This window comes from Ornithodoros turicata, chromosome 1 (assembly GCF_037126465.1).
Source record: "Ornithodoros turicata isolate Travis chromosome 1, ASM3712646v1, whole genome shotgun sequence".
Classification (NCBI taxonomy): Eukaryota; Metazoa; Arthropoda; class Arachnida; order Ixodida; family Argasidae; genus Ornithodoros; species Ornithodoros turicata.
In genome coordinates this window covers 136,854,996-136,999,174 of record NC_088201.1, presented here as the reverse complement: position 1 = coordinate 136,999,174, position 144,179 = coordinate 136,854,996, and the positions used below count along the sequence as shown (strand labels likewise).

Below are 144,179 nucleotides of genomic sequence, written 5' to 3'. Positions count from 1 at the left end.
TGCTGGACAAGATGGTCCACAACGAGGTGAGCGCGCACATCGAACAGCGAATTGTCATGAAGTTTTTCGTGAATGAAGGCGTGAAGTTATCTGAATTTTACAGAAGACTTCAGGCTCAGTATGGCCACGATTGTGTGATCGAATGAAATGAATAACAGCCTCAGAGCATGCATCCGATTCTGAGTGGCATGCTATGATGTCCGAAGCCACTGCAACAGCTCTGCCAATCTGGGGTGCCGCCTGTCGATTCGACTCAGTAGGCCGTTCTGTCAGTCTTCTACCATGTTCGTGGTTCGAGGCCAAAGTACCAGGAGAAGTACCGGGTGATCGGAATGAACTGACCTGACGGATTGCCATTAGGACAGGGAAAACTACAATGCCCAAGCGTGCTTCGGAGGAAGAGACTTGCTTTCTGAGGTGGACAGATTAGCAACGTATGTAGCGGAGCACGTCCCCACGTTTCCTGATGTTGTGAACCACTTGGACTCAATTATTGATATCGGAGTGCTCCCTGCAAGTTAGAAACATTTCGAAATGACTTTGTGACTGTCGGAAGACACACTTTCCTGCAAACAAAAACGAGAAACTACTTAATTCGTGTCCGAATAGTGGTGATTCACAACGGAGTATTTTGTTCCCTTACGATGAGAAGGTTGCACTACTATGCAAGTACTATTGCAAAACTCCTAATGTGCGTGGCTCCAAATTTGTTCATATCTGAAGAAGGCATATATGCGTGCCATACGGCCTGGCATTTTTGGTTGTAGTATAGTCTAAGTATAATCTATATAATATAAGTATAATCAGATCTAGCAACCCAGTTCTGGAGGACTCTGATTGAATCAGGTGAAATTCCTCGGTTTCCTCTCCATAATACACGTTACACACCAGTAGACCCCCCCCCCCCCCCCCCAGAACATTCCGTAGTGTCTTTCTCCAGCGTGGCGGTTTGGTGTGTTGGACAGATCGCGCCCTTCAACCGAGTGGGATTCGACGGGCGGATTCCCACCTAATTCCAATCGCCCAGGTCCGGCGGTCACCGTGGAAATATCAAGTTAAACTTCATACAAACTGACAGTATGATACGATGGCCCGCTTATTAAGCGTTCTTTTCGATCAGATACACACGCTCACGCGCTTCCTCGCTTCGGTGCCCTTTCCTATTGACCTTTTTGCCGCATGGTTCTTCTTTCCCTATGGATGTTTCTTCCGCATATATCTTCTTTCTCGCTTGGATCTTTTTTCCATCTGTCAAGTGACCCCGTTGGATGTCCTTTCCCGATGGATCTTTTTTTCCGTTGGATCCGTCTTCCACAAGCGCATGTGTCTCTCTCCTGAGACCACCTGGTCTTCATGTTCTCGCGGTCCACTTGTCACCTTTGTACTTCGCACCTGTGTCCCCATTCCGCCGCCATAACCCCAACGTCACCTACGTCACCTACGTGCGTTCTCGCTTCCTGGGTAATCCCTTGGGCTCGCGTTATGTTCCGTTTCTGATACCCCTGCTTTTGTATTTTGATTTTTACCTGTGTTTCCATCCTTTCCATCACCCCGTTACCCTCTTATGCCGAAACTCTCCCGTCAACTGTATATATGTGCCTGTACACACAAAAAAATAAAGGTGTAAAATTCAACCTTTTTTTGGTAGAATTGCATTGATACAGATTTTCAACATTTTTTTTTTAGAATTGCATGGGGTAGAACAGTTCTACCAATCCTCTTCTACTCTGTGAGGTAGAACGGCTCTACCAGTGTCGGGAGATTAGATCTGCCCTTTGTGCAGAACACTTCTACATCGTCATGCGGAATGTTATACCTGGATATGAGAGTATAAGTTAACCTTTTGTGGGTACACATTCTCCCCTCCAGTGTAGAAATATTCACAGAACTCTGGAAGAGCAGCTCTCTCCTACAAGGCTGAGTATTCTTGCCGTATAGTATGACTCTATGTACCTTTAAAGAAGGAAAATTGAGTCCCCAGAAGCAGATTTTTTCTACCCATTCAAGGAGACATTTTTGCTTTGACGTAGCGTCTGTTCTTCCCCATAGATGGTGTTATTTGCACTTATTTAGCAAGGTGTCTCTTCCATGCAGGCAGAACTATTCTACCCTAAACGGAATGGCAGAACAGCAAACCTTCCTGACGTTCACCATCCTTGCTAATGTAGTGGTGCCATCAAAAACGCCACTCTGTGGTTGTACATGCAAATGAACTGGCAGGTTTGTGAGAGTTAAACACATGATTTATTTAAACAGTCATAGTTCACGAGCATTCAAGTTGTGCCAATGCAACTTTCACTGCAGGCATTAAGCGGCACACCCTCGCCCCGGCAAGGGTAGTCAAGACTTGTAAGGTGCCTACAGGCCCTCCTGATCTGCGCACTGTGTGGTACACGTGTTGATTTTCGCCCTCGAAAAAGAAGACCAGACAGCTTGTGTGACTTGATAATAGCATATACAGTATCTTAAGAAAGTGCTCTGCCCGAACTGTGCCCAAAATTCGAACTGTGCAGTGCTCCAATCTCTATAATGGGGCAACAGTGCATTTTGTTGCTGATGGTCCGCTGTGTGGTAAGAAGCGTATTGAAAGATCGCGAAGGCTAACTGTCAAGTATTTGAGAGAAATAAGCGTAAAAGGTCCAGGAGCACAATGTCCTCCAGTGCTGCCATTTACAGAAGTACAACGTACCGGGAGTGCTTACAAGTGCAAAGTATTCAATGCTCGGAGGCACCATGCTATGGCAAGGGGGGCTGAAACATGGCCACCTCTGATCAAGGCACATCAGTCGGGACATCAAGACTGGGCCAAGGAACACCTGAAGGGATTATCAAAGGCTTCATAGACCAACGAGATGTGAACCGTTCTTGCCGGACAAAGTGGAAGGGCCTCCAGACGGATCGATAACTGGCACAGGGCTCCTCTTCGGCTCAAACGCCAGCGGAGTGGAAATAGGGTGCGGCTACGGTGTGGTACCATTAAAGACGATCTTTTAATGATAGCACCCATAGCAGCACAATGTGCGGCGCCAGTTTTGCGGCAACTGAGTCGATGAGGAGCTCTGTGCCTGTCACCGATGCATCCACGAATCCGTCCATCCTGTCCGGCGGGAGGCCCGTTCACATCTCGTTAGTTCATATAGGCTTTGAAAATATTTCAGGCGTTCCTCAGACCAGTCGTGATGTTCCAACTGATGTGCCTTGGTTAGTCATGGTCTCATTTCAGCCTCCCTTACCATGGCATGTCGCCTCTGAGCATTGAACACTTCGTATATGGGCACTCCACGTACGTCGTATACTTCTGGAAATGGCAGCATCGGATAATATTAGACTCCTGGTCCGTTCACACTTATTTCTTTTCAAATACTTGGCCTTTAATGCGCTTCACATGACCCACCGGACCATCTGCAACAAAACGTCGCGTTACATTTGGGGTTTCCGGCTTTCGGCATTTATGTTTAGGGGCATCAGGGTGTTTATCGGCATTTATTATGTTTGAAGAAATCCGAATCCTTTCGGCATTATTGCGAAGACTAGAAAATAAATGCCTGAATTAAGCTGCCTAATGGCAGACATGGATAACAAGGGGGCTGATGAACGCTGAATTGAAATAAATATAATTAAAATAACGTTATTTACTCACAACTACTAGGAACATGTTCAAATTTTGTTTTACATTTAAATTGTACCTATCCTGTGCATGTTTCGGACAACGAAATGAAACCTCGCGTCTGCTCAGACACTGTGTGTCCGACAGAAAGGTCCGAAACCAGCGGCACACATTCAGATTTTTTTTTGAAGAATGCCGAATCTGGAAAAATTTATTCGAGGTGTGTTTATCGACATTTTTCGGCAAGCGTCGAAAATCGGAAACCCTAGTTACGTTCTGGGAACTCGTCCCAATGTGTGCGAAATTTTAAGCGGTCTCCATCCTTCACATTTTACAAGTTATCGCTCTTCAGAGTCAATACAGTGTCTTTCTTCGCCCATTTTTGCCTAAGGAAGAGAAGCTGCGTAATAATTCGGAACGCCCTGATATGCGGCATCGATGTCCACAGACCACACCCTCGATTAAATAAATACCCACGCGCTGATATACCTCACCTGAAACGGCAATTTAATTAACATGCCAGCAGATGCAAAGCATCGGTTATTAAATGTCCGCCACCTCGTATATGCAGTATGCAAAACAAGAATTAATATTCCGCCTATAGTTACTGAATTCAAAATGTGGCCCCACTATTAAAAAAGCACCCTGTACGAGTAATATTCATAAATCACTGTGGTGCTCATGCTTGCATTTGAAAGAAATACTTAAGCACACATTGAAGCTGAATCTTACCCGTAGCACAATAAGCGTTTCGTGCTTCTTCCGAACGAGGCTGGTATACAGAGAATCGTTCCACAATGTTCCAGTCCTGCAAATGATGATAAGCTTGAAAAGCTGGGCTTCGGTGTTCATTACTACAGCAGGGCAGCTATCAGCTCTTTGCAGTTCGTCTTTCATTATCTGGACATTCTCTTGCATGTCATCATCATCTGCCTCGCAACTGACACGTGGAGCTTGTGAAGGGTTAGGAATCAGAAGCAGCAACCGTTGTATCACTAGTAATTTCTTTATCAGTAACACAAAACATTGCAATACAGATTGTCGGCGCGGGAGTGGAGGACGGGGGGGGGGGGGGGGGGGGCTCTTTGTGGTATGCTTAGCGTATTGAGTCTTTCAAAAGGCGCCTTACATGACCTTCTCTAATAGTATCGACAAGACACAGGAAGCGTTTAATGTCAATGTTAATGTCACCATTAACGATATGTTAATCTCACCAAATAGTGCCTTGTGAAAACAATGGAATGAATGAAAACCTTGGTTGGAAAAGACTACGCATACCTTATGTATGCACATATCTCGTCGTATACCCATGAAATGACCCTGCTGCGCTTCTCAAACAGCTGGTGTTCTTTATCGCGTTCAATCGCTCGTTGCATGTCCGGAGGCGTGGAAGGAAACACATAACTGTGCACCGATGGTTTTGTTACTGTATGTACGGGGAATGGTTGTGAAAGTACGTCCTGATGAACACTCAGGAGAAAAGTTAATTAGTGGGCAAGTCTGTGTTGATTTGAGGACGGGAACATTAGTAATAGAAATGACCTGGACAGGTGTACGAGCCTAACCTACTTTGGAAATGCTTCTTAAGCGCGCAGTAAGAAAGGAGGAATTTCGCAGGGCAATTTCTGGGACTGCAAATGTTATTGGGCAAACATAACTCCTTGAATGACCCGTGGCAATGACACTGCTCTGTATCACAGCTAGCGATTAAACTAATCAAGGTATGATGCAATCACAATAATACATGTGAAGACCAAGCACGATTGTTTGCCTTGCTTGGCCGTTAGCAAGGCAATGGGTTCTCCAAAACGCTGAAAGCTCAGCAAATTACAGCCTTCGTGTTTGCTTTTTTCCTTACCAGAACTGGTAATATAAAACCACCTGTTTTTATACCGGCATTAAGCGCTCTAACCTCGAGAGAAGAGCTCAAGAGAAAGAAAGCTCGCCGGCTATCCCCTGGCCGAGATGGCCGCTATGGACCACACAAAACGGTTTCGTATATATGGCACGACGATATCCCGATTGGAAATAACCACAAAGCTCCATACGAAATTTCGTACGGAACGCTACAGAAAGGTATGGATATGAACGGAATATGTGTGGAGGTTAACGGAGTCAAGCGGTGATGAATTGATTTCCAAACGAACATGTACAGACTCAGAACTTTGTACGCACGGACTCCTACGTACGGCGTGCGGAGTCCACACTTCCAGTGTGTCGACCCTACGTGGACGTGTGGAGACCGTACATCATGTGTACGGGCCCCTACGTAGTCTAGTGGAGTCCGCATATCATGTGTACGCACCCCTACTAGGACGTGCAGAGTCCATACACTTGATATACGGACGTAGACGTGCGGAGTCTCCGCACCGCACGTGGTGGACCCCAACTTAGGTATGTGGATTCCACACACCGTTGGTGTGGACCTCTGCGGAAGCGAGCGGAGCGTGGAATGTATATCGTGAGTCAGCGCTCGCGTTAATGTTTCAGCGGCGGTACAGCATGCTGCAGCTGTGTGTGTGTGTGTGTGCAATGCCCTGAAGCGACGTCGGTTAAGCATCGTCTAACGATATGCATAATACATGTCCGTGCGCAAAAAAAAAAAATGTCACTATCGCTACTGTCACTATATCTTGGTACCACGTGATTTGCCACATAGTTAAAAATTACCACCTCTCTGCTCCGCCTTTTGCAAAAAAAGACGAAGGCGCACGTGCAAGCTGTCCTCTTCGTTATTTGGTTGCAAAACAACGAGCGCACGGAAGGCGCGGGATTCCTCCTATCCTACTTCGACGCGGTTGGATAACAAACAGCGTTTCAGAAAAAAGGTCCATTATCCTGACAGTCAAGGAGACTATTTCTGTTCATGATGAGGGGAGGGGGGAGGCAGAAATGTGGATGCCGCAAACCAGCCCCTCTTGCCCCTGCAGCTGCCTCTATGGGGCAAAATTTCGATTCTGATTATTTGTTGATTATTCTCACCGCTCGAGAGCAAATGGAGTCATAATGCACAAGAACTACTGCACATCTCTTTAGTTCATCTACTGGTGGCAAACAGTTTATTTACAGATGACATGATGAAGGCAGATTCATGGCCACAATATTTCCTTGCGTGCATGCTGCATTAATCCACCGCATGCGCCTCGATATGGCCTTTACAGCTCAGTGGCGTTACCGCTTGAGACAAATTGATTCTCCCACCTGCTGCCACTGTGGTGCTCTTGAGGATCTGGAGCACATTCTTCTTCATTGCCCTCACTACGAACCTTCCCGAACCACACTCTCCGAGTCTCTTCGTCAGCTGGACTCTCGCCCTTTCTCCCTACCGAAATTGCTTGGTCCCTGGCCCAATCCAGCCCAGCAACGCTCTGCGCTCAAAGGTCTTCTGACATTTCTGGACACCATCGGACTTCGATCTTATTGTAAAGGGGCACGTTATTTTATTCCCCCCATTCCACCAAGCACTGGGGTAGAGTATCGCCTGTTGCGATGAAACTCCCCACTCTCCAAGGCCGAAAATAAAGTTGTTGTTGTTGTTGCGTGCATGAAAACTTAGTGCACTTAAATGATTCATGTAGCTTCTTTGTACACTGAAAAATATTTAACAGTTTCTTATATGCTGCTATGATACACAATGTGGTGAAATTATCACGTGAAAATCACACATCAAGACTGATAACGCATGCCAGAGTATAACACAGGTTGAAATGAAAATAACAAAACACTTGGGATGTTGCTCATGATACAGCAACTTAGCTGGTGCAACATGCATAACCATATCGTTGGGTTCCCCTGTAGCTAGCACTTGAAACGGCTATGAAAAACAATGTGATGACATGGAGATTTTCATGCAGCTCAACTGCAAAAGGCAGGAAGATACCTGGCGCGTCATCTACGTATAACGACATAAAGCTGATCATGGCATGGAAAACCAGAACTATGCCCCACTTAAAAAGAGCATGACGAAGTTTGGCTGTTAGTATAAGTTTCATCTTGTGCATGAGTCTCGTGCGCTTGTGCTAAGAGTGAGTGTTACCACGGGTTAAGATCCATGCTGGCAATGCCAAATGATTCACTGAGGTCTCGTACACAGTGTGTCCCACGAACCGTTATACAATTTTTTTTCTCAAGAGAGTGACAGAACAAAAACAAGCGGCACCTTCCTGCTACCTGATCGAGCAAGAAACAGGTGCTGCATCGAAAGTAGCACCTGTTTCTTACTCAAGTTGCAGAGGAGTACTGCTCATTTTTCTTTTATTGCTCTCTTAAAAAAAATCGTATCATGGTTTGTGGACCCACCCTGTACACATTCTCAATTCCAACATGAATGCTAAATATGCAGGGTACATCAGGAATCGGAATAATGCCTGCAGGCTGGCGACCTGTAATTATGAGTAAGGCCATTTCCATATGTACACATGAATAATCATAATGTCCACCAGCCTGGGTGGCTTGGATCGTAGCATGCCCACCTTCCAAATCCTAAAACGCAAGTGCAATCCTGGCTGAGGGCATCATCAATTTGGTGACCTGTACGAATAGCTAAAGCGTGCAGTCTTCCACGAGGGAGGCTAAATACAATGTGCTGTGTGTTGAGATTTCAAAACACGTTAACAAGCCCTGAGCTAGGCGAAGATAATCCATTGAACGACCACTGTGGTGCTGTTGATCATTATTGTCGTGTAACGCAAAATCATGAATGTTCCTGTAATTTTGTCCAATGGAGCTTTGCAATTTTCCAAGCTTTAACGAAAGAACCCAGTTTTCTTTTTATCAGGCTTGTTTGTGACTTGAGTCACACCCCACACCAAGCACCCATAAGCAGATATCGATCCTATTTCGTTGTACCCCCTAAGCACTCTTACCCTTCTGATAATGAGCATATGTGCCAGTAATAGCTTAGTGTGCCGCTTCTGGAATTTTCAAATCACAGTAAAACGTCGTTAAAGCGTACCTGATAGTGGTATTGGATCAGCTCAAGTATTCGGAAACTCACAACTTGGTCTAAATTAGCACCGATTTAATTAACACGATTTAATTAGCAATTAGAGTTAATTAGGACCCCCCACAGTAATTAGGATCATTCAGTGAGTCATTGCACGAATTGGAGAGCATCTAACTCGTGTCCAGACAACTGTGTGAGTTTCCGGCTACTTGAGCTGATAAAAATAAAAAATAGGTAGAGATACAGTGGAGAGAAGGAGTTTAGTTGAAGATCAACAACGACATCTAGAAGAAAGCGGTCCAGAACCGCCGCTGACCATCGCTGGGCGACGGAGCACAGAGGCAGGTTGGAAAGCATCTTCAGCTGTGACCACCAGTTCCGGACATCCTGTGACGTCAGCTGTGACGTCATCATGACATGTCTGGGCATGTTAGGGCAGCTCTGGACATGCGAGCAGAAAAACACTCATAATACAGAGGAAAGCAAACTGTGTGAAGAAAACAAGAGTAAATATACTAACCATCAACAGCTAACAACAAAAAGAATCAGGCACAGAAGCAAAGCAGCCCACCACAACAGCAGTCACAGGGCGCGCAGAACGATGCGACTGCTCCATCCGACAGCCAGGCAGAGAACTTACTCGTAATGCTTTTTTCTCCTCTATAACGTCCTGCATCTGCACCCTCTAGCGGTTACGTTCTCAACTAATCTCATGACAAAATTATCAAGAATCACGCCAGCGCTACTCCCGTTTCCAAGGCACAAGAAGATAGAAAATGGCGGGGATGCCTGGACAACAGCAACCAGCACCCAACATGCACGGGCATAAAAATCTTTGAAAAGGGGGACAAAATTATCACGTGCGAAAGAATTAGTTACACAACAAATCAGCCCACCACAACGGCAGTCACAGGAGCGCAGAACGATACGTCCTTTCCATCCGAGAGCCAGGCACAGAACTGAATTGTAATGCTTTTTTCTTCTCTATAAAGTCATGCATCTGTCCCTATTGCAGTTACTTTCTGAACTAATTTAATCGCAAAATTATTAAGAATCGTTCTGGCATTATTCCCATTTAAATCAAGGGTGCAGCAGCGTGCAGGGTGCAGCACTAGCGTCATCGTCAAGACAAGAACGATCAACACGAGCCTTTCGTGTTCAAAAAAGAAAAAAATACAAAGCGTCAACAAAGGAAAGCATCCAGGTCGGGCATGTCAGGAGCCCTGTCACACGAGGAAAAATCGCACGAGCGCTGGGCAACAGAGGAAAGCAAACACAGAAAAACACTTGAACAGAGTGAAAAATACACTCACCATCATCGGACACGTATACTGCATTCCCTCATTGTAAATCCGCTCGTCACAAAATCCACCACAATCGTCACACACCATTCACCAGTGATGAACCTCACATCCGCACCCCATCAGAGGCAAACGGAACCCCACCGAAGCTACGCTCCTCGGCTAACGGCCAACGCAATTGTTAGGAACAGAATTAACGCGTCAGCACCCTCCAGTGTCCAAGAGAGAAGTGAATCCTTACGCCCTCTGCAGGCTTTGCTCATTGGTTGTGATGTCATCCTATTATATCAGGGCTACACTGTTTTTTTCCAGTAATGTCCAACTCCTCTCCTCTGGACAAGGTCTACCTGAAACAATAGAGTCGCGGTATGACGTCACCACCCATGCATGCAACTGTGTGGCTCAAGGACGCGTATGCTCTAGACAGAGGACCTGTTATTTATTGAATCACTTTCCCACAATTATTTCCTTTATTCTACTATAATGATTGCATAGGAAACAGAAAAGGTATTGCAGAAAAACACCACACAAGAGACGTGATTGTAGGAATTAAGCATTTCATTCCCAAAGTCTTACTAAATGAGACTTATGAATACAGGAAAGAACAAAATATCCGAACACCATCAATGGCTACATACAAGGAGCTAATCGAGACATGTCCATCCCATCCGAGAGCCAGGCAGATAACTGAATAATGACGCTTTGTTCCTCCTGAATAATGTCATGCACCTGTCCCCCTTGCGGTTACTCTCTGAACTAAATGAATCGCGAAATTATTAAGGATCGTTCCAGCTTTACTCCCATTCAGGGCAGCACTATCGACATCGTCAAGACAAGAATGTTCCTCATCAAAAAGAAAAATATACAGAACTACATGTAGAAGGAAAGCATGACAGAACAGGTCTGGGTATGTCGGGGCATTGCTCAACAAGCACTGTCACGCCAGGAAAAATCTCACGTTTGTCAAACAACAAGGGGGCAAAAAACGCAGAGAAACACTTGAATAAAGCAGAAAACCAGCATCAAAGTATTCTAAACACACACACTCTCACTCCTCTTGTTCAAAAACAATGCTCATCATAAATCCGCCCAAGAAAATACACACCATCGACCAACCTCCCATTTTCTATTGCTACACTTTTTCTCGACTAACGGTCAACGCATTGCTACAGACACCTGAAGCACTGCATGACGTCATCACATCCTGTCTGAAGAAGGCAGCGGCAAAGACAAGCACTCCTATTATTTATTGAATCGCAAGGTTATTTCCTATGTCCACTCCTAATGATGTTCTCTCTTACATTAAAATTCAACAAAAACAGCACCGTGCATGAATCTTGATCTTAGCGATTTGCACCCCAAAGGTTTATCATGGTACTTTCAATCATTACAATCACAACACCAGTGATCTAGCCCTGCTCTTTAAAATAATAATGGAGACCCTGGAAAACTCAACATCATCACCAGCAGGCCTATGTAATACATGACCCTTTCTATGCTCATATACTCGTTGTCTGGGGCTACACCTGCGAGCAAAGAGCCGCGAAATCCTGGGGACAAAGTTCCATTCGCGCTCGACTAGACAGAACGCTGTTACGGGAACAGATATATGATGTGATTGCATTCCAGCATATTAATTGTCACTCTTGCGTTGCAGTTTAGAAAAACTATTACAAAACTATAATCTCAGGAGCCTCATTATGGAAAGTACGAGGGGCGTTCAAGTCAAACCGGGACTTCTCATTTTTCGCAAAAGTAAAATGAACTTACAGGCGAGAAATTAGTTTTATTTTTCAACGTAATCTCCAGCTGCGCTAATGCAATTGTCCCAGCGTTTCACGAGGGCTTGTGTGCCAGCAGCGTAGAAATCCTTACCGACGCGTAGCAGTCATGATCGAACCGCATTCTTGACCTCGTCGTCGCAGCTGAAGTGGCGGCCCCCAAGGAACGCCTTCAGTGGCCCGAAGAGATGGAAATCGCTGGGGGCGAGGTCTGGACTGTAAGGGGGATGTGGCAGCAACTCCCAGACAAGTTCCTGTAAGGTGCGTGTCGAGAGATGCGCGGTATGCGGGCGTGCATTGTCCTGTAGGAGGAGGACTCCTCTGGTCATGAGGCCCGGCTTTCCGAAACTGTAGGTTTGATGAATGATAGTGTTCAACGTTCCCACAGAAAGGTCCGTCTTTCGAGCCAGTTCGAGACATGTTATCCGTCGGTCCTTGAGGATCAGGCGCTCCACAAGTTGGATGTTCTCAGGAACTCTGACACTGAGCTCTGAGCCGCCACGGCCGGGATCGTCCTGCACTGATGTACGGCCGTCTCGGAACCGTTTGCACCACTCAAACGCTTTGCTGCGGCTAAGTGTATCGTGGCCATACTGTGCCTGAACTCTTCTGTGAATTTCAGATGACTTTACGCCTTCATTCACGAGAAACTTCATGACAATTCGCTGTTCGATGTGCGCGCTCTCCTCGTTGTCGGCCATCTTGTCTAGCACGTGTCTTCTGTTTTGCACAAACTTTGGACCGCTACGTGGTGAACGCGGAGGCCTGTCGCGTGTGAAAATGATGAAAAAGAAGTAGCGCGAGCCATTTGTACACTCAGGAGACAGAAAGTCCCGGTTTGACTTGAACGCCCCTCGTATAATTGCGCTATTACTTCGATTACTATCAGCCAAGCGCTCCAAGTTTTTCTCTCCTGCCATTTCAGCCTTGTCATGCAGTGAAGCAGGCTCACATCCAAAATAATTAATTTACACTGAGGGTGCCGTGCTTCATAGGAATTTCTACCCTGTGCTCAGATGCAAGCGTTTCTGCACAAATACCTATAACTGCAAACAGCTTACCACATATCGACCACCCGACAACATCTAACAAACAAGCAGAGAAACCAACTTCTCATGAATTCAGCTTTACAAAGCACCTACACACTGTTTTCTTCTGTGCAAAAGCAGTGATTTGAGGAGAGAGCAGCGAAAAATTGCACACGCTTGTGCTGGAATTGCTATGACTTCAAAAACCGAAGCATACGCTAATAAACTGACAAAAAGACACCCATTTCTGCCACCTGATAATTCTTGCATATTGCTACATACACAGTTGCATTGTCCCCGCGTAAAGAAAGCACAGGATAGGGGTACACAGATTTTCTGAAGTGAGCAGGGGAAAGGCTTAACTCGAACCGCTCAGGAATAATCGGAGAATCACCGCTTATCGCTACGAAGCTCATCGGCTAACACAACATGACAGCAACAAGATACTAGTGGCGGGTAAAACTGCACCACTGCTAAACAAGTCAAGACATACCATGATGACGTCACAAATCAGGAAAAACACACACACACACACAACTGCACGCACTTGTGCTCCAATAGCTGTAACTGCAAGAAACCGTAGCGCACGCTAATCAACTGAGAAAAAGACACTCACTTCTGCTATCAGAAAATTATTGCATAATGCGATACACACAGCTGCGTTGTCCCTGCGTAAAGAAAGCGCAGGCCAAGCGTATACACAAATCCCTTAAGCGATCAAGAAAAATGACTTCTACTTGGGCAGCATAATGCGATATACGCTGAATTTTTACGGGTGAAAATTGCAAGGGCACTGCTAAGCAATTACACACACACACACGACAGCGCATACAACACACGACGGGGAAAATGCTTAAAGGGACTCTGACCAGAAGTTCGACAAATATTTCGTTTGCATCTATTACGAAGGTATAATATGCCTCCAAGCCACACGCGAAATATTTTGGCTGTGCGCGGAGGCAAAGTTTGCCAAACAGGGAGCTGAAAACCGGCTTCGCTTTTCCCCCTCAACTCGCGCGATCGGGGCCGAAATCTAGCCTCTTTGCAGTGGACATCCGCCAATTTCCGTGTGCGTGACGAAGTCACGAGGGCCACGTTTCATTGGGCGCCCGGACCGGAAGTTCTGTTGTTAGTGAGTTTGTGAGAGCGCCGGCATCCGTCCGGAAAGCGATCTTCAATATGGACGTCGAAGGCAGAAATGCGGAGACTTCGAGCCCGGAACTTCTTTCTGACCTTTCTGCGATCGAGACATCGAGAAGAAAATAAGAAAATTCTGCGTGCTGAACAGCTCGGTAGGCTTTCGACACGTCGCCGATGCCGCGAATGCGAGACGAAGTTAGAGCTCTACGAACATCAGTTACAGTTGAAGCAAACAGCATGAGTCGCCTGTCTTCAGGTAAGCGATGAGCTTTTTAACGCACACTGTGATCGAACATGTAAACGTTCGCAGAAATTTCGTGTTCTGATATCTAATGCGCACTTGCTGTTCATGGTGCCGGTGTGGCTGGTGTGTCATAATGCCGAAGGAGATCGAATGCTTGTGCTGCAAGGAGCTCGAAAACACTGCTGAATGACTGCAGTATGAGTGCATTACAACCCACAAAGATTTCCAACTTCTACTCTTCAATATGACTGTCCTGAAGGTCGCATATTGAACTCCGTGGGCACGCAAACCTATGAGCGACTGTATTCACAAGTAAGTCGCATGTGTCCTTGTCGAACGATGTTAAAATTTGGGCGCCCAAAACTGGTTTGGTCCTGCAATAGAGTCGTTAAAAACTCCAGTACAGGGCGCAGCACATAAAAAGGCTATACAGTACACGACTCTGAACTGGAGAAAACCAATATAGGCAATTTTGTAATTGTCAGTGTGCTGTGTCCCGAGTCACGTTTTTATGTATTGCCCTGTGCATAAGGTTTTAGCGTAGGTTTTTAGCGATATTGAGTGTTCTTGATTGTCGATTCAGTGAAAAGTAAAACAGTTTTGGGTTCTAAAAGAACACAGCATGTGTAGTAATGTACAAGGTGTGGGCAGGTAAACTGCAGTTATTCTCAGGTACATGTAGAAATGACAATGCACACACACTGTACTGTAACCTGTTACCTATTTGCCTAAACTATATTTTATGTAAATCTGTGTAGACGATGCAGATACACTGTATATCGCCAGTTTGCAAGGTGAGTATGGCACAAGCTTGGAAAAAACAAGATCATGGTCATCCCAGCCTGTGCAGTGAAGAGGGTCTGGCAAGCCTTTCCCACAGAAAATGCCACAGGCTTCAAGTACCCAAGATCCTAACTGGGGGTACCTCTTCGCACAGCTCGTCTATCACATTTAAAATAATTCAGCATCTGTATTTAGGATGATCTATAGCTCTCAGGATGATGCATGGTTCATGAGTTCAACATGTTGTGTTGAAACACAACACTAGTCCTTTTTAATGAGTCTTGCGGAATGATAGATGAGCACTCCTTTCGTGACATTGTGTACCATTGCTACAGTGAACAATTTCTTGAGCAAGACTGATGAACGAACAAAAAGTAGAGTCTTGTCTTCCAAATATGTATGTTCCTTGTAACTTCATGTATGTTCCTTGTAATTTGATAAGTGACCCATGTTGATGTCCTCATGTAATGAGGACATTGATGTCCCCCTGATGATGGATTGATGTCCCCCTCATGTAATGCCTGCAATGGCCTTTGAGATATATTCATAAATAAATAAATATCAAACCTGGAAAAAAATGTAACACGTATCCTCTCTTTGTGTGAATGATACATAGACATTCTCAGAAGATTTGTACATAGTCACACTTTGCCTCATTTTGCATAAAGCCTAGTTCCACCTCTTATATCATCTCCGCATCTTCAATCTCCAAAGCAGTACAAGGCTAAAGTAATCAGTTACTACATAAAAAGAAGGAGGGGAGGAAAACAAATGCTGGCACATCTAAAATTCGAAGAAACCCTGGTACTTTCACGGGGCTACTCACGGCTCAGTGCTGGATCAGATCCCGATGGAAAACAGCTTTTCTGAGCCTCAGTGATAGATTCCCTTGATTGCACTGACTGTGAGGCACATCTCATTGGCTTGGTGGCAAGTGGGCTTGCGTCTGATAGTAAGATTTGGAAGAAAGGGAGCAAGGAACATCTCTCTACGGTCTTAAGAAGGATATCAACGTTTCCTGTCAAGGTACAGCATTTCATGTTGCTTTCAGTAAGTACAACACTCCTCATAGCAGTTACCATTCGTGTTGGGAAAGCATGCTGAAGTTAGCTCAGGCAGTGCATCCAGAACTGTGAATCGGGTTCATAGAGAGCACCTGGTGAGAGGGACAGCAACAGTGTCCAGTAAAGACTCTCCAGGAATTTTGTGCAGGTTTGGGGGTCACACCTTTTAATAGTGTTGATGGAAAGCAGGGTGTGTGAAACACTGACTTCTGGTAGATGAATTCTTGTTATTTATAACCAGGTACCCATGTTCTAGTAATCTAGAAAAAGCCTTGGCTCTCTTGGAGGAAATTGCTAATGAATCTGAGTGTCTTTTGTGGAAACAGGTCGTAACTGCCTTTCTATCCACCCTTCTTAGTTGCCCTAGCAAAAGCAAATATGCAATGCTGTGCACCATATCTGATGCTAGCACACTAATTGCTTTGAGTGTTCTCAGGCTTCTGAAATGGAGCTACCTTGTACATACGCTGTGCCATGTCGGCAAGAACATAAATCAGACTGCCTTTACTTTTGAAATTGGCCCTTCAGTGCTTCATGTGACTGCAAGAATGGCACCCCCAAAACAATAGGCAACAAGAATGATTTCTGCAATGTATTGAGCTTTGTAAAACAACAACTTTATTTGAAAATATATTCCAGAAGCCGGGTGACAACCTCATAATGTAGCGTCCTTTACTGCAAACACCGCTCAACACAACGAATAAAAACAGAGCGTAAACGTTTTGTCGCCTATCCGGGTGGCATCATCAGTACAACAGAGGCCAAAGATGAGCACATCAGCCTATCTAAGAGGGAATCTTACACATCCGATAGGGGGCCACGGTATGTACAGGTATGTACAGGTATTACAGGCTGAAGCATCACGCCTGATAAAGCAGGATTCTAAGAACTTTCTAGGGTCCCATCGCTAGTCATGAGCAAAGGTTACTGCACCATCAAAATATATGTCCCTTAGGACAGCAGTGGTAGACTGATTCGGTCCTGTTTAGTTAAGCTAAGCATTAGTAGCCCTGGCTCTTTTAGTCTTGTCCCACGTCTTTTGTCTATCTCGCCAATGTAGGTTGTATCAGATTCTATGCACTCAACTTGATATGCACAGTCAAAATGCCTGATGGGCACAGTGCCCTCCAAATAGCGTATGAAATACATTGGATGAAAGGAATGCGGACCACCGATTTGACTCCTTTGATGTTGTTTTTGATTGTTCTCTGTTGGAGGGATGATGCCACCTGGATAGGCAATGAAATGTTTACTCTCTTTATTCTTAATTGTTGTGTTAAGCCAGTGTTCTGAGTAAAGCATTTTACATTATGAACTTTGTTTGAATGATGATTAGTGGCGAGCTTCATACCCTGGGCCACTACTCTAACAATTGCTTGTGGTAGTGTGGCGAAATGGAATAACGAGCCTTGTAGACAATTTACTTGGCAATATATTTATTTCTCTCTCATAGGTTGAAGAACCCAGTGTGGTGTTACATAACGGAGGGGCACGTAATTATACAAGACCGATCACCAAAAGGCCTTGCTTCTGACTAGATTAAAATGTGAAGCGATTGTAATATAACAAATGCTGCATGGTGGCGATATGATAGGTTCTCCTCACGAGTTGTCGCCACAGTTACGGTTAGTTGAGAAACTGCATATCCAGGTAGCAGGATCAAATTTTAATTAGGCTACTTTGGCCAACACGAGAGCGTAGAGCACAGTGTCAAAAGCCCTTACAAAATAAAAAGAATACTACATCTACATGGACCCAGAAATCAAGACAGTTTGAAATGCTGTGAACGAATTCCACTACGTTAGTTTTGCATGAATACCCTTTTCTAAAGCCATGCTGGAATTTAAAAAAAAGAAATTGACAGAGTCAACTTGGTTGACAACGTGGTAGTACATGATGTGCTCCATTAGTTTACAGGGAACCCTAAAAAGTGGAGCTGGTTAATAGATAGAAGGAAGTCACCTCTTCTGGAGACCTATGTCCTCGACTCGCACACATACTAAGAACCTTTGACACAGATTAACGTATCTTCATTCCAGCTCTTTCACTTTCAGATGTTCATCTCTGTTGAGTGGTCTGTCATTCTTGTAATACAGATTGGAATTGAAATGCAGGTGCATAAGGGATGCTCTGAAAGAAAAAGTGTTTGGTTTTAGTCCTCTTAATGTTTCTGAAAACGAAAACAAACTTCACGGTGACTACTCTTCTGAAATTAGCAATTCCAGGATGACAGCAAAAAAAATATCTTGCCATATCATTATATCCACCTGGCACTTCAATTGAATAATGGCAGTTGAAGATGACGATGATTCAATTTAATGACGCATAAGTAACTCGGGCTATAGTGTGCCAAAACCATGGTAAAACTGTGACTTGTTAAATATCAGATGATTATACTAAAATAATATACTTTGTTGGTTGGTAAATTGAGATATAGACAAAAACATGATATGATAAAAATAAGCAATTGAAGAAAAGGCAATTGTTGGCTTTGTGTGACTGATGTCGAGTTTGCCACACTACGTGTTGAATAATAATGTACGCTGATACGCTGTAGCATATAAAGTACAATCATACACACGCTCAATATGTGGTGGATATGTGAAACCAATATACACATACTTACATTTCAAACTTTCTTGAAAAAGGCAGTCCAAGTCTGTCGGATTTGCCAGACTCTATACAAAGCCAGTAAGCACAGTGTGGAATGACTGATTCATCTTTCGAAGGCAGAGGTGCAGCTACCACGACGCTTCGTCATCTCAATGCTTCGGAGCGGCATAGCCTAGTAAGAAGCCATCAGAAGGATCTCATAACCATATCTTGGTCGAAAAAGTGGAGGGTTCTGTGGGATATGTAAGAAAGCATACGCGTTACACAACAGCTACGAGAATGATCGACTGCACCTGCATGGTTTTCAGTACGTAGACTTGGAACTGAAAAATAAATGTGCTAACCTTGTTGATACTACTTTTCCGTCAGGACCACACGAGAGCACATTTGGTTTTTTTAGTTGAAGGTATCATCAGGTCCCCATGCTCCTTTGAGATGCAGCAGACAGAAGTTCGCTGAGGCGAGTGACTGCCGTTGCGGTTCGTCGCTTCGCAGCAGATCAAGAACAGTACACCGCAACGATAGGTGAAACGTTCAGAATATGGTGACCAACTCCAACACCAACCCAATGACCCGAACAAAGAGGATGAACCGGGAGTCACACAAGTTCGCAGTTAGCAAGCTCGGCATACGGCATCCATTACAGCTGACCGGATACGGAAGCATATATCGAACGCCGTGTACAGATTGAAAAGAAAATCGTAGAAACTGTTGCAGGTGATAAATGCAGGGTATATTTTTCTTCTTGAGGCTCTGTAACAAAAACATATTAACGTAGAAATGCCATTTCACGAAGGAAATTGACAGATATTGCGTGACCACGTGACGCGTTTGAGCCAATTGTGGGTGTTGCGAGTGGCCCCCGTGTTGACGTCATCTTGATGGTGGGCCGGGGTGGATATTCTATATAAACGTATGTTTTCTCGGTTTGACGCTAGGCGTGCTGCACTCGGATGAAGTCGAATGTTTAAAATTCGAGTTTAGAGAAACCGTGGGGTTTTAATGCGTGAATTTTCGCATGGAGAGTCCTTGTTGGGTGCTTTATCGACTACAAGTACGAAAGAGCTCCCGCAGTTTCTGGTCAGAGTCCCTTTAAGTCGGAGCGCTCAGCAATAATCGTAGCGTTACCGCACATCGCTACGAAGCTTAACGGCTAACACAAGAGGACAACAACAAGATATTAGCGAAGGGTAAAAATTGACGCAAGAAAGACACTACTGATCAACTCCAGACATGCAACATCGCATGCAAAATACTGCTCATCGGGCAAAAGGCCTAAGCCTGCGACAGAACATCATAGAACATACACAAGTTCATTTTTCTATTTCGCGTAAACTAAACGCGGTCTGCTTGGAAACCGACGCAGAAATTTTCTTAGGGAGCAGAGAAATGTCGGAATTTCTACTCCGTGCTCAGACTGCAACCATAACTGCCCATATGAGCATAACTGACCCATAACTGCAAAATTAAGCACTGCTGACTTCATCAACATATCGAACTCCCAACAAAATCCTAACAAACAGCCCCACTTCCACTGACAGAACACTATTGAACTTTACCAAGCGGCTTTATTCTGCGTAAAAGTAGAGAAATGAGAAAAGAGCAGTGAAAAATTACAGGCACTTTTGCTCGCATGGCTATAAGAAAAAACAAATAAAATAAAATAACGAGGCACACGCTAATAAACTGAGACAAAGATACCCATTTCTGCTGTCAGATAATTATTGCATAATGCTACATGCACAGTCGCGTTATCCCCGCGTAAGGAAAGCACACAACCAGGGTACACATCCCGTAAGCGAGAAGGAAAAGTCCCTTCTTCTCGGACAGCATAATACGGTAAAGTCAGAATTTTTGCCAAGAAAACTAAGCTTGAGCACAGCTACGTGCATGGCAGACACGTACTAACGAACAAACAAAACACTCCTATTCACATCTACTGATAGAATTGGAGCTAAGGCCTTGAACCACACGGTAAGAACAAAGCACACCGCTTCAGGAAGGCATATCAAATGCAGCGCAACAGGCCGCGTGCAGAACTCATAAAATATCCCGCCCAAAACAATGACTTCACCAGGGTCGCGTGGTAATTCCATTAAAAACGCTCGTCCAATCCAACAGATTACAATGCAAACGTGATAACAATTATTTTTCAAACCACTATTTCACGCCATCCGGGATGGGCAGTATTTAAATACATTGTATTTAAAATAGTATTTAAAATATAAATATATGTATTTAAAATACCTATTTAAATACATTCATAAAAATGTATTTATATTTAGATTTACATACCATTTCAGTCGTATTTGTATTTAAAATACACTGTAAATACACCGTATCTCATCTATTTTCCCGACCCATTGTGAGTGCTGTGATGGAGGTTGCATTGCAGAGTGCCTTGGTTAGAGGCTACAGGTAGGGTTGCCACCTTTCCGAAAAAAATATACCAGCAGGGAGAAGAGGAAGGTAGGGGGAAATTGAGAGAGGGGGAAAGAGGAGTAGAGAGATGAGAGAGGGGACGGGGAAAGAGGAGGAAAAATAGGGATTAAAGGAAGGACGCAATCTTGTACTGGTTTGTTGTTCGCAATTCTGCTTTGATTTCGTTTATTAGTGTCTCCAAGACGCAGATCACAGAAGTACAAACTAGACAATAGCAATATCATTTATTTTTGAACACATATTTTGCGTCTGAACGGGCAGCACGCAAAAGCGGCCGGTTCCCTTTGACAACTGCATACAATTCGTCGCAGGTGTACCTCAGGTTGTGCCGCACACACAGTTCATTCAGCCTTCACCGTGGCAACGCTCAAACGGTTGCGTTCATCTGTCCATAGGTTGGACATCACATTGAAGACACGCTCCACAAAAGCATTGCTACATGGAACACAAAACACGTGCTCCATAATACGTTGCATGAAGGGACAGGGTGCTTCCTTGAGAAATTCGTGCCACATGGCAGCGTTTGTTTTGTTTGCACATTTGGTCACTAGGCTCGGCAGCACATCTCTTAAAACACAGAACTCTGTGTATAGGTCATCGCCGTTTTCATCGACGTTGAGATTGAATAACCGTGCGACGTCAACGATGCTCTGAAGAGTAGGTGGAGTACCGTTGTCAAGCCTTAACTGTGCGAAAGCTTTGTACGGCGACTTTTCAAAATCGAACCATTTTTCTAGGTACGACAGCGCCCTACTATATACTTGAAGGAACTCTTTCCTAACACTGTCGGCATTAGGAATTTCTCTTAACGCCTCTGTAGGCAGGAGGCCGAAGAACTCGTCAGCTCTTCTGGATTCAAGTTGATGGCGCAGCTTGTTCATAATAGGGAAAACATCTGTGGGGTCTAAATTCCTGCGCTCAAGTTGTAGGATAGACGCCTTAAAAAGTGACAGGAACGAGTGAACGAAGTGAATGTAGCACTCTGGTAATGTCAGTCCAGAAACGCGCCCCTCAACAAGTTTATCACAAATGAACCCCCAGATCACTTTTTCGCATTCGTCCTCTCCTTCAGAAAGAGAATACTTCTTAACAGGCTGCCAAACCTTTATGATGCGCTCAAGCGCGAAATGGAGACTGAGCCAACGGACAGGAATATGGCTCAGAACTTGCTTGTATTCCTCTCTACAAAATTCGAAGAACGACCTGAGCTCTTTGACATTTTTGGTGCTGCTTGAGAACTCTTTGTAGATCTTTAAAACAACGTTTCAACGTCGTAGCTGAGGATCTTAACTGCATTTTTAGCAGCATTGTGCAGAACATGGCAATTGCAGTTTGATTTCACAAGGGCAGGATTCAGGACACACATCTTCTGACAAACTGACTTGTGCTTACCATAGTTGACGGAGGCATTATCGGCACAATAGCTGACGGTATGCTCAAGTGCAAGTCCCACTTCGGATAACTTCGTTTGCAGAAGCCCGTGTACATCATCGGAGGTCTCACCTGAGACTTCACAAAAGTCGAGGAGGGCGTCTGTAATGCCAGGTCCGTTAATGTCGTAGAACCTTACTGCAATGGGAAAGAACTTCCTGTTGCCTTTGTTACTTGCATCGGTCGAGACAGCAAATGGAAGGTTCCCACCTGCTGCTGAGAGTTTTTGCACCACACAGTCTACGGAGTACGGAGACAAAACGTCTCTCATGAGGGGCTCCATCTTTGTGCGACCAAGCTTGATTCCTGAAGTCACTGTAGATTGCTGAAACATGTGGCTCACTAACTTGCTCCCACAGTCTATAGACATATAGCTGTGATTATGCTTGACGCCGTGGAATAGCGTTGCCAATTCGGCGGCGGTAATGTCGTCCTCGACGGTAGAGTCCTTCACCACAAAGAACTTTGAAATCGCCGTCGATGTCTTCGCTGCCACCACTTTCGATTTATGACGCTCCGTCTCCGCATGTTGCTTGACCGCGTCAATCCCGTCGAATTTCGCAGTAAACTGCACTGAACATGCTGTGCATCGGACAAGGGAAGGTTCGTTTTCCACGGGTAAAATCCAAGACGCAAACTCTGGTGCCGAACGACACTCACTCTTAAAAACACAATGGCGCAGCCGGACCTTCTTAGCTGGAGGACTCATGGTGAAATGACCACCCTCGTTTAAGGCTACATAAGTCGTCACGGTACGTGTGTAGTTCTTTCAAGTGTGAGTCACTCATGCCAGTCTACTCAGGAAGGGGTCGATAAACCAAAGCACAACGGCCAAGACACATTTTCCTGTACTTCCCCCAGACTCCTCGCTCTACTTTACCCAACGTTCTACTCTGTTCTACTTTCCTCCCAGGGACTTATGCGTCATTCCAAATTCTTTTAGGGGGGGCATGGCATGGAGATGGAGTCCGCGATTCTTTTTTTCTTCTTCAGGACCAGGCGACCAGCACGTATTTTTTGTTTTTCACCGAACCCGAAAATACCGACAACACCCTGCCGGTATTGGGTCTCAACCGGCAGCAGCATGATATTACCGGCCGTGCCGGTAAAATACCGGCCTGGTGGCAACCCTAGCTACAGGTCATTCATCCGACGTTTTGGGGGATTCCTATCCTTCCAGCCCAGAAAACAGTGGAGCCAAATCAGGGCACAGTCACCCTCATTGCTTTAGTCTTGGGAGCGGGGAGAGAAAGACAACGCCAATTTCGGAAGAATGTTATTCATGGACCCTCTTGTGACACTGGACAAAGCCTGGTGTCCAAGTTTGAATGGCAAGGTTAAAATGCGACCACTTACGGCGATTCTAGTCAGTCGCCCACAGGAAACCACGCGAGTGTGCCATGGCTACAGCTACAGTGCGGCGGACGATTCTTGACGGCGATTTTTTACCGTCGTCGCTGAAGATGGCAAGTCTGTTCATGCAAGATGTAAGGCGTGCCAGAATGTTATACGGGGATCCTACTAGGCTACATCAAATTTCAAGCTGCGTCTGAAGGTATGTGAGACGTCACGTGTTGTTCTTTGTTGATTAGTACCGGAGAACGAATTGTGCACGAATTTCAAGTCTGCCTTCGTGTCATGTCTTCGGAATGCAAAGTTAACAGTGCCATCTGCGTTCAAAACTGTCGCTGGTGGAACACAACACAAGACAAAAATGTAAAGATGGCATGATGCCGCGACACGTGCTTTCGGTTTTGCTGAACTGCTATAGTACATAAATGTATCACTCGTGTCACACGAAAAGGCAAACAGAAATCACTTACTTGTCAAATGGGGCCCCAGCTTCAGAAAAGCGTGCGTGGGCACATACACACACACTCACATTTTTGGTAGACACAAAGTCGCAAACTCAAAGTCTATTTCACAACCGCATTAATTCATATTATTCCTCAGGTCAATAATTATCCTACCATCGTCAAAAGACGGCACACACATGTAAGTATGCGAACGCGAAACAATAGGTCTTCGTTCCGGATGTAATAGGATATCGCCACTCGGCCGGCGCGAACCGAAAAAAAGAAAGGAATGCATGTTCGCTATACATCCAAGAAAAAACGGCGCTGTGATAAGACAGTGCGCCCGAACCGCGTCCGCACGCGGTCCCGTTCTCGCTGTTTGGACACGCGGCCGCAATCACGCGCGCGATCTGTTCCGATTCCCCGTGCAAACGCACTGTTTTATGAGTTTAACAGCGGAGAAGCAGACATGGTAAGTTTAGATGACTCGTACAAAGTACAAAACTCTGAAGAAAAAAATAAAATAAAGAAATAAAAATAACCTCGTTGGTATAAGTCCCTACGTACTGCTTGACACGACGAGAGTGAGGCTTTTTGGCGTTTCTTAAAAAAATACGACACGAAGCGGATGATTATCCTTGCGCTAAATCTGTGGTTCCGGTGGAAGTAGGATATATCCAGAAAGTTATCGTGTGTGCGCGAAGTGAGCCCAAGACGTGCTGATGGGCGCGCGTTGCTCTGTTGTGCACTGAAGCTTGCAGGCAATGATGATGGAATGACAATTTTATTTTATTTTATGAGGGTCATTAGCGACTTACCTATTCAGTGAAGGGTCGTGTGCTTATGTACACATGTCGACTGGTTTTGTTTGAAGATGATGAAAGCTACGCGCGTGTAGCGAATGATGTTCACATTTACCCGTTCCACACTATAGTATTCTGGCAATATATGTGGTTGCAAGAAAATAAAATGAAAACGAAGTGAATTCACTCCTGTATAATGATTGCTGCGCAGAAGCACAGCGCCGTTTTTTCTTGGATGTATAGCGAACATGCATACCTTTCTTTTTTCGGTTCGCGCCGGCCGAGTGGCGATATCCTATTACATCCGGAACGAAGACCTATTGAACAAGAGATAAACTGATGTTCTGAGGCTGGAACAACATAGAGGGGACAGATACACACAAAGCCTCAAATTGCCTAAGAAATCAACGATGAAAGATGAAAGTCACTGAAAAGGTTAGCCAGCTGTAGGGATCGAACCCACATCTTAGGCAACTTGAGGCTTTGTGTGTATCTGTCCCCTCTATGTTGTTCCAGCCTCAGAACATCAGTTTATCTCTTGTTCAACAGGTGCCGCTTGCGTCGATTTCCGTCGTATGAATGTGTGTATGAGTGAGCAAAAATGTAAGAGTGAAAGGAGGGTGAGTGAGAGTGAGTGGCTGGTTTGTCGTCCCTTCAGATGACGCACCCCGAAAGTCGCTGGAGAGGCGTGTTAGCTTAGCTCAATTGGTAGAGCCCTGGACCGGCAATCCAGAAGATGTGGGTTCGATCCCTACAGCTGGCTAACCTTTTCAGTGACTTTCATCTTTCATCGAAGACCTATTGTTTCCCGTTCGCATACTTACATGTGTGTGCCGTCTTTTGACAATGGTAAGATAATTATTGACCTGAGGAATAATATGGATTAATGTGGTTGTGAAATAGACTTTGAGTTTGCGACTTTGTGTCTACCAAAAATAAATGTGAGTGTGTGTGTTTGCGTGTGTTTGTGCGTGAGCGCGCACGCTTTTCTGAAGCTGCATGGGACCCCGTTTGACAAGTAAGTGCTTTCTGTTTGCCTTTTCGTGTGACACGAGTGATACATTTATGTACTATAGCGTGAAATAGTGGTTTAAAAAATAATTGTTATCGCATTTGCATTGTAATCTGTTGGATTGGACGAGCGTTTTTAATGGAATTACCACGCGACCCTGGTGAAGTCCTTGTTTTGGGCGGGATATTTTATGAGTTCTGCACGCGGATCCTGTTGCGCTGCATTTGACATGCCTTCCTGAGCGGTGTGCTTTGTTCCTACCGTGTGCTTCAAGCCTTTAGCTCCAATTTTATCAGTAGATGTGAATAGGAGTGTTTTGTTTGTTCGTTAGTATGTGTCTGTCACGCTCGTAGCTGTGTTCAAGCTTAGTTTTCTCGGCAAAAATTCTAACTTTACCGTATTATGCTGTCCGAGAAGAAGTGACTTTTCCTTCTCGCTTACGGGATGTGTACCCTGGTTCTGTGCTTTCTTTACGGAGGGATAACGCGACTGTGCATGTAGCATTATGCAATATTTATCTGATAGCAGAAATGGGTATCTTTGTCTCAGTTTATTAGCATGTGTCTCGTTAGTTTATGTATTTTTTTCTTCTAGCCATGCGAGCAAAAGTGCGTGTAATTTTTCACTGCTCTTTTCTTATTTCTCTACTTTTACGCATAATAAAGCCGCTTGGTAAAGCTCAATAGAGTTCTGTCAGTGGAAGTGGGGCTGTTTGTTAGGATTTTGTTGGGTGTTCGATATGTTGATGAAGTAAGCAGTGCTTAATTTTGTTGTTATGGGTATTTGAGCAGAGACGCTGGTATCTGAGCACGGAGTAGAAATTCCGACATTTCTCTGCTCCCTAAGAAAATTTGTGCGTCGTTTTCCAAGCAGACCGCGTTTAGTTTACGCGAAATAGAAAAATGAACTTGTGTATGCTCTATGATGCTCTGTCGCAGGATTAGGTCTTTTGCCCGATGAGCAGTATTTTGCATGCGATGTCGCATGTCTAGAGTTGATCAGTAGTGTCTTTCTTGCGTCAATTTTTACCCTTCGCTAATATGTTGTTGTTGTCCTCTTGTGTTAGCCGTTGAGCTTCGTAGCGATGTGCGGTGACGCTGCGATTATTCCTGAGCACTCCGACTTAAGCCTTTTCCCCGTCGTGTGGCCGATATGTGGTAAGCTGTTTGCAGTTATAGGTATTTTTGCAGAAACGCTTGCATCTGAGCACATGGTAGAAATTCCTATGAAGCACGGCACCCTCAGTGTAAATTAATTATTTTGGATGTGAGCCTGCTTCACTGCATGGCAAGGCTGAAATGACAAGAGAGAAAAACTTGGAGCGCTTCGCTGATAGTAATCCAAGTAATAGCCCAATTATACTTTCCATAACGAGGCTCCTGAGATTATAGTTTTGTAATCGTTTTTCTAAACTGCAACGCAAGAGTGACAATTAATATAGTTGGAATGCAATCACATCATACATCTGTTCCCGTAACGGCGTTCTGTCTAGTCCTCCGTTGAGCGCGAATGGAACTTTGCCCCCAGGCTTTCGCGCCTCTTTGCTCGCAGGTGTAGCCACAGACAACGAGTATATGAGCATAGAAAGGGTCATGTATTACATAAGCCTGGTGATGATGTTGAGTGTTCCAGGGTCTCAATTATTATTTCAAAGAGCAGGGCTAGTTCACCGCTGTTGTGATTCTAATGATTGAAATTACCATGATAAACATTTGGGGTGCAAATCGCTAAGATAAAGAATTATGCACGATGCTCTTTTGTTGAATTTTAATGTAAGAGTGAACATCATTAAGAGTCGGACAAAGGAAATAACCTTGCGATTCAATAAGTAATGGGAGTGTTTGTCTTTGCCGCTGACTTCTTCAGACAGGATGTGATGACGTCATGCAGTGTTTCAGGTGCCTGTAGCAATGCGTTGACCGCTAGTGGAGAAAAAGTTTAGCAATAGAAAATGGGAGATTGGTCAATGGTGTGTATTTTCTTGGGTAGATTTACGATGAGCATTGTTTTTGAACAAGAGGAGTGAGTGTGTGTGTGTGTTTAGAATAGTTTGATGCTGGTTTTCTGCTTTGTTCAAGTGTTCTCTGCGCTTTCCTCCCCCCGTTGTTGTCTGACAAACGTGCAATTTCTCCTGGCGTGACAGTGCACGTCCTGACATGCCCAGACCTGTTCTGTCATGCTTTCCTTCTACATGTAGTTCTGTATATTTTTCTTTTTGGCTACGAACAACCTTATCTTGAGGATGTCGATAGTGCTGCCCTGAATGGGAGTAGAGCTGGAACAATTCTTAATAATTTCGCGATTGATTTAGTTCAGAGAGTAACCGCAAGGGGGACAGGTGCATGGCTTTATTCAGGAGGAACAAAGCGTCATTATTCAGTTATCTGCTGGCTCACGAATGGGATGGACATGTCTCGATTAGCTCCTTGTATATAGCCATTGATGGTGTTCGGATATTTTGTTCTTTCGTGTATTCATAGGTTTTATTTAGTAAGACTTTGGGAACGAAATGCTTAATTCCTACAATCACCTCTCATGTGTGGTGTTTTTCTGCAATACTTTTTCTGTTTCCTATGCAATCATTATAGTAGAATAAAGAAAATAATTGTGGGATAGTGATTCAATAAATAACAGGTCCTCTGTCTAGAGCATACGCGTCCTTGGGCCACACAGCTGCATGCATGGGTGATGACGTCATACCGCGACTCTATTGTTTCAGGTGGACCTTGTCCAGAGGAGATGAGTTGGACATTAGTGAAAAAAACAGTGTAGCCCTGAGACAATAGGATGACGTCACGACCAATGAGCAAAGCCTGCAGAGGGCGCAAGGATTCACTTCTCTCTTGGACACTGGCGGGTGTGGACGCGTTAATTCTGTTCCTAGCAATTGCGTTGGCCGTTAGCCGAACAGCGTAGCTTTGGTGGGGTTCCGTTTGCCTCTGATGGGGTGCGGATGTGTGGTTCATCACTGGTGAATGGTGTGTGACGATTGTGGTGGATTTTGTGACTAGCGGATTTACAATGAGGGAATGCAGTATACGTGTCCGATGATGGTGACTGTATTTTTCACTCTGTTCAAGTGTTTTTCTGTGTTTACTTTCCTCAGTTGCCCAGTGCTTGTGCGATTTTTCCTCGTGTGACAGGGCTCCTGACATGCCCCGACCTGGATGCTTTCCTTTGTTGACGCTTTGTATTTTTTCTTTTTTGGACACGAAAGGCTCGTGTTGATCGTTCTTGTCTTGACGATGACGCTAGTGCTGCTGCACCCTTGGTTTAAATGGGAATAATGCCGGAACGATTCTTAATAATTTTGCGATTAAATTAGTTCAGAAAGTAACCGCAAGAGGGACAGATGCATGACTTTGGGAGAAAAAAGCATTACAATTCAGTTGTGTGTCTGGCTCTCGGATGGAAAGGCCGTATCGTTCTGCGCTCCTGTGACTGCCGTTGTGGTGGGCTGATTTGTTGTGTAATTATTTCACACGTGAAAACTTTGTCCCACTTTTTTATGATTTCATGCCCGTGCATGTTGAGTGCTGGTTGCTGTTGTCCAGGCATCCCCGCTTTTTCTATCTTCTTCTGCCTTGGAAACGGGAGCAGCTCTGGCGTGATTCTTAATAATTCGCTGTGGCTATTCGTCCGACGGCGGAAGAATTACTCCTCGCCTTATTCTTCCGACGCTCCCCGCTCCTTGGTTACTCCAAATCGTACCACGGGAACAAGAGAGAAACTTATGTTCTGAGGCTGGAACAACATAGAAGGGACAGATACAAACAAAGCCTCAAAGATGACGCACCCCGAAAGTCGCTGGAGAGGCGTGTTAGCTTAGCTCAATTGGTAGAGCCCTGGACCGGTAATCCAGAAAATGTGGGTTCGATCCCTACAGCAGGCTAACCTTTTCAGTGACTTTCATCGTACCACGTGACTTGGCGTTTCCGCCCTTTCGCTAACCAGCTGGGCCGGGAACACGTGCTAATCAACGCTCCTTGCACAGATCGTCGACGTCCTTTTGCTGCTGGTTTGTACGGCAAGTCGCAATTTCTGTTTCCGTGCGTGTGATCTTTGCGTGCCATCCCGATGGAAGGCAACGCGCCGCGCACGCCGCAGCTGCAATGTGGCGACAAGTTTGAGACAGTTGAGGACTTAGATCGTGCGGTGGAAGAATGGTCGGCAGCCAACAATCAGAAATATTACCGGCGTGAATCGCGCGCCATAGAGGCCGCACGCAAAAAAAAAAAAAAAACAAGCCGGTATTTGAACCCCCGCATCAAGTTCTACGAAGTCACCTACACCTGTGTAAAAGGTGGAAAAGCTTTCAAGACCACATCAAGTGGGGCACGGCAAACACGGTAATTATCACTTTTACTCTAGGCAGCGAACAGAGTACACCAATACCAAATCGAAATGCATGGAAAACCATTGACTTTTGTTTCTCTTTGTTTAGGACATACAAAGCTGGCTGTATGACAAGAGTGGCTTGTCTGGCATCTCAAGATGGAAACCACTTGGAAGTTAAGAGAATTGAGGATGAACACAATCATATCGTCTCAGAGGTATGGTATCATGGATTAAGTTTTCACTTGCAGTTGCGCATCAAGAAAAGTGCTCTCACATAAATTTCTTAATTCATCTGATTAGGACCTCCACAGGCACTTGCCACACCAACGCAGACTTCCGGAGCAGCTCCGAAGAGATGTGAACGAGATGATGGCCCTACAGTCAAACCGGAAGTTAGTCAAAGAAACCATCCAGGCAAAGACCGGAAAAGTCGTTACAATGAAGGACATTGACAACACCACAAGAGCGCCCAGGTGTCAAAAAAGGAACGACATTGAGAAGACAACTCAAATGCTTCAAATGAAATATGGTAATAGATTGGATAAAAATAATTGAAAGTGATATGTTAATGCACTTTTCACAAAAACTCAACGCAAGTTACTTTCTTCCGTAGGATGTGATTGCCATATCCTGACAGAAGACAACATCCTGAAGGGCTTGTACATTTCAAGTCCAAGAATGAAGATGAAGATGGCAGCCTATCCTGAATTTCTTGGAATTGAGGCGACGTACAAGCTCTTGGTTATTCGTGCTCCTGTCTACCTAATCCACATCGAAGACGGCAATGGAAAAAGTGAAGTCGTGGCAGTGGCTATTCTTTGTTCTGAGGATGGAGAAAGTCTGAGGTGGTTCCTCAGAAAATTCAAGTAGACAAATCCATGCTGGACTCGCACATCTTGCATAATGGCAGACAAAGACATCCTGGAGCGTCACATTCTGAAGAAGGAGTTCCCCCAGGCTAACGTTTTAATCTGTATATTTCATGCACTGAGGACGTTCTCCAGAGAGATCAGCTGTCAGAAGATGGGGATAACTTCTGGCCAAAGAGATAGTTGCCTCGAAGTTCTACAAGCCATGGTGTGGGCGAAGGATCCAACACAGTATGATAACCTTCTCCAAAAGCTAGAAGATGTGGCTCCAAGACCTGTTCTGGATTACTTTAATGCCAATTGGAGACCCATAAGGAATGAGTGGTCGCTGGGCCCAGAGTTTTTCAAGTCAAACTTCCTGAATACGACAAACAATAGATTGGAATCTATAAACTCCAAGCTGAAATCTGTCATAAAACGGTACAGCACACTAGAAGAATTTGTAGAAGGTCTCTTCACGATGCTTGTAACACTAAATGGACAGGCAGACCACAAAGCTGTACAGGCCATACACAAAAGGCCAGTGCTTCGGTTGGAAGATGAAGCGCAGCGAAAGTAATATGAAAACCTGACATCATATGCATTTGCTTTTGTTACAAAGCAACTGGAGCAGCAGGAGAACTACAAACTACCAGCTACATATGACGGAACGTATTATGTGTCATCATCCTCTTGTGGGCTGTAAGAAGAATAGAAGTAACTGCAAATAGCTGTACATGCTCAACAAGTAAGTCCATGATGCTGCCATGCCGCCACATTTTTGCTGCTCGCTCCTTGGAGGGCATGGACTTGTTCGACATTCAGCTGTGTCACAAGAGATGGGCCTTAGACTTCTTCCACAAAAACTAAGGACTCTTTCACTCCAGGGAACTTCCAGCTACTGAGTGCTCCATCACAAAGTGCTCGCCAACAATGCTAAGATGCCTCTCCCAGCACGAAAAGTTCAAGAAAGCATCGCTGGTGACGAAGGATCTAGCCTCACTTGCCTCTGAGGCCACTGGAAAGGAGTTTGTTTTGCGGATGAAGCTTCTTCACGACATAAAAAGAAAATGGGAAAGTGGTATGCTGGAATGTGACGGAGGAGACCACTCAGCAGTGCAAGGAGAAAGTGAAGGCTCTGCAGGAGATATGGCACCAGCCAGTGCACCACATATGCCCACTGAGGATTTGCCATCTACCACTGATTGCATGACTGCAGAAGTTTTGACACAGGCTACACACAGCACACAAGTGCCCTGTGACACAAGCATTTTGCTTGATGTGTCAAATACAGGTGCGAGGACACTACCTCCTGCAGCGAGCGAAGAACACAGCAATTCGCATCAAGACGACAGCACGGCTCAAGCATCAAGTACAGACATGCAACTTTCAAAGGTTCGTGTTCCAAAAGCCATTAAGCGGTCGAGGGCGGTGAAAGGGGTCGGAGAACACAGTCATTGGTCTTCCAAGAAAGCAGAGCGAAACTTCAGTGCCATTCACAAGACTTTCCGCCCCAGAAAAGAAAAAGAAAGTGTTTAGATGGTTGGTTGGAGAAGATCTTGCACGAAAGGCGATGAAACAAGAGCTTCTCATAGGTAAGTTACATGCTGCAAATTACAATTGAAAAATATCAAGCAACGATGCATGTACAGTATGCAAACAGATAACGCAGGATACACAAAGCTGTCAGGTGGCTTCGGTGCTGCTTATTGAACCACAAGTTTATCTAGCCTCTCTGGTGGGACGCTGCGGCGTACATCATAACTTCAAGTAACTTCCCATCTCTATGAGAATAACAGAATAAAATGGAAACACTGACTGGGTAAACAGATTGACATCCACGAAATCCATGGCTTGTAAACCAGATGTTAGTCACACGTTTCTAGCAAAGCTGCATGAGCCAAAGGTGTATTTAGTATCGCCGTTGTGGTCTTCAATGTGCAATGCATCTCAGAAATCAATGGTATTCGAAGTTGTAGGCCTTTGGTTTTTCTCATTGTAGTGTACTGTCATTTAGTTAATTCTCTGTGTGGGCTTTTAGCTCAAATGAATGTAAGGTGTAACTTTTTTCCTTCTTTTTTAGATGAAGGTCAAGTTGAAACAAGGCCTGAACACATCAGTGATGGAGTCCTCGATGAGCACGTGGTCCTCGCTTTGATCAAAGAATACTTCACTGATGATGGATGGAGAACTGTGCAAGATGTGTATAATACAAAGAAAGAACTTGACATCTGCGCATGTCGGTCATGTGAAGGCATGTTGGAAGGCCACAGCAGCGTCCTTTGTGAGTGCTGCCTGGAATGGCATCACTTTCGTTGAGTAGGGATTGTGAATGCACCAAAGAAAAAACGGTGGACGTGTCCGCCATGCAACTCCATGAAAAAGACATAGTATAGTTTCTCATGGAACAATGCACAAGCATGGGGCTCGTGTATGTGGGTAACCGCTTTCCAGATGATGCTTCGGAACAAAAAATTATGTGCAATAAAAGTTTAAGTGACCATTTGTCCATTGATGAATTTACGTGTCTACCTTTGCAACAACTGAACCTCTATCCAATAAGGGGATAAGTCGAAAAATCCCAATCTGAGAAACATTTGGTCAAGTCATTGCAGATGGGTTTCCTCGAATAATGCAAATGCAACGAATGCAATGAAGTTGAACAAAAAGTCTAGGAGCATAACATATCTCTTTTTTCAATGTAACATCGCATGCATAGGGTTATTGTGCAGAAAAAAAAAACAGTTCTCACGTGTCTGAATTTGGTGACTGAATAATGGCGATGCCAGGTTGCGTGAAGTCACCTGTGTGTAGTGGCGCAGTTGGATCGGGCTTATTATGCTGCTAAAGGAGCACAATCTTGAAAATAATGTCCTAGCTTATTGCTCACGTGTTTGCTGACTACAACGTTCAGTAGCACTGCTGACACGGTCATGTGAGGTAGGAAGAACATATTTTTGGTTGGAAGGCCACGTTCATCTCACACCGTAGCAAAAGCTACACCATTATTATGCATAAGTAGAAAAGGGGCCTTATCCGACTGTCCGTCCCATTGAGACACATATGCCTTTCCAGTTTCTTTCCCTCTCGTAGCGGGTTAATAAATTGCAATACTATCCTCTACGGTTTTCTTTGGTAGGTACATACTGGTATGTAGGTGCCACTGCAACAAAAATACTCAACAGGGGATAGTTCACTAGTCCCATGATTGCATACAGAGGTTCAATTGCGGATAATATGCCACAAATGCTGGGCAGTCAGATGGCTCAACTCAATGGCAAAGAAGCTTGTGCATGGGTCTCACAGGACAAGAAGACCAGGGAAGTATATGCCAATTAAGGCTAGGCACACAAGAAACCTTTGCGCATAACAAGCGATATTACAGACGATCACACCACGAAGAACTGGAAAGTAAACAAGTGAGCGGGTGCAGAGACTAGGCACAACAGTCTCCGTACCATGCTGTCCGCTCCCGCGTTCCTTTCACAACAACAACAACAACAAATAAGTTAATGACAATGAATGGGGAAATTCGCCACTTGAGGTGCGGCCCACTACCCCAAGGCACAATGGGGCAGGATGTGATGTGTCCTGATGATGAGGTGATGAACGATGCTAAATAGGGATAGTCAGTGGAGTCAGTATGACATCAGAACGGTAGGCGAAACCACAGCACACAAAAATACTACACGCACAGCACACAGGTACGCAGGCAGATCATAGGGTAGACAGGAGACCAGTGTCCCGCAGAAAAATATTGAAATACTCAAGAACTTGACGATGGTCAGTCTGGTTAGACCCAGGGCCGAGAATGGTTGCCAATGTGAGTGGTGCGGCCGTGATCGACTGCAGGCGACACTGTAGAGCTGCTCTTTGGGAGGTGTATAGATGGCAGTCGAGGACCACATGCTTGGTGTCCGCCAAAACAGCACAACGAGAGCAGAGCATCGAGTCAGAGCGGCCGAGCAGATGCTTGAAATGGGGGGTGAATGCAACCCCAAGACGAAGCCTGTGTATCAGCGACGCAAAATGGCGAGGCACACGAGAAGGCATGGTGAAGCCAAAGCCAGGGTCCACTTCACGCATCAGAACTCTTGATGGAACGTCTCGAGACCATTGCGCATGTGCGAGAGGCCTCACCACATCATTTAGGAAGGTTCGCCTGTCGCCTTTGGGGAGGGTAATCCGCACGCTTGATCGGGAATGATACGCAGCTGCTGCAGCCTCGTCAGCCTCTTCATTGCCGCGGATGCCGCAGTGGGCAGGAACCCACTGGAAGTAGATAGAGTGCCCGCTGATCTCAAGACGGCTTAGTTCCTCCAGTATGTCCACCACCACAGGCGCAAGTGATCCACGAATACCCATGTTCGCTATACACTGGAGAGCTGCCTTGGAGTCGCAGTATATCACCCAGCTGCTGATAGCGGCTGATGCAATGTGCTTGAGGAAGAACAAAATGGCATGCAACTCTGCAGACGCAGATGAGGTGCGGTGCGAGAGACGGTATGCGTGGCACGACGACAGCACCTTGTAAAGGCAGCAGTGGAGCCGTGTAAGTTGGTCGACCCATCTGTGAATACTGCAGTGTGCGAAGGATAACGGCACTGCATCATGTCTAACGCAAGTTGTTTCAACACGGGTGCTGCAACGTGATCCCTCTTGCTCTTGAGCCCAGGAATGGTAATGGAGATCGAAGGTATCGAAAAGACCCACGGAGGGAACCTGGGGACGACTGCGCTTCCAACAAAAGCCGGTAGCAAGGGCTTTACAGCAGCGATGCAGTGAGAAATGTTGCTCTGGCGCCGCCTGTTGAGCTTCGAAACCAAGGGGTGACGACGGTGTTCCGCGACGAGACGTAGATAATGGCGCACAGTTTCTCTGAGACGTAAGACCTCTACTGGCAGCTCGCGGGCCTCTGCCACCACCATGCGCGTTTCAGCGGCGCGGGGTACACCGAGGCAGATCCTCAAGCTTCTGGCCAACATACACCGAAGTCTCTGCTCAGATGTTCTTGAGATGCCATGTAAGACCGGGAGGCTGTAGAGAATGGTTCCCCGAACCAATGCCCCATGAATCGATAGGAGCGCTTCCTGATCAGTCCCCCATGCAGCGCCAGCGAAGTGAGAAATGACATTGGTCCAGCGTTGAACTTTCGCTTCCAGGTACCTGATATGGGCGCTCCACGAGAGATTGGCATCCAAGATAACACCCAGGAATTTGTGGCACTTCACTTGGCTGAGTGTATTATTGCCTAGCGAAAGAGGGAAGGCGCGCATGCGTTTCCGCGTGAACGGGAGCACAACTGTCTTCTCAGCCGAGATGTCCATGCCAGCCTTGGTGAAGTAATGCTGAACAGCATCCAACGAGTGTTGAAGGCGGCGTTGAATCGCTGGCCTTGATTTACCTGTGGTCCAAACGCACACATCGTCTGCGTATACAGAGAGCTGAACTTTGCGATGAACGCAACGTTTGATATCCGCCATAACCAAATTGAAGAGGATGGGGCTTAATACACTTCCTTGAGGAACGCCTTGGGTCAAAACTGTTTTTTGCGTGTCTCCATCCCGAGTGCGGACGAAAATTGTTCTGTTGGACAAGAAGTCAGCCACCCAGACAAAAAGCCTGTGAGACACTCTAGCCCGTAGGAGGGTGTGCAATACATAAGTGTGACTGACCGTATCATAGGCACGTTTGACATCAAGGAAAACAGCCTCGACAATCCTCTTGCAGCTCTTGGCGACTTCAACAGCAGTCACAAGGTCCATAAGGGAGTCAACTGAGCTACGGTGCCGACGGAAGCCCGCCATCTCATCAGGGAAAACGTGATTCCTTTCCAACCACCATTCCAGCCTGTGTAGAACCATCCGCTCCATCACCTTACCGACACAACTGGTAAGGCTAACTGGACGGAAAGAGGACAGGTGCGACGGATGCTTGCCAGGCTTCAGCAATGGGACCACCATGGCTTCCTTCCAGCTTGCGGGTACCTGGCCAGATCTCCATGAGCTGTTGCATATAAACAGCAAAGCTCGAAGGCCCCCAGCGCCAAGATTTCGAAGAGCTGAATATGTGATCCCGTCTACACCAGGAGACGATTTGGGTCGGGACAAACGAAGGGCAGTTTTAAGCTCTGGCAGAGAAAAATCCGCATCCAGCTGTGCGTTCGACGGGAGCGTTATACGATCAAGATCCTCGCGAAGTTCAACCATGTAGGTATGAAACGTTGCAGTTCCCGCAGCTTCCGCAGCCGCCGCCACAGTTCCGCAGAAGTCCAGAGCTACGTCGACCTCAGACTTGTTGAGGATCAGAGCAAGTGACCCCAGTGGATTGGTGCGTGGAAGGCCATCGCGCAGGCTACGCGCAACTTGCCAAATTCTGGCGGGTCTGCTGAAGGGCGACAGCGTCTCACAAAACCGGCGCCAACGCTGTCGATCAAGGGCTCTCAACCTGTGTTGCACAGCTCTAAGCGAATGACGCGCTGCGACAATATCGGAAAGTAAACCTGTGCGTCGAGCTCTTCGCTCAGCTCTTCTACGGCAAGCACGTAGCTGTTCCACCTGGGGACTAGAGCCCGTATGTCCTGCTGCAACAGGTACGTGTCTGGAGGACTCACGAAGAGAAGTTGTCAACACCTCCGAGAAGTGGTCTGCGGTCATCTCCCGCTGTGATGACACCTCACATCGCTCCCGGAACACCTTCCAGTTAACCAGACGAACGGACCTATTGCCACGTTGTATGGTGCATCCACGGATCGCTATGTATATCGGAAGGTGGTCACTTCCTCTCCCGTCACAATCCGTAGACCATGACGCCTTTCTGAAGACATCTTTCGAGCAGATAGAGACATCGAGAACATCCGTGGTGAAGTCCCTACGCATAAATGTGGAGGAGCCATCGTTCAGCAAGCACACATCGAGTTCGTCAATGACGTCGCTCCATATTCTCCCTTTGGCGTCCGTTTTCCGACTTCCCCACAATGGGTGATGTGCATTGATATCACCTACGAGAATGAATGGAGGAGGCAAGTTTTCCAGAAGGTGCTTCACCTCACGTTTCGTAAGGGCTGATGAGGGTGGAACGTAGAGGCTAACCACAGTGAGCAAAACGTCACGGAAGCGTACTACACACGTGACGCAGTCCACAGCAACACCCGGCGTCCGTGGCTGCACAGCAAAAGTCAGGTCACTTCGTACGCACAATATTGTTCTGGACGAGGCCGCACCTCCTGATCGCACTATGTGGTATCCGCTAAGTCGAAAGTCATCTTTGACATAGGCTTCGCTGATGGCCAATATGGGGGTCTGGTACTTCAATAAAAACAATTTCAAGTCAGGGAGCTTACTGCGCAAGCCACGTGCGTTCCATTGGAGGAGAGTTGCGTTTTTATAGCAGCGGTCCATGGACAGATGCGAGGAAACGCTCCGTTGCAAGAAGCTGCTTAACGGCTGAGAGCTCTGAAGAACTCGGGAAAGTTTGCAGGATGGCCTTGAGTGCCGCGAAAATCAAGGGAAGCAGAAGATCGGCCAAGCCATTTGTGTCGACGCGACGCTCAGGCTCCGACCACTGATACATGGGTGGACTCTTGTTTCCCACACTCGAGGTTCTCCCAGCTACTCCTGCATATGTAGGGCAAACTTGAGGACGAGAATTCACACCGCCATTGTTTGGCGGGCCATGAACTTGCTGGTCAGGTACACTGGTAGCTGCTTGAACTGTTGTAAGTTGTCTGGGGGTCCTCTTAGCCAGCATGACATTCACGCGAGCGTTCTTGGGTGGTTCCGGGTATGGATTGGGACGCGAGGCGCCGACACGCCGTTGTTGGCCACGTCGCGAACTGCCGTTCGGAGGCGATGGGCTTGTTGGGTTCAAGACTTCCGTCTGGTGCGCCACTGTTGCCACCCGCTTCTTTGGGCACATGGAGTGAGAAGCGGCATGAGGGCCGCCACAGTTGGCACATTTAGGCTGCCTCCGAGCTGTGCATTCTGTAAACTTATGAGGCCCAGCACATATCATGCACCGTGTTGACCCTCGACAAGAGCGCGCCAGGTGACCAAAACGTTGGCACTTGTAACACTGGACGGGGCCTTCAACGTACTCAGATACTTGGTAAGTATTAAACCCCGGCCGAAGAGTCTTCGGCAGCTTCATGTTGGATTTGAACGTAAGAATTACTGACTTGAGTGGCGTATAGTAGTCTAAACCCCCCTCCGTATAGACATGACGTCGTTGCCGGCGAGCCGAAGTGACACCTTCCTCTGCCAGGTAAGAGGCAATATCCTCGTCCTCGTAGTCAAGTGGTACATCATAAATTTTACCCATGTTGTTCAGATACGATGACGGAATGATGACTGCAACATCCAGTCCGGCGACCGTTTTAAGGCCCATCAGGTTTGCTACTGCTCCTTCAGAAGTTACACACACACATATGCTTCCGTCACGGTTAAAACGGTGACTCAGGATTTCCTCTTGGGCTGCAGAACATATCTCTTTGGCCACAGTGTTGGGATTCACCTTCCAGAATGACAGATTTTCCTGAAGGGGCTTGAAAACAACTGGTATCCCCTTTGCTCTATTCTTGCGGTATGTTACAAGAGTGAAAGGGTCCTTCCCATCTTCGACACCCTCCATGTCAGGTGGCGGCGTCACAGGGGGATTCTGAGGCGGGGAGAAGGTAACCGCTGACGGTAACTCACCATCCCCAACTTCAGTGGCATCGGACCAATTCTGCAGTGCATTTGGATCCTTCGAAGAAGGCAGGACCGGATCGTCGTCGCGCATTGCGCCCGGAGGCCGTCGATCCATCGGTGAACGGCTCCTGTCACTCCGCGCTGGACAGAACCCGTCTGGAGGTCCATCCTGGTTTTCAAGGTCTCGGCGGGGGACAGTCCGCCCAGTGGCCATTAACAAAGAGGGCCCTTGAAGGGCCGAAATCGGCTAGAACAGCAATAGGCCTAGCCAAGCTTCAGAGCAGCGAAAAGTACGTCCGTGCTGGTCAGTGCACGCGAGCTTTTTTCGTCGTTCCTTTCACAGATTCCGACGCAGGCAGCGTAAGCTCGCTCGAGCAACGTCACGTGGGGCAATGTGTTGCTATTACGGCTACATAAACGCTGAGTATTCCCAGTACACTCCAGAAAACATTTATACACCGCGCATCCCGTGTCAGTGCACATACCATGTGCTTGCGGTTCGGCCGGAAAGCGGAAACAATGGACAATAGAGAAACTCGCTGAGCAGCTAACTCGAATAGGTAGGACTAGGTAGGACAAGGACCGTCGGAAGAGGCGAGGCGCCTTACTTGAGTCCTTGAGTACATTGTACATTTTCTTCTGACGTCGGGGACGCGCTGAGTCACGTGGTACGACTTGGAGTAGCCAATGAGCTGGGAGCGTGGGAAGAATAAGGCGAGGAGTGATTCTTCCGCCGTCGGACGAATAGCCACAGCGTTAATAATTTTGTCGTGACATTAGTTGAGAAAGTAACTGCTAGGGGGTGCAGATGCGGGACTTTATAGAGGAGAAAAAAGCATTACGAGTCAGTTCTCTGCCTGGCTGTCGGATGGAGCAGTCGCATCGTTCTGCACCCCCTGTGACTGCTGTTGTGCTGGGCTGCTTTGCTTCTGTATCTGATTCTTTTTGTTGTTAGCTATTGGTGGTTAGGATATTTACTCTTGCTTTCTTCACAGCAGTTTGCGTTCATCTGTACTACGAGTGTTTTTCTCCTCGCATGTCCAGAGCTGCCCTAAGCTGCCCAGACATGTCATAATGGCGTCACAGGATGTCCGGAACTGGTGGTCACAGCTGAAGATGCTTTCCAACCTGCCTCTGTGCTCCGTCGCCCAGCGATGGTCGGCGGCGGTTCCGGACCGCTTTCTTCAAGATGGCGTCGTTGATCTTCAACTAAACCACTTCTCTCCACTCTATCTCTACCTATTTTTTTTATTTTTTATCAACTCAAGTAGCCGGAAACTCACACAGTGGTCTGGACACGAGTTAGATGCTCCCCAATTAGTGTAATGACTCACTGAATGATCCTAATTACTGTGTGGGGTCCCAATTAACTCTAATTGCTAATTAAATCGTGTTTAGACCAAGTTGTGAGTTTCCGGAAGCTGATCCAATACAACTCCTGATGGGGACGCAGAGAAGCCACGTACTAAGCGGTAGTGCAGCTTAACAGGGTCAATTTATATAGTGGGAGGTTTGTCGGGGGATCAACATACTACGTTTAAAGCAAAACTGCTGCTTAAGAGGGTACACTTTAACCAGGTTTCACTGTATCTAAATTAAAATATTGTTTTGGGTTACTAAGATTTCAGAATTCACAGTTTGAGACTGCATGGAAACCTGCATGTACTATGCTTGAAACAGCGGTAACTGGAGGGTCATACTAGTCACGGTCCACTGTGTTTGGCAGTATGCATACATATGACAAATCGTCTGCACAAAGATCAATGAAGAGACAAGGGTTCGCAATGTCGTCTGGTTGAATTACAGAAAATGTTCGGAGCTGCGACAAAAAACAGCTTTTTATGTGACCTGGGAATGGTAGTGAGGTAGCTTCACTTCCGACCAACTTTTTACAGAGAAGGTAACATTTGTGGTCTCCTCTCACAACCACCCGGAAGGTCCTCTCGATTTTCAGAAAGTCACCATTACTGGATATGATGACACTGCTGTCACTTTTGTTGGCCTTTGAGTAGGAGCTGCTGTGGTATAAATTGTTTCCAATAACAAAACGGTAGTATTCCAGAGCAGCTGTGACACACATGTTTGTGGACCTTGCTAAGGAATCCTGCTCTTCAATACTAAAATGCGTCACATGCTTGGGTACTCCAAGCAGACATGCCTCATTCACATATTCAAAATTTTTTAGTGGCTCGTTACCAAGAATGCTGTTGCACATTTTTCTAATATTTGGTGACAGTGGCAACAGTGTTAAAAGCATGCTGAGCTGCTGGGACATAAGGATACGCTCTATAATTTGATGGGGCATACCCTTTGCAGCAGTGATGTTCTTCACCAATGAACCATTGCCACCCTCGAACACAAAAGCCGAGTGAGCCCACAGTGGGCCGAGTAGCTTAACTCCTTTTGTGAGATGCAGCAACTGGTGAACGTTGTACGTCATGCTGCTGTCACCATATAGCCTGTGTGTACGTGCAACGAACAGTTCTAGAAGGCTGTCTGAAAAGAGCACAAATGAAATGAGAATTATTTCTACATATCTGAAACAGTCACGTGACGACATGCGTGGTTTGGGAAGCTGGAGAATCAAGACAGAATGTAGAAGCCATCCAAATCCTCACGCACACTTCCGGAACAGCGATACTCTGGTTGTAGTCAATGTAGTTATACTTTCGCAGACATATCCTGTGTTGGCAAGGGCTGCATTAGAGCATCTTACTGAAGCGCAGCGCAATTTTAGTTCTGCCTTAGGTTCCAGAAGTAAAGGTAATTTCCTGTTTGATCTGACTTGGCCCTTTCGTCCTCGACGTCTTTTGCGTGAAGACTGTATTGCTCTTTTTGGAGCCGAAATGGGGTCCACTTTGGCTCGGCCAGAAAACTTATTGTCTTGATTACATGCGAACCTGCTGGTACCTGTGTTTTGTGTATGTTTGCTTTGCTGCCATGCTTTATACTGTGCACTAGAACGAATGGCACATTCAATGATTGGTATTTTCAGAGTGGGATGTGCAGACAGAGTGTCGCTCTCTGTGATGGGACTAACACCAGTCATGCAGTATATAATACGGATCCTGGGTGCACACTACAGGTTAGCTTAATATCTCACTGAGGTGGAGCTGAAACAGTTACAACGTTCCATCATAATACGTGGCTGTCATTTACAGGGGCAGAGTTTATTTTCTACTCGGCAGGGGAGCCACAGGTGCTTTCCCACCAGTGATGGCTACCGTTGGCAGTGAGGTAAGCGGTTGCAACCTTGCTTTGTATAACAGTTCAGTGAATGATCCCTGCCATAAAAATACGTCTGTAATAAAGGCTGAAACTCCTGCTGAGCACATGGTTGCAAGTGCTTCGCCCTGCAGGTTGTTCCAGCAGTAACTAACATGAGCACTGCATTTCAGGTTCATCTCGGACATGGAATTTTTATTCCTGATGAGAAACTGGAGTAGATGCTGCCACTGACTCACGGTTCCTCAGGGGGATTACAAGGGCATTATGGTCACCTGAGTCGCTGAAAGGGGCGAAGCGTAACCGGAAAACCCTGCCAGCGGTCGCTAAAGGATGGGGGCAATGGCAAGCGTGCGCTCACTCCACGATAGCTTGCAGCTCTGACAAGGGAGTTCAATTAATTCATGAGATAAGTGAAGAACACTTGCTTGCCCCACATTAGTCACGGAATTTGACTGGCCATGATGGGCACAATATTCGGTGTGTTATTAGTGTTCATATTGCACGTTTTTCGCGGACACTGATTAAAGATATAGGGTGTTCACTGTAACTAATGAATTGAAATTAATTTTGTAAGTTTTGAATCGTAGTGATTACAACGAGATTGTCAATAATGCAATTGTAGAGGGTGATACGAGACAACAAATGCCATTGGTCCCAGCTGCCCGCTGTTTAGGACTTTTTTTTGTGTGTGTGTGGTCTGAAGAAATGCGCGTGAACTTCTAAAAGTACGTTTAGGCCTGGTTCTGCTACGCGCGAAGTACGTCTGGCGAAATCGATGCCAGGCGGTCACAAAACAAACAAGAAGCTCGCTCCATTCCAGCTGCATGCAGTGTTATCTACACAACCACTGCACGGCGCCGTACCAGTTAGACGATTAGCACCAGAGCAACCATGCTCTGTGTGGATGGCACTTCACATATACACTATACTGTTTCGAATTAATTACATAAAAGTCCTCCATGGTTTCAGAGAATAATCTGGTTTCTCATGAGTTCCTTGGCGTTCCTCCAGGCAGTAGAATTTGGGCAGAGTCTTGCAAAACTTCAAAAATGTTACCTATGTGCGATGTGCCAATCTTCATGCAACTTTATTAACAGCATCTCCTTTTCCCTACAGATGCCTTTGAGGTAGGTATACGTCCAGAACAACACCTGCCCGAAAGGAACTGCAGCCAGTGAACGGTTACGGAAGAAGAATAGGTTGCTAGCAGATTACCTGAAGACGACGTAGTTTCTTGTATTAAAATATGTTGACATTTCATTGGTACTGCCCTGCACGCTTTCTAGTTTCTGCAAACACATTTTTTTATTTAGCAGGCTATGCACAGGCTAGGAATTCTGCTGGCCTTTGCGGATTCCGCATAGGACGGACTCCGTTGGTGTCTGGAACTCCGCAGGGCATCACCGTAAAACCTATGGACTCCGCAGTGTTTCATAAATTCGTATAGCTCCGTGCAGCTTAAAACGATGCGGCTTTTTCTGATAGGGAAAAGGTACAAAAAATGGAGGGAATAGTAATTAAGCACATTTTAAATTAAATTCTGTTTGTCGTTTATCATGCGTATCACCTCCATGGCGAACCTACGAGAATTGTGGAACCGCCTTGTTTGTGTCGCGCCATTATCAATGTCGTAGAACTCCGCCATTCTCCGACCCCGACACGCAATCGGGCATTCCAATCTCGGATCAAAGGGTCTACTTCATACTTATTCATATTATTCAAAGTTTGGAACCAACAACTTAGAAGGGAGGGTAGCTACTTCCCGCGCGTGAACTGACTGTCTGAAACTCCACACCGTTGGCCATCGCATGTTCCAGAAGTCTCGTATCGCTCCCTTAAAGAAAACACAGAGCCTGTAAATATCCACTACAACCTCCCCATGCCAAAATCAGAGAAAACCGCAGCTTCAACATAATACCTCATGCTTAAGGGCCCTTCGTCCTCGAATTGAACCCTATCTTTGTCCTGAAGAAAAGTGGACGGCGTGGTTTCAACGAAGGTGTAGAGGTCAGCATCGTATATCATCAGCAATAAAAAGAGGAAGAATATACAAGTGAGGTTTCCCGAATTTTGCTCGCAACACATCATAGCACATCCCCATGTGCTTTAAACACTACTGCAGGCAAGCAGAGACACCGCGTTTAAATAGAGAATGCAAACAGCTTTATCTGTCTTGAGCATGCTCCCCATTTCCGCCATTTTGTCCTGTACTCTAGCACCCGACTCCCCAGAATCGCCAGAGTCGGGGGTGTGCTATTATGCAACATAGTTGATTTCGTTATCTTTCACGCCATTCCGTTTTTAACGCTTATATGTTACAACCTCGAGCATGTGATAATCGGCGGTAAACAAGAGCCTCATGTGACCGGATGTATGTTACAAAAACTTCAAGTAGCGCCAGAATCAGTTGGACCTGTTCAGCTGTTCCGATTCCTAGGTGCTGGTGTCAGAGATTTTACCATAAAACTGATTAAGCCTAGAATAAGTCCTGCAGGGCAGACTGCGAATTTTTGGGAAGTTATTCGCGGCAATGCGAAGCACTGACGTTCGAGTTAAATCACAATTTTCCGAAAGAGCTGTATTCGGATTAAGTCCCCTTTTTGTGATCAATTTGGACTGAATGGAATTACAGCATCAATCTCGCTCATCATCAATCAAGTTCGATGTGCTAAAGTTATCCCAACAAAGAAAATTCTTCCAGAAATTGCTTAGTATCTGTTCCGTACTTACCGAACGCTACTTTCTTGAGCTCGAGATCCGATATATCCACGGGTAGCGCAAGTGATGCCGGAGCAATCAGATCTTGAAACCTGATGATGTCGGGTGCAGAGATCACAATTTTCCGACTGGCGTAGCTTACGGGAAATTTCTTCACCGACATCTTCGAACCGTTCATTTATGGTCAAGAGATCCAACGACACAAGAGATGCAACAGGTCGCGTGACATGCGAGGCAAGTATTCCAAAGCGTCACAAGTTCAAACCGCGTCAATAGATCCTACCGCGTCGAAAGTTCCAACAGGTCGAGGATTGGGCTAGTTGGTATTGAGACATCTGAGCTGAGAGAGCAAGAAACATGGACGAAGAACGGAGCAACAGACAGGATGGGCCCGCCGACGGGACAGAACGCCTGTCCTGTCTGTTTATCCGTTCTTAGTCCGTGTTTCTTGCGCTCTCAGCTGAGATGTTCCAGCAGGTCAACAGATCCAACAGGGTCGAAAGAACGCGTGATAAATAAATAAATAAATAAAGCAAATAAAGAAGCGGAGTGCGCCGCCAAGCTCCACGGTAGCAGTTTTGAGTATATATTGACAGCAGAAGATTTCAAACGGAGCCGATGATATGCTCGAGCTATTAGTTAGAACGGAATGATCAAAGACGGTTCTAACGCTAGTTCATTGCCCCTTATTGTCAATCTTCGTATTTCTTCGGGTTTTCCACGACTTTGTGCTTGTACAGTGACCACTAGATGAAGTGAATGCACAAGGGAACTGCTACTGGAACGAGAGTGACGGGTGCAAAAGGAGGATCAGGAGAACACGGGGCGGAACAAAAATGGATGAACAAAAATTGGGATTCACGAGGCCCCGTTTGTTCACACTGGTCTCAGTTGCAAAATACAACGTGAGGGCCACGTCATTGCCTTTATTGCCACTTTAGCGTATTTTCTGGCTTTCTCGTCAACCATGTGTTTGGGCACTGACGGTTGACAAAATGAGTTCACAAGGAGACCGCTCCACTAAAAACAAGGCCAGCGGGTGCAAAAACGGATTATCAGCGGAACATGCAGTTGAATGAGCCAATATAAGTATCTCCAAAGCACCGTTTGGTCAGTCCGGGTCTCGACTGCAAACGCACGGCAAGTTAGCTTGGCCTACAGGACATGGACGGCGATATTGGTTTCCCAACTTTCGTGCCGTCCAGTCATCGTTCTAAGCATCAAATCATACAGTACCGCACCAAGCGATGGTCGAAGGCGGTGTTCGACCTCGTACGAACACGTTGAAGTTCGCTAATAAGAAGAACCCAGTCATCAAGTACTACAGGTATGCACTGCACTGATGTCTCTCCCTTACTTAACTATTTCGTTCTTTCGACAACCAATGTCTCATGCCTCATGAATGACGTTTTACTTTCGTGACTCTTTCATTGCGAAATATTCATGCACAAATAATCCTGCGCACCACAACTTAACAGATACACATTCTTTCAAGTGTACGAACTGCTACCGCTTAAGCAAATTGGACAGGAAGTCCCAGTAAAGTGAATTGGCCCGGTTCAGTTCCAAACGTGACATTGCAAAGCGGAGTGATGATCACGGATTCAGATCACCCATTGACACCCCACAGCTGCCGCGCGGCGGCGGATGCTGAAGCGGCTTTCAATGCTTGCAAAGCGCTACATGTATGAAGTTCGAACGAACATCCGTACCACTCGTAAGAGACCACGGTAAGCATTCGATCAGATGATCTCCAATGTACAAGAGAGGTTTGAAGACGACGACGAGGACCTCCAGAGTGAGATCAAACGGCAGATGAGCTGTGGTGAGCTCACCATAGATAAGCACAAACTATGGCTTCGCTTCAAAGCGACATGCATTATAGCGTAATCAGCATGCGAGCGTTCCTAAGGGGAACACTATTGATGCTATCATCTCTGAGCTACGAATCACGAATGATTCGGGACATGACACGAACGACTGAGGGCCCTTATTGCCCGTATGCCCTTATTCCACGCGGAGAAGGACTTGGACGCCCTTGTAAATGTTGAATTCGTTCTCGGTGGCGGTAACTTTAAGTATATCCCGACGAAATTTCATAACCCTGGAGAGTTATAAACCATACATATGACAGTAAAGCTATGAGTCGCATCCAGTAACCTATGCACTGATGTAGGCGAGCGACGTCCGTGCATACGAGACTGTCTCCGTTACCCTCAGACAATCTGTGGTCAGAAGATTCGGCCACGTCGGGACCCTGTGCACAACAGCAACGTGGCTGTTTGACCACGAATCAGCTGCAATACGGGCAGATATCAATGCCTTCCAGACAGCGGCCGGGCCATCTAAGGTGAGTACAAGACTTCTACCGCTGCCTTGTTATGCACGGGACAGCGCTGAACTGATCCGCTCACGTCACATGCGGCTAAAAAGTATACATAATGCGACGTCATATTTTCTCTTCTCCGGTATCGCTGTGTTGCACCTAATTTATGATACACATGTATAAAGTGAACTTTTAATTGATATTAATACGTCACCTAAGCGCGATGTGCACCACAATTAGTATAGGTTCTTTGTAAAAAGCTTAATATGGGAGACGTTAATCCTGGTCCATATTTTTTTCAGTGTGGCTTATACGGCTTGTTTTGTTTGTAGGTTCGAGGATGCGCCTTTCATTATGCTAAAGCCCTCAAAAAGAGGCGTGACGAGATCGGACTGAGGGTGGTGTGCAGGGAAAACGCTGAACTGAACAGATGGTTCACAAGAGTGAGACACTAGCCGTTCGTGTCGGATGAGTTCCGCTTGGACTTCGCGAGCGGTCTCCTTTGTGCAAAGCCAGAGCTCTCGCCGCTACATGCAGCACGACTGGATCACTTCGAGCAGTACCACAGGGAGTATTGGCTCTCCAAGAAGTTGCTGAAGGATAGTTGGGGACAATTTGAAAATCGGGGCCCCACGACGACAAATCTCGTCGAAGGCTGGCACAATGGCTTGCACAGTCACCTTTCATCCCGTCACCAAAGCCTCACTGAATTCCTCCAGTTTCTACGGGTCATACAACACGCCGCGCCGAATAGTATTCAGGCCCTCCTGCTGGATCCATTCGCTGTCCCGGTTCCGGCTTCAACCGCTGTGCAGCACAGAAACACCTGCCTTCAGCAGGAGATGGACTCATTTACCTCGTACATGGGCACAAACCCTATCTCATTCGCGGACATGACGACCTACCTGGACTGAATTGCCTCGACTGGCGTCCTTTCAGCTGACAGTTAGCTTATGTACACAGTGTGACGTTTTCTGTGCGTGAAACATTCTTAAGTCTGTTTTATTGCCCCCAGGCGATGCAGCAGCGAGAGGGACGTAATGAACAAGAATGCAAAGAGCGAAAAAAAAAAATCAGGTCAACAGTTGAAGCGAGTCAGAAGATCCGACCTGGTCAAGAGATGCCCTGTTGGATGTCTTGACTCGTCGGACCTCTTGACGCGGAATCCTGGAGATTGCAGTAACAGAGTAAACCCACACCAATCTTCTGGGAAGAGCATGGATTGAGAAGTTAGGAATGGATCTTAACCAGATATTGGTCGGAATTGTGGATCGCCTACCTAATTCTTTGAGTGACCTTCTACGACATCATCAAGAGTTCACTGCAATGACTTGGCAAGTGTGAGAAAGTCAAAGTTTACGTACAGCTGAAGTACGTCTGACGCGGTACCTAAGTTTTTCAAACCAAGGCCTATTCCTTTTGCGTTATGTTCTTCGGTGGAAGCTGATCTGGAAAGGCAATGCAAAAATGAGTTTTGACGCCACTTGAGTATTCCGACTGGCCGACGCCTATTGTAGTCGTTCCCAATACTAAAGGAGCAGTACGCGTTTGGGGAGTTTTTAGCGTATGTGTTAATCCCCAGTTGGATATTACGCGGTACCCGCTTCCGAGACCAGAGAAGCTTTTCGTGAAACTGAATGGCGGCCAGAAATGTTCGAAGCTGGACCTTTCAGAGGCGTATCTGCAGATGGAACTGGATGATGATGCGAAGAAGGTATTGGTAATCAATACTCAGAAAGGACTGTACCAGATTAATCAAATCCCGTTTGGTATTGCATCTGCACCTGCAATTTTTCAAAGTACCATGGAGCAAATAACATCGGGGGTAGACATGTTGCTTGTTACCTTGATGACATTGTTGTCACTGGTTCTAATAATGATCAAAGAACATTTGAAAAATCTAGAGAGCGTTTATCGAAGATTGCTCGAGTATGGTTTTGTTTTGAAGGAAGAGAAATGTGCTTCCCTACGTGATGAAGGTGAATATCTTGGGCAAATCGTAACCGTGAAGGGGTTTCACTCTTCACCAAAGAACATTTCCGCAGTTCTGAACATGCCGGAGCGCACTAACGTTTCAGAACTGAGAGCGTTCCTTGGAATGGTACAACATTATAGCAAGTTCATACCGGGGTTAGTGCAGGCTTGCGCGCCAGTCAATAGATTGCTTCGCGAAAACACACCATGGTGTTGGTCGGAAGAATGTCTTGATGCTTTTGATTGTCTTAAGCAGAGGTTGACAGCCATTGACGAGCTAGCTCATTTTGATCCAAGGAAAGCGCTGTGATCTATCACAAGGTAGACGGAAAGGAAAAATCCATTGCTCATGCATCGCAAACGTTACTACCAGCTGAGAGAAAGTATGCTCAGATAAAGAGGGAGGCACTTGCCATCATTTTTGGTCTGAAGAAATTTCACCAGTACCTCTGGGGACGGAAATTTACTTTATATACTGACCATAAACCATTAACAAGCATTTTTGGTCCAAATAAGGGAATACCTGTGACCGCAGAAAATCGGTTTCAACGCTGGGCGTTGATCATGTTTGTTACAGCTATGATATTCAATACAAACCAACGCAGGAAATGGGGAAATGCTGACGGGTTGTCGAGACTTGTAGAATGGCCTGATGACGACTTCGATCAGGAAATAGCCAGTCACCACTTCGCTAACGTTGATGATGTGGACATCATTTCTATGGAAGTATTGCCAATTTTACCTGTAACGGCGACTTCTATTGCAGAAGAGACGGCTAAAGACCCAGTGCTCTCGGAGGTATACCGCTTTTTGTTGGAAGGCCGGACTACTGCTGAGAACAAGCCGGAGCTTCGCCCTTATCTGCAGCGGGAAAGTGAGCTGTTTATTTCTCACGGTCGCATTTTACTGGGCATCCGCACAGTCATTCCAACGATGTATCGCACTTTGATTTTGGATGTCTTGCACGAGGGTCATTTTGGACAAACCAAAATGAAGATGCTCGCCAGATCGTTCGTTTGGTGCGTGGGGTCGATAATGACGTAGAAGCCAGGGTTAAGCCTTGTGACTCCTGTGCTTCAGTACCAGATGACACTCCACAAGTACCCCTACACCACTGGGAGTGTCCAGGACGTCCTTGGAGCAGACTTCACGCTGATTTCGCTGAGTACCACAAGGATCATTTCTGAATAATGATCGATGCGTGCAGCAAATGGCCTGAGGTCATCCAAGTGAAAAGACTAACGCTGGGTGACACTGTTAAAGCGTTTGAAAAAGTGTTCCTGCGTCAAGGACTTCCACAACAGTTGGTCACAGAAAATGGACCACAGTTCACTAGTACTGGATTTAAGAGCTTCTTATAACTAAATGGCATACGCCACATTTTAACGCCGCCTTACCACCCTAAATTGAATGATCAATCTGAAAACTTTGTTAGATCGGTAAACCAAGCCATGCGCCGCGCTCACAATGGGAAGGAGGAAGAGCCAATCAGGAAGTTTTTGATAAAGTATAGGTCTGCTCCTCATGCTTCAACTGGGAAGTCGTCCTGTGGGCTGCAGAACAAACGTTCGTTCAGAATGACGCTAGGTTTGGTTCGGCCATTCCGTTGTACTGACAGTGACGTTTTGTCACATTCCACACCAGAGAGTCGAACTCGAAATTTTAGCATTTCTCAAAGGGTGTGGGTAAAAGATCCATTACGGAAACACCACTGGATTAAAGGCATTGTTGTTGGTCGTGTGGGCCACGTGATCCACGAGGTGGAGTTGGAAGGAAGGAAACGTCGTAGAGTCCACGCCGATCACATCAGGAGCAGGGTGTCAACTGACTACTCACAAAACCCTAGTGTGGTCTGATGTAGACTTGGTTCTCTACAGGAGTCGGAGATGCCCTTGAACTTAGCCATGGGGATTGACCTGGATCGTCTGGTGTTACCTGCGGTTCCTGAAGCTGCAGGTCCTCCTTAGACACATACAACCACCTCTCTCGAGAAGCCTACAGTCGCTCCAGCTCGGAGGTTCCCGGAACGTTTTCATAGACCACCTGTACAGGTACCAATCCACAGCCTTTGGAGGGAGAAATGTAGTGGATGACGACGATTGAGGCATCAACTGGGGGCTCGCGCTCTCGCACACCTGACCATCAGCTGTTCGACAGCAATAGATCTAGTTGATCGTACCACAGTAAAATGCTGCTCCCGCACGAACCCTCACGTGCTGTTTTTATTTCAGAGCTACAGCATCACGGCTGTTACAATCATCATTTTAACGTTGGCAGAATGCTCATATCACGTTGGACACATAAGGTTTTTCGGCTAGCGGTACAACCAATTTATCAAATTATGCATATTTCACCATTTCTTCTTCAGTTTTCTTTTTGTCCTGAGAAGTAATTTTTGTTTCACATGTCCATCAAGTGACCAGCTCCGCTGCTGCCAAATTTAGGTCCTTATGTGCTGGCAGTGAAATGGAAAAAATATAAGAGCATACAGCGAAAACGCGCAGTTCTAGGTCCACAGAACGGTGCGAAAGACATATCGCCTTGAGAGTTCCTTTATACAAATTAAAGAGGAGTCCTTTACGACTGCTCTGACGTTGACAAATATAGGGTACCTTCAGCCATTTTGAGAGAAGTCTTCAAACGTACCACAATTTTAGGTCAACCTCAGACGTTTAGCGCCAACTAATGTGGAATACCTATGAATTAAGGGAGAATATGTTGTGAGCGGTTGTTTATCTATTGTGTCAACCACTAATAAAAAAATCAACATCTCTTGTGGTCCGGCCATCCGATTGGAATGACCCATCAAACAACAGTAAAGCGTCCCAGATACTAAGCCATATGTGAGCCTTTATGCTGCTTCTCACGTTGCTCTGACGGGGTTGTTGTTTAGCTACGCGTGGTGACTTTCCATACGAATGTCGGCACAGTTCCCTCCTGAAGTCGGCCTAGGACGCATACTGACCCCCTTGTCCCCCACTCCTTCCTGCTGTCATCTCTTCATCTGTCCACGTCTGTGTACGCTCATAGACACAGTTGTTTCGCGGCGCTAACACAGAATAAAAAACTACCCGGGGTGGCAAATTGACCAATGCTTACTTCAACCAGCACTTCCTTGTTTGTTTTTCTTTGTTTGCTTGTTTGTTTTCTGCTGAAAAGTGAAAGAACAACAGTAACACGCACAGTTCATTCGTATGATGTATTGCATGGTAGATATTGCTTCATCATAGAAAAGGATTGTATTGTCATTCGAGTACACAGAGTTACCAACATGGCCTTGTGAGCACAAACACAGAAAAGGGGGCTACTAAGAATACACACAAAATGAAAAAACAAACTGTAATGGTGGAATAAGATGACGCGTCACCATGAGTCACTCCTTTTACCTTGTTTCGTTCTATGCACTATGCCCACTCCCTGTAGTCAAGTTCGTTTTGGCAGTGCCAGTGTTCTTGCATTATCCGTGTTGCGGCCTTTGCTTTAAGTATTCTTTCACTATCATTCTATGCATTCCCAATACCCCGCCTTCCGTGTTTGTGCTCAACCAACACAACAACTTTATGTTTAAGATGAGGAATGGGTAGTTTGATCGCATACTCTACCCCATCCCTCTTGTGATGTGGGGAATTAAAGAACGAGCACCTGTACAATAAGGATCGAAATGGTGGCCAAAGGAGTACAATAAGGATCTATGGTATCCAAAATGGTCGATATAGCTCTGAGGGCAGTGCCTTAGTGGGCTGGATTTGTTCAGGAGCCAAGCTATTTTGATAGAGAGGGGGGCGCGAGTCCAGCTGATTAAGAGAACCAGAGATGTACGTTCAGAAAAAGTCAAATTTTTCCAGAAAGGAACAGCCACAACCAACGTTTCCCTGTTTCCTATCCCACCTGCGCCTTATCTCGACTACCCAATGACCAGGCAGCGAGCGGTGTCTACAAATTATCCGCAGTTCCACCATGTAGGACCATGTAAGATCATCCTACCAGTCACTCCAGCCCTTGTGCATTGGTTCGAACTGAGGCAACTAAAATTAATTTTTCGCAAGATAAGATTAATGTTTAAGATACGATGTGTCAAGTTGAGTACACTGTAAGAAATTACGTCATGAACTCTGAAGATATGAATGTTGTCCGATGTCCGAATGTCCGATCTCTGTTTGTGCTGAGCACATCATTGTCAGAAGTCAGCTCCTCGAGTCATTTCAGCAGCTGGCAACGACTTTTACGAGTTACATCATGAGTGCTGGGATTTATACATAACTGCAGACATCCTGGATACAAGTTTGATGGTGTTTTGACCTCGGAAGAAGGAGAAGCATCGAAAAGACTTTGTACAGCGGTAGCGCAACATCAGTCCTTCAGTTGTCAACCCGCTTACCACAGGTTGCCTCAGGATGCGTCAGTTTTTCACGACGAAGACGGAATTTCACGCTTCAAAGGCCTTCTGCAACATGTGGATATCGAGGGCAATTCACCTGGAGCTCACTAAGTCCATGTCCACTGAAGATTTCATGATGACCTTCACGAGGTTTTTGTCCAGACGAGGCCTTCCATGTATTGTATACTCGGGCAACTTCCGCACATTGAAGCGCGCACAACGTGGCTTCACTCTCGTGACGTTGTCCCTGAAGTAGCTGGTCCCTGAAGTGGCTGGCCTTGTTGCCGTTAATCGTATAATGGATCGACGGCTCGATGGAAGTTCATCGCAGAGCGCGCGGCCTGGTGGGGAGGCTTCTTGCAGAGGCTGAGACGCAGCATCAAGTCATACCTCTGCACGGTGTTGGATAAAAGTACTGTGGACTATGAAGAAGTTGTTACTGTCATCACAGAAGCAGAGGCGGTAATAAACTCGCGGCCTACTTTTTCAACGGAAGATCCAAATGATCTAGTCCCCTGCTCACTTTTAATAGGAAAAAGACTTACAGCACTTCCTGCGACCGGCACTCCATCCGACAGCACCTCAACTTCTCATTACTTGCGCAGGCGCTGGGTCTATCAGGAGAAAATGACTAAGCCTCTTTGGAAGAAGCGGATGAAGGAATATATACAGCGTCTACGTTCAGCAAGCATCTGCCGATTACGACCTTCTGACACTCTTAAGAATGGGGACATTATCCTCGTCTACAGGGAGAATGCCGCGCGAGAATCGTGGCCTTTAGGACGAGTGACATACGTACACACCAGCCCGGACGGGAGGTTTCGCTCTTGTCACATCAAGTTAGCAATCGGAAGATGTTGTCCAGACCGATCGAGCTCTCTCTCTATAGGCTGGGAGGCGAAACTGCGTAGCCTACCTGCTTTGCGGGGGACGGAGTGTTAAGGGAGAAGACACATGTCTCGACGGTAAACATTACGTCATATTGCTCTGCGCATGGTCCACATTCTTGCAATTCATGCTGTCATTCCATTAAACATACTTCATCATGTACGGACGTCCTTGATTCCTCTACATTGGTGCCGAAAGAGAAAGGTGCCAATTATATGCTAATGGTGCAGGGAATTGTGCCGAATTGTAATGCTAGTTAGGTGAAGGCCTTTCTCCTTCAGCTGATTGGCATTACAATTCGGCAATATTTCCCGCACCATTAGCATATAATTGGCGCAAATAAATATGTTCTCACTTGTACTTTTTGTGGATATCTATTTTTGAATGTTCACTTTGGCGCGTAATCTATATTGCGCGTCAGATAATGGCGTGTTGGGTTGTCGCGCATCTCGGTGGGGTCACACACTCGGTTTCCCGCCTAGATGGTCGCCATCTACGGTGAATGCTGCCTAGACTTGTCTATACTATACTACTGTGGTTACCTTGGGTGCCTTGGGGCCTTGCGCGCTTGGGGGCATCGTTCATCACCTCATCATCAGGACACATCTCATCCTGCCCCATTGTGCCTTTGGGTAGTGGGCCGCACCTTACGTGGCGAATTTCCCCATTCATTATCATTAACTTATTTGTTGTTGTTGGGTGCCTCCTCACATCATATTACTACAGTTAGCTCAATCGGAGATAATCATCTGTAGAAAGCAAGTAGGTCATATGGTGAGGGAAACATAACTGATGAACCACAAATACATTTAAAAAAACGGGAGGGGCGCTGCCGTTCTTTGAATCGGTGAACAGTCGTATCACCATAAACGATGAGAAAGGTCTATGCAAACACAGTATTTTGCGATCGCTGCACAACCGTATTGGTACCAGCATAATGACCTCGAAGGTACTTATCATTCTGATCTTGGTGTGCATGATAGGAGCCCCTAAATGCAAATCTTTCGAGGTGCGAGAAGGCCCATCATAGCCCCGGCATAGGGTGGTGTATGGATGGGTTCCACGTGAGTTCAGTGTACCAGTACTGTTACTCTCTGTGCTACTAACCATTCTTTGTAAGATGTGTTTCTACAACATATGGTTCCACATCTTACCTCCGGGGCCAATTATTTGTGTGTCATACCCACACACAAATTGGTGGCGGTGGTGGTGGAGGTGGGAGGGTCAGAGGGGGTTATCCCCCTCTGGGACCATCACTTGAAGGACTACATTGTATGCTATTTATATATTATATAATTCAATGCAAATTCAGAATGCCGAGTGCGCCGGATTTCTTGGAGGTCCCTGCGCTTAAACCTAGGGGAAAGGGGTTCGCGGTGTCTGTCAGAACGCAGGAAGAGATTTCTCAAACACACCAAGCGAAACATAAGCGAAACAAATATCCCGACAACCAAATTTTGGTTGTGCGACCGATTTCTTGGAGGTCCCTGCACTGAAACCTATTTTATGTATTTATTTATTTACTCGTTCAGGGGTACAAAGGATGGGTCAGTTTGTACAGAAAGAGGTCCCATAGATAATGCTAGCTCTGGGACCTCGAGTTATTATCTTATTTTGTTAGCAGCTCTATATGGTAAATGTATATGTTAGGTAGGTCAACCGCAAACAACAACAACGACAAATATAGGATGTAGTACAGTATATACAGTAGGAATAGCTAAATTATTACATTAGAAATATACTGTTTGGATAGTGATATATGTGGATCCTATTACATATGCCTCGTAAACACATAGCTTTCAAATATATAATTTATGAAGAGATAACAGACAGATACATAAATATATGTACATATAACACAAACAGGTCAGTAGAAAAAGAAAAAAAAAAGGCAGACGTGAAATGGCGCCAAACAGCATTTAAAGGTCGAAAGAGTGATGAGTGTAGGATTGTCTTCTATACGTTAGTTCTAATAAAACGATATAATACTCGTTTGAAGAACGGGAAGGATGACAAGGTCGCTGTGTTTGAGGGCAACGAGTTCCAGAGCGTAGAGGAGTAGTGAGCAAATGTAAATGTAATTAGTTCTGCATGTCGGAACAGTTAAAACGTTTTGCGTTTTGCGATGATGTTCGCGTTATGTATGTGAGTTTGATGTCTGAAATTGTGATCGTCTTGTGGAGTATTTTGTGGGCTAGAAGTAGAGCGCGGAAATTGATGAGCGTTTCCAATGGGATGATATTGATATTTATTGCTGTGTATGCGATCTGACACTGTCAGTGCGCGTCATATGTAGAATGGTGCGTATGGCAATGTTTTGCGCTATTTGAAGGGGGTAAAGCGAAGTTTTATATGTAATGCCGTATACAGTTGCATAGTATGCTAAGTGAGAGTGAATAAATGAATTACATATTGTTACAAGTGACTTTAGAGGTAGGTATCTGCCTAGTTTGAAGAGGAGACTGATGCTTATGCAGAGAGAATTAATATGATTTTGCCAGGAGAGTTTTTCGTCTATGATGATACCTAAAAATTTGGTATGATCGATTTGTTTTAGGGTGGTATTGAAAAGGTGCAAGATGAGGTTGTCTGTGGTTAAGCGTTTTTTGTTTGTTTGTTTTGTCTAAATAATACGTACGTTGCTTTACTGAATTTTGCTACTAGTTTGCTTAAGATTAGACATGATGATAAGTGTTGCATGACGTTATTAGCTGCGGAATATACTTCGTTGATGGTTGCTCAACAGATAAATAGGGTAGTGTCGTCCGCGTATGGTACAGTACTGCATGCTAGCTGCATTGGTAAGTCAGTTATGAAGACCAGGAAAAGGAATGGTGCTGGTGTTGACCCTTGAGGAACACGAAGTTTGTTTGCTCTGAATTCTGAGTTAGTTTATTCAGTAGAGACAAACTGACGTTGGTTATTCTGATAGCTTTTAATCAGTGCGAGTGGTGCACCACGTATTCCATAGGCAGATAGTTTTTTTTTTTTTTTTGTGGGAGAGATTTACTAGACAGATTTCACATGTTACTATACAACAAGCACAACACACACAACATACACAACACAAGGTCAACGATACAGGGCGATGCAAATTGCGGCTATTAACAAATGAGAGGCAATGAATGATAAATGATCATGGATGGGGAAAATATGGATAGTGAAAAAAATATGTACAAAATATGAATTCGCTTATGACGGGACGCCGGCGATGGTGACGAGACCGCCGACAGCGCGAACAGAAGGGTGATGGCCCCAATGGCGCACAAAACCACCCTCCCCTAGCGCAAACAGTTCCCTCTGGAGGACGCTGACGACGCGAACCCGCAAAGATCTCACAAGCAGGAACAGCGGGACGTCGCGCCTACGCTGCGCCACAGCCTTACATCTGGCACCCCACAAGCCGTTACAAGCACACTGTACCGCTGGCTGGCACATCTCCGGTCAAGGGGTACTGGGCACATAATATTTGTATGCCGCGTGACTAGCTGCCAGAATATGCGGGCTATGCGGCATTCGAAGAGCACATGACAGTTGGTCTCTACACTGGCGCAGTATGGGCAGATAGTCGTCGGAGTAATGTTCCACACGTGGTGGCGATCACGCGTCGGCTGTATGCTCCACTCAAAACTCCACAGTGTGTCATCAAGGAAGGAGGGAGCCACGAGCACACAGCCCTGCTCCACGCGATGGTGTCCACTTGCCGACGACGGTGGGCCCAGATTGTGCTGCTGCACGCCTAGTCCCACAAAACTGCCAGCGACATATGAGCGGAGTGATCCGAGCTAGCGTCCGATGGTAAGCGTGAATGACAGCATGGAACCGCCGTGGTGATCGCACTGCCGGGCGTGACGGTGCAAACGACTCCGGTGAAAGAGTGCGCACCAGAGGCCCCATCCAGAACTTCCGTGGGCGATGGCTCTCCACAGATGATTCGCAGAACGGTCTTGAGTGCGATTCCACGATTCATGAGGCCGACGTCTGGAAGCGCTAGGCCCCCTCGAAACACTGGAAGACTAAGGAAAATGCGGGCCACAGGCTTATTGCGCCTCTTCTGCCAAATGAAGGCTAAGATGGTAGTGTGGATCCGCGATACAACTGAGCGCGGTGCGATCAGCACGTGACTCAGATGCCACACGCGTCCACAGAAGACGCTCCGCACGAGATATGCGCGCTCGAGGTACGTCAAGTTGAATGTGCCGGCAGCCTCGCAGTTCGCGCAAAGTTCTTGCAAAGCGCTCGACCAGTTAGCAGGCGTGGGCCCGGTGCTGTCAAAGAAGACGCCGAGAATTTTTAAGGAAGTAGTGCATAAGAAGGGTAGACACGCGGTGGGCATACGGGGACCCAGCGGCAGCAGATGGGTCTTCCTGAGGTTTAGAGCTCCACCGGAGTAAGCAGCGTAGATGTCGTAGACGCGACGCACCTCAGACACCGAAAACGGGTCTCGCAGAAGAAGGATGACGTCATCTGCATAAGCTACGACTTTCCAAGATCCAGACGAAGGAAGGGGCAGTCCGCGTATACTGGTGGCCGTATGCTTTAGTGAGGTTTATGAAGATTCCCATTGCGATAAATTTGTTTTCTATACCTTGTTTAATAAGTTCAGTCGCTTCTAATCGTGCAGACTCGGTAGATTTACCTTTAATAGAACCCTGCTGTGCTATTGAAAAAAGTGAGTTTATGTGAAAGAAATATTCTAGTCGATGAAGCATTACCTTTTTTTAAGAAGACTGATATATATTTGAGAGGACTGATAGTATTGCCATTGGTCTGCAGTTGGTTGGGGATAGTTTGTCACCTTTCTTAAATATGGGTATTATCTTAGAGATTTTAGCGCATCCGGGAAGATTCCTGTAGTAAATATGGCGTTTACTATGTGGGTGATATATGGAGCAGTATTCTGTATACTTTTCTTCACCAACTGGATAGAAATTCCATCGTGGCCTGCTGATTTTGAGTTGTTTAGGTTGTTTACGATACTAGTGATTTCGTGTGGATCTGTAGGAATAAGAAAGTATGAAGTAGGGTTGCACCTTATCGGTTTTATCTCAAGGTGCGTCTGGAGGGTGTGATACTTCATGGTAGCTTGTAGCCCAAGCAGCAAAATGTACTGAAAGTCGGGTGCAATAGGGGTGGATGGGTAGGTGGAAGGCCTTGATCAGACTCGTGAAACTAAGGAACATCGATAAGACACATACCGTCCACCCCTATTGCACTCGACTTTCAGTACATTGTGCTGCTTGGGAGGTTGCAGAAGCATTCATTGAAAGTGTTTGTGATTGATTTTGTATTAGGAGTGATTGTGTTATCTCGGTTTCTCATGGCATGGATCTTGCTAGGTCGTGGTTTGTTATTCAATGCTTCATTGATGATCCTCCAGGATTGTTTACTACCGCTCGTGGCCTGCAAGAGATTACCGTGGAAGTAATCCTATTTGGAATTCCGCAATAAGTGAGTGAGAGTGTTTCGATATTTTTTTGTATTTTCGTATGAGCGTTAAGTTATATTTATCAGCGCAGACTTTTTGTATAGGTTCTTTTTGTGTCTTATTGATGTCAATAAGCCTGTCGTTATCCAATGGTTTTTTTCGAAACGAGCGATTCTGTTTGCGCTTAAAGGATGAGCATTCTTCTTTGTTTTTCGAAAGATTTCCATATATGCGTAATTTTTTTCATCCACCGCTTCTTTCCCAGTAACATCCTGCCACGCAGCAGTTGATAGCGCCGTTGCAAACTTGTCGTAGTCATAGCTGATGTACTGATTAGATTTTATAGAAGCTGTTGGTTCTATGTCTGCTGCGGTAAGCACTGGAAAATGATCGCTCATGTCCGAGTATATTGTCCCCTATATGAAATGGTTTTCGTGAAAGTTGATTATTATGTGGTGTATTACTGTACTCGTTGTATTGCATATGCGCGTAGGAGCATTTATTCATTGTGACATGCCGCAGGATGCATGAATGTCATTATAGGTGATACTATGATCCGACATATTATCTTTAAGTATATTAATATTGATATATCCCATGATAATAACGTTGGTTTTCTTTTCACCGAGAGAAGACGGTTTTGGTTTTTTGCAGTAGAGAGGCCTCCCCTTCTGGAAGCTGCTGCGAAAAACCTCTCCCAGAGAAGACAGCATCTGATCAAACTTCTGGAGGAAATTATCTGTGTTGCCAGATGGCGAACGATATATAACTCCGATAATAATCGGAGCAGTGGGATAAGGCATGAGTACCTTCTATGCCGGATCCGGCCGCATCTCAATAAATAAACATTGGTAAAGGTTAGTCGGCAGAGTTAGATCAGGTCTTAGTACATAGGGGACATCACCTCTGACCTACAGTGCCACTGCTCCGTGATTAGAATTAAACCGTTGGATGAACAACAACAACTTTATTCTTGACCTTGGGGAGTGGGGAGTATCATCGCCACAGGCGATACTCTATACCCCATTACTGGTTGGAATGGGAGGGAATAAAATAACGAGCCCCTTCACAATAACTATCGAAGTTCGATGGTGTCCAGAAATGTCAGAAGAGCTTTGAGCGCAGAGCGTTGCTGGGCTGGATTGGGCCAGGGACCAAGCAATTTCGATAGGGAGAAAGGGCGAGAGTCCAGCTGACGAAGAGACTCGGAGAGTGTGGTTCGGGAAGGTTGGTAGTGAGGACAATGAAGAAGAATATGCTCCAGATCCTCAAGAGCACCACAGTGGCAGCAGGTGGGAGAGTCAACTTGTCTCAAGCGGTAACGCCACTGAGCTGTAAAAGCCACATCGAGGCGCATTCGGTGGATTAATGCAGCATCTTGACGAGAGGTGTTTCGTGGCATGCGCAAAGCGAGCGTTGGATCAACTCTGCTCAACATAGAGGGGGGAAGAATGTCGGTTGTCCGTTGGCGGGAAGCCAGGGGTGTCACTAGGCGTCGTAGAATTGAACGGCGGTCTCCTCTCAGCAGAACAATACGGGATGAATTCTGTACAATAGTTTGGGATGTGGTATGTATTGGTAGATTCGCCGTCGTATAACCAGGTTTCGGAAAGAGCGATAAACGAAAATTCATGTTTAATGATGGACATTATGTCGAGTAGGTGATCGAAATGAGCCCTAAGGCTACGAACATTGAGGTGAGACAACGATAGTGAATTTTTCCTAAAGGTTATGTTCTTGAAATGTTCAGGCAATATTGTGGCTGTTCCTTTGGACATAGGTGCTGATGTGCCAAAAGAGTCATAAGAGAGAAAAAGAAAGGAAATAATTAGTTTATGAGTGCAGGGTCTGTTGTGGTTCTTATTCTTATGGTCGGGCTGTCAATGTTCTTGCGAGCTTTGATTTGCCCTTGATCTGTCCAGAGGAATTGCCATTTATTACCCTTCTTCAACTTTAGTGCTTCTGAGAAAAGCTTTCGATTTTCTGGAGACAGGTGGTCATTGACGTAAATGGACAAGTTTGTGCAGTCATTTGTCTAATGTCGTGTGACGTTAGCCGCGCCCTTCTTGCTTTTTGTTGAAAATCGTGTCTGGCCACAAAGCGGACGATAATGCTAGGCGGATATTTTTTGTTTGCACTAGGAATCCTGTGTGCAATATCAATGTTACGATTGTGAATGTCCAACCAATTTTGCACCAATCGCACGTATCAGCCTTGAACAATCTTCATCGTGTGTTATAGGAATTCCTCGAATCTCTACGTTATTTGTAGGAGTGTATTGCTCAAGCTGATTGACCCGGTCGTATAGTTCAGCGTATCCTGCTTTCAATTCAGTGTTGTCAGCTTTCAGTTCTGCATCCGCTTTTTGTATAATGCTGCTTAAGGAGGACAATTCTTCGGGAACAGTGTTCATAAAGCTTATGCTAGATGATATGTTGTCAAGGTCGTTTGAGAAGGTCTCAATCTTGCCATCAAGTTTTTTTCATTTGGTCTAATATTTCAGTGGATTGGGCTCTGAGTAGTTCCTTCATATCGTCAATGTCTACTGGTTTGGTAACATCTCATTACGGCCCGAGTCTCATTACGGCCGAAGTCTCATTACGGCCGAAAGTCTCATTACGGCCGAAAATCCTTTAATCCCCAAGTGTCTCGTTACGGCCAAAGTCTCAATACGGCCGAAGGTAGTCTCATTACGGCCGAAGATGTCTCGTAACGGCCAAAAAGAAAAAAGAAGCATCCACCATAGTAGCTCTGTATATACTGTGTTTTATGCTTCCCAAAATGTGTCCGAGGCGGTGTGCCCCCACGGCTTGTGTCACACACAATGGTTCATGCACACAATATTGCGACAGTGTTTCATGCATTCCTCGTGAAAAATGTTTTTATTGTCATATGTGTCACACGATATTTGTATGTGTTACGCCATTTTCTCTCAGTATTCAAGCAACATCCTACTCGTTGGTTCTGTGAGCAAACTGTGTGTGTGTTCTGAAAAGTACTCCACAAGGGAGCCCACTGGGAGCTCCAGGAGTCACATGACCTATGACCATGATCTTCTCCCCCACTAGCTGCCTTCTACAATTTACGTCCACCTGAAATTTACAAAAAAGTACATAAGCCACTGAACAAAATGACATATGCTCTTGTTTGATGATGACTATAAGACATAGCTGTCAAGCAGACTTTTTTTTTTCATATATTCAAAACATATTCAAGAATTATGGACAACAATGACAATTACGTCATAATAATGCAGCTGCATAGCCAGGAAACTATTTCAGGAGGTGTTTTATGAGGCTTGACATGGGGTGGAGGAGTCCCCCTCGTCAGTGCTTTATCCAGACCCCCCTAAATTTTTTGCAATTTCGGGATTTCAGCTTCAGATACGTCTTTAATGATATGTTAAGCTGTAATGACGTAACTATTCCAACATTTTTTTCCAACACCCTTCTCGTGCTTGGGATTCTGGATAAACCACTGCCCCTTGTTCATTTTCCTGGGGCACTACATTAGAACTTATGCCACGGCACTGATGTCACAATGTTAAAAGTGTGTGTCACTCTGTGCATTCGGAATTCCTCTAAGCTACAATATGTAAATTCAGAATATCCGAAGGGTAAACATCAGATGTTACCTGCAGGCTTCATGCTGAAACGCGTGTACGCAAAACACTTCCGCCGTGGTGGGCGACGCCATAAGTGTAATCATACACGCAAGACAATTGCGGGCACATGGAGTAGTGGCAGCAACCTGAAAACGATACATTTTCTTGTTATATATGAGTAATCAAAAATATACATTCTCACATGTTTCGTTTTGTCGTTTGTAGGAAGCGCTAGTAAGGGAACAGCATTTGGTTGGTCACATGCAAGCCACAATGCGAGAGGTGCCGATTTTCGATTACGCGATCAAAAATTAAAAGTCTAGAACCACTTCCCCATGCAACTACTTCCCCAGCATCGTGAGTCATGACACCACGTATTCACGTATAATGTAATGTGAAATGATATGCAGGAATGAAAAAGATGCCAACATACCTGTAATCCAGTGTCCCGTAAGTTTGATTCGATTTTCTGGCAGCTACCATGAAGAGCAAATGCACGATTCACAAGTTTCGTTTCGCCATTTTCATTGCTGTTAATTTCGCAAGATCCCACGTGACCTCTTTTGGATCAGTGAAAAGTGAAAATTACTCGCGTCGTGAACATATATGTTCATCTCAGCGCAAATCACGTTTTGCATGCTATAGCAGGAAGGGGGACCAATACTCTTCCTTTCGTGTTTTGATATCTTGTTGTTTTGCTACTCTCACTTCGGAGTTCGGATGGTGTTTAGCAACGTTGGGTACCTCGTTTCTTGTGTGAGCGAGTGGTTGCTGTTTACGACGTGTTCATATATCGATTTGTAGCGCTGTAATGTGCAAATTAGCGGACTTTATAGCGGCTCTCTATTTTCCGTCGTTGTCTTTCGAGCAGCGCCTGTTGTTGCGGTAAAAATCGAGTTGAATGAATCGCCACAGCCCCAACGTATATCGCGCAGTGTTGACCAAGACCAAGTCAAGCAGGAATTCTGGTGAGTAATGCTTTCGTAGATTGTCTGTCTTAGTAGTGTGCTGTCCACACATAGTTGGATTCTCATACGAGTAATTTAAATTAATCAAAACAGCCGAAGTGCCTGTAATAGATGTAACTCGGTATTCGTTCGTAGGTTTGCGCCGTTTCTAGTTTGTTGCGCGTTTAGGAACAACAAATTTATTCGAAGACGATAAGATACCGGTAATGCATCACCGTACAGCAGCATTTACTCGTATCATTGTGAGCCATATTTAATTTGTTAAAATTCGTCGTCGTATTTCTTCAAAAATAAAAGCGCAAGTCGGCGTACTCTAATTGATCTCCTTGAACTGCTTACGTCGAACGTCTGCAAATGTTGTACTTATGTGCTTTCGCGCACAATACTAGGCACAAAAGCATATCTGATTAGAATAGATACTTCAAGAGGAAGTCATTCAAATACACTGTTATTTATAGCTGGTTTTCCATTCCAGGCATGGTATGTGGCTGCACGGAGGATTCCGAAAAAGAAAAACAACAACATGGCTAATAGGATGTTGCTGCCCAGGGAGTCCTTGCGAAGAGGTGAGCTGTTAAGATCATCATAAGGTTCTGTTGTGAAGTGAGAAATTTTGTAGTAGTGCACGAATGTTAATTCGTGCACTACTTTTATAACAAAGAAACCAGAAATGGAAAGTTATGCATGCATCATTTCATGAATTGTAATGTATTACTATTTGATATTCACATGTTTCCATTAAGGGAATGAACTACTGAACCTATATTCATATCATGGTCATGCTCTGTGTTTACCTGGAAGTCACATTTTTAAGGCTTGTCATTCTTTTGTCTAGATGAAGGTTTATGTTAACCTTGTATGAAATAACAGACACGTATCAACACGTGTGCAGCTTGCAGCATATTAAAACCAGCCATGTAGAGACAAATGCTTGTTTTTTTTTTAATATTCTAGCCTATTCATGGTTGCTCTTCGCTTCTTGCAGGTTTACTCATTCCAGAAGCAAGAATTGTATCATTGTAAGGCGAATGGAAATAAACTGACATCGACTGAGATAGGTGTTCTCTCATGGCCAGTGACTGTAGGATGGCTCCAAAAGCGTCACAACAAAGCCAATATTCATCTAGCTCTCTACAAGTAGCTACCTCCACATAGTAGCCTGCTTCACAGCAACATCAACACTACCTTGTGGGAGTACACATTACACAATATGTTGCATTGTGCTGTGGTATGATAACATACCATTTGTCGCACAATATGTATATATAAATATGATAAGGGCCCTAAGGGCACAGTGCATAGCTTATACCCTGCTGAATATATATCCATACCTGGCTGCGACATTGCATATCAATGCAGGTTACAATACACATTTTCACATTTGGCCGTTATGAGACATCTTCGGCCGTAATGAGACTGCCTTCGGCCGTATTGAGACTTTGGCCGTAATGAGACACTTGGGGATTAAAGAATTATCGGCCGTATTGAGACTTTCGGCCGTATTGAGACATCGGCCGTAATGAGACTTCGGCCGTAATGAGATACAATCACTGGTTTACTGGTGTATTAGTGTCTATTATTGTGTCTATTATTATGTATTAGTAGTCTACTGGTCGATCTTGTCTTACACATTTTATGAGCTTTACACAACAAGGAAGCTCGTGCCACTGCTGCAGAAATCTCACTACAGGTATGAGGGAAGTTGAGGAAGGCCTGTAATGTAGGCTGACGTACCTGGGAATAACAATGCGTATCAGTTGGTACCCTTGGTGTATCGATGGCACCAGGTGTGGAATGCAGGAAGCAGGGTCTACGCTGACAACGACGGTATTCAGGTCACAGGTTGTTGCCTTAAAAGGGAAAGCTGGAGAACCTGATAATAAGAATGTGTATCAGTTGGTATCCTCGGTGAGCGCAGCGTGAGCTGCCTGCAGCAAAATGGGAGAAGGGTTCGCGGCGTCTGTCAGAACGCCCGGGGAGAAGTCTCCAACATACATTGCGAAACACATATGCCGGCATGAAATTTTGGTTGTGAGAAAATACATTATAGTGGGTGATTTGATATCGATGCGACATCAGCAGACAGCTCTTCGCAGGGTATTATATTGCCATCTTTCGGTTTTCGTCAACAAATTAATCTCCACAGAAGGATAACGCGTGTTATTTTAGTATGATATATCACGTTCTTACAAACAAGGTGTCGAACCCGAACCCAACCTCCTTCCCCGTCCGTCCTACGGCTTGCCTAGGCCGTGTGATGAGCATTGAAGTCACCCAGCACGAGAGCTGGGAATTCCAGTTAATTGAATAAGCGTTCGAGGTCAGTTCACGGAACTTGTACCCCGGGACATAGACTCACGACTGTTAACATCATGTGCCCAAGGTGGACCTTGCAGGTGATATAATCATAAGAGCAATGACAAAATGTACATCCTTCCGTCCTTGGAAGGCGTGAATGTAACAGCGACGAAACTCCCCATTCATCATCTTGCAATAGAGTTTTTGTTGTTTTGCTAATGACTAGCTATTTTAGGTTGTAGCAACGTTACAAAAGGAACGCTGGAGGAGCACTACAGTGTTGCAGTGGTGCCCAGGAGGAGCACTACTTGGTGATTATGTGGCATGTGAAACAGTATTTTAGCTTACTTGTTCAGTAATCGTCCTGGTCAGACTTCAGGGGAAATGTGCCGACATTCATCTGGAAAGTCTACCGGAAAACTGTAGACAGCGTAGCCAGGATTCGAACACGTGTTACCTCCCAGTCTTGGCAGAGAAAGCGATCATTTTAACAAGTATGCCACGCGAGGGCTGAAAGGATGTCGTCGCACTGACGTTGTGGAAGAACGCCATAACGAGGGGGGTCAAAGCGCGCATTCGCATGTGCGTCAGACTGGATTGTAATGAATTTCAAGTTTTGGGTTACATTAATTTTCTTTCAGCGTATGTTGTCCTCGTCTTCATCCTTTCTTCGATAGTCGTCTCCCATCGTGCTTCTGCAGTGTTGTCCCAGAATATAATGTCTCTCACAGTTTGGATTAATTGTGTCCATAATGGTCACACTAAACATTCTCAAGCATCTTTTTTCTTCGGCAGATTGCCTGCATTTACTCTCTTTTTTGGTTTTCAGTTCCAGCGGAAGGTCTGTTGTTGCCCTAACATTGCTACGGTATTGCTTGAATAGCATTCCATTAGCAATCTAACTCTAATGTTATCTCACTGCCGCATATGTGAAACATTGCCTCAGCAACGAAATCGTAATGTTTTCAAAGTGCAAAATCTGAAATGGTGTATCAGCATTGAACTAGAACCATTGCGGTAACATTCCATTCGTGCATGAGACGTTGCCGAAACACTTGAACACATATTGACAAAAGCAAACTGATAAATTACGGGTGTACATCACGGAAAGTTGCGAAGATTTCATTTCATTTTCTATTGGTGGAAATCACAGATAGAACAAGATGATGCATGTCGGTACAAACAAGGCGGCAACATTCCATTTGTCAATGAAACCATGTGCAACATTGCTCTCGCAACCGAATCACAATGCTAGCTCTACGCATCCTTTTGAAATACAGCAGAAACATTGATAGAATAATAGTGCTGTAACGCTAATATTAGGTTGCTGATGCAGTGCAGTGTTTTGTGAGCAATGCTGTTACGGCATCGAATTAAAATTGCTTGGCGAACGCCGCATAAGGAACGTAATTGCGACGTTTCGTCATGTAGCACACGCTACACTGCTTTACTTCGTACTGCATTGCTTGCTTACTTTGCACTGCATTGCTTCCCAACACGATCGCACTGTTAGCTCTACGCATCTTTTGAAATAGAGCGAAAGCATTGAAATCAAGATATTGCACCAACGTTGATTTTACGTTGCGTTTTGGAAGAAACGAAATTACAACATAACATTGCTTGCAAAACAACAGCAAACGCCGCAATACCTGATTGCAACATATTCAACGTTGCTTCAGTAACATCGTCGCAATGTTAGCTTGATGCAATCTTTGCAACATTTCATGAGCATTGAAACAAATATATTGCTACAACCGTGAATCTGGGCATGAAACACCGCTGTAACGCTTCAACATTCCCGTATTGATGATGCAACACATTTGCAACATCTTGTGCTGCCGCGGAATGCAGTGTGCAATTTCATTTCCAACATTGATAGTGAGATGTTATACACCAAGGTCCATACACGTTTATGTGTCATTTGTTATGTGTCATGTTATATTTTATTCATGCTGCGCAATTCCTTTTGTATAGGACTTCTATACATTTTTCATGATATAGGTATAGAGGCAATATGCAGGTATATAGGGACATATGGTGGCTATACAACATATATATAGCCCATTTTCATAAGGGTAGGGTCGCACCTCCACCTAATATAATGAGAAGCGCGTTCTCAGAGCGGTACAAACGAGGAAACCAGGGCGCAGTCACTTCAAAACAAATACGCGGCTGTCCTGACGATGAGCACTGAGACATCTCTTCACAATAGAGTTTCAATCGATCGAGATCCGGTTAAATTCTAGCAATGAGTGCAGTGGTTTCTGAATTAATAATCCTCCAGCTTTACAACAACTACACCCCCAACCCCTACAACAACGAAAACGTCGTTTTGACCGATGAATGGGGAGTTTCAACGCCAGGAGCGATACTCTACACCATTGCTGGCGCTGATGCGGTAAAATGAAATTGGTATATTTGACCACAAAATTATTTTCTGTAGTTTTCCTTAGTTCCCTGGATGCCATATTTCTGTAGCTACAATACGAGTTAGCATAGATATAATTCCCTTTTTGTCGTATCTCGATACCAATGCTGCTTGTCCAAGGTAGAGGATATTTTACAATATTGGTTGTTTGTCGTGATGATGTTGTCAGAAAGATCGTAACAAATATATTATAAAGGTAAGCTATATCGTACTTGAGCACAGCAGCTTGCTGCTCAGAATTCTTTGTAGTTGTAAGAACGTGATATATCATACTACAGTAACACCCGTTATCCGTGTGTGGACATTAATTTGTTGACGAAAATCGAAAGTTGGCAATATAATACCCTGCCAATAGCTGTCTGCTGATGTCGTTTCGATATCAAATCACCCACTATAATGTATTTTCTTACAATTAAAATTTGGTTGTCGGGATATTTGTTTCGCTTATGTTTCGCTTGGAATGTTTGAGAAATTTCTTCTTGGGTTCTGACAGACACCGCGAACCCTTTTCCCATATATTTCAGTGCAGGGACCTCCAAGAAATCTGGCGCACTCGGCATTCTGAATTTGCATTGAATTTTATAATATCTAAACGGCATGCAATGTAGTCATTCAAGTGATGATCTCAGAGGGGGGATAACCCCCTCAGACCCTCCCACCTCCACCACCACCAATTTGTGTGCGGTTATCACACACAAAGAATTGGTCCCGGGGGTAAGATGCGGAACCACATGTTATAGAAACGCATCTTACAGAGAATGGTTAGTAGCACAGAGAGCAACAGTATTGGTATATTGAACTCAAGTGGAACCCATTCATATACAACCCTATGCCGGGGCCGTGATGGGCCTTCTCGCATCGCACGATTTGCATTTAGATGCTCCTATCATGCACACCAAGGTCATAATGATAAGTAGTTTCGAGGTCATTATGCTGGTACCAATACGGTTGTGCAGCGATCGCAAAAAACTGTGTTCGCATAGACCTTTCTCATTGTTCATGGTGACACGACTGTTCACCGATTCACAGATATTTGTAGATCATAGGATATGTTTCTCTCATTATATTGCATACTTGCCTTCCACGAGCGTTTCACGAGGGCTTGGATGCCAGCAGCGTAGAAATCCTTACCGGCGCGTAGCAGCCATGATCGGACCGCATTCTTGACCTCGTGGTTGCAGCTGCAGTGGCGGCCCCCAAGGAACGCCTTCAGTGGCCCGAAGAGATGGAAATGGCTGGGGGCGAGGTCTGTACTCTAAGGGGGATGTGGCAGCAACTCCCAGCCAAGTTCCTGTAAGGTGCGTGTCGTGAGATGTGTGGTATGCGGGCGTGCATTGTCCTGTAGGAGGAGGAATCCTTTGGTGATGAGGCCCGGCATTCCGAAACTGGAGGTGTTCATGAATGATAGTGTTCAAAGTTCCCACAGAAAGGTCCGTCTTTCGAGCCAGTTCGAGACATTTTATCCGCCCGTCCTTGAGGATCAGGCGCTCCACAAGTTGGATGTTTCTCAGGAACTCTGACCCTGGGCTCTGAGCCGCCCCGGCCGGGATCGTCCTGCACTGATGTACGGCCGTCTCGAAACCGTTTTCACCACTCAAACACTTTGCTGCGGCTATGTGTATCGTGGCCATACTGAGCCTGAAGTCTTCTGTGAATTTCAGATGACTTTACGCCTTCATTCACGAGAAACTTCATGACAATTCGCTGTTCGACATGCGCGCTCACCTCGGTGTCGGCCATCTTGCCCAGCACGTGCCTTCTGTTTTGCACAAACTTTAGACCACCACGTGGTGAACGCGGATGCCTGTCGCGTGTGAAAATGACGAAAACGAAGGTTGCGTCTACTAAAGCAGCGCCGCTGCCAGCGCTGTCAGCGGATGGCAAGTTGCCGTCTACTAGGGCAGCGCGCTCGTTTCGTAGACAACCTGCTGCTGCAGCGCCGCTGCTCCCGCTGGCCAGCGCAGGTAGCAGGTCGGGAGCCGCTGAGCGCGCTGCTGCTGGCTGTGTGACGTCACTATAGCAGACGACATCGCTCGCCGCGTAGTTTGAACATGGCGTCCACATCGACTGCTGTGCTCATCACTGTCACAATAAAAACACCGCAAGGATGCGCGAACGTTCTTTTGTCACTCCGAAGAAGCAAGCAGACTGCAGCACGGTACGTACACGGAACTAATTGAAGTACGTTTCATGTACAGCGATGTACTAACTGAAATAAACCTCCCGCGCCCCTTTTTGGCACGGTTTCGGTTCTGCACACATTTGCTTCTCTACAGGAGCAGTTTTGCAATGTATACGACGGATCAACGAATTATACACAACTGAGACGTCTTTCGTGATAAAAGGGAGTCGCCTTTTGGGTATATATTGGTGTAGAAGTGTGAGGGAGGGCTGGAGGCTAAGATGAGGGCGTCACAAAGATCTCGTCGTCTGCTCGTTGGCCGCCATTTTCAGCAAAACCAGCGAGCTTGTCTACTAAACCAGCGCCTGCTGTCGCTAGCACAGCCCCCTACCGCTGCTGTCGGCGCTTTTTTAGTAGACGCAGCCGAAGTAGCGCGAGCCATTTGTACATTCAGGAGACAGAAAGTCCCGGTCTGACTTGAACACCCCTCGTATATGCTAATGGTGCGGGGAATTGCGCTGAATTGTAATGCCAGTAAGCTGAAGAAGAAAGACCTTCCTCCTTCGCCTGACTGGACTGACCTTTAATGAAACCGAGTCACACTTGCTCATCGACGGCGGCATCCTCCTTAGTCACACAGAAAACAAAAAAATGAACTGAACCAGCTTTACGAGTGCCAATCACTTTGTTCCACACGAAACGAGCAAGAGCTCAATTCTGAACAGAAGTACAGCAAAGAACAGGTTGGTCAAAGTTATCAGAGCTCACTGGTCATAGTTTGATGCTGCATTGGGCGATTGCTGTTGTATAGCCGGGATCGCTCGCGATATCTGATGTAAAAATTCCCTTTCTCGTCTGCCTGCACTTCTTTCCATCTTCGTTCCCCCTCACCTCATGCTTTTCTTTCAACTTGACTTTTTTACATGTTCTTCTGCTATTAGGCAGAACCTGCATCAGAGGAAGTGTCCCTAAGTACTGGTCATGGTATGTAGTACATGACTTCGTAGATCTGGCGCCGATGCACCACCCATGAACTATACAAAAAGACGCGTGAAAGGGTAGACTTGTAAGAATCATAGTCCTTCAATATAAGGAGCATAGAAAAGACGCACACACGGATGAGGAAACACACGAAAAGCCGGTACCACGAAAGAACGTACAACAACCGCACAACACAGCGAGCAACGTGGCTTGTCTATTTTGCTTTCTAGCCATGGTAAGACAACAGCCAGAGCGCATGCGCACAGCGACGGATTCTTTCCTCACAGCAGACGCAACCGTCATTATAATGTGGAACTGTGGTGTCCTCGATTAGGCGCGGGCGGAGGCAGATTAGTACAGGCTTATCCCAACATCAGAGCAGTATATTAAAAGGGAGTGTGGCCAATAATGGGTGATGCCCATGCATGAAGCTTCACCCACTTTTTCAGCTTTCGGACCAATGACGTCTTGAAATATGGGGCACTATCAATCGACCTATCTGTCCCCTAGTCCAACATGGGCAGCGCCATTTTGGGTGGCACGTGGGTTGAATGGGATTGAAATAGGTACCTCTCGCGATCTGTAAAGCTCAGTTTTTTCATGCTCAGGTGCTCTTTATGGTCGTGTTTCTCATTCAACATTTTTGTATATGTCCCTAAATCTGCTTGGTTACAATTCATGGGTTGTTGCAGGCCCTGGTGCCTTATAGGGCGCTGACGTGGCTCTCCGAATTCCTCCGTCAACGGAAGATTTTCGTCACTACAGGCGAGGGGGACACGAAAAAGATCACTGTGCCACAGGGAGTTCCTCAGGGAAGTGTGCTTAGCCCCCTGTTATTTAACATTGTCTAACATGTGTAACAGGGGTGCCTTCCTTGCAGGGTGCATCTGTCCATCTGTGCTGATGATATCTGTGTCTGGACGGTTGGCAAGTCCCGCCCTGCAATTCTGCGTCGGCTCCAGAGCTCACTTGATGCCATACATGCCTACTTCCTGAAAGCAGGGATGGACACCTCCACTGAGAAAAGCGCTACCCTTCCGTTTACCCGGAAAGAGATGCGCCGGTTCCAATTACACATCGTAGGATCCCCCTTAAGGCAGGTCCGGCACAACAGGTTCCTCGGTGTTGTGTTGGACCACAACCTGTCGTGGGCAAGACACATTGACTACCTCATTCCAAAGGCCCAACGTTGGGGAAGTGTAATACGTCACTTTGCCGTCTTGCGCTGGGGATGTACTGAGCGGGACCTTCTTGGGCACTCCACAAAGCGCTTGTTCGTGGCTCAGTCGTCTACAGCCTTCCTGCGTTGCACGGGCTATCACGGACTTCCGAACACAAGCTCCTTTGTGTCTTGGCGCGCAGCTTGCGGACCTGTCTTGGCGTTCCGCCTTGCGCTGAGACGAGGATGGTGGTAGCCGAAGCTAGGGAACTCCCAATTGGCGTCCTCCGTCAGAGAGAAACTTTCCACCACAATTTGCGATTGTGCGCTCACCATCGCAGTCACCTACTGGTACAGAAGCTTCGTAAGCGGAACCACAGCAAAATCGCACTGTGTGCTGTTGACCCAACTCTATTATTTGAAATGTCAGGCGGTTTCCCTCGCCTCTTTACGTCTCTCGTGCGTCGTTTACGACTTAGCGTTGCATTCACCCCTGCACTCCGGTATAGGCTGAGCCACAGCAACACGGCACTGTGTACAACTTCTGGTTTCCCGGCAACAATCCGACACATAATAGAAGACTGTAGCCAGTACGTATGCGAGCGACGGGTCCTTAAATGTCAACTTGAAATACTGGATCAGAGGCCATTCAACAACTGCAAAGTTCTCGGCCCATGGAGTAATCCTGAACATCAGTGCCGTGCACTTGGCGCTTCTTTCCTTTCTGAGGGCCACCGGCCTCCTTCACGAACCGTAGGGATTTCCTTCCCTCGTCATCCTTTCATGTGAATCTTGTTGGTAATGTTCTGCACTCAACGCAGGGAAACATCCCACATCACCATCATCATCCATTCATCTATGTTGTTGTTGTTGTTGTTGGTTACAATCTCAAAGTCTGTAACATTTGGCATAGAATAACGCTGAAGAACCTGTTGTGTATGTCCTTTCGTAAATAGCCACTTTAGCGTTCGTGTATGCAAGTAAACACCACTACTGTATACTTGTATACTACAAGAGGGAGGTCATACTGGTTTAGAAAAACGCTATATGGTCTCTAATTCATTTGTTTCAGGAAGAATACCTTGCTGGTTTTGGGAGGGGCCGCTGTCCACGCTGTAGTCAGGGCTGTTAGGGCTGTTGTATCGAGGATATCGCGCTCATCGCTACTGGACGAATTCAGTGTGGATGTGAAGAAAGTAGAAAGTCTGCGTTCACGGGGTCCAATCCCTGCACTGATGTGATTGGTAAATAATCCTAAAGCTGTTCACAATTGTCTTACTTACGACTCTAGATATAGCGGTGGTATGTGGAAATAGAGTGTGTGTATGATGTTTACATTCCTCCTATGCTACAAGGTTTCCAGGTGTCTCTTGTTTTTTTAGACAGTTTTGCTGTGGTTTCAGTGTGCACTTGATCAGCTCTGGACACCCGCACAACATCTTGCTTCAGCGATACGTCACAAAAACAGTCACGTGGAGAAATGTTCTCTCCTTTTTTGTGTTTCTGCAACGTTTTTAAGTGCTATACCTGTGTTTCTACAAAGTGTTGCTAAATATATAATTAGACCTATAAGCCCTACGCATCATATACAGCTTACTTTTCAGAAGCAATAGAGCAGCGGTCACCACTGTACGAGGAGCCAGGTGTGTAGAGGCTGTCGGGAGGTTCATTTTTGGCGCGGGTGGGAGTGGGAGAAACGTAGAGATCCAAGCGTTCCAGCAAAAATCCCAAATCGTAAATTACAGTTGTGATTTTTGTTGAGATAATACAGTAATCTGAAAGATTCGATAAAGGTACATACGATATAACGGCAAAACTGGCCTGCCAATATTGGGCCGTGTTGCCAGTTGCCAAATTGGGCCAATATTAGTTCAATCTTGGTGCGCTGCCTGGGTAGCAGGGGAGTGCTAGTACCGGAACGGCTGACCTATGGCGCGACTCCTATCTAGTGGGTGAGGATGATCTCCTGCTCAGGTACCACCTCAGTCGGGCTGAGAACGACGGCTTATCTCCATTCAGAGTCATGGTGCCACTGAAGCTGCGGAATATCTTTCATGCGTTAATTTCGTGACTGAACCGGCGTATGGTCGCAGTTACGGGAAAGCTTATGAAAAGCTGCGTCGTGTTGCGACATGGCCAGAAATGATGTAGGAACAAAGCATGTACACTATTAGAAATGAACTTCACCGCATAGCACGCTCCTAGCCAACCATAATCTCGAATGATATCGTTATCTGCCCTGATTTGTTGAAAACGGGAGGCGTACGCCTTTTTTGTGACACTTTTGTTGTTCATAATTGTCACAAAAAAAGGCGTACGACTACCGTTTTCAACAAATCCGGGCAGATAACGATATCATTCGAGATTATGGTTGGCGAGGAGCGTGTTATGCGGTGAAGTTCATTTTTAAGAGTGGAAGTGTGTGGAGGTGAGGGTGGAGGTGAATGATAATGGATTACTCTCTTGGCGTTCCCAACGAGTCCAAGACAAACCCCGAGATTGACGGAACCTGTAATGGGACCTTTTTGTCGTAGTCATAGAGGTAAGTATACTATTTTCGTCGTTCCCGATGATTTCACAAAATGGGTTGAGTTGTTTCCTCTTAGGGGGTTGACTTCTCAGAGAGTGTGGAAACGACTACCGGACACGACTACCGGATTACCAGAGTACCTTCTACAGCCCTCTCTCTCTACCCTGATGACATCCTGGCCTTCCGGCAATGCGCCTACCGGCTGCGCGATGAAAAAAACTCTATCCCGCTTAACCCGGCACACCAAACGACACGCACATTTGTGTTGAAAGTCTACACACAAACAGCTATGCAAATCGTGAACATGTGTACATCCGTGGACATGTGTACACCGTACAGCCTCTGACCACCGTTACGGCTACTGTTATACCCCGTTACGATTACCCCGCTACCAATGGCCATTTTAAAATATTATTCTGGATTTCGCTTTTTTCGACGGCGCAAGCGACTGAAACCGTAATAACCCGTTAACTTGATTCTCAACTAGAACAATAGCTTACTACCCACAGTAAGAAAAGCCTTAATACGATTCCTAGCTACGTGTCACGGGATGACGGGAAGCGCAATAATGCGTTCGCACCGGATATATCATATGCGGATCGATATGCATTGTACTGTGGGCACTAAATGTCATGGCGCACTCGAATGATGCTACAAGAAATTACGCGTCTACTATAACGTGCATGCAATTGCTCGATTTGTGAGTGAAAGAGTTTACCTAAAAAGCAGGCAGCACAACGGATAGCTGCGACCACAAGCAGGTGCATGTAACATGAAATACGGCGGACTTGTACTTTGCTTTGTCTTGGCTGTCGTTTATGGAAAATTCACTGCCGGTAAGTCCGCAAATTTACCCCTGCAAATTCCACAAACCGTTAGCTCTGATGAGGCGGTTAGGAAGTTTTACTATGTGGTAAAGGGATAGAGAAAACGCGAATATGTTCACGTTTAAACACTAAAACGTTCTCACTTGTGCACCATGCGTATATTACACCGGGACAGAAGCCTCGGGAGCCGTTTTTCCAACGCACTCTGGGCCTCCCGTACGAAAATTTCAGATCGGCCGGACACGAGCCCGGATTCAGGCCAGATCGGGTCAGATCTGAAAGCGAGCATGGTATATCCGGTTTGATCTGGCTTTAACCGACAGGTGCCGGACGCAGATCCGGAAACCAGTCCGTGTTAGTCCGGATTCATCAGTATTATCCGGACACCTGTCCAGATCAACTGGAACCAGATCCGACCAGACAAGGTCCGATCCGGATTGACGACCATATAAGGTCCGGACAGGCCGGATCCGGAACTCATCGGAATGATCGTGCCCTTTACGAGCATGTCCTGTGTGATGCAATTCACGTTGGACGAATCTTTCGTGATAATTAACCGTCGCAATTAATGTCCGGTGCGAACGACTAGTGATCTAGAAAGAATAATGGAGAAGAGAGACAGGAGAGGAACTAGGTTAAGGTCTCTCAGTCCCGGTCGTCAAACAGCAACGACAAATATCAGTGTACGACTGTTCACGTTTATTTTACATGCTAACCAGTAAAAGTGGAGTTCACTACACATTCAGTTCTGTAAAGTTGGGCGATAAGCAGACACAGTCAAGGACCCTCACACATTCCTTTAGATCCTGCGGCAAATCAATTATTTCCAATGCACAAGTTCTGGCCCTTAATGCACAAGTTCATGTGTTAGCTGGTATGTCTTTCCAAATTAAATAATGAGGTATAAGAGAAAAGTACCACACAACTGCAATAACTATAAGGCCAGATCTGGCTGCACACAGTGTGTCCTACTGAAATGCACAATGGTTTCAAAAAGTGGTACCACACTGCAAAAGTAGAAAACAACATACATATGCTGTTTTCTACCTTTGTGGTGTGATATCCACCTTCTTTACATATTTGTGAATATTTTATGTGGGACACTGTTTGCAGTCAGATCTGGCCTGATATACAAGCAGATCTAGTCAGGCCAGATACCAGACAGATCAGGAATTGGGACATTTCCAGATCTGGCCTGACACATAACAGATCTGGCATATTAATCAGGCCAGATACCAGACAGATTAGGAATGGGGACATTTCCAGATCTGGCCTGACAAGAAAGCAATATCTGGAAATGTCCCAATTCCTGATCAAAAACAGATCTGGAAGTTGTGATCAGGTCAGATAAAAATCAGATCTGACTTTTTCGTAAGGGCTCACTCAATACGTTTTCGAAAGGCTCTTCTTCCAAACATTTAAAGAGAAAATTTGAGTACACATATTAAATGTCTTACACGACAACTCCCCGTCCACGACTGAATCAGAAGAGGCTTCCTGTATGCTACCGGGAATTGGAGCTAAATTTAGTGGCTGGCTGTGTAACATCGCTGTGAGTTTCGCATATTCGGTTCTGCTGTTGTCTCTCAGAAGCTCGGTTCCTGTTCCAATAGGCCATTTGTGTGATCACTTCATCTGAACTCCCCACTAGGTCAAAATAATTTAAAATACGTTATTCATTCTTGATGCACTACAAGTCCTGATTTTCACTCTCCTTTCGTATTCTTCTTCCTGAGTGTACATTCTTTCTTTCTCGCCCGTGTGCGTGTCTCGTCGCATGACACCACCCACGTCACAGTTTCGGTTCACTGTCGCAGAAGTCGCTAGCACTGCTACACTCAATATCTTGTAACCGACCAGTACTGCTCAAATAACAGATACATTTTTGCATTAAATGCTTCTCGTGAATTCACAGTTGAATGGTATATACATACAGATTAGGTGCGGTAAAACATCACGCCTTCGGAACGAACAGTGGGCGTGGCCGCGTCATCTCGTCCGTGTTCCATGGGCAGTCTCAAGAAACCACACAAAGTAGTAAACGCCATGAAGAAATGATCTCATTCAGCCTTACATACATACAAGAGTGTTCGTTCGTCATCAACACGCGTTCCCGCAAAGCATGAAGCGTCGAACGTATGGGGCATGCATTCATAATACCCGAACGATAAACAGAAACTACACACGCATCAACTCGACTCACCGAGATCACATTCCTCCATGGTATACGCTGTTGAGGACTCAGTAATTTAAGTCCAACCTGACTTGCTTACGCTGGGATCCGACAAGACGTGAATATTGCGAGTTTTATTTATATACGAAGAAGCAGCATCTACATACTTGGGAAAATACAATTAAAAAGGGGGGTACAACAGCATGATACCAAGACGTAGGCGTGAAGCCATGTGACTTGCCGTTTTAGAGTCTGTATCTCGCCAACTACGAATTACAGAACAATAATCAATAATTTTTTCTCAGTCCACTCGCGGGCTGCGCTATGTCTGCGCTACGAAGAGAGTCCCATTGGTCGCAAGGCATCTAATCACGCTCGTACCCCACGCAGGTGGAACAAGTTATCAACTCCCAGAAGAAATCACATTTCAAGTTTACGTTGCTTTCGATAATGTCCTGCACACGCATTTTAGCAATGCCGCTCGGGCAACGCAGTACGCCAGCGTGTTCTTCAATGCAGTAAGTTAAACTGTATTACTACATTGCTCTTTTTGTGTCGTGGCAGACCGGTATATCGAAAGTCAAACGATATCCTACACGACGCAGTATGGTTGCCTAAAGCATGTACGATATTACCTTTAACACGCTTTCGACCTTTTTCGGTTGTAGATGTGGAAGAATAGAAGAGACCTTACCTGGTACATAGAGAATAAGCTGAGCTACTATCTTCTGTATTTTGTCTCAATGACGAGCCGAGACAATAATCTAGCTTTCTTCTAGCTCACATGTTAGTTAACTTTAAATTTGCGTGATATTAGATATAGAAAATGAAACACGTTGGGACCCAGGCAAAAATCTGGACTGGTCCCAGAATGGTCCCAGTTGAATCTGGACTGATTCCAGTTGAATGTGGATCGTCCTGGAACGGTTCCAGTTCAATATGGATAGCCCCAGCTTGATCCCAAGTAGGATGGCTGGTTCCACTTTGGTGAAATGAGTGGTACCACTCTGGGCATCGGATGGTACCAGAAGTTCCAACTGGAGCCTCACAGGTACCACTTGGTTCCCAGAATGATCAATTAACCCATTTGAGATCCCAAGCTGGGCAGATTCCCCCTTTGAGATCTCATGAGGGAAGAGTCCACTCTTGTCATATACCCTTCTGGTTTTGATTGATCTGTATATTACTTTGATCTATTTGAGCGTACGCATGATTTCTTTTTGTTGCTTTTGATCCAGCTGCGTCTGAGATAAAAGATGGGGGCTGTAACTTGAATTCGTGCACGTATGCTAGGTCATTATCATAAGCACCAGCAAAATGTCAAAAGGCATATTCCAAAAGTGACAGAAATTAGACTAAATCATTCGGAAAAGAAAAAGGCAGAAAATTTGAAATGCAATACCTATGAGGGCGCCACGGTACGGCAGACGGCTTCGAATTCAAATTCAAACAGTCAGAGGACGAGAGTGGCAGTTTGAACTTGCAGCGTGTTGTCGCAAGTTGGTTTCAGTGACGCCAGGCCTACTGAAAGTTCAGTAGATCTACTGGACTTCGAGTTGGTCTACTGAAATACTAAAAAAAGATCAAAACGCGCTTAAATCTACTGTATTTTTTGCCTGAAGCGCGGTTTTACACAACGAATTCCAATTCACGTTTGCTGACACTGTCTGGTTCCATCGTAGTCCGCGTACGAGCGAGAAAACATGTCGTTTTGACATAGTGAGGGGTCTACTTGTTATGTGGCATCTGCAAGCAGTCATCTTTAAATAAGCGAGCAGCTGCTTAAGTAAAACAATTTATAGCAAATACATTGCAGAAGTATGCATACTCCACAGGACACCCGGTAACATAGCAAACATGAAGACAAGCTCCGACGTGCTTATGTTTCCGTCGTTAGGAAGTTTCGTTGTAAACCTCCTCTGCTTGCCGCATTCGAGCGCGTGTGTGGAACGGATATATTCTTAGGTGAACCTCATGAAAACGAAACAGCTTTCGACAGTAACTATCACTGGGCTGCTGCACACGAAGCGACTGATAGGAGCTGATAGCGCTGCTATAACTTCACTGTGACTTAGTAGAAACTGAATATGTATCAGAGAGAGTACGTGATCGAATGACGGTGTGCAAGCGCGTCTTTACTGTGTACACAAAATAACCAGTATATTTTACTTATGCTATCGCCTATATATCGTGATAGTTCACGTTTATTTGTCATATGACCCCCGGTCAGGTCGCCGTAGAGTGTTTCGCTCTTGTTTTTAGTACATCTACTGAATTCTACTGAATTTTCTCATGCCGACCTCCTGGATTTCCGCCTAAGTGACCTGGCAGCACTGTTTGGTTTTGTCTTCGTTTGCCGTGACAGGGATCATGTACAATATTTGTGTGTGTTTTAGTGCACTTTTTAGACAATGCGATGACAATGATTCCTGGAAACACATAGTCAATATCCCGGAGGAGTTTTGACGCTAAGAGGACGTACACGACGTACGAGGAAGAAACGGACGATGAAACGCCAAACGGACCGCACATCGTGCTTGTTCTGATGTTAGCAGATATGAGTGATGACCGTGATGGTTTGATTACTATTAATTAGATGTTTCATTTTTGAAACTTAGGAGGAACTTGAAGAGAAACAGGATAAGAGTTCATGGATTCCGAACGTATGATGAAGAGGAAGGTGGAACATGTCGCGACCTGCATGGAGAACAGGAATGTCATCTTCTGTGAGGAAATACAAGACGTGAGATGGTCAACAAAACGGCATGCTCCCTGTGGACCGTGAGTGCATCGCATAGACAACGTAGACATATGCCTAGTAGTGATCACTCGTATACTACGTAGCAGAGATGGGAAGTTACTCGAAAAAGGGGACTCCTTAACAGGAAGTTATTGTGCAACAAATGTAACTAAGTTACTAACGAAGTTCCACGTAATGAAAATGAACTTTAAGTTTATAAGCTACCGTAGAAAAGTAACGAGTTACTTTCAAGTTGCTTTCTACCCAATGTTTTTGGTTTTTGACCAAAGTGCATTCCAGGTGCACGGTTCTACGATATGTGCGGAGAGGACAACTCACAGACTAAACTTGCTTTGGGCTTTGTATAAGAACCTATTACGAGATGAAAATTATCAAATCCCTTGCTAAAGAAGCACATAAATGTAGGCTTTTTTCACTTTATCAGATATTCATATAGTTTTGTATATCAAAACTATATTGAAACATCTTGCATCGCCCATTGTGAGTTCAGGACCTGAATTAACTATAGAAAGGTCAAGAACCAAAAACATTGGGTAGCAAGCAACTTGAAAGTAACTCGTTACTTTTCTAAAGTAGCCTAGGAACTTCAAGTTCATATTCATTCGCGAACAGATGTTCTGAACTCGTCAAGGACAAAATCCAATGCCGAGTGGGTGGAAAACGTTAACAGAATGGCCGAACGGTGGCGATGGCTTCGTGGTGCGTTACCAGCTCCATTCCAGGCACCTCGTAAGGCACAGACACGAATCCACCTTTTTTTTTCCTTCTCACACGCGAAGCAAGATGAAAATATGTTAATGTTTTCGGCCTACTCGGCGTCGGATTTTGTCTTTGACAAGTTCAGAGCGTCTATTCGCGAATGAATATGAATATGAAGTTCCTAAGCTATTTTAGAAAAGTAACGAGTTACTTTGAAGTTGCTTGCTACCGCCTGTTTTAGGTTCTTGACCTTCCTGTAGTTAATTCAGATCTTGACAATGGGCGATGGAAGACGTTTCAAAATAGTTGATATAGAAAAAAAACTATATGAACATCTGATAAGGCGAACGAAAGCCAACATTTATGTGCTTCTTTAGCGAGGGATTTGATGGTTTTGATCTCGTAATAGGTTCTCGAGCAGAGCACAAAGCAAGTTTGTTCTATGAGTTGTTCTCTACGCACATATCGTACAACCGTGCCAAGCTTTGACCCTACTACACAATGCCCCCTGTCATTATAAGTACACTGCTTGTTGCTAACACCTAACACCTGTTGCGACACGTGAGCCTCCTAATGTAGGGCCAAAACTAGGGATGGGCCAACCGAATACTCGAATCCTAGGCAGGGATTCAAGATTCGGAAATCTGAATCCCAGTGCCCAAAACGGCGAATCGAATCTTTCGGATGCACCAACCACGTTTTGTTTGCTTCTTTTTAAAATTGGCGCCTCCGGAGTCCACCGAAAGCCTGATTGGTCGCTGGGTGTTTCTTGTTTGTTTGTTTACATTGTTCTGGACTGAAAGAGTTCAAGCAGGAACTCTCGTTACAAGTCTAAAGTAACATGGCTTTGCTTTTGATTGTTTCTTAATTTCACGGAAGGAACTCAGATTTGAGAGTTTATGCATTTCCTGCTGTCGGTGAACAACATGTCAAATAAATTACATTTTGGAAGAAATATACGGGTATGTTTGCTACTGAAAGTGAACTATTATTTAATTTGTTTCTCATATTTAACAAAGATATCAAATTCTGCTTCAAAACGCTCTACCATAAAAGTGTCTTTTTTTTAAGGAAGGGTTCGAAAGATTCGAGATTCCTAAGATTCGGAACTTTCCCTGGATTCGGATCCGGATTTAAAAAATTCTGGATTCGTCCCATCTCTATCCAAAACAGAATTTGTAAAGTTCACAGTGTAACAACAAGGCAGTCAGACGCTCCGTGCACGTATCGCCGGCGTGCACGTTGCCGTCGTCTCAAGTCACTAGGGAGGGAGAACGCAGCTCGCAATGTTTGCAGACTAGAATTGAACAAAAGGAACCTGGAACTTTCTCAAAGATACATTGACAAAGTTAACTAAAAAATTAACGAGTTCCTCCTGAAGTTACTGGAGCTCAAAAGCAACAAGTCAAGTTAAAAGTTTCATAAAAAAGTTGCTTAGTTACAGTAACGAGTTACGCACGACCCTGCTGCGTAGTACGTGCATGGAGATGTATTGCTTATTTCTTACTGCTCAGTGTATGCTTTTAGTAGAATAAACAATATTTACTTGAACAATATGTCCATTTCTACGAATTATTTTCGATCACACATTCAGTGGTCCCAGCTGCTAAGTGGCCGGACCCGGGATCATTTAGCAGAGGGGACCACTGGATCAATTCCACTGGTTCCACTTCAAGTGGAACCATCATGAAACTGGTTCCACTTTCAACTGGTCCCATTCACTAAATGGTCCCACATTTAAAGTGATTCCTGTCCGATATTCTACTTTGAAATGGTCCCACTCCAGATTTTTGCCTGGGAGAATAATGTTGTCGCGACGGGATACCCGCTATTCGTAGTGTGTGTGGGAAAACATATAAATACCTACGCGAAGTACAAGTATAAATACCTATATGAGGAAATATCTACAAAAGGAGGAAAGACAAAGATAGAAAGCTGCATACAAACATTCGATCGCCTGACATCACAGATTGCGGAAGGAATTGCACAAGTGTGTGCATTCCAGGCCCTTATTAACGCCCAGGCATAAATCCATCTTTTTTGCTTCTCACACGCGAATCAGATGAAAGCGCCACCGTTCGGCCATTCTGTTAAGGTTTTCCACCCACTCGGCATTGGAGTTTGTCTTTGGCAAGTTGAGAGCGTCTATTCGCGATCCATATATCTCTGACATGGCGCGCGAAATGTTTCCACATTTAGCCAACCTGGAACATAGAGGGGGATATGCCCATTAAAAAAAAAATACAATATGTTAACGACGAAACCAGTGGGATCGCTATTCAAAAAAAGAAAGAAGAACATTGAAAGACAAAGTAAATGACAATCTCACGGTCTGTTAATGAGTCCTCAGGTTCCCAGGAAACGGAAGAGAGTGGTGGTGACAGCGTGGTCTCGGGTGGTCTCGGATCCGACCACTTTGCATCTGGGACCACTGAATGCATGGCCGAAAGTAACGCGTAGAAAAGCACATACTGTTGAAGTCAATATTGTTTATTCTGCTATGAGCATACACTAAGTATATAAAGTGTATAACACTGAACTAACTTGTTAGATGTTTTCATTATCACTAGACTTACCTTGATAGTTGCAAAGTAGGCTCTACACTAATGAGATGCATCATCATCGTAGTCATTTTTTTTGTAATTTGTTATTGTTATTATTATTGTTATTGTTATAACTTGGAACATTGTAATTAGCGTTACTGTGTTTTGCTTTGCCTATGTCCCTTATGTAATGCCCTCGGGCCTTTAAGGGTTATATAAATGAAATGAAATGAAATATAAAGAAATAATCGATACATCTCTCACGTACTAAGTCGCATACGCGTAATCACTCACTGCGTCTAGACTAGGCATATGCCTCTGTTGACTGTGCGATGCACTCACGGACCACAGGGAGCATGGCGTTTTGTTGACCACCTCACATCTTGTATTATATCAGAGAAGATGGCACCTTCGTCCATGTAGGTCGTGACATGTACCCTTCTCTTCACCAAACGACCCTAATCTTTATAGACTCTTCTTAACCATGTTTCTCAGGCTCCTGAAATAAAACATATAATCAATACTAACAGAAGCATCACGGTAAGCACTTATACCTGTTAACATCAGCACAAGCATTGTGCAGTCCGCTTGGCGTTTCATCGTCCGATTCTTCTACGTATGCCGTGTCGTCTTCTTAGCGTTAAAACCTCTCCGAGATATCGCCAATATGTTTCACATGAATCATTGTCATCACTTTGTCTGCGAAACGCACTAAACACACGTAAATACTGGACAGGAGATGCCCGATCTCTGCCACGGCAACCGAAGAGAAAAACCAACTTGCTACGACGCGTCCAAGTTCCAAGTTCCAAATGACACCGTCTCCCCGTCTCCGTCTCTCTGTCTCTGCTCTCTCTCTGCCTCCCGCTGCCCGCCGTTCGAATTTGAATTGAAAGCCTCCCGCCGCACCGTGGCGTCCTCATAATTATTGCATCTGCTTCCTCTTTGGTTTTTCTTCTTGTAATTATTTGACGTAGTTTGTCATCTTTTGAATGTGTCTTTTCACATTTTGCTGGTACTTTTTATGACATTCACCTTTAGATAAGACTATGAGCACGAATTGAAGTTACAGCATACTTTTTATCGAAGACATAGGTGGATATGACAATAGATATATCATACGTGTGCTAAAATATATCAAAATAGTGGATAAAACAATACAGAAGGGTATATGGCAAGAGTGGATTCTTCCTCCCCTAAAAAATCTCAAAGGGGGAAGCTGCCCAGCTTGGAATCTCAAGTGGTTCAATTAACCATTGTGGGAACAAAATGGTACCTGTGAGGCTCTCACTGCAAGTTCGGGAACCATTTGAGGCCAGAGTGGTACCACTGATTTCAACAATGTGGAACCAGCTTCCCCACTTGGGAATCCAGCTGGAACCATCCAGATTCAAGTGAAACCATTTCGGGACCATCCACATTCAACTGGAACCAGTCCAAATTCAACTGGAACCATTCTGGAAGTCCAGATTTTTGCCTGTGTTATATATGGTAGTTTCGACCCGGAGCACGCAATGTTGCCCAAGCTGTACCTCTCAAACGCTGTAGTAGCGCAAAGTATAGGGAAGGCACATATCAGGAAGTTGTCGATATAATGTCGTATCTCACCGACGGCAGGAATGGGTCGCGCTATCTCGCGTAGCCGTTAGAGTATGGTCGATTATTCATGCGAGCTAAGCTTAAGTAAGAGTCTCCACTATAATCAACGACGCAGTCACTACAATTTAAAGAGGAAATTAACCTCGCCATGCAGATAAACCTCCACTTCCGAGAGATGCGGAATCCAAGAATCAAGTTCGAAGTCGTCATGTTTCACGGTCAGGTAAGAATTCTGCATCCACTGTGGCACCTATACTTTTTGTTCGCATCCAGGTTCCACTACACACTATATGGGATTCTGAAATCAAATTTTATAGCTTATTCTATTACTTATATTTTAGATCCCACGAACGTAGCGGGAATCGACCGACTTGAAAACAAAGTGGTAGCGTTTGTTGTGTATGGCAGTGGTTGTAATGACTGGCAATGAAAAAATGTCGCATATAAATATAAAAATATATCATAATAAAAATCGAATGTCGAGTGTCTGGCGTGAGGCGAGGCATGCACGTTGAGTGCTCGAATACACGTCGATTATGGACATCAGAAAGGTTATCTTAGTTAAGTCGGACATCCCGCGAAAGGGTGTGCCTGCCTTTATTAAAATCTGGCTCCGTCGAGACACGTCCTACCTGCTTCCCTAAATACGGGGTCGGTCATATTTCGGTCACTTCGGAGTCATATTCTTGCAATGTAACTTTGCAACAATGTAACAATGTAACTTTCTCTCGGGGAACCTCCAAGTCAATGCAAATGCAAAAGTGTGTACAAAATAAAAAGTGTTAATTTTGTTGCGCAACACACATCACGTGTTTTTGCTCGGCAACGACACAGCAGCGGGAGCGGAGTTACCCACTGTTCTGGCAGTCGTTTTCCATTTTGTAAGTGTGGTTCGACATTGTTAGCGTACATAAAAGTGGTACCACGGGAAAGGTAACCTGTTACTGCATAAGTGAGATTTTTGTAGTCAAGATCGAAACACATGTTTTTGCAGAACACACTTACGAATATGGCGCATTTTTCCGAAGCATGGTCTATTCTTACGTATATTCCACCTCTCAAGTAGAGTTAATAAGTAAACAAAATCAATCCCTAAAAAGAGCTAAAAATAAGCTTTCTTTTGATATCAACTTTGCTTGTTCGATATGTATATTTTAGTTGTAAATCGAGTGCAAACATTGAGGGAAATCGCACGAGGTAGAATTTTTGCGATAATTTGTAAAACGAAGTAGCCACGTGTTTTAATTTGTTGCTCATAGAGTAACAGTCTGTTGTGTATAGAATATGCGAAAAGAAAAATTGACGGTTTGGCTTCAACGCGGAGTGCTGACTGAGGTGCTCTCAAAGTGCAGGGAGAGCGCAATTTGGGGGCATGCTCCGTTGTTCACGGGGGTTGACGTTTCATTTTTTTTCTTGTACAACCGCTGCACCTAGGACTAAAAGACTGGTGAAACTGTTGATCACACACGATGTGCTTTCACATTAAAAATAATGATGAATATTGGAGAACCCAAGTGGAGAGCTTTGCCTGAATAGGTGATTTCAGATATTGCCCTTGTGCTCCGCAAGGGGGCCTCCGTCGCCCAAGTCACACGCATCGCGCAATGCGTCGTGGGAAATGGTTTACATTCGTGCTTGCCTGCCTGTTGCTCGACGGAAGGAGGGAACACTGAAACCGTTTGCGCTCTTCTTCTTCTCTCTGACTCATTCAAACTAAATCCTAAGGTGCAGTGGGGCATTCGCAACACGGCGCTCTCTGGCGGGCCATCCATGCAATTTCTGAAATTGTCTATTCAGATGAAACCACCGAGTGGCGCGTCGTTGTCGTCTACAATGGGTTGCCACGCATTATCCGCCAGTAAAAAAAAAAAAAAAAGAGAAAAAGAAAAGCCATACTGAGACGACATATACACTCTGCCGAGGAATCCCAGGCGTCCCCGCTTTCGATTGAGTCTACTTAGGGACCGATTGCAGTGTGATTAAAATCACATACCTCGTTCGTCACAAATTTATTTCTCTAAACTGAACTCTGAAATTTCTAAAGTTTGCATAATGGAAATTGTGGATCGACCCGAGCTTACCCGAGTCAACCACACAAAATTTGGGCTCATGCGTTGACAATAGTCTGGACGAAGTTGTTGAAGCCTTCATCGTGTAGCACGGAATATTACTACCTACACGGAATATTACTTTATCGGTTATCGCATTAAGTTAAATATTGCGGAAATACCACACGTACCATGCAGAACGCACACTTTAACAGTATTTGGCTTAATGGGTTAGTCACAAATCATTCACCCATAAAATCCCTAATGTTATTCCCATTGTTTGCGCAAAGTAATGATCTTAGTTTACTGTAAAAACGGTTTCTAGTGGATAACGTAGCGTAGCTTCTTAAATTTTAACAGGTGAAGGATCTTTCGCGAAAATATTTCATTTCGAAATTTCTACTGACAAAATTAAAAGACGCAGTTGTGAGACTTGGCATCCTGTCTGGAATATCGCACGAAAATCAACCGAATAATACTACATTAAAAACTATAAACATCGCAGAACGCGCGAGAAACAGAAGCAACAGACATGGAAACCTTTCAAATAGCAACTGGTCTAATCACAAACTGCCCCAGCCAGGAATGTCTTGCGGCACAAAACCAAGCTCCACGGGAGAAGGATTGACCGACTTCTGTCTGACATTGTACTGCAATACAGGTGCTCTACGCAATTTCGCGACCATGTCGTGGAGCATGCTTGTGGATAAGGCTCGCCGTCCATATACAATGGCTTACCAGCCCCCGTGGCATAGTGGTTAGAATGATCGCTTTTCACGCCGAGACTGGAAGGTGACACGGGTTCGAATCCTGTCACCAGGTGTGCTGTCTGAGGTTTTCCATAGGTTTTCCGAAGAATTTCCAGGTGAATGTCGCCACGTCTGTACGCCGCTCATAGCCACAGTTGCTTCGCGGCGCTAACACGGAAATAAAAAAAAGGCTTACATTATGGGCAGCAAGTCAATGTATTTTCTGATTTTGTGCTATGACTTGGACAGAGACTGAATTTCACATTGACGCTGATTTAAACTGGTTATCTATAACGTCACATGTACCTCGCGAAACTATCTCTGTCATGGCGTTGAGGAGAAGCCGAATGCCATTTCAAAAATTTCACGTGGGATAAGAATCATAATAAACCATCATAATGCCATTTTTCATCGCAATGCGTCATGGGTTTTACCTCACCACTGTGGCCCCAATAGTGCGTTGTCACTCCTAAAGGGTCTAACGCATATTTCTGTGTTTCTGTCATTTCTCTTTCTTCCATACCGGGAAAAAATTTTGCAACACCTGAATATTTATATCGAATTGTATGCACTTACAGAACTACGAATTTACAAAGCCTGCTCTTACCTTGGATCATTCCCAAAGTCAAGTGGATGCTACCGCAAGCCTCGATTCCCTCTACAACTTCACACGTACAAGAAAGCACTTCGAGCCGTCAGATATTGTGTTTGTCTTTTCGGGGTGAGAGAACGCTACCCACAATATCCTCTTTCCCTGTATGGCTATTAAGAGTATGGAATATTAGCGACACACTGTACCGCACTACGTCAGCATCTCTCAAGCTTCCATGTCATTCAGTAGCTGGGCATGATACGACGAAATAACCGACAACTGCTACATCACAACTAGCAGTTGTCTCAAATTGGGAGTAGATTTACACGTAAAGTCAGTTGTCTCGTCTGTGTGCACCAGCAGGTCCTTGCTCAACCGCTGTTCCACGTGGATGCATGCCAACTATCCTGTTTCTCTACGAATGGAGAAGCGACCACCGTCAGCTGGAGAACTCGGCAAAAGTTGGCCAACTCAGCAAAATTCTGCACAAGCAAGAACGTTGTTGAGGCCCGTGACACATGCTTATCGCGTACACCCTCCTTTTATTTCAGACTTACCCCTAACATTTTCCTAATTTATGACTTATGCTGCTCTTCGCCTCAGTCCTCAGGTAAACCTCTAATGGCCTCAGTCGTGTAGTCGAATTTTTCCCATCAGCGAGTGCTATTAATCGATAATACTCATAGCAGCACGTCCCTGGCCCTTTTATTTCATGCCAGTAATGAGGACGGTGCTCAGAAGTCGAATAGTCTCTGCTCGGAAATGCGACTGCTGTCGTCATGAGGTTCTTCCCTAAGATGTGGTGTCAGGACAAAAGAACGCTGTTAAACTGAAGGTGCAATTAGAATAGTTTGTGCCTGAAATGTATGTAACCGATATATTTCGTTTTGAAACAGTCGGGGGAACATTAGAAAATGAATTTATTCGGACTTTGCAGCCATCTGCGCAGTCACGTCTGAATTCAGGCAACAGTATGAGGACCCACATCACTGGATTCGGTCATGAAGGCAGGGTGCTCGTCACAAAATGTAGTCTTCCGACTGGCAATCTGTTGCCGAACAGTCGCTACAAACAACTGTGTTCATGCATTCGCTGGTAGGGGACTGCAACGAGCCTGGCGACGCTGTCTACTAAGCGATTGGGAATCTCTCCGGCAACGCCAATAGGTCATTTGCAAAAGCTCCAAGGAGCAGTGCGCGGCCTGGCAGGGCTGGAAATGCTGTGCAAAACGACAGCGATTTCCTATCGTCCCCGATTGTCGTCGTCGTCGTACTTGTGTATGCACCGTCCCTGTAGTCTTGCACAGCATTTCCCGGCATGCCCTCCCAGGTCGCGTGCTGCTCCCTGGAACTTTTGCAAATGGCCTATTATGTAACGGGAAGAGGCGAAGCAGGGAATGGGCCTTTCAACGGGAAGCTGGCAGTTGGTTTCTAATTCTATGATTTTGATTATTTAAAAAACATAAGCAAATTGTGCGATATTTTCGGTTTTCAATTCCGGATTCCTCGCTTTTAAGATTTGCTCACCCGTTCGCTCAATTTTCCACAGTTCAGTTACCAGAGGTGAAGACCTTTCAGAAGTAATTCAATCACGATTAGAGTTGCACTCTTCGATGTACAATAACTCTCATAGATCTGGTAAGTACACCGACTGAAACGTAATTAAGTGGGATACGTTGCTTACAATCGTGCAATGTCAGAATTGCTGGGGAACTTACTAGGTACTCAGCAGACACACCAGAGGAAAACAGTCAAACAAATATAGTACGAGCTGGTTTAATTTTTTTTATACTGAAGGGCTTGCACATAATGATGACAATCCTGTTTCATCCTGGCCATGTCGCGGAACTTAGTGTAACGGAACCTACTGATATTGTTACCAGCCACAGCAGAGTCACGGACGTGTCCGAGAAAGGACTTGCATAGCTTTCTTCGAGCTAGAATTCATAAAAGGCTGCAGGCCGTTTTCTGCTCGCCTGGCTTGATATACAGGGTCTCCCAGTTAAATGCGAACATAAATTTTTAAAATATGTACATATCACTTTTTCTTAGATGAAATCAATTGTAATATAGTATAAGCTGAAGGGCTCTCCTTAGGAAGACATTAGCAAACTCATAAGGCAATATTTTAATTAACTTTGTAATTATAAAAGATACGAAGTTTTCCGAATGAGAACATTTGATCCCTTCGGTCACATGATACAGGAGCCGTTTTCAGAACAAAAATCCGTTCAATAGATCGTCGGCAAAAAAATGGTGAAGAAACACCATTTTTATTTATTTTGTTCATTGCGCATGTTCGGGGACGGGTCTTTCCTTCACACCCAACGTGAGAGTGTGAAGGAGCACAGTACCGCCTCATGCGTCGAAGATGAGCTTTAACTTGCAGAAACAAAACAAAAACAAATTTATCGTGTGACTCTATCGGAACTGCCTTTATCTTGGGTTGCATCTTCTGTTTTCTTTTAACCTTTTTCCAGGACGCCAGAGGCGATAGTCTGCTCTTTCACCCTCTCACATTGGGGATTAAGGAAGACGCGTCTCCGAAGACTTGTTTTCATTTAGCGACTCCATAAAATCCAGGGCCTTAATGCGGGGCACGACTTTTTCGAACAGTAAGGCTAAGAAGTTAATAAGAGAAGAAAAAAACGACGAAAAAGTAGTTTCTTCCTTAGTTCCGCGTGAATCGTTATTTGAACCGGTTAGACATATTTTTTAACGGTTCAGTTCCGGTTCAGCTCCAAGATGGCATCGACTGCTTCAGTTCAGTTCTGGATTGGCCAGAAATAACTGTTAACAATAATTAATAACGGTATGGAATGAAGCGCCAAAACCCGCAGTTTTTTCTAAGACAATTCTTATCAGCCAAAATCCAAATCTGATCCAGCACAATACAGTTCTAATCCAACACAAGCCAATTCTAAGCCATCTGATTGGTCGATCAGCTCCGCTCCTTTATGCTAATGAACTGGCTTGGCTCCACCCCTTCACTCTGATTGGTCCAATCTAACCACATTAATTGGTTTGCAGCCAGCTCAGCACCACTGCCTCACCTCACTTCACGCAGATTGGTTTGTCACAGCCCTGCCCCGCACACTGATTTTGTCCATTTAAAACCCACCCATTGCTGATTTGTTGGCTCCATCCACTTCATAGCGAAAGGCTCCTTCTGAGCCAGCGGATCTGTTCCAATCCACAATGTCTACTCATTTTTAGTCCGGCTCGACATAACTCGACGCTTCTAGGCGTAGGGTCGCCGCCAGATGGCACGCTCGGCAGCGGCTCCATTGCGGCTCTATCTTAGGTAGCTCTATTCAATCAGACAGATACGAGGTATATATTTCAACGTTTATGGAGCACATGTTTGAGAAAAATCATGGTAGTCTTGGTAGTCTTGGAGTCATGGTAGCCTTGATCCTGGGTGGTCGGATGAGGGTGAGGCTTGATAGAGTACCATTTTGGCTTTCAAACATAGTACTTCCTCTAGGGGTACAGTACCGGTTTTATTTTGAACCTGCCAAGCCTACCGCCATTCCGTTCGCAGTAGAGTAGATGATCTCGATCAAAGGAAGGCGAATCGAAATGGTCGGCGGTGATCGTTTGTAACTCATCTTCGTATTCCTTACAGAATAGGCCGAGGATCAGAGAATCCGTGTCAAAGTAGGAGGTAATCACAGAACAAGTGGTCTTACTTAGCAGGGGTTTATAGTGGATAGAACGTGTAAATCGTTACTTCACACAGTTCTAAAATCCTAAAACCAATCTGGAGAAGGAAATCGCATTGCACTTTGCTTTTGCACACTTCGCACATGACGCAACTTCCATTCTCACGCGTTCCGCCCGACTCCCGAGGCGACTCGCCATCTCCATGGTTTTTGAACTGGATTTTTGAACATTGTTATTAATTTGCCACTCATGGCACCATTGCTCTATTTGCTGCAGGGAGGTGTTAAAATAAGCTGGTCCTCACGTGTATTAATGCATCGGTAAGGGATGCAGTCGTCTGCGAAAAGCTTAATACTGCTCGGTGCTGGTTCAGTTACGCCGTTTTTGTATAAAGGAGAAACAACAATTGACCTAGAACAGTTCCTTTGAGAACACCTGATAGTACTTCAGCTGTAGTTGAACATGTGTCATGAATGAAAAGAAACTCTTGCCTTGTCTAGATAATAAGTTCGCCGAAATCCACGAAGTTAACTTTGAATCCTTGAAGCGTTCAAAACTTATCTTAAAGATACTCACCACTTTAAGATTAGTTTTGAATGTGACACCCCGTCAAACGCCTCTTCGAAATCAATGAACACGACATCGCATTGTTTCGTGTCGGTGACGCATGACGCCCAGTCATGCACGGCCCCAACTAATTGCAATCTTGTTGATGACCCCTGTCTAAACCCGAACTGATCATAGCTTAATACTTGTATTTTGTTCCGTTCTAAAAATCCCTTATATCTTTATATAGCAAGTGTTCCACTATCTTACAACACGTAGAAATGAGTAGTACTGCCCCGTTACGTACAACGACATCCTTTTTCTAATCCAGTTTCAGAAATTCTATTCTAATCCAAGTATAATCCAATTCTAAGCCAACACAATCGAGTTCTAAGTCAACGCAATCGAGTTGGAATCCAACACAAGCCAATTCCAAAGCCATCTGATTGGTCGCCATTAGCTCCGCCCACTTCACGTTGATTGGCCCATGCTAAGCCTACTGATCGTTGATTGGTTGACCGTAGTTCCGCTCCTTTATGCTAATTAGTTGGCTTGGCTCCGCCCACTTCACGGTGATTGGCCCATGCTAAGCCTACTGATCGTTGACTGGTTTACCCTAGCTCCACCCCTTTATGCTAATTAATTGGCTCCCCTCACCCCCCCCACTTCACGCTGATTGGCCCATGCTAAGCATACTGATCTTTGGTTCATCATAGCTCTGCCCCTTTATGCTAATTATTTGGCTCCGCCCACTTTACGCTGATTGGTGCACATCGATCGCTGAGCCTCTATGCTAATTAGCCAGCTCCGCTGATTGGTCTACGCGAAGCCTCCTCATCCCGATTGCTCCTCTTCTCCACAGACTTCTTAGTCGCCTGATTGGCCCATTCTAAGTCCACGATAATGGCTAGCAGTCCTAATTGGCCTAGTGAACATAGCCTTCACCAGCGCCGGCCAGATGGTCCGCGGATCGCTCGGCAGCGGCTTCAGATGGTTCTAACCCAATTGGGTATCTCTATCTCAGATAGCTCTACGACACCAAACAGACAGGAAAAATACATTTCAAAGTTTATTGAGTACATGTTTGAGGAAAAGCATGGCAGTCTTGGAGAGGTTGATTCCTTTGATGCTGGGTGTGGTTCCACGGAAGTGACGGACCATGTATATGTCTCCGGGACAGTGGCTGAGAAAAATTTCGTCCTCTGTGAGTTGGCACTTCCACGTGCACTGGATATCTTCGTAGCTGTTGCTCACGTCCAGCGAGTGAAGGCACGTGCGCAGCGATTCAGTAGTCCTGTTCAGGTTAATGCCGGACCACATAGGTACCACGTGCCACTCTCTGATGGCCAAGATGTCGCAAGGGGCATTTGTGCGCGTACGTGTGCTTATTCCTTTCGAGCTTGATGCTCGTGCACGAGACGAGCAAGAAGAGATCGAGGTACCACATCCTTCCAGTGACGCAGTCCAAATGGCGCTAGTCCTTCTCATCCACTGCATTATCTGTGCGAGGGGAAAGAACGCCAGGTGAAGGTGTCGGTAAATGAATATTCGTTACTGCATTTAGCCAAATGAGCAGGAAGCGCCCCAGTGCATCCGAATTTTTTAGTTCTCACCGCAAAAATACACATTTGAACGTTTTGGACGTCAGTGGAGACGAACCCACTCCCTTCCCGGTGATAATTTTCGATGCGCTCTGTGGACTCATGAATCACGTCCATCAGGGTATTCGCGATGGCTCCGTCACTGTGGACTTCGCGAGCAAACGCCATAGAGTGGGCGATGTGAGCGATTATCTCCCGCCGAGGTTCTTTTATCATTAAAACATCAGAACAAATGAAAAACCTAAATGGTATTCGTTGCGCTCTCAATATAGCGACCATATCGCGAAAATGAATCATTAAATATTGTCGCAAGTCCTCTACTCCCTGATCGTGAACAGATGCCAACAGCACGTATCTTTTGACAATACCTCTAAATGCAGTGTCAGTCTGGAAGAAGAGCAGGAAGAATATATCCACGTCGGGGTACAATCGCATCACAGGTGCAGACAGTGTAGGAGGTGCGCCGTCCTGAGAATCGTCTCCCGATTCATCCTCGATATCGTGTGGGTAAAAAAAGTAGAATACACACCGAGGCACTCAAAATAAACGTATCCGTAAGAAACGTGCAACAAGTAAAGGGAATAACTTACTTTCGAAGCGAGTTGAAGCAGACTGTTCCCCCCCTGAGGCGATCGCGTGGCTTATAAATGAGCATCCACGCTGCATGCGCCAACTCGTAAATCATGTTTTCCGAGGAATTGGGTCACCTTGAGGATGAGGCCACGTTGGGGCCATCTGTCTAAAATCAAAACGCACTTCCACCCGTCACAGCCAAAATGAGTTTATACCGGCGAGCCCTAGCGAAAAAATGTTACGTATGTTTCAAGGTGGCATAAACAGATTTCGCTTTCTCCGAGAAATTGGGTCACCTTGAGGATGAGTCGGCTATATGTTGGGGCCATCTGTTTAATATCAGAGCTCACAGTTTGAAGATCGTAAATCATGTTTTCCGAGTCCTCGAGATCGCGCATATTAAAACGTATACCAAAAGTAAACTGTTTTGTCTGATGAGACAAGTCTATCTGAAGACAAATATCCCTATGAGCCCACGTCAAAGCGGACCACCTGCTCATTACCGAAACAAGCTTTCTGTAACCAAAAACAAGGGGTTCGCTTATGCAGTTTCCACGAAGTTGCAAATGTCCTTCGCAGCTTGTGATTGTGTTAACAAAATCGCACCACCCTAGCGCCCCTCCAGGGGTGCTTTATATAAAAGTTGTGATATATACAGCTCATTTGAGGTCTGTGAAGCTACTTCCATCGGTCGACTCCGGGTGAAGCGCAAAACGAGAAAGGTATGTCTCACTATCGTCTTCAAGATGAGGAAAGTTAGATAACAGTTGTCCTCATTTTCAGTACATTCGGCGTGCGTAGAAACTTGCACTGAGAGATATGTCATCTATTTTCGAGAAGCTGGATAAACTAAAGAAACCCGGTGATGGGGACATTCAGAAAATGAGCATTGTTCCGAAGAACCAACAGCTCAACGTGTTGGACTTACGGAAAGTGGACACTATGTACGGGGAGTCCGGGTACGTCGAAGTCCTGGACAATCATAAACGCGTAAAGGTGTACCTACCCAGTCGTTTTAAGCGACTCACAGATGAAGATTTGCAAGAAATGCGACAAATACAGATCTGAAACTAGAGAAGAAGGAGAGATTCAGGGATGGTAAAAGAGTCGCATCGCCCAACATCATCTTTACTCACGCGAAGAAAAAGTGACCAAGACCAGCGAAAGTCCGCGTCCCATATGTAATCATCAGTAAAATAAAAATACATGTATTTCTGATTTTAAGAGAAAAATGTTGCGCTGTTCGGATGGATTAGGAAGATGATGGCTGGTATGATGGGAAGCGATATTGATAGAATGATATGATAGGGAGCTATAGCGCGTATTCATCGACTAAGCAAGTATAGTTTGTGGGGAGCTATAGCGAATAAAGGACACCAGGCTTTTTTTAAGCAACAAACAACTTTTCTAGCATCTTTATTGATTTTAGGTCATTAGCGGCGAGATTATCGGAAAACAGGGATACAATGCTCTTCAGTGATTTCCATTTCGCCAACAACATCGCCACGATACAGCAGTACACACCACACATTGGAGAATACAGGCTTCGAATACAGACATCATTATATTCGTCGACGGTGAGGTGTTTCAGCTCAGGTTCGATGGGCGGCAATCCGAAGGAATCAAAGTAGATCAGGTCATCCTTCATTTTCGCATAGAGAATCCAGTGCTTCCCGGGCTTGCTGTCGCCGATCGACGTTGACCACGATTATACCCGGTCTATCCAGCGCGGGCAGACGATAGTCTCGAGCGTATGCACCACAGAAGAGTGCCGAAGTGTAATCGTTGTACTTCAAAAGTCTTTCGATATCTTGCTCGAACATCGCTAATGCAGCGTGACGTTCCTGTTCTTATCCACGGACATGATTATCACACTATCGGACAGTAGCAATACGGTCGTGGGTTCGGCCAAGGCGAATCTGAACTTGATTTGCAACCGAACGTTTCCACGCCTGATCGGTGACAGGTGGACCGAGAATTGATCGGGATCCAGGTCGTAGTACAGTAGGAACTTGTTTCTAACGTAGTGATCGTATTCGTAGGAGACGTGCTCCTCACACAGCTGCTCCAAGAGGTTGAAGTAGCTTCGGTGGTTCAGGTTATTGTTGAAGTCGAACGTGTCCACTCGCTGAGTCCCGTTCACAGTGAGCGTCGCCGACTCAATGTCGCAGTTCACAAATCGATACGGGTCGCGATTGAATGCTCCCTGGTAGGCTAGGGTGGGCACGAATGCAACCACACCCTTAGATGGTATCTTCTCTGGAAATAAATCTTCCAGGCATGCATCCAGGTTACAAACAGGTAGGCAGGTTGCAAACGAATACGCGATTCACTTCCGGCCAGTGTGTAGAGAGCCTTGCGCTGCTGCAATTCCGTTTCGTGCCCGAGGAATAGGCTGGCAGGCACGGTGATTTTCTTTGTGTACAAGGCGGCACTCATGATTTCCACATTATGCGTGTGCTGCTCCTGATCGGTCTTCATAATGCGCAATTCGTCGGAGCCTTGATAAGAAACAAGCCTAATTTCCACTCCCGATATGAGTAGCTTAGGCTACAGAAAAATGTCCGAGTTGATCTTGGAAACCAGGTCGATTGTCTTGCCGCCTCGTGTGAGGTTGTATCGTTCGGCCGGTCCACGAGCGCGAATGTTGTTTTCCGATTGACGCGCTTCGTCTTGCGTGTATACAGACCGCTTTATGCACGGTATTTTGCTCCGTGGTGCTGGCGTGAAGCAAAATATCCGGGTTGCTTCTACAGCTACACAAATTATTATTCGTAACCATGGTCTGATTCCAGAAGACTGCTACGTTCTGGAAAAGTGAGCTGGCGAACGCGTTGACAGGGTAGACATCGTCGTAGGTCGTCCGATCGCCAGCGTGTGTTTCCGGTAGCGAGCCATCGTCACGTACGATGCGGACTTTCGTCACTACGTACGCGGAGTTCAAATCGAGATAGTGATGCTCTAAATTCGACAGGTGGAACTCTATGACGGAAGATTTGTCAGCGACCGGGTAGAATACCTCGTATTCCCCTTCAGTACATGCCATAGCGTTCCTGGCACGGAAAATAATCGTGTTTCCAACTTATCCAACAGAGGAGTGTCGAGGTATGCGACGTTAATGGTGTCGATCTCGCAACTTAATTGTTGCCGCGCAACCGGCGTGATTTATTCTGTCGAAGACGTCTCGTTTTCTCCTCTTTCTTCGCCCGGCCCCTCCGAGGTCTCGGAGAATTTCGTGGCTCGTACACATTCGCACAGATTTTTGGCCACGCGCTTAGCGGCGACAACAGCCGTGTTTTTCAAGTAGAGCGATACGCGTTGAAAGAGTGGAATAGCGAAACGCCCGAGCTCAGGAAAGAAATTCTCCCCTCTGATACAGGTACGACCTGTAAACCGCCGGAACGCCAAATCCGTAGATTGGTACCTCTTTAGTGTACATGCTTAAAGTGCAGCGTCGGCGTCGATCTACCGCGATTTTATAGCGGTAGCTTGCGACCCGTGTCGTCGCATATAGAGACGGTGATTGAGGAAATTTCGCGCGGCACTAACTTAAGGTACTGAACGGGAAAAAAGCTGAAACTCAGTTGTTCTCTCGTTCTATTGTATACGAATGGAATTAATTGCATCATCGGATGCCGCCCGTTTCCCACAACGGAGGGCGTGACGAGATCCGTGTATATCATAATACAGTTAATGGGAAGATCTATGGTCACTTCGTCGACGCCCGTATAATTTGCGGTAAATACGGTTTTCGCGCCGAAGCCCAGTAGGTACGGAAAGTAATCGGATAATGTAAGCGACACTTTTACCGCAAGCTCAGCGAACACTTCCTCGCCCATGCATCGTAGGTGAGAGAAGCCTCCGGCTGCAGGCGCTCATGGATGGCGCTCACGAGAGCTTCTGGTGTTTCGTAGTAATTTGGTGGGAGTGAAATGCGCCGACTTTCCGTCTCTCGAGTGTTTATGTGGATGCGGTACGTCTTTACTATGGGATTACCAGTGATGCGCTTTCGGAATCCTTCAACGTGGATGTGCTTCACCTGAATGGGGTCCAGGAACTCGGTCGACGAGTTGAAATTCGTCGGGAGAGAGAGCGAGTAAGTGTTGTCTTTGTATTCCACACTTGATTCTGTATCGTTCGTCGCTCTGAAGAATTCGTTGAACGTGTCGCTATTTACCGATCGGGTTCCAAAATTAGATCGTTATTGATCACTATCGCAGGCGAACTCGCAGCATAACGGCCCTTTCCTCCGCAAGTGGTAACACGGTTGGGACGGCGCGTACTCTGCCACCCTCCGGCTGATCGGCATCGATGTCGGCTATTCCAAAGGTGAGATGCAGTGGTCTGTCGATTCATTTCACCGAGCGCATGCACGACAGTAGCTTAAACACGTAGTGATCTTCCTCGTAAGTCCACTCTATCCCATATTCGGCAATATTTTATTCAATAGCGTGTCGGTGTCTTCGAACGTGAGCTGTTTTGTTTGCCACTTCTTCGTTGATAGCGTTATCAACTTATCCGGCTCAGATTATCAGGTATATGGTTCGAGTCCAGGAAGCTGTTGGAAATGGAAAATCCCTCTTGACTGACGACGTACGAATCATCCAGGTGTAGCGGCTTATATAACGTGATCGTGAAATCATTCAGCGTGTTGGACGGGTGCAGGTCCATGCTGGTGTTCGAGAGCAGATACACATGAAATTCATTTTCTGACATAGCTGGCGGGCACCCAAGAATCGTGACATTTGGCGTATCCGTACCAACGCACCAAGTAGTGCAATATCTCGTTAATTGTCTTCTTTCTAATCACTGTGGATATGAGCCGCTTATCATACGAGGAAAGATGGTGAACGGGCTGCAGCTCCTGCTCGTAGAATGATCCCATTTCTTTTCTTGTCGAATCGTTCACGTACACTACGGGTGGATCGACACCTCGAACAATTCGGCCGTCCACCTTTGATCGTAGCCTTTGGCGAACACGCCGCGATCTAACGCGAGCCTCACCTGCTCTCGCGTGAGGTCGTCTTACGATTCAATCTGTTGAACAGAGCTACTTGATTTCCGGCGTTCACGTTTTTCGGCTTTTCGCCCGTGACAGAGTGTACTGAGTTGTTATAGTCGGCCACTATCTTCGGCCGCGCGTTGATATAATTAAACTTCCCCGTACTAGTGAAATGCCTGGCTATTCTTTCTCTAATTGTTCTTTGCACGCGTTCACAGGAAGCCGCCTTCATTCCACTTTGCGTGGTATAGTGATTTAGTAGCGACTGAAAATACTGACGAATAGGGGAACCTCAAAATTCACTTCCGCGATCCGTGAGGAGATTCTTCGGAATTCCATGACGGAAATCTCGTTGGAAAGCTTTCTTTACGACTTGCGGGCGCTTTGTGCGAATGGGGACCATATACAGGTACCTCGATAGCGTATCTATGACCGTTAAGATGTAGTCCTTCTTAAATTTCTGATATTTACGCATATCCAGGAGGTCTGCCTGATATAAACCTCTCAGGTGAGTGGCGATGATAGAGCGCCGCTTAATTTTTTTCTTCGTCGGCTTGTGAAGGGTGTAAGCATCTTCTTTTTTCAGCTGTTCAAGGGCTTCTCTGTGCGTGAGCGTCTGATAACGTCCGTACCGATCCCCTCCACCTAACCCTTTCTCCTTGATCTTTCTATAGGGCACAATAGGAACAATCCGGGGTAGTTGGTATAGGTTCATGATGACGAATGGCAGCAAGAAGACAAGGACAGTGTATAAGTAGACAGGACGACTGCAGACTCTCAACTGACGTTTAATCAAGAAACACAGCATCTTAAACGCTAACATCTAGGTCACCGACTAAAAAATGTACAGAGAAGACAAGGTTTATGTTGCCAGCTGAGAGATAGCACTCAACATCTTATCCATACATATCTTCACTTGGAAGAACCCCATCTGGTCACTTGAGCGTCCATTGCCGAGATTGTAAGTGCACGCCGTTTTTCGATCAGACCGAGGTGCGGCCAGTTCATAAAGATCAGTTGGTGCGGGAGATAATGGAGGCATTTCTGATAACCACGTGTAATGACAGATGTCATCTCCCCTTCGGTCACGTTAGCAGACGTGGAAATTTATTTTCTACGTATGGATAAGATGTTGAGTGCTATCTCCCAGCCCGCAGCATAAACCTTGTCTTCTCTGTACATTTTTTAGTCGGTGACCTAGATGTTAGCGTTTAAGATGCTGTGTTCCTTGATTAAACGTCAGTTGAGAGTCTGCAATCGTCCTGTCTACTTCTACCCTGTCCTTGTTTTCTTGCTGCCATTCGTCATCATGAATCTTTCTATAGGACCCCATATTTCCTCCAGCGAGCAATTGGGTGCATTTTCAGAGAGCATATAATTTTCGATACTTTTTTGTACCAACTAGGTTTCTTGATGAGCGTGCTACGACATGCTAAGTAGCTCACAAGGGCGGTTTGAACGTTTAAAGGTTTGAACGGTTGGTTCGCTTCCCTCTATATACTAGCACATTATCGGCGTCCCAGGTGAAAACTTTCTTGAATTCTTGGATAAGCAGCAACGACGGTAACCGTCGTTGTGAAGTGGAACAGCCTTTAGCCTTTAGGCTTTTTCAGAGCCGTTGAAAAAAGAAATCTAACCATCACGAACCTCCCGCCGTAATCTGGACGGGAGGTCCAACATCTCTATGACACTTACCACAGGTCAACAGGTCCCCGTCAGCCATGCCAAACGCCAACGGGTAGGGAGCCCTTCCTCTGGTGACCCCAACAACCCACAGATCGTGAATGTTCCCGATAACACCACGGACACTTCGGCACCGCCAGCTCCTCAGCAGACAGATGCGATGAACAATGGCAACCTTGCCACTTCACTTCATGACCCGTTCACCACTGTCACCTACAAGAAGAACCGAGCCGGCGGTATTCCCATACTGTTTCGACCAGCAACTACTGACTACTCCTTCTGGAAGGTGAATCCTAATGCGGTCGCTAGTGAGATACGCCTGCTAACCCAACAACAGGTTATGCACCACCGTTTCCACCGAGACGGTTCTCTCTTCGTCTCCGTACGGTGTGAAGCAGCCGCCCGCAACCTTTTGTCTGCTAAGTGCTTAGCTGGGATTCCGGTGATACCATCAATACCGCAATCGTACGCCAGAAATACGGGCAAGATATATGATGTTCCAAGAGAGTATTCGAACGACGACCTCGTGCTCTACCTTAAAGACGCAAGGGTTTTATCTGCACGGCGACAGGTTCGGCATTCCATAGCAGAAGATGGCACTGATGTGTTTACCCCGTTACGGAGCGTTATCCTGACTTTTGAACCTACAACCCGTCTTCCTCCCCGAATTGCCCTTGGGTTTCAGACCTTCACAGTCCAAGAGTACATAGAAGGCCCCATACAGTGTTATAACTGCCAACGATTTGGCCATATTGCACGAAATTGCCGAGGTTCTACACGGTGTGGCATCTGCGCCGGACTTCACCAGACTGCAACAATAGCCAAAGTGTGCTAACTGCAAATCCAGCCATCCCACATCATTTTCTTTATGTCCTGTCAAGACCGCCGCCACCAAGAGGCACCAAGACCGGACCCTACGACTTCCGTCTGACGCTCCTAGGGATGCTAGTGCCACAGTCCCGTCTCGTACAAATGCACAAGAATTTCCTGCACTACCCCCTCGATCTGCACCAGGTGAACGAGGGTCGCTGAACACAGTCGCGGCTACGCCTATCACAAGCCCACCGCCTCCTCGTCCATCAAGACAGATTACAAACACTTACGCCAGTGTGACGGAACCAGCACGCTGGAGGCGACAGTTACCCTCATCAGCCTCTCAATATATGCCTTCTCTAGGACTCTTCTCAGCGGTACTCGCTGCCCTTAAAGGGACTGTCGCATCCGGAACCGTGGTTACGAATCCAATACCAATGTGTTCGGTACACTACCACGAGCTATTTGCCAAATGTTCTCCTTCCAAAACGGACCGGGTGATGAGGAATCGAATTTAAAAGATCCGGTTTCGTTTTGGTCCTCGAAAGCGCCAGCGCCAACAACATCGCGTGACGCAAGGTCGAATCTGGCTAATCCGCTGTGAAGGACGCTGTCGTCTGCCGCCAAGTCTGGGGCTGCTTCGTTTTTTCTTCCGGCACGTCGTCCGTATTCACATGTGACACTTTCTAGTGACTCGGATACTATCGCTACGCTTGCATCCTTCGCGTGGGATGTCGTTTGGAAACCGACGCAGCGTTCCCGACTCCAGGAAAACTTGCTTCGAAAACCTCGATGTTTGTTTTCGCACGCCAAGGATACAGCTACAGCCAGACCCCAGACGAAGCGAAAGTTGGAAGCAGCTACATCACTAGCGGGTATCCAGATGAAGCAAGGACTGTTCATGCTGTCCGTGTATGCTCCTCGCATTTCACCGATAATGTGTACCTGGATGAGAACATCATGGAAGTGCAACTTGGATTGACACAAAAAAGGAACAAATTCAAACTTGACGCCGTTCCGACAGTGTTCCACGAACAAAGCGAGCCAGCAACTTCGACAGTAAGTCACAATGTCTATGTAGTTTCCCAATCGGGTCTGTCACTCTTGCGCGTGAGTAGCACTTAGCAGCAAAAGACGAAATCGGTACAACGTAAGGTATCCCCTAACCTATGATTAATAACTAGATAAATAAAATACAATAAACAAGTTCAAGTGATGTCATTCATATGAACGTGATTGACTTTTCTCGTTGTCGGACGCGTTATCATGAAACTTTCACTGTTACTGAACCTGTGACTTTTGTGGAATGTGGTAGACATAATTGGTTTTCATGTGTATTACAGCTGCAGGCTGTTCGACAGGGTCAAGCGCAAGTGGTACGTATATTACTTAAATACATATAATGTGTTTACAATTTTTGGACACAGAACAATTCGCAAACTATGAACCCCGATCACTAAAAGGAAGAACTGACGCTGTTTGTGTGCTGGTGTTAGAAACAGGCACTATACAAACAGTACCTCTGTCCGTAACATAAGCGCCATAACCCACTTCCCAGTTACCTTTTATCTCTCTGTTTGTGAACTGTTTGTGTGCTGTAGGGCGGCGGTTTTTGCGGTTGTCGTAGCCAACTTGAGGTGCACTTTTGACGTTCTGTGTTATAGAAGGACCGGTGCTGCTGATCAAGTCCCATCCATCCATGAAACGGCATCAAACAATGTACGTGTGTGCACGGCAATTTTGCTGAGAGACCTGGTTTTTACACTAATGCCTTTACGACGCCTCTGACAAATTAGGATCTTCCAGAACAGTGCTTTCTTCATCCAAGTTCAAGAAGTAAAGAGAATGACTTCATGGCTTCTACTGACATCTCACAGCTACATGCCAAGACAAAATAACTTGACAGCAGGAAAGGAAAAGAAAAAAAAAAAGGTCCGTTTGAGGCCCACCCAAATCTTTGTGCAGAGGCTGACAACAACAACGCTATTGTGAGATGATGAATGATGCTGATGCAGCGTTGAGATTAAGCCCTTGTTTCCTTTTTTGCAATGCTATACATTACTGCTGGTTAAATGTAAAATGATGCACCTACCTCCAGACATTAAAGGGGCTACCAGAGATGTAGTGTCAATTCAACAGAAAACCTGCATGTTCTACGAGGCACTGTCACATAAGCATTGGCCAAATTTGCTGCCCTGTGAGCTTTGATAGGATATGCCGTAGATAGTAAGAGGCCTCTTACTGTAAAAGGGAGGTGCATTAATCGAGTAGTGGGGTCTGAGGCATGAGGGCCATTTCAGGATGTACTAACCCTTCTAAAATTTTACACTTGGTTCTGCCCAGATATCGATCCAGATCCCCCCCAACACCCCGAGTTTTTTTCCTGTGTACCACTGTTATAATGAAACCGTCCAATTTACTGTCCAATCGTCCCGTTTTCATTGCAATTGAAGTACTTACAAAACTGTTTATTTTATTTTTTATTTTTGTGAGTCCCCGCTTCAGATCCCAAGGGATATTGCCAGTGTGGTGCACGCTGATAACTGTCTGTGCATAGCAAATAATAAATATCTGTGCGTGAAGAGTTGGATGTGGACTTGTGCAATGGCTCTTGAATGGACAACACTCAGTCAACACAAAGATTTATTCACATTTGCGTAACTTATTGCCTGTCATTATAATAATTATTATAATACATAGACAAGAGGTAATGCTCTGCCAAGGATCTCTGGAGTTACAGTCTTGAAAGCTGTTTTCAAGACAGTGGTGCTAAAAAATTGGATCAATGGCAGGTATCAAAATTTGTTTTGCTGTATCAAGGCAGAACAATCTTCTGTGGGAATGACAAATTTTGGACATTCCCAGACAGATGTATCACTTACTATGATAATGAGGTGTAACTGTACCATTAGTGAGTTATGAAACGTTACCTGAAATTATTTGACGTGTTATATCCCTCACATGCTATAATACTGCCAACGATAAGAAGCATTACACTATCATTAAAAGTATAACTGTCACTTATGGCCAGGTAGTTTATTGCTCCTGCCTATCCCTTTGCACTTCTCGGGATTACTGTGGTAACACAGATTCTGTTTCACACTTCTCAATTGGAAACTACGCAAGTCTATTATGGTGTAGGTGTGAACAGGAAATGAGGCACACTAAAGATGATAGTCCTGATAGGACCAGGATGGAAAAACGTTGGCGAATCATGCGGACGACACACCCAGGTATCTTTCGCCTGTTTTTCGGTCCAAGGAATCTCCAAACTCAGCTTGTAAACACACAATAAGCAGTGAACCTGACGTAGCTGTAAAAAGAAAGGACACTTTCCTAAACACGTAGCATAGTAATTTCCTGACAATCATTCTAATTCTAACCAGGCCCTTGAGTTGCACAGTTGGTTAGAGCCTTCGTAACTTTCATGGGGCATTCGTCGTGTGTGCAAACAACGACGACAACTACGAAAATAAGGATTGCTCGACGTGCCTATCTATCGTGGGCTACAGTAGGCGAAGACTGTGATCGTCGCTGCAATACTGCGGTGGATACACCACTAGAAGTTCTGGCCGATGACAGGGAGCTGGGAACAAAGTGTGATGCGTGCGTGTGGTGCGTGCCGTCATTGCACAACTCTACCACTTCACCAGCACTGCAGCATATAGGTACTCATCCAGTTCCTGAGGAACACAGACGCCGCACAAACACTTGGATTGTTTCCTGCGTCGTAGTGTGAATGTCACGGGATTAAGTATTAGCACTCCGATCATGAACGTACCTAAAGCAGTGGTCCTGAGGCTGGTTCTGTTGCGCTAACGCAGCTGCGGCACGTACATCACCAGCGACTTGCAGAATAAGCGGATCCGTCGAATATGGGCCGTCATCAAACATGTATATTCGTCACGGGAGCTATTACTAAAGGCATTTGAACAGCACGATTCGCCACTTCCGCGTTCCGAGTCCGCCATCTCCGTATGTGCCTTCGCCTTCGTCTCCCTGACCTTGCTCATGCAAGCTGCAAGCCGCGGGGACTCCTCTGGCTCGCCGCGTTCTTATTGGTCAGATTCCATGTGACGTTGCTAAAGATTCTCAGCAGGGAGTTCCGCTTGACGCCCGCTTCCGTCGCCTGCTGTAGCGCCGCTTACACACAATTATGCAAAAAGTATTCCGTCGATCGGAACGGGACTTTCGGAGTCATGGTCAGTGAAGGACGGGGAATCTCATTTCACTGTGGTTTCGGAATCGATCTGTGGTCGATGCGACTGTCCCTTTAAGGCCATTGTCTCTGCTTTTCCTGGTGCGTCGCAACTGCCCGAGGTTCAAGCGCTTCTGGCACTGGAGGCATTATCTTCGCATCAGCATGACGGAATTGTACAAAAAGGCCCTGGCTATGCAGTGGAATCCTCGAAATTCGCCACTTGTCGTGCGCTACGGACGTCGACACTAGAGGTAGCGATCATTTTCCTCTATATATTTCGCACGACAGACTGCCCCTCTCAGCCACTGCTGGACTGATTTCTTTCACAAACTGGAGACGTTTTCGTGCGGGCCTCAGAACATCTGTGCACACCGGTATGTCCCCAGAGGCTCTCTCTCTGCACTTCAAGCAATTGAAAATTCCGGCATACGAGGCCCATCCGCACCCCTAGTCACAGATGTGTTAATGGCTTATCACACTATCTACGCCGCAGGCCACAGGCTAGTCCTCCAGTGGGTTCCAGCCCATTGTGGTATCGTGGGGAACTAGCAGGCCGACAGCGCCGCAGAAGCAGCACTCTCGTATCGGCAACGGACCCGTATTGTTCTGCTGGGAGGAGACCGCCGTTCCATTCTGCGACGCCTAGTGACACCCGTGGCTTTCCGCCAACGGACAACCGACATTCTTCCCCCCTCTATGTTGAACAGAGTTGATCCCACGCTCGCTTTCCGCATGCCACGAAACACCTCTCGTCAAGATGCTGCATTAATCCACCGAATGCGCCTCGATGTGGCCTTTACAGCTCAGTGGCGTTACCGCTTGAGACAAGTTGACTCTCCCACCTGCCGCCACTGTGGTGCTCTTGAGGATCTGGAGCACATTCTTCTTCATTGCCCTCACTACGCACCTTCCCGAACCACACTCTCCGAGTCTCTTCGTCAGCTGGACTCTCGCCCTTTCTCCCTATCGAAATTGCTTGGTCCCTGGCCCAATCCAGCCCAGCAACGCTCTGCGCTCAAAGCTCTTCTGACATTTCTGGACACCATCGGACTTCGATCGTTATTGTGAAGGGGCTCGTTATTTTATTCCCCCCATTCCATCCAGCAATGGGGTAGAGTATCGCCAGTGGCGATGAAACTCCTCACTCTCCAAGGTCGAAAATAAAGTTGTTGTTCTTGAATTCTTTTAGCACAGATTTCGCGCGTGCTTTATCAACGCCGGAGAATAGAAGATTAAAATCCAATTGATTGGGTTCCGGTTCGGGTGCCGAATGGACTGGTTCCAGAGGAGGAGGAGGAGGATCATAGTGAGCGCGCTTCAGCAAGTAATAGAGGGCTTCCAATATTTTGCCCACCTTCACGTCGTCCGAATCATTAGATTTCAGAACTTCACCTATTTCTACTCTATAAGCCATGACTGATGGCTTTGAATATCGCTCACCCGGCAACTCCCGCCACGAGACTTGATAGCCCTGAGAGGAGCAGTGGAAGTATGGGAATCAGACCACCTCGGTTGTCCCATAATATATTTCTTCAACTGCCTGGGGCACTTATGAAGTGACTTGTAAGCGAGGAAGCGGAGGATTTTTTTGTGTGTGTGTGTGTTTCTTCAAGTTTTTACGAAGTTCCGTCGAAAGTGGAATATTTCCGCGTACATTCGTTCAGACAAATTTCTGAAGGGATTCGAATGTCGTCGCAGCTGAGCTCGTAACTCTGCGGGGTGCGCCGGTTTGCTGGTGGCCAATACTTTGAGGAGCGTGAGATGTCTTCTAAGATCGGCGGTCATTTCGCGGGCGTAAACAGGAACTGCCGGTCGTGCGGTAAAATACCCGTTCGCAGGCTACGAGAGGGAGGTGTTTGCGAGTGAAGATCTACAACTAAATAACTGTGCGCCTTCTCCGTCGCCTGGTCATATGCGTAGAGAAAATAGGAGAGCCCCTGTTTCCCGAATACTTGACGTCCGAAGGTTTCGATCTGTTGTACGGACCGAGCGTTCCAGAACAATACGATATAACTTGCGTTCAGCGATATCGTTCTAAAAGCGGCGTTGTGATTGAACAGGGCTTGTGTGATCAGCATCACGGACGCATTCTTATGGTGGCTACCACGCACAAACAGGTTTATAGACATACTGCATTTTAGCGTAACGTTAGCCGGGCTAGCCGGGCGGAGCAATAGAGCTACTTTGTTAGACGTCTAATAGACATTCCCAAAGTCTACATTTAGACGTCTTTTCGACGTATACTAGCGCACCATGTGTCGCCTGGGGAGCGACAAAGTTATCGCCCAGCCCATCAAGACTGAAAGGGACTCTGACCAGAAAGTGTGGGAGCTCTCTTCGTACTTGCAAGCGATAAAGCGCCCAACAAGGATCCTCCACAAAAATTCATGCATTAAAACCCCACGGTTTCTCTAAACTCGAATTTTAAACATTCGACTTCATCTGAGTGCAGCACGCCTAGCGTCAAACCGAGAAAACATACGTTCATATAGAATAACCAACCCGGCCCACCATCAAGATGACGTCAAGACGAGGGCCACTGGCAACACCCATAATTGTCTCAAACGCGTCACGTGGTCACGCGATACCTGTCAATTTCCTTCATGAAATGGCATTTATATGTTAATGTTTTTGTTGCAGAGCCTCAAAAAGGAAAAATATACCCTACCTGCAATTATCACCTGCAATAGGTCCTACGATTTTCTTTTCAATCTGTGCACGGCGTCCCATATGCTTCCGTATCCGGTCAGCTGTAATGGATGCCGTCTGACGACGAGCTTGCGAACTGCGAACTTGTGTGACTCCCGGCTCATCCTGCTTTTTTCGGGGCATTGGGTTGGTGTTGGAATTGTTCGCCATATTCTGAACGTTTCACCTATCATTGCGGTGTACTGTTCTTGATCTGCAGCGAAGCAACGAACCGCAACGGCAGTCACTCGCCTCAGCGAAATTCTGCCTGCTGCATCTCAAATCAGCATCGGGACCTCATGATACTGTAACCTAAACCTTCATTGCCTTCATCTAAAGAAATCAAGTGTGCTCTCGTGTGGTCCTGACGAAAAAATAATTTCAACAAGGTTTGCATATTTATTTTTCGGTTCCAAGCCTACGCACTGAAAACCATGCAAGTGCAGCCGATCATTCTCGTAGCTGTTGTGTAACGCGTATGCTTTCTTACGCATCTCACAGAACCCTCCGCTTTTTCAACCCAGTTATCTTTATGTGATACTTCTGATGGCTTCTTACTAGGCTATGCCGCTCTGAAGCATTGAGATGACGAAGCCTCGTGGTGGCTGCACCTCTGCTTTCGAAAGATGAAACAGTCATTCCACACTGCGCTTACTGGCTTTGTATCTTTTTTCAAGAAAGTTTGAAATGTAAGTATGTGTATGTTGGTTTCACATATCCACATCCACATGTGTATCATTGTACTTTCTATGCTACAGCATATTAGCGTACGTTATTATACAACACCAGGTATAGCGAACTCGACATCAGTCACACAATGCCAGTAATTGTTTCTGCCTTTTCTTTAACTGCTTATTTTTATCATATCATGTTTTTGTCTATATCTCAATTTACCAACCAACCAAGTATAATATTTTAGTATAATAGTCTGATTTTTAACTGGTCAGTTTTGCCATGGTTTAGGCGCTCTATAGCCCGAGTTGCTTATGCGACATTAAATTAAATCATCATCATCATCTTCTTCAACTGCCATTATTCAATTCAAGTGCCACGTCTCAGTTGGATACAATGATATGGCGAGATATATTTTTTGCTTTCATTCTGGAATTGCTCATTTCAGAAGAATAGTCACTGTGAAGTTTGTTTACGTGTTCGGAAACCAAACCAAACACTTTTCTTTCAGAGCATCCCTTATGCACCTGCGTTTCAATTCCAATCTGCATTACAAGAGTGTCAGACCACTCAACAGCGATGAACATTTCAAGGTGAAAGAGGAGGAACGAAGATACATTAATCTGTGTGAAAGGTGCTTTGTGTGTGTCTGAGTCGAGGACATAGGTCTCAAGCTAATTCCTGTCTTCAGAAGAGGTGACAACTATGCTCCTTCTATCTACTAACCAGCTCCACCTTTTAGGGTTCCCTGTAAACTAGTGGAGCACATCATATACTAGCACGTCGTCAACCATGTTGAGTTTATCAATTTTTTTTAAAAATTCTAGCATGGTTTTAGAAAAGAGTATTCTGGCAAAACTAACGTAGTTCGTTCACAGCATTTGAAACTGTCTTGATTTCTGGTCCACGTAGATGCAGTATTTTTTTTATTTTGTAAAGGATTTTGACATTGTGCTTTATGCTCGCGTGTTGGCCAAACTAGCCTAATTAAAATTTGATCCCGTTACCATTAACTGGATATGCAGTTTCTCAACAAATCGCAACCGTGGCAACAACTCGTGAGGAGAACCTATCATATCGCCACCATGCAGCATTTGTTAAGTTACAATCGCTTCACATTTTAATCTAGTGAAAAGCAAGGCCTTTCGGTGATCGGTCTTGTATGATTACATGCCCTTCCGTTATGTCACACCACAATGGGTCCTTCAGCCTATGAGAGATAAATAAATATATTGCCAAGTAAATTGTTTACAAGGCTCGTTATTCGATGAAAGATGAAAGTCACTGAAAATGTTAGCCAGCTGTAGGACTCGAACCCACATCTTCTGGATTGCCGGTCCAGGGCTCTACCAATTGAGCTAAGCTAACACGCCTTCTCAGCGACTTCCAGGGTGCGTCATCTGAAGGGACAAACCAGCCGCTCTCTCTCACTCATCCTCCTTTCGCTCCTACATTTTTGCTCACTCATACACACATTCATACGACGGGATCGACGCAGGCGGCAACTGTTGAACATGAAAGAACTGATGTTCTGAGGCTGGAACAACATAGAACGGACAAATGCATACAAAGCCTCAATTTGCCTAAGAAATTAACGATGAAAGATGAAAGTCACTGAAAACGTTAGCCAGCTGTAGGACTCGAACCCACATCTTCTGGATTGCCGAAGAAGATGTGGGTTCTTAACATATACAGAAGTTACAAGGAACATACATATTTGGAAGACATACTCTGTTTTTCGTTTGTTCATCAGTGTAGCTCAAGAAATTGTTCACTGTAGCAACGGTACACAATGTCACGAAAGGAGTGCTCATCGTTCCGCAACTCATTAAAAAGGACTAGTGTTGTGCTTCAACACAACATATTGAACTCATGAACCATGCATCACCCTGAGAGATATACATCATCCTAAATACATATGCTGAATTATTTTAAATGCGATAGACGAGCTGTGCGAAGAGGTACCTCCAGTTAGGATCTTGGGTAATTGAAGCCTGTGTCAGTTTCTGTGGGCTATACAAGATGGGCCGACTGAACTCCTCAGCATGCGCAACGTGCAGGGTGGAAGCAGACACAGCGCATCCTCACACCCTCAAAGGACGCCTGACTGCTCTGGGACACACACACATAGACCTTCCTGTATTACTTGGCCCTGTCCGACACTCCCGTCAGTGGTGCGTCACTCGAGCTTTCCTCGACTTTCTCCACACGACAGACCTCATGAACAAATTATGAGTTGACCTTTCATGTCATCTACACATCACGCGACCCTCATCATCTGATATTTATTTTTCTTCATCTTTGTGATATATTTTGATTTAGGAAGAGCAAGCCGACCTTCCGTCAGGCTGACCTTTCCGAAATAAACGTATATCCTCCCCACCCCCAGTTTATGTGGGAAAGGCTTGCCCGACCCTCTTCACTGCACAGGCTGGGATGACCATGCTCTTGTTTTTACCAAGCTTGTGCCATACTCACCTTGCAAGCTGGCGATACGCATTGTATCTGTATCGTCTACACAGATGTACATAAAATATAGTTTAGCCAAATAAATAACCGGTTACAGTACAGTATGTGTGCAGTGTCATTTCCACATGTACCTGAGAGCAACTGCAGCTTACCTGCCCAAGCCCTGTATATTACTACACATGCTGTGTTCTTTTAGAAACCAACATTGTTTGCTTTTCGCTGAATCGACAATCAAGAACATTCAGTATCGCTAAAACCTACGCTAAAACCCTATGCACAGGGCGATACATAAAATGGTGACTCAGGACACAGCACACTGACAATTACAAAATTGCCTATATTGCTTTTCTCCAGTTCAGAATTGTGTATTGTGTAGTCTTTTTATGTGCTGCGCCCTGTACTGGAGTTTTTAGCGACTTTAATGCACGACCAAACCAGTTTTGAGCGCCCAAATTTTAACATCGTTCGACAAGGACACATGTGACTTACTTGTGAATACAGTCGCTCATAGGTTCGCGCTGCCCACGGAGTTCAAAATATGCCACCTTCAGGACAGCTACATTGAAATATAGAAGTTGGAAATCTTCGTGGGCTCTAATGCACTCATACTGCAGTCATTGGGCAGTGTTTTCGAGCTCCTTGCAGCACAAGCATTCGATCTCCTTCGGCATTATGGCACACCAGCCGCACCGGCACCATAAACGGCAAGCGCGCATTAAATATCAGGATACGAAATTTCAGAGACCGTTTACATGTTCGATCACAGTGCCTGTCTGTCTAAGACAGGCGACTGATGCTCTTTGCTTCATTTGTGACAGATGTTCGTAGAGCTCTAACTTCGTCTCGCATTCGCGGCATCGGCGACGTTTCGAAAGCAAGGCTACCGAGCTGTTCAGCACGCAGAATTTCCTTCTCGATCGCAAAAAAGGTCAGAAAATGATGGACCTATTCCAATGAAACATGGACCTCGTGCTTTCGTCACGCACACGGAAATTGGAGGATGTCCACTACAAAGAGGCTAGATTTCGGCGCCGATTGCGCAAGTTAAGGAGGAAAAGCGAAGCCGGTTTTCATCTCCCCGTTTGGCAAACTTTGCCGCCGCGCACAGCCAAAATATTTCGCGTGTGGCTTGGAGGCATATTATACCTTCGTAATAGATGCAAACGAAATATTTGTCGAACTTCTGGTCAGAGTCTCTGTAAGGCCTTTCGTAGTGCGTCAGAAGTGTACAAATCAGCCTTGAGTCATGTAAAGAATACCTTTAACACACCCTTTAATAACAACCTACCTGACATGCTAAAAGGAAATTCAGAACAGTTTTGGAATACTGTCAAACCCAAGCACGACACTGCAATTTCGTTATGTACTGCGGATGATGACGTTATTCCAGTAGCTGTGTGTGCCGATGTTATAAATGCTGTATTTTTAAAACCATTTCCCCCACTTCATCCAGTACATTGCCCGGACTAATACCCCACTACTATTCTGCGATGGATCCCATCACCATTGACCATTTCGGCGTCAAAAAGATCATCGACAATCTTAAACTTTCATCTAGTGCTGGGCATGACAACATCAACTCCAAATTCCTCAAACGTCCCCCCCCCCCCGCCCCCCAGCTACGTACTCTTCGTTATTACTTCCCCGTATCTTTATGCAGTCATTGAACACTGTGTGCATTCCTGAGGACTGGAAAGTTGGGAAGGTTGTTCCATTATTTAAGTCAGGCGACAAGCGTAACCGTCATGACTACCGTCCCATTTCATTGACTAGCATTTCATGTAAAATAATGGAACATATCATTTATTCACATGTTATCCAATATCTTGAATTTCATTCGTTCTTTCACAATAGTTAACATGGATTCCGAAAGCACTTTTCGTGCGATACTCAACTTGTCTCCTTTATAAATGACCTTCAGGTGTCTCTTGATCACGGTACCGGAACTAACTGCATAATTATCGACTTATCTAAAGCATTTGATAAGGTCGATCACACTCTTTTACTACACAAAATAAACATATGCTCCATATTGATAAAAATGTTTTCGCTTGGATCGAATCGTTCTTATCTAATCGCTATCAGTTTGTCATAGCTAACAGCGTCGGGTCACGCACCGCGTCTGTTTTGTCGGGTGTTCCACAGGGATCTGTTCCTTGGCCTTTACTTTTCCTAATCTATATTAACGATCTTCCTAGCACTCTCTCCTGTAATGTTCGTTTATATGCTAATGAATGTGTAATTTACCGCGAAATAACCAATGCATCCGACATTAACGCCCTTCAGTCAGATCTGCACTCATTGTTAACCTGGTGCTCAACTTAGCGCTTGGAGGTAAATATAACTAAATGCAAACACATGAGGATATCACGCAATAACGGTACACTTGCTATCTGATGGGCAATACGGAGCTTGAAACAGTTCCAGTGTACAAATACCTTGGCGTTCACATCTCCTCTAACCTTTCCTGGCGCCCACACATCGAGTACATCTCTAACACTGCTACACGCACCCTAGGTTACATCAGGCGTAACTTTGGTCTTTCGCCAGTTAATCTCAAACTCACGCTATACCGAACACTTGTAATACCTAAGCTTGAGTACGCAGCTTCTATATGGGACCGGGGACACCAATCAGAACCTTGAAAGTATCAGAACCGCGCCGCTCGCTTCATTTTAGGTAATTATAATCGTACAGCAAGCGTAACATCTATGAAATCGGCCCTTAACTTACTGCTTTATCACTGCGCCGCAAGGCAGCACGGCTCACTTTGTTTCATAAAATTTACTACCATAATCAAGTACTGCATCCTTCTTTATTATCGCGCCCATCTTGCATCTCGTCTCGACTTGACCATAGGCAGGAGGTGCAAGTTCCATTTTGTCGTTCCCAATTATGTTTTGACTCCTTCTTGCCTAAGACTTCCCAAGAATGGAACGGCCTCCACGGTAACCTCGATCTCAGATAGCTCTAACTTCAAAAAGGCCGTATATGATCACCTTCACTTGCAATAATCATTCACGTCGTTGTTAATTAATGTCATGGTCATACTGTTGTATACATCCATATATATTAACATGCTGATAATACCAACTCACTTATACATGTTGTTTGTAGGCTTGTATAATTTTCACTTACAACTGCACTGTTAATGAATATTTATGTCATAGCTACTTTACACTGTAACCTATGCCCCTCCCCTCTTCTCTAAGCCCTTAGGGTAAATAAATAAATAAACTGCCCTTCTCCTGGGTTGCATTTTCTGCTTTCTTTTAATATTTTTCCAGGACGCAAGAGGCGATAGTGTGCTCTTTCACCCTCTCACATTGGGGGTGAAGGAAAGACGCGTCTCCGAAGATGCTCAATGAATGAAATAAATTAAAAATGGTGTTCCTTCACGAATTTTTTTTGCGGGCCACCAATCGAACGGATGTTTGTTGTGAAAACGGCTCCGGTATCGGGTGACCAAAGGGATCAGATGTGCTGATTGCGAGAACTTCGTAGCTTTTATGATTAAAAAGTTAATTAAAGTTAATTAAGACATTGCCTGAGGAGACAATTGCTAATGTCTTCCTAAGGAGTGCCCTTCAGTCTATGCTACAATGCAACTCATTTCATCTCGGAAAAAGTGATATATATATATATATTTTTAAGATGAGGGAAAAAAAGCCATTACAGAAACATGACACTAGACGTGTTTGAAACTCAAAATTACAGATTAAGATGGCTTCTATGGCTGCACGCAGAGAAACAGATACTCATGGAACGATGCGACAGCACCAGATGACAAGTGTTTCGCCGTGTTATATATAAATATATTCGCATTTAGCAAGGACACCCTGTATATCAAACTTATATCACCGGAAACCACATTTCACGGCGCGCAAAATGTCGCTCATCATAAACCGTCCAATAGTCGCAAAGCAGAAGGGCCTTGAATACAACAGTAAATTGAACTGCCGGCCAAGTGTACCTCCTTTTTTTTTTTGTTACATAATGATGGGGTTTCGCGGCACATTTTCGTAGATCTCTGTACGCTGTCCTTTATGTGGGCAACAGCGAAAAAAATCACAAAAGTTTCTTCCGGGCATTGCGCCTCCACCAGGGGCAGCCAAAGTTCGGATAAACGAAAAGTGCGCTAAAAGCGAATTCCACCTGGCTTCGCGCTTATTTTTTTCTCCGCAACGAATGGACATAGACTTGATACACACTGCTTCGTCACCTAGAGATATCGGCTAACAACACATAACTCTTCAAGTGACGCGTCGAAGTGGAACCATGCGGAACCGATGCACCTCAGCTGCACCATCTGGGGGCACTCTGCCTAACCAGGCAAATTTGGGCATGAGCCAACTAAGTTACAGCTACAGTAGAGCCGCTGCCGCGTGTGTCATTTGACAGCTATCCTACCTGGAAATTCTGGAGAGGGGGTGAAGCTATGTCTAGCCGGCATAGGAATAACAAGATATTGTAGGTTGGAGCCAATCAGCTGGCTTAGAAGGATCCAATCAGCGTGAAGTGGACTGAGCCAAGCAATCGGCGATCGGTAGGTTTAAAATGGACCAGTCGGCGTGCTGGGTGGAGCTACGACTAACGAATCAGCGTGAAGTGAGGCCAATCAGTGGAGCTGAGCCGGCTGCCAACCAATTAGCGGGCTTAGAACGGACCAATCAGTCTGAAGGAACGAAGCCAAGCAAGGTAATTAGCATAAAGCGGCGGAGCCAGTCATCTATCAATAGGCTTAGAATGGACAAATCAGCGTGAAGTGGCGGAGTCGAATCAGCTCATTAGCATAAAGGGGCACAGCTCATTAGCATAAAGGGGTGAAGCTACGGGCGACCAATCAGGTGGCTCAGAATTAGTTAGTGTTTAATTAGAACTGGATTGTGTTGGGTTAGAATTGGCTACTACTGCTTAGAAAAAACTGCGGCTTGTGGGCTTCATTCCATACTTGTGTAGCACTGATATGAGTACGTTTTCTGGCACTAACGAGCACTCCTCACTTTATTGCGACTGTGAAAAGTGTATGCTCAGCGCCTCGTCAGCAACTTTGAAATTATTACGTTCTGCATATCGCAGGCGGAAAGTATACAGAGTGCGCACCGACGGACACTGGGATTATTATCCACAAGGTGCGCATAACAGAAAGTATTCTCTCTTTTTGTTGCTTGTTTTTGTAACGACACATGGCTTTGTAATAGCAGCATGGGGTCTTTAAGTACATATCTTCTTTATAAAATAATTCATTTTCTTCTTTCCTTCAAGGTCTTACCTGGGATGGAGGAATATGCAACGCCAGCAGGAAGTTCATTATCGTTAGCGACATAGGCAAGCAGTTCAGCGCCTTGCCGAACGCCGGGTTCCAGCTCTCTCGTCTGCAAGTAAACCAGATCATCCTGTACGCAATTTGGCGTCTCATGTCTGGGTCATACCCACCACTACTGCTGATCCAGCTGCATACAGCTTGTATCTTTCGAGTAAGACTTCAGGACGCAAACAGTTTCAGCAGGGTTCACAAACAGGCTTTCTTAGTACAGGAAAGGTGTAGGAACTGTGTATGTTTTGTTTGGGCTGGGGGATGAGACAGGAGTGTAAGACTGGTCGGGCGGTGAGCCGTGGAGGGATTCGGGAAGAAAATCTAAGAAATTAGTGCTCATCATTGGTCCCGAACTGTAAAACCACTCTCCCAGGAGGGAGGTTGCCACAAGTCCGCGCTGTCTTTCCACTTGTTTGGTCGCTTGTCCTCATTTCTGTTTGTTGTGGTTCCCACACGGTTATAGAGGGAACAACATCAGGGGCTCTGCGTGTTGCCATGGTTGTTTGACCAGAAGCATCTTCGAAGAGAAAGCTCGCACCGCACATTCTACAGAGACCCGCCGCCGGATATCTGGGACGCCCACAACGTTAATGACACATGGCCACACAACATCACATCAAAATTCGTGATGTTGCGGGCCAAACAAAATCCGTAATTGGTGTGCGGAGCAGGATGCCTCCGCCCGCAACACCCGCTGTTTTCTTTTATTTATTTATTTATTTTGTTTAAACCACTGTGTTGAGAAGTCATTCTCAGAAAGTTCAGAGCAGCGACGACTTCTCCGTTGACACGGCCACACACAATCTGGATACTCAAGTAGCACAGAATATTGACTGGGCATTTGCGATACGGGTCCAGTATGGGACCGTTTTGACAGGATTTCCCCCATATTGGCTCAAACTTGGGAATATGGGCCCCATATTGCATATTTTGAATCAATATGGGGAAAATGCCGGCAATATGGACCTCATATTGCCCTTGTAAATCCCGTATTGACTGAAAATGCAGAAAATGGTACGTATCCGTGTCGTTATATCTGTAGCAAATGCCCAAGCAGCACGGCAAGACTGGACATTGAACCGTGTGAAATGCCCAACTCAGTACGTCATTACTTCCAACAATTTCCCCCAGATGACACACATTGTTCGAAACTGTCAATATATGTGGCAATCCCACTGTAACATGCACTGCAACTTTACAGTCTGAGCGAAGTAACCGCCAGTAAAGGTAAGAAAATTGAAATATTTTACCCATCTAACACAGATGGGCACAGCGTAACTTTTAACGTGGAAACCTCTATAGAGGTTACAGTACTGCTCTATATTCATAGGTTACAGCCTGTCCATGCTCCTCCCCTTTCAGAAGTCACATTCTTCCAGCTGTTTTGCGTTTAGCATAATGCTGTGTATATGGACCACAAGTTCACATTGTGAAAGGCTGATATACTTTTATTTCAGTGAAATGTAATGCAGTGCACTGTAGATGAATATTAATTACCACGTGTAGGATACCTCTACTTTTGATTTAACTGCACACAAAAAATTAAGACTTTCACTAAACTGACTGACACTGAAAAATTATGACTGAATCTATACAGCTAAGGCAGGTTTCCTTTGATATTGGCCGGCATCATTTTCAGAGTACCATTCATAAGACCCCTTGGAATATTATCTTTTGGAAGCACAAGACGCTGCACAAGCACCAGTAATTGGGCAACTGCCAAAGGATAACTTATGTTAACATGTAGTAAATATGTGGGGGAGGGGGGGCAAGAAGCGCGACTTCATTTGGGATGACTCGCTGGAAATAAACTTACATAGTGAAGTACTGTACTAATGTATCATTAATGCACGTACCTCGTTGAGTAGGATTCGGCAGTGTCAGGCTGGCGCTCAATGCACGAAAGACAGTACCCCCCGTTCCCTCAGTTTTTGCTGTCTCGTTCATAACATCTCTCAGCTGTTGTTCAAGTATAGACATTGCGGTCCCGAATCGTAGCTCCCCTTCCACTGTTAGCTGTTCACAACGCAATCAGTACACATCGTCACGGGAATTGTTTATATATACTGTAGATGTCGTTTTTTCGGCGTGGAAAAGTTTTTCGCGTTTTCGAACAAAGCTGGTTTGAGGAGTAATTCGCGAGAACTTAAATTCGCGACACAGGTTTCCGTGAGTGCTTTGCTCTTGCTTATCGTGCTGCCGTCAATCCGCAACTTTCAACGCCTAAAGGGGGCGCTTTGCTGCTCTCAAGATGGCGGCGGAGAGGTGATTGTAGAGTTGCCGCAAACTCGTCGATGCGTTGTTGTTGTATGTTGCTCATGTTCAGCCGTAAATCCGTGGATGCCGCTCAGAAAGCCGCAGTAAGCAGTGAACTTGCGAAAAGTGCCATTTTCGCTTATATATGCGATAAGGTGCCAGGATTCATACTACGTTGACAGACGTAGGTGCATGGTCGAAAGAGAAGCCGTTTTAAAAGCTGGGCACATAATCTGTTCCGGAAAATATCATATAATATATATATATATATATATATAGGTCGAGGGAAGGATAAAAGTCAAACGGCCACGAAGTTTTACAGTTGTGTAAGGAAAAGACGCGGACAACAGATTTTAGGGAAGTTAGAAACACTAGTTCATTTAATGGGCAGAAATTAAAAGTTGAATGAGAAACGGGGTCGACGTTTCACTGTCTTCACGAAGACAGTGCCACTGTCGAAACGTCGACCCCGTTAATCATTAATTTGAGTAAATTAGACACGCTCTTCAGATTGGTGGGGTAAAAAAGTGACCTTTACTTAGCAAATTTCCGACTTAAGCTCGCAAAAGTTTACATAATTAAGCTTACGTTACACGACATTCACATGAGGAGGTGGCAAAAAACCAGTACGAACAAATGCCGTTGACATCATGACTCTAGGTGGTGTACATTTTTTATTATAATTCAATGACACGTTTTCTGGGACTCCCTGTATATAATATAATATATATATATATATATATATATATATATATATATATATATATTATCATGATACAGTATAACGTGAAAATGACAACGCAGTGTTTAGTAGCCTGGTCCCTCAGACTAACAACCTTAAAGGCCAACCACACAAGATTAGAGTCACTGTAAACAGCGCTTTAGTTGTTGAGGTAAGATTGATCCCTGCATTTTCTGCAGTGCCTCTCGTTAACAATACATAACTTTCTTGTGCCACAGGCTAGGTGTTCGTGCAAATGTGGAGCTTGGGGAAAATGCACGCACGTCATTGCAACGTTATTGTGGATACACAAGTAAGTTGATTTGTGGTCTTTGCTATCTTGAGACTCTTAGCATCCGCCGGAAGCTCCCGTTTACGCAATGGTCCAGGGAAAATGGCGGGCGCTTAAACCACGTGATCTCTAGGAGCCACTCACAGCGTCCCCGAGCTGCTGCGCGGGAAAAAAGCTGGGGCCCAGTGCGCATGCGCAGACCGACCTCCTTTCTCAACCTCCTCCCCCTTCTCTCGTCTGGTTTTTCGTCTCTCCTCTCGTCCCCCCTACCCCCCAGCCTCGTCCGTTTGTCTTCGGCGATTGCTGTACAGCAACGATCATGCTGTCCCAAAGCAGACAATCAAAAAGCAATGGTGTATGACAAATCAAGTTTATTTGTCCTCGGGAACTGCCTCGAAAAAGCTACAGTACATATCTTTTTTTGTCTTGTAACAGGCTTCACTGGAGCTTTAGGTGCTTCGACATCGAAGGGCAGTTCAGAAGCCAATGCTGAGCTATGTGCGTCGTCGTTGCCGATGGCTGCGGGAGAACTAAAAAAAAAAAAAATCTATTGATGATCCGTAACTCTGCACGAAAATCACTGCTATGATAGGCAATCGATCTTGATTTCGTATTTGAACACCAAAGCGCATTTGTCACGAATGTTCGTAGATCACAGTGAATGAACGGCTGCGACGTGCATGAGGAGCAACTAGCATAACCACACATTATTTGGTTAGCGGCATATCAGAAACGTACAAGTTACGGCAATGCACTGCACAATGAAACGCCGCTAACGTACCGAGTGACTCGTAAATGTTGTACGTAATACACTTAACGTGATAAACCTGCATTACTTCCTTTGGTCACAAAAAAGTAATCAAACGTGTCATACCGTTCACCTGCAGTACGTCGGAAAGAGTGCAGACTTCCTCTCTGACGATTTCTGCGTCCTTTGGAGGTGCAGGGATTCCATGTCATGTTCGTCTTCCCGCTGTTGTGATGATCAGGTGGATGTGCCATTCCGTTCTCACATTAGCAGTTCGCCACAATCTAAATCTAAAGCATTCAAAACCCTCAAACTACCCCTAGCGTCTGCGTGCACAACGGTTGCAGTCCGAAGTCCGAGAGAACACGCGTGGCCGGACAGACGCGATGTCTCCTCCGTCGTTTTTCTTTCTCCTCCGTTCGACCGATCGTTTGGATACGCGCGCCTCAATCAAATGACTCTCGCCCAATCAGCGCGAAGGAAACTGACGCCAGTTCTTGGAGACCAATGAGCATCCAAATATTTATACATATAATGCGCAGCCAATCAGAGATCTTCCGAGCTGGCTCGCCGGTGGCGACAATATTTTCGAGGCGGTACGTTTCGCTTTAGAGCCGGCGGCTGCTCTTAGTTTTCCTGGTTGTAACCAATGCAGGAATCACACCGTAGAAGAACAGTTACGACCACATCTCTCCTACACTCTGTTGCTTGTGTTCTACAATTTTACCACCTTGTTTTCTTGAAGATGCCTTAACACTCTTTTCTTTGTACAGGATGGGCATGAACAGCATTGACGAGCTCTCCTGCACAGATGTACAGCAACAGTGGTGGAAGATGCCCCATGCTCAGATTATTACACCGACACGAGTAAGAGACCTGTGCCATGTCAAGCAGGCTGCAGCAGTTCAGCTTGACGAAGAAGAGCTTGAGGACATAAGACATGATTTCATAGAAGCAGCACCATCCAGTGCACTATCACTACATGTAAAAGGACGCAGAAATCTGAGAGAACAGGAAGTTATTGGTGTGAGGACCATCGACACCAACAGTGACGACGCTGAAATTCTCTTCTATAGGAACATTTCCTCATGCGACTTTGTTTTCAGTGTTATTGAAAAAGCAGCTTTTCACACAGTTGCGTTTCATGACGTTGGTCATTTCACCATATATAAATACTCGCTAGAACAGGCAGAAAGGGCAGGGCGTGAATTTTATGAAAATAATGTTGTTGTAAGTACATCATCTGCAGCAGAACTATCACGTGTCACAAAATCGCAGTCTGGTAATGTCTGGCGCAGAGCAAGGAGCATTCGAATTACGGGAAGCGTGTACCACGAACTATACACATTTCAGGAGAAGGGAGAGAGAACTTGGGAAAAGAAGATTGCAAGGCTCTACTTCTCTGCACCCTTTCAGGGCAACAGTGCAACTCGCTACGGCAAAGAATGTGAAATTCCTGCTCGGCGTCTGTATGAAGAGCTGACAGGCACACGTGCTCAGGAACTTGGGCTCATCGTGAATCCCGCTCTGCCATGGATGGGTTGTTGCCCAGATGGGATTGTCATGGATGATACTCCTATTCTGCTTGAAATCAAATGTCCTGTTGCTGGTCAAAGTGAAAGCATTTAAAAACTTGCTTGTGTGAATAGTGCGATATTTAGGATGTGTTTTATTTGAAATAGCAATGAGTCATGTGAAGTCATAACAAGTAGTGCAATATTTTCCCAATAAATTTATCTTAGCAGCACTATCTCCTGAAAGTGTGAATGCATGGTGTTAGAGGGGTCCATCATGTGTTTTGTTTGTTTGTTTCGAGCAGCCCTGCAAAATTAACTATCGCATTGATAGACACCTGACGGCAAGCCCTATACTATGCATGTGAACTTTCAGTACCTTGTGATGCTAGGATGCATTTAGCAGCACTTTTGGACTATGTCAATGACAAGCTATGTGCTTCTAGGTATGCTTTTCCATACTCCAACTGAGGAAGTGAACACAAAACTTCTTTCGTAACGTTTATTTTGTGTATTGCAGAATACTGACGAATTGTATACACTCTACATACAGATGACAGGTTTCACTAAACAGCAGTACAAGCAAGATACAACCAGTACAATCAATACATATAAGAATTCCCAGTGTGCAAATCTGTTGTCACTCAGAACTGGAGACGAAAGATTTACAAGTCCGGCTGCGACCAGCGTTATGTTATCTATCTGTGAAAGTAGCTCCCAAGGCACAGGCCCCTTGAGTACCTTAAATATCTTTAATCGTTGAATAACACGCTCCACATGCACGCGAGCTGCAGCAATATTTGTAGTGTTTCTTGCCTCAGTCAGTGAAAACTGCTGCTTTTGTCGCAGAAATGGTGGTCTCACAAGTCCGATACCTCTTTGACAGCAAGCAGCATCAATGTGAAAATATTTGTCCATCATCACATCATCCTGATATGGCATCAGTGTATTTAGGACAAGAGTTTCATCTACAGCAGCGTTTCCCAAACTTTTGGCGGCGACGGACCCTCGGAAGCGATGAGAACCAATTCACGGACCCCCCCATAACATGACATAGTTACCTGATAAACATTCGCGAAGCGAAGCTCTTAGCGCAAGTCGATCTTTTCTGGCCCTCGCAGCTTTTTCAGACTGTTCGGTGATTGGCTTGTCATGACTTCGAAGAGGCAGGTTCCTTGAGGGTACAGTTCCTGTCTTGAGGCGCTTCCTTTCTGGGGTCCAGTCTGCATCGCAACGTCCGTCAAGTCACTTAACTATCGCGTTACCGACTTTGACGAAAGGAATACTGAGCTGGTGATAGAACTGTGACACTTACCACCATTCCAAAATCTTCAGGCTGAAAATGGTCGCTACAAACAAGCATACCAGAGGATACTTCCTTCCCGATCTTGAGCTGCTTCTGCCATATTCGCTTGCTGGAAAGTGCACGTGGGAACGCATGCAAACTAACTTTTCCCACAACAGTACGGTTCACGCACTGTGGAACGCAGCACATCTTCCTGCTTTTCCAACCATCCCGTTCTAAAATGGCTGCCTTTTGCTTTTTCTTCATTACCACAGCGAGCGTGGACGTAGGGCTGGCAAGCCCCCAAGTAAAGCGCTAAGCAGGAATCACCGCTGAGCTAATATCGACATCGGGTCAAGGTAGTCACGGTATAGCGTCCAACGCCGCACGATTTTCGCCCTCATAGGCCAGAGTTATTCGCGGGAACTTAAATTCGCGATTTTGGAGGAATGCGCGAAAAACGCGAAATATAATTCCGCGCAAAAAAGAAACAAAAAAAAAGAAAAAAACACTTCTACAGTATATACAGGGTGTCCCAGAAAACGTGCCATTGAATTATAATAAAGAAACTACGCCACCTAGAATCATGCGGTTAACGGCATTTGTTCTTGCTAGGTTTTTGCCAACTACTGGTGTGAATGTCATGTATGGTAAGTTTAATTATGTAAATATTTGCGAACTGAACTCGGAAATTTGCCAAGTAAATGTCACTTTTTTACCCCATGCACCAATATGAAGAGCGTGCCGAGTTCACTCAAGTTCATGATAATTGAATGTGATATTCACGAGCTATCCCATCAGAAAAAATAGCCGAACATCAAGCTTTTCGTAGCACCGAACCATAACGCGCGACGACTTTTTGAGTGCAATCGCTGTCAGTCCGAAGAAAGGAGGTTCCAAACCCAGCCCACAGAGTGGTACTAGAAAAAGCGACAGTTGCTGAAATTGGGAGAGGGAAAGTGCGATCCAACGGAAAGTCGGACGCGATAAGCCATACCTGTGTTATCTCTTTTTGCGTTGCTGGTGTGGGATTGGCTTCCAACCTCCTTTCGTCGGACTGAAAAGCATGATGTTCGGCTATTTTTTCATGTGGGATAGCCCCTGAATGTCCCTGCCAATTGTCATTAATTTGAGCAAAATTAGACACGCTCTTCACATTGGTGGAGTAAAAAAGTGACCTTCACTTGGCAAATTTCCGACTTCAGTTCGCAAAAATTCACAGAATTAAACTTACGTTACACGACATTCACATCAGGAGGTGGCAAAAATCTAGTAAGAACAAATGCCGTTGACCGCATGATTCTAGGTGGCGTAGTTTTTTTTATTATAATTCAATGACACGTTTTCTGGGACACCCTGTATATTCCTGCCATCGTGCAAAATGTATTGACTTCATTGCGCTTGACTTGACGAGCGGACGCATCGACGATGTACTGCTTGCATTCGTCGTATTCCTTGGATATTCCTCTTGGTACGCCCCATATATTTAAGTTTCATAAAGCCGTGGACAGGTGAACAGCGTAAGACAGTGTAAACCATTGGTTGCCGAATCCTGCAGCATCTACACGCTTAAAAACGAACTTCACCGCATAGCACGCTCCTAGCCAGCCATCTTCTCGAATGATATCGTTGTCTGCCCTGATTTGTTGAAAACGGGAGGCGTACGCCTTTTCTGTGACACTTATGCTGTTCATAACTGTCATAGAAAAGGCGTACGCCTCCCGTTTTCAATAAATCAGGGCAGATAGCGATGTCATTCGAGATAATGGTTGGCTGGGAGTGTGCTATGCGGTGAAGTTCGTTTTTAAGAGTGTAGCACAAACGCGTCTGGACTTGACCGCGCGTGACAGGAGATGATATGGGAGAGAGGTAAAGAGCGCACTGTAGAAGTAACACCTCTACTGAAGAGGCAACATTATAGAAGTTACAGTCTAACCTTGTGTCTCGCGCTGGGTTACTTCGAAGAATGAGCCTGTAACCAGCACAATTCATTTTTTACGTCTAAATTCAGTGTTACCTCTTCAATCTTTTCAGTTTTACTCCTAAATACAGGTAACATGCCTCTAAAAGGCATATTTAGCATTGGTAGTTTTGTTGGCTGCCTGCCTAGCACAAGTTGACCCTGCTTTTTCGTTTTTAAGGCAAGGGCAGTACTATTTTTGAAATGTGTTGTGGGCAAGCTTTCGCTTGTCCCATCCTACAGTTGACAACACGACTGCCTGGGTCCTTCAGCAAGATGGGCACAGCACCTGTTCTTCGTTTTTAGAGCGAAGCAGTGTTGTTTTTGTAACGCGATGCAAGGTGGATCAATAAGAAGATCCGCAGAAATAAAAAAGAAAAAAGAGGAGGGAAATAATATCAGTGGCGGATATTATACCAGATAATGCTTTATTATTACGCGGACTCACCGTTGGTGTTATCATGGAAATATTGGCGCAATATGGCAAAGTGGGTTTGCCAATATAGGCAGCCCATATTGGTCCAATATGGAGCCTAGTTGCACTCCCCATATTGGACCAATATTCGTAATCCTGGCAGCCTACATTGGTCCAATAGTGGACCAATATAGACGTGCTGCTTTGGTAGGCACAGGAACATGATAGCTGCTACCTGGTTCGACACGCCTACGCCGTCTGTAGTTCACATTGGAGATCTTGTTTTTCGTCATGCGCAATCCGGACGAGGCTGGGAACAGCAGCCAGTCAAGGCGTCAACCTTAAAAAAAATTGCTACAGAAAACAGCTTGACTGGACGAAAGTCATGGTAGATCACAACAGAAGTACGACAGGTGCATGTTGACTGGTGCACGTCGGCACATCAAGAGCTATGCTGAGTGCATCTGCGGTAGAGGCACGTGGAAAAATGATTCATATGAAAAAAATAGTGATGCAACGAGAAGTGTTTTCGCTTCTGGTGCTAACCGGTGCGCGAGTCCAAGATAACTCACTGCTGTGACATACCTGCGCCGAAATTGCAACAGCAACGAACTGTCTGGACGGCCTCATGTGCATGACTCGGTTGAATCTCCCCTGTGTCCTTCCACCGCCCCTAACCTTCAGTTCCCTTGCGTTCGTCCAAATAAAGTGTCATTCCCAGTTGTAAATCTGTCATTTTCCCTTCAGATCCTCCTGACGCATTTCTACTTCATCGTCGTTCTGTTGCACTTCAGACTCAAGGGGATGTCCCCTTCGTCACGTTCACATTAGAGAGTGTAGTAGACAGGTTTATGCATATCCGTTACGGTATCCGCTACGGCGTTGGTCTCATGGGACATGCGCGACGCTAGTGAAGCTTCGCTAGGTGGTGCTGGTGGTGGTGGTGATGGTGAAAGGGCTTGCAGTTGTCGGCCTCACGTATGTGGGCAACGTCATGACTGGGGAAATGTGCGTCCTGGGCCGACCTTCTAGGGGAACTGTGCCGACATATGTCTGAAAGCGTCTGAGGAAAACTGAGCTTCCCTAGGCTGTCGCTGGTGCGGATCAGTCCGGCGAATAGCGTACCGTGTTATTGTACACGCCACGGTGGCCGCGGGACTCCGCAAGGAGAAGAAGAAGAAGTGGAGATCAACTACGCGAGAAGCAAGATGGCGGTTCGGACTCACGTAGCATGTTCATGCTGCTCAAGATGATTGCAACTAACCCTCTCGTGGATGCAGCGAAGTGGATTGGAATAACAGAAGTCCTCAACAGCGTAACACCGAAAGGCTTCACGTTTCAGGGTTCGGCATTTACCACGCGGCAGCGCTACGACGTTAATTAACCGCAACGTCTCCTTCCACGGTGTACTAAAGGCTAAACCACATGGAGCGATTTTTGAGAGCGATCGTCGCGCACGGCGACGTCGCAACAAGCGCGACGAGATGGCTTGTCGCGTCCCGAACCACAAGACGCGACAACAACAACGCGATGTCGCGCACACAGTACCCAGACGCGCGAGCCGTATGCCTGCTCACACGACGTTGATAAACGTGTACAAAACAACTAAATATGATGACATGTTGGCTCGTATATCCCATATAACAAAAGCAGGCCTTGTGCCGACAGGAAGTGGAGGTGTATTGAATACTGACAGAAGAAGAAAGCGGCATGTCTGTAGGTGTCTGGGCATCATGAATGGGCATCAGTGAATGGGCCGTAATGGGCCGTAATGAATGGGCCGTAATGGCCATCATGACTGCGCACCCCACTTCGGTTTCTTCTTCGTTTGACGCGTTCTGTGTATTCTGTAGTAGCCTTCGTCACCGCCCCAGTCTTTTTTTTTTTTTTTTTGTAGAATCGTTTTCTTATTTTAGGCCGACATTGCTTTACACAACGCCATGATTGCACAGATTGACCTTTTTGCCAACTCCACCTTTTCGAAAGAAGTGCGTTCGTGACGCCACTGCGACTCAAATTCGTTCCCTGCGCTCTGCTTTCCGTGTCGCGCTGAGCGACCGCGACTCAAATCTGAGAGAGACGGTCGCTCGCGACGTCGCGAAGGAAGCACAGAGTGCGGCATCGCTGGCCCATCGCGAGACAACAGATGCGTCGTGCGACGCGAAAATCGCGTTGGTTGTCGCTCCATGTGGTTTAGCCTTAAACTGTTACCGAAGTCAATCTCGCGTATTCGGATTAGCGTACCGTGTACCGTAGCGGGAAGTTTCGGATGTAGTTTCATATCGGGACCAACAACGAAAATGCAAAGATTTTACCTTAGAGAACAAAAATAATCATCAAAATAAAACCAAAACAAAAGCGTAATGTTCTGTGAAATATAAGAAAATTAATTTTCGTAGTTGGTTTCCTTAAGACACTCTGCCATGTTTGATCAGAAGCCAGAAACACCGTAACTGCTCTACCGGAAGCGCGACAGTCCCTCTTTAGTGTAGATAAGAGAACACACTACATGCCACGCAAAAATAGCGCGAACACCCAAAAGAACGCAGAGGACACAAACCCGTTTCTCCATTTTCTGTAATCATCATGAACCTGGTGGAGTTGGGTGTGCTTTCACAAACTAAAGAGAGCTGCCTGCATTGGCTCGACGAGCACAGAATCGTCCCGAGGACCAGGAAATGTACCTTTTCTGGTAGCGCCTCTTTTATTGTAGGACACATAACCAGGTTCGGACTAAAAACGATACTTGAAAATATGCTCAGTTCATATTCCGATACCAGCATAAGGGACAGTGCTATTTTTCAAGCAGACTCATGGGAGTATGAAATCTCGTATCTACTCCCTACCATAAACTCCCATACTTACATTTTTTTTTTCTGCAGAGTTTGAAACATTGACGAAGCCGCCGGGCAACAGTCACAGACGCACCTGACTCACAACTTGCACCTGACAACTGACTCACTCGCCAACTTGTGGAATACCTGAGCCAACCTTGGTCAGTCTCGACGGATGCATATTCCACATGAACTGACCCACTTACAAACGTGTGAAATACGTAAAAGGCTGCCCTGACCTAACCTTAGTCAGTCTCGACGGGTACGTAATTAATAGGAACTGACAAGCTCACCAACGTGTGAAATACGTAAAAGGCTCTGCTGACCTAACGTCGGTCAGTCTCGACGAGTGCATATTCTACATCAACTGACTCACTCGGCAACGTGTGAAATATATAGAAGGCTCTCCTGACCGAAGCTCGGTCAGTCTCGATGGGTGCATATTCCACATGAACAAACTCACTCCCCAACGTGTGAAATACGTAAATGTCCTTCCTGGCGTAACCTTGGTCAGTCTCGACTGGTGCATTTTCTATATCAACTGACTCATTCAGCAACGTGTGAAATGTGTAAAAGGCTCTGGTGACCGAACCTCCTTAAGTCTCGGCGGGTGCATATTCTACATGAACTAACCCACACCTCAACATGTGTAATACGTAAAGGGCTCTCCTGACATGACCTTGGTCAGGCTCGACGGGTGAATATTATGTGTCAATTGACTCACTCACCACGTGTGAAATAGATAGAAGTATCTCATGACGTGAGCTTGATCCGTCTCGTCGGAGGCATATTCTACATGACCCTACTCACTCGCCAACATGTGAAATATGTAAAAGCCTCTCCGGTAAGTCTCGATGGATGCACATTTTACATAGATTGACTTGCTCACCAGCGTGTGAAATACGTAAAAGGCCCACCAGATGCAACCTTGATCAGTCTCGACGGGTGCGCATTCTACTTGAACTGACCCACTCACTAACGTGTGAGATTCGTACACAGTAAATTTTTTTACGCCCTTCCCGGTATGAAAAGGGTGTACTATGTGGACACACCCGAATTACACTTATACTACACTCAACTAAGCATCTGTGTGGGTGTAAAACGGGTGTAATGTACCAATACACCCCGATCACACTTATGTTACACACCATGCTAAATTTTGGAACCCTCATATCAGTGCAACAGGGGCGTATGCCGCACAATGCTCAAAGCTCCTTTAGTTTTATTTTTCATTGTGATAATCTTTGCAATATATATATATATATATATATATAACTTCTCATGTGTGTGTATGGATAACCGGTACATACAAATGGATGCGAGAAGATATAGACCATAAGTAACGGAGAGACTTGGGAAGCCGTATAAGGATGAACAACAATTGCTACTTTTATTGCACTAGCAAAATTAAATGGGAATTATGGGAACTACTAGAAACAGATTTACAGTCGTGTAGCCAAAATTAAGGGTCGACGTCTTGGCAGTCAGCGCTGCCTTCAGCAGGACTAAACTTGAAAATTGATGACAAGGGCTTGACCCCCTGGCTGGAAGGTTTACTGGCGCGGGTGACATTGAAATTAAAAATACATATGTGTATGTAAGTAAAGGGCTGATTACTGTGAGTGATTGTGAAATGAATATACGAAAACAAAAAGTAGAAAGAACCAAAGATTACGAACAGTTAGGAACAAACAAGGGAAGTTCGACAGCAGCAGCCTTCAACTGGGCTTGCAAATGTCGAAGGCAGGCTACTGTTGAAGTGTCGACTTGGTTAAAGCGCAAGGACTTGGCTTAGCTAGCAAAGCCTTTCTAAGCTCTTGGAGTGCACAGCTAGCTAAACTCGAACCCAGTTCCCGTGGCATAGGGGTTAAGATCATCGCTTTCCACGCCGGTGACACGGGTTCGAATCCTGTCACCGTCTGGGTTTTCCGAAGGCTTTCCCAACGAATGTCAGTTCCCCCGCAAGTCGGCTCAGGACGCACACTAACCCCCCTGTTCCCCACTCCTTCCTGCTGTCCTCCCTCCATCTGTCCACGCCTGTACGCCACTCATGGCCACAGTTGCTTCGCGGTGCTAACACGAAAATAAAAAAGCTATAAGAGTCTAGATAGTTAAGATGTTCACACTTGCAAATGCACGTTGCACTGCATCAGTGGAACCAGTGTTCCGTGAATTTTGTGAGCAAGCCTTCTTTTTTTCGTTTTTGGGGTCAATACACCCAATAAACACCCTTGTTTTGGGTGTAACATGTGACACCCCTGTTACACCCCTTATTGAGGTGTAGCATTTACACCCTTAAAGGTGTGAGTTATCTAACACTCATTTTACACTCATAGGGTCGTAAATAAATTTACTGTGTAAGATACTCTCCTGACCTAACGTCGGTCAGTCTCGAGGGGTACATATTCGACATCAACTGACTCACTCACCGAGGTGTGAAACACGTGAAAGGCTCTCCTGACCTAACCTCGGTCACTCTCGCCTGGTGCATATTCTACATGCAGTGACCCACTCACCAACGTGTAAAATACGTAAAATGCCCTCCTGACCTAAACCCGGTCAGCCTCGACAGGTGCATATTGTGCATCGACTGACTCACTCACCAACGTGTGAAATACGTAAAAGACCCTCCTGAGGTAACCTTAGTCAGTCTCGACGGGTGCATATTCTGTATCAAGTGACTCACTCACCAACGTATGAAATATGCAAAGGGCTCTCCTGACGAAACCTTTGTCAGTTTCGACGGGTCCATATTCTACATGAACCCACTCACTCGCCAACGTGTAGAATGCCTGAAACGCTCTCCTTACCTAACCTCGGTCAGTCTCGACGAGTGAATACTCTACGTCAACTGTTAATTTTGGAATTAACTGCATTTGTATTTTAACTGCAATTATCTACTTTTCATAATTTCCTGATTTACATTTTCAAATGTTGAATAAATATGCCCGTAATCCCTACACGTTTACAATATTTCTATTCACACAGCAACAGTAACACCGCTCCACTGATCAGCAGACAATCCCATATTTTATCCCACAGGTGGCCCACAGTGTCGCAAAGCTCCTCGTCCTTCCACAAGATGGCGCCCTCCCTATCCGTTATGCTTAGCAAGGCCGTCGCAGTGTCAACGAAGTGCTCAGTAGAGCGCACCACATACCAATATCAAACTCTTTGACAGCACGATTCGGTATATGACGCTCGTTCACTTCCATGCAACATTTAACTTGTGAACTCTCCCATTAATTTTCAAAAAATCAGTGGTCCCGATACGGAACTACACCCGACATTGCAATATGGTTTACTAGAACTCACTATTGTATAGGTTTCTTCGTTCGATGTTCTCATTTTGTGAGTGGTAGGGCTGCTGGTCAGTCAAAGACCTCTTGGTAGTAGTAGACTAGGGCCTGCAATCGTGGCGAGGTAATCGTAGCGGTAATGCGTTTGCGTGAATCATACTACTAATGCATTATATGCAAATGTAATGTGTCATACTCCTAATTTACTGCCTTTGCATGAAGTGCGTAATGATTGATCTTTCTAATTTCTGATCTTCAGTCTGGGTGCACCTGCGGCCTGCACGCCGGATTCGGGTAAGCTAGAAGGCAACTTTGTGCCCTTTGTGCTGACAGATTGCGCTATGGATGGTATCAGAAAGTTTCTCCAGTGAGTATGTGATCGCCTCTTTAACTTTTGAATATTCTTATAAGAAACAGACTACATTACATGATAAAAAAATTACGACATATAGTGCTCGGGTATTGTTCCGCTTGTTTATGATGTACCCATATTTTAGCAAATAAAAATGCCTGTTATGGGTGACCGGTCTAACAGTTCAACAATTCAAACCGTCCCAGTAATGCAGATATGCACAGTAGGGTTCGGAGCCCGGGACCCCGAAATCCCGGGATTTCAGCATAATTTCACGTCCCGAAATCCCGGGATTATAAAGTTTTGCTTTTCTGACAAAGTTTATACGTAGGTACGAGTGAAAAGGAAAGAACGGCATCTAACCGACTTTTTGTTCTAAGCGTTCCTTCCTCGAAAAATGTCATTTGCAATCCGAAACCGAACCTACCTTATCGTCCACGACACATTACAATGACGTTAGCTGCTGACTCATATGAACTACGCAAGTCATAGCGGAGAACAGCCCCCAAATAGCGTAAAACTCCCATGAAATCCGGAGGACTCTTCCAAACCTAGAACAAGAAATATTGCAGAATCTCTCTCTCTCTCTGCTCTTTTTGTTCTTTTGATCCGCCACGATGACGTATATATATATATACAAAGTAAAAAAAATAGCCGAAGCTCTGTAGCTGCACGTTGAGCATATGTTTACAATTTGATCGTGCACTCCCAGCCAAGGACAGCTGTTTCGCTCTACTTGGAGCTCGTCAGCCTGGCGTAGGGAAGTGACACGATCTTGGGTCGGCACAGCAGTGCGTCTCGGCGAGACGTCAATGTTCCACGGTGACGACGCCACCTTTGGAGGCCGCAGTGCAAGCCAGCAAGTACATATAAAAAGTAAAAAAATAGCCGAAGCTCTGTAGCTGCACGTTGAGCATATGTTTACAATTTGATCGTGCACTCCCAGCCAAGGACAGCTGTTTCGCTCTACTTGGAGCTCGTCAGCCTGGCGTAGGGAAGTGACGCGATCTTGGGTCGGCACGTGCCGACCCAAGATCGTGTTCGAGACCCAAGAGTCCCAAGACTGTCTTCGTCAGGACAATTTTTTTTTTTTTGTCCTGACAAAGACAGTGCCACTGTCGAAACGTCGACCATTCTTTTTTTAATCTATGTGTTAAATTGCCCATTAAATAAATTAGTGTTTGTTAACGTTCCTGTAATCAGTAGTCCAAGTCTTATTATTTCACTTATATATATATATATATATATATATACTACTGCTACTCACTATACTGTACTGTATATTGTATTGTATTGTACTGTATACTGTACTGTTTGGGGGTACCAAACGTATTACAGTAATACAAACATAACAGTGCCAACGATGGGAACACGGATTGTCTTTAGTAGGATTCCAGCATGCGGGTGCAGATATGACTGCTTTCCTACAACGAAATGTGAAAAGCTCTGGTGCTGTTTTCGTTGCGCTACGCCGAATCGCGTCGGACTATGATCCCGGTAGGATGAGGAAGCGCGGCGTAGCGAACGCTGGCTGTCGGCGCGCAACGCGGGCGGTGATGGGCGAACGCTACGTCGGACTCTAAACAAGCCTTTAGGGGCTTTACGTCGCGAGACAAGTGAGTGACGCCACAGTGGTCGGGTCTGTGGATAAATCTTGCCCATGAGGGTCTTTATTGTGCGCCGAAATCTCGACACGCGGCACGCCACATTTAAACGTCCCTCGCGGAAGACGGCGTGTCTAGAGCGACTTGCACCCTTCTAGCAAGTTGCCACTGTCCTCTGCCGGGTTCGAACCCGCGATCTTGGCATCAGCAGGCGGGCACGCTACCGACTGAGCCAGCAAGGGCGGTGGATGTCGAATGAAAGATCATCTTTTCTCGCGGCAATGCGCTTTGTGCTGTACATATGATTTAGCATCTGAGATATTCGTGACGTCCACGTCCCTCTTATAACGGGGTTAGCGTGTACCGCCTCCGGTTCCGGAGTATACGCGAGGTGATGCGCTGCCCTGAAGGACATACGAGTCAATGGTGTTGGGAAACCAAACGGATATAACTTTGTCCCCGGCAGGGTCCGTCTCACTCCACGCAATTCGTACGCAAAGTCCCACCTCCCACATCCTACCGAGTTTTAAAAATATTCAATTTTCGGCGCTCCCACAGACCGATTTGCTCATTATGTTTACTGACGATTTCAGAAATATAGTGAAGGATGATCCTCATCGGGCAAAAGAATGCTTCAGAAGAAGGTATAATGTGTCAATCAGTCAATACTTCAATGGCCTTCCAAGCTCCATGGTTGATGAAGATGCGTTATGCAAAAGTTCAGAAAAATTCGCTAAAGACTATGGTAGAAGAGGACGCTGTGAGGTGAGTTGGTTAATATGGCCACAGGATGGCAGGATAATATGGCCACACTCAGGGCCCAAGGAAATACTTTAAAATTCGTTTTTCACCTACTTGAATGTCTTTACATACCGAAACGTCAAACTCTCGTTTTCTGTTTCAATTTGAGCGACCTGGCCTTACGGTAAGTCAAGTAGAGCTAGTTCAAATTCTGTACCTCGTGTATTTCAATGGGTAATGTCTCACGAACGTAACACATACGCTTTTGCGCGGGGTACATCAAGCACCGCGACCAGAACTTCCGTTACCTTTAATTCTGTCTAGGTCGGCAACTGGCGCGGAATTGGATGGAGCTCGAGGAAGTGAATCTCGTTGAGAAATGGCAGGCAGTGTTAAGCCGACAGTACTCATAATGCGTGTACCGTACTGTACATTCGTACAGTTTTAGGAGCCTGCTGTGCGGTAAGGCTTCGCTTTTAGAATGTAGGACTGCACTCTTAAAAACAGAACTTAACAAAAGGTCAACAGCTGCAGTGCATAGTATTACGCTTCGTTTGCGGAGTGAATGGGGGTCTTTCTATAAAGTTTATCTTTCAGAAAAGCGTGTGCAGTATTAGGTATACAATAGATAAAAACAAACAATCATATACTTATATGAATGGACGTGTCTCAACACTAGAGCCGCCGATATTCCGAACAGATGCTGTTCTTCCTCTGGGCACCATCCTCATCATTGGCATGTTATTTGAAGGGTTAGGGATGATGCGTTAAAGGTACATCGGAATTGTGGGTAACAGCCCGGGGAAAAAAAAGGCCAATTCAGTCATTTACGACAGAGGTGAACGGGCCGCTTTGTTAGAGTGTGGAGGAGATTACGGATCGTGCCCTTCATGTGATCTTCGCATTTTTGTAAACGGTCTGGTGCAAAGATGCCTTCATTCACGTAATCCCCTACTTCCCAGGATATATCAAATCCCAAAATTGCCTGATCCTGGCTATTATTCACGTCGCGCAAATCTTGAGATTTTCTCGAAAGCTTCATTGTTTTGTCTTCCTACATTCCGGGATTTCAAGACTCAACGATAGCTCTGGAAATCTCCAGCTGGTGCAGTTGCGACGCAGAACTGTGAACAGTTAAAGGGAATGATAGGGTTTATACCACATGCCGCTAAAAGCATAATAACACAGAAAGAAATGAAGCTATTGTTATGAAATTTTGCATGTTCATTAAGCATACCCTTAGGCTTGACCTGACAGATTTTCTGGCCATAAGCTTGCTCACACTACAAGTTTCGAGGTGTGTTTCAAAATATGATGCACCTTTTCTCAATAACCAAAAGGTATATTTTTGTGATACTTGGTAGTTTTCTTCATTTCAATAGTGGTTTATGCCTGAACCTCGCAAATAACAAATCATATAAGAAGTATCAGTTTAGTCAGGAAAAAATATAATTTGAATTCTTCTGCACTGGGATGCCTTTGCAATTTTCGCTTGAATTGCATGACACTAACAGTGGTTTCAGTATATTTTAGATTCAGTATATTCCTGGATACCTAGAGCACATCTCTGCGAAATTTCTTTGCAATCGGTTGAGTAGTTCTGGAGAAAAGGTACCTTGACTTTGAAAGATTCACCTGAAATAACTATTTGAGAAAAACGCAATTTTATGTACATGTGTTGTTTGTAGGTACTTAGAATGCTACTGACGCGTACATTTTCCTACAGCAGTGTCTCAGACGATGTCCAGTAGTTGTTCGAAATCAATTAGACAGTAGCCAGTGGTGATGTGATGTGATAAAAAAAATGGGGATGTGAGTTTCGACGAAGTCAAACTGGCTACACCAGTACACTTCGACACAGAAAGTTCAAACAGATGATGCAATGAAAAAAAAACAGATATGATGTCCAGAGAAGAACAGAGGTGATAATGGCGTTCAACATGTAGTTCAAGAGTTCAAAAGCCGCGACCAAGTGAGAGTAAAATGTCGGAATCGCTCAAAGCACACACAAGACACATCACACATTCAGCGTGTCATAGGATGTCCATAAGCCCGGTTGCATGCAGAAAGTCTTCAAGCGCCCTTAGCGCCTTGTCGGACGACGGAGGACCTAACAGTTTCGTGATGTCAAAGACTCCGGAGTCCACACGATAGAGGCTTGTCTCTAATGCCTTTCGAGCATCAAGGTATTATTGACACCTGAGAAGGATGTGTTCCGCATCCTCTACAAGGCACACTCACTACAGTTCGGAGAGTCTCGCTTTCCAAGTTTGAAGAGGAGACGTGCGCTGTACGGTACATTGAGCCGTACCCTATGTAGGACAGTTGTCGTTTGTCGCCCGAAGAAGAGTGGTAAAGCGTAACCCTGGGTCGATCTTGTACAGAAGCGAATCCCGAGCCGATCTTCGTAACCAGGAGGTGTTGCACATTTGTTGCTTGAGCTCGCTCAGCATTCGCCCCGCGTCGCCTTTGGTGAAATAAATGGGCATCACTTGGAGGCGCCTGAGTTGAAGAGCCCGGCGTGCAGCAGCGTCCACAGCCTCGTTACCTGCAATGCCACAGTGGCTAGGGATCCACTGCATTTTGATGTCATGACCTTTTAAAAATGCTACATGGTGTGCGTGCAAGACATCTTGTGCTGCTGACGCCAGAGATCCCGTAGTAAACATGGTAGCTAGAGTCTGTAACGCGCATTTGGAGTCGCTATAGATGGTCCAGCGAGCAACCGAAGTTTGCGAGTTGATGAAACTTAACGCCAAGAGGACTCCATAAAGTTCAGCGGCCGTCGCAGAAGTGACGTGAGACAGCCGCACCGCTCTTTCGATATTGGCCTCCGGGATAACAAACGCACACGAGGAGCCGGATGATGTCGTAGAGGCATCCGTGAAAATCTGCATCCTGCCTGCGGAACTGTTTAGTAGCTCAACACTGAACTGACGAAGACCTAGACTTAGAACGCAGCGCGCTCGCTGAGCACTGCCAGATTAGAGACCACGTCATTGATGCACAGCTTCTTGACTGTGAAAGTGACATCACGAGAAGGCTCCTCGTTGAGTCATGGCACATACAGTCAACACTCGGAAACCTGAACCGGTCCCTGGGGACTTTACCCAGCATATATGTCAACGCACTTCGTCACGTGACCACCAAAACAGTAACCAGCCGGGTATAGAGCCTGCCGCACCCTGGCCTTTCCGTCACCCCTGAAGAAGGAGCCGATTCGGCTCCGAAACGTTGGGACCCCTCTTTCGAGCTAACTTTGGTTGGAGCCACGTTGATCCTGTTGAACTGACGAAGAACATGCGTTGGTATCTCTTTCTTTCCAGGGAGTCCAGTCACACTAATTCTTGCGTCAGGAGACTGTAGGACGCAGCATTATTTGTCACAAGTAATAGTGACAAAAAGAAAATAGAAAAGTCGGCGTAAAATGAAGCGCAAACTGTCTTGAAGGGTACGTAATCAAACGCCGCCTTCGCCATTTTAATTGCCAGAGGTGCGGTGCTCTTTGGCGCGGGATTTAAAGCGCTTGGAGCGCACGCTAGGCTTCGCCGATGCACCTGCTTGTTCCTCGAAGTGCGCTTATTTTTCCTTGCCAAAAATGAAAATGTGATTTTTTTGTAGATGTATCCTACCATCGTTCGTTTGTCCGTTTGAACAATCTGTGATTCTTCGTCCTCGGCTGTCTCTCGAGCATCCTAATAGAGTACACATATTTACTTCCTTGCGGAAATAAATATTTTTGTTTTCAGAGGACGACTTGAATGCTAGACATCTTAATGCAAACAACTGCGGATGTTATTGTCCTTATATAGATACCCCATAGGCCATAGAACATTGCTTTGCAGGCACTCACTGTAATTACACAACAGAGCAACTTCCTCTATAGACGGTTAAAACCAAAACGTGCATTTTCTATCGAGCTAATTTTATGGGAGAGTCCATTACAAACGAGTCGATAACAATTACTAAATGCCGACAATTGTGGAGGCGTAACCACACCTTCGTTTGACTCTTTTTTTCTTCTCTCCCACTATAACCCTCCATTTTCTCCGCAAATTATAGCGCGTAACGAGATTGTGGGGACTGATACATTCTTCGTAATATCAGGTTGTATTCTGAAGTGAATCACTTTTCGTTTTCGGTGCATCACGTATACTAACTGGACATAGTGGAGAATAATTCTCGAGGCGATGTACGTTAACTGACGAATGTAGCAAGCGATGAAGCTTTGATGTACTGACATAGCACAATGAGCACATATGAGTGCACACCACAATTCTGCGACCATTGTGTGGAGGACTTTCTCCACAGTTTTCCTGCAGGTGTAAGCTGATCTACATCCCGTGCAATGCCACAGAAAAGATAGAAGGGTGTCAAGGGATATTTTAGGGTGAAGTACCAGAATATTTTGACTCTTAGTGATAGCGATCCACTTTTGGCGCAATACCATGAATATACATTTTGTGGCAGATTATGAACTTGCTCAACAGGAACTCTCAGAATTGTATTTCCTGCAGATACTCGTAGTTGTACATCAATAAGTCTACGGTGGGATATTTTTTATTAAAACCGCTGAAAACCCCAGTGTCGGGGAACTAAAATAACAAACACAGACACATTGCACTGACTGGCGAACCAAGAAACTTTATTGTCAATAACATCCGCTTATATCCTTATCTTCCCGATATTCGCTTCGCGATTCGCTCGACGTAAGCGGATGTTATTGACAATAAATTCAGTGCAATGTGTCTGACTTCGTTATTTTAGCTCCTCGGCAATGTTTTTTTTTTTTGCGCTTTTAATCATGATCTACCGAACCGCCCAATTTTTAACTCTTTTGGACATTTTTTGCCACCCTTCATGTGCCATCCAGAATACTATGCGCTTGAACCGGGTACCACAATGCTCGTGAGTCGGGGTATGACGTTCAACACGAAAAGACACGTGCTCTGGAATGTTGATCTCCACCGAGCGCGAACGGCTGCATTGTTGTCCTTTACTGTGAAACACTGAACTGCCGCCGAATCAGAGTGACAAAATTTCTGTCCCTAGAAGGTGAAATCGTCTGAAAAGAGCTATGTTCCCGAATATGAGACAAAAATAGGGGCACCCAAGGACAAAACATTTCTCAGTATTTTTAGCGTTCAAAATGAATTACTTGGAAATTTGGGATACAGCAACGCTGCGGCAATTCATAGGCGTTCATAGGCGCTACTAAAATAAAAATTCAGTTTAATTGTGCGTAAATTAAGGTGGTACCCCTCACCAAAACAATTAACAGAAAAATAGAAAATTGACAACTGAATAGACGAACAAATGTATTGAACACGCAAGTTTAAAAATTTTTCACACAAACTGCACTAACAACCTCAGGGTGTATATCTAAAGAAAAGACATTACACGCGCTCAATGTACTGGATGAAGTACACGTCTGTAACTCATGAACTAGTGTTTTTTTTTTCTCAAATTCGGTACGTCGTATGCTCATCATATTCTAACAGGACTGAAATGCCACGAATATTACTGCCCTAGTTTTGCCAGTGGTTCATAATGGGTGAAGTCCTGTTATCCTGTGATTCTCCGTGTGCAACCCCGAAGCCAAGAAATCGAGAGAATTACTCGCGAGTCCCAACGGTACAACAGTTATACAGGGTGTATTTTTTTTTTCGACACAGATTTTTCATAAAAAACTATAAGGGCTATAGACATTCTGTTTTCAGTTCTATCATATCTCGGCCGGTGGGCGTTCTTGGCCATATGTTGCTCAACCGTCAAATGACTAATTACCTAAAAATCGTCACTTAACTTTTTAATTATAAAAGCTACGAAGTTATCTCCATGAGAACATCTGTTCCTTTCGGTGACCTGATATCGTAGCCGTTTTCAGAACAAAAAGCGTCCGCAAAACATTCGTGAAGGAACACATTTTTTTTCTTTATTTTGTTCATTGCGCATCTTCGGAGACCCGTCTTTCCTTCACCCCCAATGTGAGCGGGGAAAAGAGCATACTGTCGCCTCTTGCGTCCTGGAAAAAGATTAACAGA

The 144,179-nt window shown here is 45.4% G+C and overlaps 1 protein-coding gene and 2 long non-coding RNA genes across 3 annotated transcripts; 1 reads left to right on the top strand and 2 right to left on the bottom strand.

Moving 5' to 3' along the window:
• Positions 1–17,312: 17,312 nt before the first annotated feature.
• On the bottom strand, positions 17,313–19,533 carry LOC135369659 (uncharacterized). The gene is made up of 3 exons (XR_010415108.1): positions 18,851–19,533; positions 18,520–18,738; positions 17,313–18,023 (listed from the first exon to the last, which is right to left on the bottom strand). It is a non-coding gene; the product is annotated as an uncharacterized LOC135369659 (long non-coding RNA).
• A 58,073-nt stretch (positions 19,534–77,606) lies between these two features.
• Positions 77,607–139,886, top strand: LOC135385697 (uncharacterized). The gene is made up of 9 exons (XM_064615166.1): positions 77,607–77,729; positions 80,284–80,411; positions 87,650–87,718; positions 90,871–91,013; positions 119,877–119,929; positions 120,063–120,174; positions 135,698–135,805; positions 137,988–138,159; positions 139,824–139,886. Exons 1-9 carry the CDS (start codon positions 77,666–77,668, stop codon positions 139,884–139,886), a joined length of 912 nt encoding a protein of 303 aa, XP_064471236.1. The 5' UTR covers positions 77,607–77,665.
• On the bottom strand, positions 123,735–124,724 carry LOC135369653 (uncharacterized). The gene is made up of 2 exons (XR_010415107.1): positions 124,258–124,724; positions 123,735–123,913 (listed from the first exon to the last, which is right to left on the bottom strand). It is a non-coding gene; the product is annotated as an uncharacterized LOC135369653 (long non-coding RNA).
• Positions 139,887–144,179: the final 4,293 nt, after the last annotated feature.

Excerpts from the sequence above, each read along its gene's own strand:
- LOC135385697 (XM_064615166.1), top strand. The coding sequence starts at position 77,666 with ATGAAATACGGCGGACTTGTACTTTGCTTTGTCTTGGCTGTCGTTTAT. Across the intron at positions 119,930-120,062 it reads CTGGGATTATTATCCACAAG|GTCTTACCTGGGATGGAGGA; the intron begins GTGCGCATAACA and ends CTTTCCTTCAAG. Across the intron at positions 138,160-139,823 it reads GTAGAAGAGGACGCTGTGAG|GTACTTAGAATGCTACTGAC; the intron begins GTGAGTTGGTTA and ends TGTTGTTTGTAG.